Consider the following 123,558-nt stretch of genomic DNA (forward strand, 5'->3'; position numbering starts at 1 on the left):
TAAAATTTTGTTTGAAATGATGATTTAACGTGCCACGTCAGCTTACCGTTACACCATTAACGACGATTAACGGCTCAATGACTAAAATGTTACAACATGATAACGTAAATGACTAAAACGTAACATTTCAAACATAAGTGACTAAAATGTAACCTAAGGTAAACAAAAGTGACCATGGGTGTAGTTTACCCTTTCCCTCTAAAGCCAACACATAATTATTAAATACTTATATGTCATTAAATAGGAATTTAATTGAAAATTATGAAGATTAATAAGTATCGAGAGTATTGGTATAGATAGTACATTATATTTATAGGAAGAGAATTGAAGTTTGAACTTTAGAGATAACATTATTAGGAGAGATAATTATGAACTTCAAAAGAATTTATCTTCATTAATAGAAAAACAGATATGGAAGACACCTTAATTCTATCAAAATATATATAACTATGATGGTATCTTTGTTTTTGTTTTTTTATATTTTGTATGAAATTATATAAAATCATTTTAAACTCAAAATTACGCAGAAAGAAAAATGAATTATATATGAATTGAACTCAAAACTGATATCAATTAAAAATTTAATATCAAATCTAATCACTAATTTCAGCGGTAAAAAATTTAATTGACATTAAATTAAAAGTAAGATTTCAATAACTCAATTATTTCTCTACTTATAAAATAAGAGGGAAAATTTCTAATAGCAACGTGATTAGCACGACTTAAACCCAGATCATGCTTAAGGCAATAAACACCTTGACCATCAAGCCAACACACGAGATTAAATTATTTTTCTATTTTATGGGTGATTTAGCTTGAATGTATTCCCAATTATTGAGTTGTGAAAATTGAAGTGTTCCACTTAATACTAGGCTTTATTTGGGGATTATTTTATGTGTGCTCTCACACCTATAATGTGACTTATCTGTAACCTTAAAAACTTAAATGCTTATTATTGATTTGGTACCACTTCTTTGCTCATTGATACTAAATTTCATAACCATTTCCCATTAATATATTAGCACACTTTTTGAACTATAAACAAAATGACTTGATAGATATTGATACAAATAAATAAAATTAATAATATTTTAAATGAAAATATATGTAAATGTTGAGATAGATAGAAATAGGTCATCTTATTATTCATATGATAAAACTGCACTTTAACTTTTTTTTATAAATTTATTAATCCTAAGTAAGGTTTCCTAAGGTAAAATTATGCTCTTTAACATCCAAAATTTATAATTTTATTTCAACTCGAAACCCAAAATCCTTTTTACATTTTGGGGCAATAACGATTCGATTCGATCAGGTTTTTAAAAAAAAATTGTCCATCGTAATTTGATTTGGTTCTCAATTTTTCATATTAATTTTTATTTTAGATTTTTAAATTTATTTTGACAAAATGAGTTTTGTATTTATGACGTTTGAATACTATTTGACAATATTTTAAAAATTTTCATAAATATTTCTAAAAACAATAATTTTTCAAGAACTTTTAAATTATTTTCACTATTTTAAATATACAATCTTTATTTTTATTTCATAAAATTTAAAATTAATTATAAATTAAATAAAAAATAGAATTCAGTTTGATTTCAGGTAACTGCGATTTTAAACATGTATTCCATAAACCATCCAAACACCTCGGTTTCGGTTGATTTTCGATTATTCTTGCTCAACCATACATCCACCCTGCATAAAAGTCTGCATTAACCTTTACCGTTAGTTTAGCATTGTTTTTTTGAAAATTTGTAGTAAATAATGTACTTTAATGTATACAATGGAATTTGGTAACTTTTACCTATTTGGTATCTAAACTTTTTGGTATCTAATTGGTAGCTAAATTTTTTTTTTGGACGTAATTAGTAACTAATCTTAAAAACCCACTTTTTTTTAGGCTCTTGATTAACCCCGTTACATTTTTCATCTCAACTAATTAAATTATGCGTTATGTATTAAAGAATCAATTATATTGCATCACTAATATATATCTCCATCAAGATTTTCAAAATGGTCGAATCAGTAAGGCCACTGATCCACCAATCCAGTCAATCTAGACAGTTAAATTAAATAAATCATTAACAATTCATAATATATATATTAAAAACAACAAGTTAAACCAATTTTTTTAACTCAATTCAATTAGTTTATATAAGCTCGCAACTCAATTACTCTAAAGCTTTTCTTCTAACCCCGATATCCGATTTGATTAAGATATCCATGATCTCAACTGATTTTTTTTTTACTAAAAACTGACTCTTTTTTAACCTTTTGCGAACTAATATACATCTCCATTGAATGGAGGGATATTGCAGGCAAAATATGTTAGCAGTGATCCAACGTATCTAAGTTGCGAGAAGAAAGATTGCAGAAAATATAATAAGAATGGGAAATGCGAAATCAGAACATGCAGTGCCTCCGTAATATTCCATGTCATTAACATCAGAACTGACATCGAGTTCGTGTTCTTCGCCGGTGGCTTCCACACCCCTTGCGTTTTGAAGACCACCCTTCCCTTCAAATTTTCAAATCCCAATGCCCCCTTGTACGGTCATCTCTCCAGCATCGATTCATCTGCAACTTCGGTAATCTAATCACGTCGAATTAGCATTTAACGTCTAAACTAACTGAATATAAACATATACTTATATTTAACACTTAGCTCGTGTCCAAGGTAACAAAGTAGGGCACAGCTGAGCATTTTGTTTTAGTGGTGCAGATGAGATTAACATGGATAAGTGGGGATAAGAAGCCTCAACAAGTGATTTATGGGAACGGGAAATCACAGATTTCACAAGTTACTACTTTTTCACAGGATGATATGTGTGGTTAGTACTCTTCAACATCATCATATTCTTAATTAAGCTTAAATTAATTTCTTAAATAATATTTTTCTTCTTTATTTGATTGTAAAAATGGATAGGTTCTACTTTTATTCCAAGTCCTGCCCAGGATTTCGGGTGGCATGACCCTGGTTACGTACACACGGCTATCATCACCGGACTTCAACCTTCGACCATCTTCAACTACAAATATGGAAGGTATAATGTAAATATAATCTCGAGATAGGGAAAAGGGGTTGCAGATACTGGGATTCGAATCTCTAATCCATGGATGTCTCCTCTTAAAGGTGACTAAGTTCTAGTTAAGGAACATACGTATACAGGAGAGGGAGGGGTAGACAATGACCTTGATCTCTTAAAAATAATAAGTTATTCATATAATCTAAAAATAATTACTCATTTTTACTCTAAAATAATTTTCTAACTTCGTCTTGTGTGTATAAGGTAAATGTGAAGTAAACTGTACTAATGTTCTATGATTCAGTGATGCAGTTGGATGGAGTGATGAAATTGAATTCCGGACACCGCCGGCCGGAGGATCAGATGAACTCAAATTTCTTGTATTCGGTGATATGGGAAAAGCTCCACTTGATGCTGCTATTGAACACTACATTCAGGTAGTGATCATTGCCACAATCGAAATTCACATAATATTCCGATTGTAGATGTAGAGATTCGAATCCCAAACATATTATTATGCACTAACGAGGCTTATAAGATTTTGACACGTAGCCAGGATCTCTATCAGTGGTAAAAGCAATGGTAGAAGAAATGAGAAATGGAAGCGTAGACTCCATTTTTCACATTGGGGACATAAGCTATGCAACAGGCTTCTTAGTTGAATGGGAGTATTTCCTTCACCTTATAACCCCTTTGGCTTCTAAGGTTTCTTACATGACAGCGATCGGAAATCACGAGAGGTCTGTGAATGATTAATGGTTAAATTTTTTTATTAGTCCCTGTACTCTTTATATTGGTCAATTTCAGGCCATATACTTTTTTGAATGTTAAAATTTAGTCCTGGCCAAAAAAGTAGAAGTTAAATTTGTTCGGTTAAATTCAATTACTAGTTTCGTATCATGTGTATAGTTGTAGACTTAGCTCATATTCTACAATTAGATTATTCTAAGGGCTAGTTTGGATGGGCGGTGTGTTTACCTCCGGTGAGGTTAAAAATAGCGGTGGCGGTGAGATTAGTTACTGTAGCGGTGAGATTGGATACTGTAGCGGTGAGATTAGAAACAATGGTGGAGTGTGTGTTTGGATTCAAACGCAGCTGTAGCGGTGAGGTGAGAATAAGAAATGACTATTAAGGACATCAGATTAGAATTGATATATAATAGAAGTTATTTAAATTATTTTACTTTTTTTAAATTATTAAAATATGTGAATTTATAAATTCATTTAATAAAATACACTACATATATATATTTTAAAATACACTACATATATTTTTTTATTTCTAGAATACACTACATATATTTTTTATTTTTAAAATACACTACATATATATTTTTTTTATTTTTAAAATACACTACATGTATTTTTTTATTTTTAAAATCCATTACATATATTTTTTTATTTTTAAAATTTTAAATACAATGAAATCCCATCTCCCCTCTTCCATCATTCCCCTCTTCCACCGTATCCTTCTCCCATTTCCCATTCCCATGCAATACCCATTCCCATTTCCCATTCCACCGTGCCCTCCTCCCATTTCCCATTCCCATCTCCCCTCTTCCATGGATTCCCCTCTTCCACCGTTCCCTCCTCCCATTCCCATTCCCATTTCCCATTCCCATTCCCATTATCAACAATACCAACAGCAGCAGCAGCAACAACAGAAACAGCAACAAGGGTGTTATTGTCTTCTAAAAATATCTATTGCCCCAGCTACACCCAACTGATGCTTTTATCACCAGTCAGCTTAAGGCTGTCCAGTGCAGTAGAATTTCCTCACCGTGCTGGAAGCCTTGGCATCCAAAGGCTGTCTCAGTCTACCCCAGTGCAGTCAAGTTGATAATAAAGAGGAAAAAATTCAACGCACTGCTGTGCGTTGGTATCCAAATGGGCTCTAAGTCTATATACTTTTGAAATTTCAGTATTGAAGCAAATGATAGTCGTTAATCTATTAATTAAATTTTTAGTGAGTAATATATGAAACTAACAAGCTGACATGACATTATATATGATAAATGAATTTAACGATTATTGTTTGGTGAATTATGAAATTTTAAAATTTGAAATTGACCAAATTAATTTAATTGTGATATATTATTGTAGTAGCACCATATCGATGAAGTTAAACGTCCTGTATTTCAGGGATTATGCAGGTTCGGGGTCTCGTTATGTGACTCCGGACTCCGGCGGAGAATGTGGAGTTCCCTACGAGACTTATTTCCCGATGCCAACCGCAGCAAAGGATAAGCCATGGTTTGCCATAGAACAAGGCAGTGTTCACTTCACTGTCATTTCAACAGAACATGATTGGACCCAAAATTCTGAACAGGTTGGTAATGATATTGCAATCATTTATATATATATATACATGTAATTGACATGGTTTCAAAATTTTTCATAGTATAAATGGATGACGAAGGACATGGAATCAGTTGATCGATCGAAAACACCTTGGTTAATCTTTGCAGGGTGAGTTACAGTCCGATCAAAAACACATTCATCTATCAAATTTAATGATTTGCTAACGATATTTTCAAAATGCAGGCACAGGCCAATGTATAGCAGCTATAATGGTCTAATCACTGTCGATTCTACTTTCCGTAATGTCGTAGAACCGGTCCTGCTGGCTAACAAGGTAAGCTCTTGTGAATTTGGATTATTATTATGTTAGGCAGTGAATGATGAGGAAGAATGAACTAGGTGGATCAGGTTCTTTTCGGACATGTTCATAACTATGAGAGGACATGTTCGATTTTCAAGTCTGAATGTTGGGCAATGCCGAGGAAAGACGAAAATGGGACAGACACATATGATAATGGTAACTACAAAGCACCAGTACATGCTATTGTTGGAATGGCTGGATACGGTCTTGAAAAATTCCCAAGCTTTGTAAGTCTTTAATCAACCTTATCTGCACTAATAGAATTTAGGGTAAACTATCAAAATAGTCACATTTGTTTCAGGTTACATTTTAGTCACTTATCTATCGTGTTGTAACATTTTAGTCACTGAGCCATTAATTGCTATTAACGGTGTAACGGAAAGTTGACGTGGCATGTTAAATCATCATTTCAAATGAAAATTTTAGGTTAAATTATACAATTGGTCATTATATTTTTTTTTTCATTTTGAGCAATTTAATTTCTTTTTATGCTCTTTTAACTTTCCTTTTTTTTTCTTTATTTTCCATTCTCTTTTGATTCTCCCTCTATTTTTCTCTCTTCTTCATTTCTTTTCACGTAGTTTTTTTATGTTTTTTATTTGTTAAAACTAGTCCACAAGCTCGCTTCACTTATAGGGACTAATTTTAACAAATGGAATAGAAAAAGTACATTAAAAGAAATGGAGAATGAAGAAAAATAGAGGGAGAAGCAAAAGAGAACGGGAAATAAAGAAAAAAAGGAAAATTAAAAGAACATAAAACAAAAAAAAATTAAATTGCTCAAAACAAAAAAATATAAGGACCGATTGTATAAATTAACCTAAAATTTTTGTTTGAAAATATGATTTAACGTGCCACATCAGCTTACTGTTAAACCGTTAACTGTAATTAAAGGCTCAGTGACTAAAATGTTACAACGCAACGCAATAACATAAGTAACTAAAACGTAACATTTTAAACATAAGTGACTAAAATGTAGTCTAAGACAAACAAAAATGACTATGTTGGTAGTTTACCCTAGAAGTTAATTCAGAATTTAAAATTTAATCTTCTACTTTAATTTCATAAAATTGGATCCTCCCAGATTTGGAATTTAATCCCTGTATTTTTATTTTTAGGAATTTAGAAGGTCCAAAATCATAATTTGACCATTGAGGATTTAGAAATCCAAAGAAAATAATGGTGTGCAATTGATATTGATGAACAGGCAGCTGGATGGAGTATGAAAAGGATTAGTGAATATGGTTATGTTAAAGCACATGCAACAAGGGATAATCTAATGCTACAGGTTGGTAACAATTAAATACATAAATATTACGGTTAAAATATTTGGGAGGTCCTTGTATTATAGGGACTAGATCAATTTAGTATTTATACTATTCAAATGAGTCCAAATTGTAATAGAGTCAACATTTACTTTATAAAAAAATGTCTTGAATTTTTTGTTTCAATTGCAATTCAATTCCAAAGAAAAACTTTAAAAATATTAACTCTATTAAACAGTAAATGTTAACTGTATTTCAATTTGACCTTGTTTGATTCTTTCTACCGGTACATGAATTAACTTTATCCATTTAACAGTAGAGGGATTAATTTGATCAGATCCCTATAATAGAAGAAACTCTGAAATATATTCACCTAAATATTAGCAAATATTTATTTGTTTGTTTGTTGATGCTAATTTATAAATTTCTTCACCTTTTGCAGTTTGTGAATTCAACAAGAACAGTAATGGATAGCTTTCGCATCACCAAAAGCAAAATACTTTGAATTAGCTGAATTCTAGGACTAGAATGTGAAACTAAAGAAACCTGGAGGATTTCTAAAGGGAAAAAACGAAGCTAGGTCTTCAAATATCATTGTTGAATAGAAAAGATGAAAAAGGAATAGGTACAAAAACTCCCATTTTATACAACAGTTTTAAATAATATTTCAATCACTAAACTTTTAAAAATTTCAGATTCATGTACACTATTTACTGTTATAGATTTATCACTATCAGACAGTTCTCCTAATTGTACATCATTCATGTTTAAGTCATCTAAATTAACTCTAACCCTATTTCATACAGTCATTCTAGCATTATTAAACACATGATCACTTATTGCACAATCAAATCCATCAAAATCACTTAGTTCTTCTTCCCTCTTACTCTCATTAAATTCTTCATCAACTAAAATTGTCAAACAGATTTAACATCAAAAGTCACAATAAAAGCAATGGGGTCTTTGGCTTTTTCATACACACTAATAGCAAATAATATCCCGTCACTATCTAATATTTGGCAAGCATCCACAACCTAGGTCCACGTGCCAAATAATTTAATACAAATATATTCAATTCTATCATGCACATGACAGACAATAACCAAGTAACACATGTACAAACTATACAATACAAACATACACAATGCACCATCTAAATTTTGCATGCATCCACAATCTGTTTCATCACACAAAACAAAAGATATCAATACAACATGTTTCATTCCCATTAAATTCGAATAGCTTACAACCCTTAACAAATTTTTAAACAAATTCCAATTCCAATAACTTACACAAAAAAAACATAAACCCATGATAGTTCTGAAGAATTTAAACAATTGATAGTATAAAAGCATAACCCCATGTCAGGCTTGGGCAAATGCAACATATTTGAACCAACAAATCCAAAAAATCATAAACCCAAATCCCCCTAAAACCAAAAAACGATGAACCCAAATTAGAAACATTATTAAACCCTATACTAAACCCGAATCATGTCCTTAAACCTAAAAATAACTCAAATTCAAAATAAACTTACTCGTTACAATCGATGGAACACCTTCGATTGGTTCTCTTCTATTAACCATTCCGACAATGTTAAAATTTTGCACAATAATTCCCCAATTTCGTATATTTTCAATCTCTTCAACAATTCCCTAAAAATTTCAATTGTTTTTCTTTTCTATTGAACAAATTTTTTTGGCACATTAAGTTAATTATTTTTCAGATCACAGTGGAAATTAATTACCTATTTAATGGACATCCGATCATGTCCAATGTGACACCTTAATGAGCCACATCAGCTGTTCCGTTAGGTCTATAAAAAAAATGGGTTTGAGTGACTGATTTGTTACTTTCCGAAAACGTTAGTAATTGATTTGTCACTTTTCGTAAATGTTAATTACTGATTTGTCACTTTTGAAAATTTAGTGACTGAAATGTTATGTTAATCAAGTTATTATTAATTTGTTTTTATGTATATATTAATACATTTGGGTAATTGTCTCTAATTTCCTTTCATGTTGTCAATAATTTCTGTCTAATTAAATTAGAGAAAATTTTGTATTTTATACGACTGTCATGTAATCACTCAATTCATTAGATATTTTACATATTTATTAGAATAATTCAATTTAAATAAAAAAAATTGTGTAACATTACATATTGATGGTGATGATAGTTCGAAAAATTATAAGTTTATGGAATTTTACACATTAATTTATTTAATATTAATTTTGATATGTTCATATATTTATTTTGTTTTTATATTCTTTTTAATGTTTAACATATTTAAACTCTTCTCATGTTTCCTTATTTAATTCAATTTTAAATTTATATTCATTTATTTAAAATCTGTATTACATGTCCCATGTTAATATAATTAATATAAATATTATTTTCAATTTATAAGGGAAACGAGCAAAAATTGTTTAAGACAACCAAAGTTTGCATAATTGAACTGATAGTCAAACCGATCAAACTATTGATTTACTAATTCAACCGGTTCAACTAAAAATCATAATAAATAAATAAAAACCTATTCATCCACCGGTTCACAAGTCAACCAACCTAATCTCTTGTTCCAAACCAATATATCCTAATCATTTCTCGGTCCAACCAACTAATTTGATCTTGTTCCAAACACCATGCCTGAAACATAGAAGGAACGGCATTTTCTAGTAACCCTTGGAACAAAACCCCAACCAAGAACCCAAACCGAAGCAATTAATTTCGGTTCAATCATTTCAGGATTAATGGAGACTTAAATAACACAGTTTAGCAATGGCAACAAAGTAATTAATGGAGGAATAATCTTATTTAGTACACTTTGAAATTCAAGAAAAGCCGAAACTTATTTAGATTTACAATATACAACATAATACATTCAGCCCCAAATAAACCGAAAAATATTCTTACTAGCAACAGAGCTCACCTTGTTGTTACTTTGCTTCCTAAGCATTTCCTCTTGTGCACATACGTCACCCTCCTTTCCATACCACAAACAATGGACCAATGTCAGTGAATCTCAAAAGATAGCAAATACAAAAATCGGTTATAACCGATTCAACCAACTTAACCGATTTTATTGGTTTATTCAGTTAAAGTATAGGTTGGTTAAGTTTGAAAAACTGACCTATAACCAATCAAAAAAACCAAATGCTCAAGTAGACCACTGTGTTACCCTTAGTGTTTTACAACACTAAATGATTGATTAACATTTATAACCCTACTAGCACCAAACACTCTCTTAATTCCACTTTTTAAACTACTAACTAAAGTCACTCTTATGCAGTTTTCTTAGCTCTAATAGTAGAGGTACCAAAGTGATAATTTAGCTATAGTACACGAGCCAAAAAAGGTATTAAGCCATTTTAATAAAAACAAAAACAAAAAAGGGCACTCACAAGAAGAGAGTACGCATTGGCAAGTGATACTAGTGTTGGATACAAATCGACAACGGCTATGGCAACCTCCTCGGTCACCTGGGGTACCTGCAATTAAATTATTCAAAATGTTAACAAGGTCGTTCATTGATATTTTATATACTTAAAAGGGTATTCAAGTGGATAAAAATATCATGGAGGCCCTTATACGTTAGATCAAAAAGCAAATTGGTCTTTCTGATAAAAATTTCATCCAGTTTTACTATTAAAAACTAGTCCCTATACATCAACATGAGGTATATGTGGCACGCAACATGTCACTATGTGAATATTCAATCAGCCACGCCAGCTTTAGCAGTACAAATGGATGAAATTTTTAACAAAAAAGGCCAATTTGATCTTTGATTTAATGTACAGGAACCAATATGCCCATTTTTTTTAGTAGAGAAGGCAAAATACAATCTAACTCTTAATACAATAGCTTCCATGGCACTTTTACCTATTCAAGTGATACATCAGCATAATTATTTAAGCCCACAAATGAACTAGGTTCATGGTAAGCATATAAATCCTACATATCCAAACTGAACAACGAAACCAGGTCTTTGATGTTAACACTACCCATAAGATCAACATCCTAAAGAGGATTATCACAATCTATTGCTGAATAACATAACCATATTAGAGAAGATGATGCTAGTTCCTGAATGTTGTATGACCAGACTTACATTATTACTAAACAATGAACGTTCGTCAATGAAAGAACAGATATACCTGCATAAGTTGAATGGAAAATACATCACTGACTGTCATTTTATCCAGCTCTTGGCACCTTTTGATAAATTCATTAAAGGGAGGACAGACCCCAGACAATTTAGAATGGCCCTCAGGCAGATGCAGCTTATAATATTGAGCTATTGCTCGAGTAAGACACGCATACTTCCTCAGGGTATCATGTAAACTACTTGTTCTCTGAACATCAAACCCCTCCAGGATCTCTGTTGTGAAGCACCTGAATTAATAAGAAAAGTGTAAGGCAAGAAATATAAGCCTTTGGCACCCGAGCATTCGGCTTCTGGTTGGTGCATGATCTCTGTGATCAAAGAGAATAACAAGATGGAAATAGTTCCTTTGTGATGCAAAAGAGAATAAAGTGATCCCTAAAAGCATATATCTAGAGAAAAATCTTACGCTGTTTTGATGCTTTCAGCAGCTTCTGAAGTATTCGGATCACCTTCCACAAGAAATATCAGCTTCTTTAGTCCAGATCTCTTAGAAAATGCAAAGGGGAAAAAATGTCATGATGGCATTTTTTTTAAGTTGAAACCGAAACTCACAGCAACTCCATATGTATGTCTATATATATATATATATGTATGTATTCGAAACTAGAAACACAAAGCTTAAACAAGAAAAGGAGAAACTGGATTATGTAAATTTGTAGCTATGAATGTTTGTTGTGAATATCATAAGCACAAACAACCACAATATTAAAAATTCTCTATGTTGAAAACCAAGGGTGAAAAGAAAATTTGAGGAATCAATTATCACTTAATACTTTCTTATTTTTATCCACATTTTCTTATTTATTCAATTTAGCCCATAAAAGGCTAGTCTAACTAGTAACCCTTAAACAATTTAAAAGTTTCAATACTTGGATGAAAAAAGACCATGTGGTATACATGCACCAAGTTGCTAGAACAACAATATGTCAAGAAATTTGCACAACATAAAGAAACATACTACACGAGCCGATAAAGATGGAACAGATGATAAATCCAAATCAAAACAAACCTACATGTATTTAACAATAGAAAACAACATGAACATTTCTAATTGGTGAAATTCAAGCAAGAAACATCACCATTAATTACGAAAACAGAAATCATGAAATATTGAATTTAAGTATGAATACCAGAAGCCTTAGTTTTTGGTCCTTGTAGCGGTTATCCCGTATTGAAGACCGTAAATCAGCAACTTTCTTCCTCTCAACAATAAAGTCTAGAACATATTCGCTGGAAAGATGTTTATGGCAAGCTATCCAAATTCCATCTCCAATAGGCAACCTTCTAACCTGGAGAACAGCCACTGTGTAAATAACTGCATTTTAATATATCATGTGGTGAAACCAGCAAATAAACAAGAATTCATATCTCAACTGCAAGGAATAGTTTATCGAGAATTCTAGTAGAACTCAGGCTTTTTAATAACAAAAATACTAACATGCATAATTTTAAATATTAACATCGAATTGCTCACCTCAATTTATTACAAAATTAAGATGAAAGTAAGGGATATAAAAAGGAAATAAAAGCTCACATCTATTTTAATTTTGAATTCTGAGCAAATCTTCTCTAACATTTTCTTGGAGCGCGCACTGTTAACCACAAGAGACATTAACATCACCCACTTCCCCAGAAGTTGAAACTTGTAAGTTCACATCCACTAAAAAGACAATGATATGGCGTACTAACCCTTGACTGGTAAATTGCTCACGATCATCTAATATTAAGATTACTTCATATGTATCCTCGAATTTCTCCCCGAAGCTCAGAGGTGGAACACTTAAGACATTCATATCAGCTGTCAGAGCATCTGAACTTGGTCTCTGCATAGATAATCAAGCAAGTTATAAAGAGAACTCAGGATGACAGGGAACACAGTAACTGGAACTACAGACGAACAAACTACATCGACGTTAAGAAATTTCGAGAGCAAGCAATCATTTGCTACTAGTAGCACCTCATTTTTATCTTTCCTTTCCTTTCCTTTAATATTACTTGCTAAGCATACAAAAATTAAAAAGCACATGCATCTTAACACAGTCTGAACTCTTTGAATTTGAGTGGATCTTTTATGGGAAACTATCATCTTTCAGCTCTTGCACATCATAAGGAAGAACTACTTATTACAAGCAACCTATCTAATCAAAATAATTTTCTTTTTTCCTCTCCCAATTTTCAGTATTGTTCCTTCTAGGACAAATTTTGCTCAGTGTTTTGAGACCTCATCATAACATATCTGAGAAACAGGTGCAAGAATGATACAATTCACATACAGAGGAAGAACAGACTCTCATCGTACACAAGTTTGGCATATCTCCACCATTTTTACTTGATTGCATCCAAGTACTTTGCACTCCATTATGAGCTTCTTGCCCTGAGCATTTAAAGAAGAATCATATCATGTTCCACAATTTTCAAAGATGAAATTGATTATCACTATGTTATTTATCGAGTAATATTCAAAGGGTCAACAGCTAACCGTAAACTTGATCTTCTCGAAGGCGACACAAGACCGCTGGCCAAAGTGAAGAAATCTCCTTGTTCTTGGAAGTTTCAGAGACCTCAGCAAAAGCAGACAAAACTTGTTCCTTTGAGTACCCCATGCGAGTACACTACAAAACGGAAATCAAAAGATCAGGGGGGACAAAAACTCTATGAGAACAGAATTCATGTACATGCTAGGAAGTTCGGGAGCGCAAGGAGTGAACATAGATTTCCATTTGCAGTAATTTCCACAGATAACTAATGATGCTTCATGGTCTAAGACACTGACACTTGAAATGATAATTGTAAGTCTTAGTAAATCAACTGAATTTCAATCAGAATCTACAAGCATCTGAGTTGGCAGATACCCTATCAAGACAATCAAGTGGAACATCAATGGATGTTTTCCTCTTAAAAGCAGCTCTTTCATTTATCTCTTCTATATCCGAATCAGAATGACATAAGTCCTGAACAAATGCATCCTGTGTGTCTGGTTGAGAAAGCCTTTCCACATCAACCAAATTTTCAAGGGGATCTTCCATTTTAGATTTCATGAGACATTCACGTGCTGCTTCCTTGCCTTCTGGCGTTAGCATATATCTGCAAAAAGGAAGTTTGCATTTCATACAAAAAACAAAGCAATCACGTGTGGCCAACCAAACAGAGTTTAGAATATGTTAAAAGCAAAAAGGCTCATGCATCATTCAGAACGACAAAAAAAAAATAAAAATAAAAATAAACAAATAAAATTCATACTTTGCTGGACAACTTGATTTCACAACCAATCCCTTCTTTATCAGCATTGACATGCAGCTCCATCCACTATACCAGTCCCTAGAAGAACTTCCAAATTGGCTGGGTTTCCCTTTTCCTTTCTCTGGCCTAAGAACATATAAATCCAGTTTTTAAACCACCAATCAAGCTCCAAAATTGCTAAAAGTATTGAGAAGCAAAATTTCAAATAAATGTCAAAAATCAACATACACAATTGGCGCTCGTGAAAGCCCACTTGCTTCGGCAGCATCAATAAGATCTTGCTTATGCATAAATTCATTCCCATCTGCAGTCTCCCTAAAGACAAGGCATATCCATCCCATAAGTCAAAATCTATATAGTAAAAAACACCTGTACTAGAAGTCAGATTGTATTTTGCCCCTTCTACTCAAAAAATGGGCAAATTAGTCCCCATACATTAAATCAAGGAGCAAACTGGTCCTTCTGTTAAAAATTTCATCCATTTTCTACTATTAAAATTTTCATTCATTTCTATTGTTAAAAACTGGTCTCTATACATCAACATAAGGTACGATGGGCACACCAAGTGTCACTTTTTGGTTATTCCGTCAACCACGCCAGGTTTTAACAATATAAATGGATGAAATTTTTTAACAAAAAAGATCAATTTACTCTTTGATTTAAAGCAGCAACTAATTTGCACATTTTTTTAGTAGAGAAAGTAAAATACAATCTAACGAGGGCCTCCCTAATACTTTTACCAAATAAATACCTGTATAATGTAATCAACAACGCATATGCCACTGAGTTCTTTTGGGGCAAATAACGTCTGTTTCCTTTAGTATTTTTACCTAAACATGCATCAAATGAGAACTGAAAAAAGGAAGAAAATTGAACAATTCAAGTGGACCAAAACACTAAAAGAAGAAAAAAAAAAGAAAATACAGAATTACATGTACCCTTTCTAGTTATCTCTTCTGATTCTGAACTTCCTGAACCACTATCGAAATAGCCACGCATAAGCACTAGAATCCATTTCCCAACACCTCTATCCACAAAAAAAGAACAAGGGTTACCGTGATGAAATAACCAAACCAACTATTTCAAGTACTGATTTTGAAAAACACCCAAAACCCACACCAGGAAAAAAAGAAACAACCCAAAGAAATCAATTTAATTTCTTTAAAAAACTGCAAATGATCATATGAAAAAAAGAAGACGAAGAAGAAAAAGAGTATACATACTTGATGTCATTGAGATCTTTGAGTGTTTTGATGGGATGCTGAGCATTGCAAATGTTGTTGTAAGCCTTTGAAAGAGTCACGTCAGTGTTTTCTTTTATTCCTTTGGGTTTATCGGCTAGCGCTTGCCTCTTTTGCAGCAAGTAATTTGCTAATTCCTCATTCTCTGGACACAGTACTCGCCTATTTTTCTCCATCTCTTTTCTGGGTTTCTTTTCCTCAGTTGTGTATGAGTGCTTTTTCTGGGAAATTTGAGATTTTTATTAGGTTTTTCGAATTGGGGAAGTAGAGATTTGAAAGTGAGCAGAAAATCGCGCCACCTTATTTCTGGGCTATTCGATCGGCGTTGTAGTTGAAAAAATGAACATCAGCTTGGGCCTAAGAAAAATTGGGTTTAAGAAAAAATTACGCTTCTAAGCTGAGTCTGATCCAATTTATTTTAATTTATCTTTTATTTTTGTATATTTATAGTAATCTTTTATACACTATTGGGTGGGTCATGTGTATTACAGTTTAAACTCGTGTTAAAAAGTATTTGACAAAAATTTTAACTATTTTTTCATATAAATCAAAACATATGTTGTGATTTATATAATACGAAATTTGAATAAAAGGTAATATAAAGTAAATATTTAAAAAATTATGTTAAGTTGCTTACAAGGTTTTTAGATCTAAACCGATGGTCTAATCGGTTAAATCTCAGTTTAGTTTAATTGAATAAATTATTTTAAAAAAAACTATCCGTTATTTCAATCAATAGTATGCCCAGTTTGGTTCGGTTTTGAAATTTGTGATTTTTATATTTAGAAATGGGATAAAATAACATTTAGTCCTTGGATTTTGTAACTTTTTCAAACTTGGTCCCTAAATTTTTTTGCCTTTATCAGTCATAAACTTGGTTTATATCAAGATGTGATAACTGTGACACTCATATTGTGCCACACCATCACATAATAATTTAATATTTTGATATAAAATCCAAAAGAAACAAATAAAATATATTTTTAAAGAAAAAATAAGAGGTGATATTACATAATTTCAGAGTGTCACGTCATCGCAAGAATTGGAACGTGTAATTTTAAAATCTTGGATTTTTGTATTAAAGCATATGATATTTTATATATAGATATTAAAATATTTAATATAATTAAAATTATATTAGAAGTTTTTTTGTCACAAATTACATACCACTGACAGGAGAAAATAGAAGGGAGATACAATCTGGTAATAGTTGAACCAAAGCTAGTGGCTTAGGCAGCTAAGCTAATGAGCCTCATTTTGGTTCACATTTTCATCAATCCTCATCTAAAGACACGCAATGAGTGATTGGAAGATGTAAACCCACCATCAACCATAAGATTGTCTCCACTTATGTACCCTGCATCATCACTTGCTAAGAACAGCACAGCATTAGCCACATGCTCCACAGTCAAATCCACCCCATCCAGGTTCGCGTTTTTCCCGATGAAAGCACGAAAACCAGTACGTACATCGCTGGTTCTTTCGTCCTCGTGCAAGTGAGCAAAGGCCAATTCGGTTGCAACGGCATACGGAGAAACACAATTCACTCTTATTCCGTATTTACCTAACTCAGATGCAACATTCCTAGTAAGGCCTAAAACAGCATGTTTAGAGCCTGTATATGCATGAGGTCCTAGGCCACCGATGACACCTGAAACACTACAGATTGAAATGATTGAACCCTTTTCATGTGGGATCATAATTCTAGCAGCATGCTTCATTCCAAGGAAAACACCTTTTACATTCACATTCATTACTTTATCGAAATCAGATAAGTCATAGTTGCGGATATCGTTATACGGTGGACCTGATAATCCGGCGTTGTTGACCATGATATCGAGTGTACCAAACTTTTCAACTGCGTAGTCAACCGCGGCCCGAACTTGTTCTTCTATTGTCACGTCGCAATGGAAAAAACATACGTTAGGGCCGTTGCTGAGGGATTGACAAACTTGGAGGCCAAGGTTGTCTTGCACATCAACAATGCAGACTTTGGCACCATGCTTGTGAAATAGACGCACAATGCTCTCACCAATGCCGGTTGCTCCACCAGTGACCAATGCCACTTTCCCCACTAATCTGTCAAATCTCAAAGGGACCAAACATACAAAAATTGGGAAGTTTACTCCTTCAAATTTTCAGAATTTATTCTTTGTATTTTATGAAATATAAGAAATTAGTTCAATTGGGTATTACTATTAAACCTTCTCGCTAAATTATTAGTCTAGACGACCAGGGGTGAAGGAGAGGGGCAGGCAGTGGCTTGGCCCCAAAAAATAGAAAATTATCTATTAATCCCTTTAATTTTTAGAAAATTACAAATCAGTAAATTGTAAAAGTGCACTTTACAACCCAAATCTTTTATTCATTATTTCTAGCCTCAAAAAGACAATTTTCTGGCTTCCTCTCTATCTAGAAATTTGCAATTCATCCATTTATATGTAAAAAATTAGTAAAAATCAACGGTTCAAGTGTTTACCAATCACTAGACTAACTTCATAGATTTTGTAAGATTCGAGTATCAAATTCTAATAAATTAAAACAAAAGGACCAAAGAGATAAAAATTTTCAGTAAAAAGATCTCTCCAACCCTCTCAATGTCTATATTGAGCAAGTTGGTCCTTTTAAAAAATTCGGAGCAATTTGACAATTTCAAAAATGAGCAACTAAGAAACATTAATGTTCGTCAATTTTACATAATAATTTTAGCTCCCATAATTTACACGTCCTATCAATGTGGCCATGATTTAACAAACTTAGCACACAATAGTTTTATAAATGTATAAATGTTGAGACTAAATTTATCAAGTTTTTTAAAATCAAGACTAAATTAACAATATATGTAAACATCAAGGCTAAATTTTTCAATTAAAATCATGTACAATTGACAAAAATTGTGATTAATTATCCTTAATTGCTCATGGGATTAATTTGCTGAGACTAATTTGCTGAATTTTAAAAGAGGGAGTGAAGAGGTCTGCTGCTACAAGAGCAGTTCAAAACTAAGAAATTGGGAGAAAACAATTGTCAATTCAGCAACAAATCTCACTGAACATATAAACAGCAAGCAAGAGATACTCAAATATGTGGTGGATATTACCCCCCAAAATATGTATAATATTTCATACAAAACCAATAATTGAAAGTCAAAATTATACCATCAGAGCAGCAAAACCCAGACAGTCAGTGAGACATGCATGTTAAAAAGAGAGTAAAAACAAAGGGTCAGCAAACCATGGACCTGGATCTGTAAAACCAGAAGCTTGAAAAAAGAGAGTGCAGCAAGGTTTTACCTTTGGCTGGACAGTGATGAATCTATGGAGTTGTTGCTGCTAGTAGCCATGGCAGGAGTTTCACTTCAACAATATCACTGTTTGAGCAGGTGACTGCTAATTCAACAAAAAAATGGTGGATTTAATGCTTCTTTCCCCCATTTTTTGCTAAAAAAACTTAACTACTGAAGCTTAAGTAGCCAATTAGCTTAAAGATGGAGAAAGGACATAAAAAAAAAGAGAGGGTAGTTTGTTTTGATAGAAAATGGTGACAATGAGGCAATGAGAGATGGAGAAGGAATCCCAAAAGACAGGTTCACTTGCTTTATGGAAAATGACAGGAGCATTAACCCAAAATTGAGTGGAGAGTGCAGTGCACCGATAACAACCAACCATTCGGGGATCATTCAGTCATCACCTCGATTTTTAACGATAAAAATAGATAAAAATTTTAATATAAAAAAATTAACTTTCTCATTTATCTAATTTAAGTAAAATGAATAAAATATAATTTAATTTTCAGGATTTTACGCATAACAATATAGATAATTACCTCTTGTCTTGTTCCTAAAGATTTGAGGGTGTAGACATTGCTGCCTGATAAATTAAGCAATTTTGGCCAATGAAGAACCTTGTTGTGATGTGATGCACAAATAAGAGAGAAATAGAGGCATAGATCCCTTCATGGAGAAACAACTTCAGCTTGAGGTAGCATAAGAATAAGCTAAATTGTAAACCATTTGAATTAAGTAGTGATATTAAAGCTAAAGGGTTAAAGAATAAGCTTCATGAAAGAACATAAAAAAACAAAATTTTTAATTAAGTCCCTCACGCTTATTTTTACCAACGATTTATCTGGAGAGTACAAAGTAATTGAATAAAAGTGTAATTACTACACTAAGGTAGTAATTAACATATGTTCTTTATCATCATTTTTTAATCCTTGACCGAGTTCATCATCATCTGAATTTATATCATTAAGTTTATCAAGATCTCCTTCTATGCACTCTTCAAAATATGGATCATTCTAATTTCATCTATAAATAAAGTTATAAAGTATGTAACATGTTATACTAAGGTGATGTCAATATGAAAAAATGTCCTCTCAACCACATTTCAAAACTTTAATTATCTCAAATTAAAGAGTTCATGATTGTCTTCGGTGCTTCTGTCTGGCTTCGTTCTTCCAAATGGTATCATATCTCACGATATTGTGCAAGAAAACATTTTATTTTGCATAATTAGCATCTACCGTATAATATTTGGGTTCACGGTGTAAATAGCCTATAGCTTTGATTATAAAAACTTATATAAACTTAATTCAGAGAAAGAATTGTGCTAGATTATAGCTCTTTTTATAATACATAAATTAAGTAAAACATAATATAAAAATTTATAATATAAAGTTTTTTTTATAAAATGTCCAATAACTTTCATAATACTTCTTATAAATAATATAATTTTTCCATAATTTTAGAAAGTTCAGTTTTTATAAATAATTTTTGCCATAATTGAATTTTAGAATTGATTTGACAAAATTTCATAATTAACATATAAAATTAATAATTAATTCTCATCAAATCAGTCCTAAAACTCGAAAAAAATTCACAATCATCAAATTGTATTTAACAAATTAAACAAAATTTAAAAACTCAAACCTAAAAATTTTAGCAATTAGCTTTCATCAAAACAATCCTAAAACCTGAATTAAAAATTAAAAAAATAACATTGTTATCTTTCAGTACCAATATGTGATTTTTTCCAAAAACACAAATACCATATTAAAAAAATATCCTATAAAATAATGTATTAATTTTTTAAAAAAAAATTAGTAGCAATCAAATATACTACTTTGTTAGTTTTTAGAAGATAATCTATATAGAGAGGAAGGTCCAAAGAACCTTCCTTTCTTGACTTGTGGGTCATTTTATTTTTCATATATAAAAAAAAATATATTTTAATTTTGATCCCTATAATAATATATTTACATGTAAAACATTCGGCTCAACTTTTTTTCTTTTGTATTATATAAGAAAATGGTAAAATTTTAATTTTGTTCTTTATGCTATACTTAACGATTAAATTTCTATTTTGGTCTCTATACTATACTCGAATTTAAGATTTAATATTTATACTTTAACTTTTTGACAAAAAAATGGTACCTCAACTTTTACAATATCATTAATTAACTCAAATACTTTATTTTGATTAAGATATTGATGTAACTTTTAAGAGTTGTATTTTTTACATGATTTGGTAATTTAATTTTTACAATGTCATTGATTAGCTCAAATACTTTATTTTGATTAAAATATTGATTTAAATTTTACGAGTTGTAAACCCTATTAATATTTTTTGTTAAATTCAAATCTATTACAATACCATTTTTTTATTACATAGATGTTAAGCGAGTTTTTTTTTATTTTAAAATGTTATGCCGACAAATTTAACAAAAGAATTTAATGGTGTGAATAACTGTATCAGAATTTTTAAATTCAAAAAATAGGACTAAATTCTTAAAATAAAAGTACGAAAATTAACTTTTAAATATACGAAGAGTATATTTTAATATTCAAACATTTATTTTATAATTTAGATTAAAAATAAAATAAAAAACGTTTTTTTTTTAGCTTAAAGAACTTTCCTCTCACCCAACTTCACACGTCAACGTTCAAGCTTCACTTTTTCTTTTCTTTTCGTAGAGATGTTGCAATATTTGGTTAATTCCATTACTGCCCTCCTCATTTGCCCTTTAACATTGGGTTTGGAAAAGTAGTACATCTCTTTCACAAAAGAAATTTCAAGAAATTTCCTAGTTCCACTCATTATTTCAATGTCAACTTTACAAGTTAAACATTTTACCTAACTTCATTTTTTACACTAGTGATCCACATTAGCTTACGTAATAGAAGATAATTAGGGTGCTATTGATTGCCTCTAATTAGGTAAGCTTTGTTGTAAGAAGAAGTATTACGGATAATATTTTTATTACACAAGAGGTAATACATTCTATGAGGACCTGTAGAGAGAAATAAAAAAGCATATTGCTGATACACTTGTTAAAGTGGGCATCCCTCAAACTATTAGGCAGGTTATTTTGCAATGTATCACCACGATTTCGATGTAGATTGTGTGGAATGGTGCACTAATTGAGGAATTCACCCCGTCACCATACCTACTCGTACTTGGCATGAAGCAAGTTGGGCATAGTATCCGTAAAGCGATTGTGGAGGGGATCTTAGAATCTATTCCAATGTCTATAGAGTGCCAAAATATATCACACCTTTTTTTTTTTTGGTAGGGATGACTTGACACAAGCTAGAATGCTTGAAGGTATCCTGGATCATTTTGCATTTTTTAGGGCATAAAACAAATGAGAACAAAATATTCTTTTTGCTCAATAATGGTGCAAGTAAGGTTAGCAAAATCAAAGAGCATTTCAGATTTCAACAAGTATATGATCTGAGCAAACACTTAGGAAGTCCTATTTTTCATAAAAAAAGAAGAAGCCACTAGTAGTATTTTTTTATGATACATGCATGGATAGGGTAAATTTTATTCTCTTAAATTCATCGAAGCTGTTGTTTTTCAAGTATAGAAGATCAGTCAACTTATGATGAGTTTTTAGTTGGGATCCCCAACATGAACATAAATGGAAGGTGTTTGTAACACCCCTCCTCCAAGCAACTACAAACGAATAACATTCAATGCAAAACATAAATCATACAAACATAACCATTTCAGTTCATATTCACATTACACAACTTTTCTCGGGTCTTATACGAGCTTATGTATGCTCTAAGTTAACTCAACATTGAACTAGGACCAAATTGCAACATTTCCAAAATTTCAACTCGACGCCGCGACGTGAGGGGGTTCCTCGTTGCAACATAACACACTAACTTGCCTCATTGTGACGATGGGGTTCCTCGTCACATCGTGGCTAGAAATCCAAATCTCGTCACGACGACCATTGCTTAACGTTAAGCAATGTTAATAAGTTTGCAAGAGCCTAAGTTGTGAAGAGAACAATCCCAATTGAAGAGCAAGCCCATTTGAAGTTCATTTGAATCACTTGAAGACTTAGTTGTTTTATTTTTTTGCCTAATTTGTCAATGGCTCAATTAAAAAGTTTATTTTTAAGCCAAGTTAATTTGTTTTCTTGTAAAATTTGGTCCATACACAACTATCATAAAGCTGACCAAATTCACTTATCTTTTCATTATTCCTTTAAGTTTCTTAGGAAGTAAGAGCCACCTTCCTTGGCTGTCTACATTTTTAGGCTAGTTTTCAGAGATTTGTTTTTCTTAGCCATCCAAAATTTTAGGCTACATTTGAGGGATTTGTTTTTCTTTTTTCAGCTCACTCCTTGTATAAAAAGGGGTAACCACCCACCATAGAATGACCTAACTTTGATTTTAATAAAAGTACCCTTTGAGTTCTTCTCCTTTGTAAGAAATTTTTTCTTGTATTTTTAGAAGAGTTTTCTGTTAAACTAAGCCTTATTAGATAATATGGTTTGATATAACAAATTAAAATGTTTTTGAATAAAATTAAAGTTAAGAAATTTCATAAAAATCAAGTTGAAATGGTTTCAGTTGAGTCAAACATTTTCAAATATGTTTTAACCATTTTTAAACAAATTAGAATTGCTCTAGGACAAAAAGTATTAATACTTTTTGTCTAAGTATCGATATTTTACAAGATATCAATACCCTTCTGATAATTGATACCAAATTGACATTCTGCCATTTTTAAACCCTGGTAGGTATCGATCCAGTATCGATGCTTTTATCAAAGTATCGATATATTTCCTAAGGCATCGATATTTCTTCTCCAACGGTCACTGAAATCAGTATTAATTACAAAAAATATCGATACACTTTTAGTATGTATCAATACTCGTTGTTGCAGGTGAAGTTAATGACCTAGTATTTCATCCCCAATGGCTACATTCACTTCTACTACAACCACAATAGTTGGAAATCAATTAGAGGGTATAAATACCATCTTCAAGGGGTTCTATTGGATATCTTTCTTCCTCATCTTGCCATAATCATTTTTATCATCCTTACATCTTTCATCTCTATTTATTTTTTGGAAAACAATATTTGACTTTTCTCCTTCAAAAATCCATCAAACATTGGCTAAATCTATCTGCTCTTGTTTTAGTCTCATTTTCAAATCTATTTTATTTTCAATCTTCCTAATTGTTTGTTTTAATTTCATATTCATATTCTAAACATTTTCAGCAACTTGAAATCTATCTATTTGTTGCCACCTATCAATTTAGTTGTTTATGATTGATAAAGTTAAAAGTAAACTAAACCGGTGAGATATAAGACTATTATCTATGGCAAGACGAGTCACACTTGTTAAATCGATACTTATGACAATTCCCAACTATTTCATGTAGTCAGTGATAATACTTGTAGGGGTTTGTGATGAAATTAAAAAAATATCTCAGAATTTCATATGAGTCTTCATCTAATAGGAGAAAGCTTGCGCTTGTGCAATGGGAGACATGTTGTCAACCACATAACAAAGTTTTTGTGATGAAATTGGGAGTCCATTTGAAGGTTATAGGAAAGTTATTTTAGAAAGTGTTAACATGCTTATTGTTTGATTGATAAACAACAAAGAGAAAGAAGTTAATTATTTGGCACTAGTGAGAAGTATCAAGGAGTTATGCCAATGACCATGGGAGGTGCACGTAAATCATATATATATATGGAAGCAAATTTTGTTGTTAATTACATCACCAATGTTAAAGATATATGACCCAAATTCTTGTTAAATAAAAATACAAGTGTCAAGAAAAAGGGGATCTATGGTACAGGCTGCACAAGGGAAATTCGTATAGAAGTATGCTTCCTCTATTTGATGTTGATTAGAATAAGGTGTTTTAACCTTACTGCATTACTTCTATTTGACTTTGATTAGAATATGGTTTTGCAAACTTATAAATAGACATAATCGTCTCTCCTCTTGAATCATTCGAATTCGACATAGTAAATTTTCTTCTCCTCTACCTGTGGTTTTTTTTCCAAAAGGGTTTCAACGTAAAATCTATATGTTCTATTTTTCTTTCTTTTCTTGCCATTATCGACGTTCTATTTTTTACAACCAATTTAAGGACTAGAACATGCTATGGCTTATGTTTCTTTGGAGAGTCACCAACAAGGGTGGGAAGTATTTTGTTCATTGATAATATGCGAGAATTCTCTCGTGCATTTGAAGCGCACACACAAGTATTTAATTTTTTACCAAAAAATCTTAATATTTTTTTTCGAATTTTGATATTGATAAAAGTTAGATATTTTAGTATAAATTAAAAATATTGATAAAAGGTAAAATTTTTGTGCACTCTTTGAGCATACAACAGAATCCCCCAATATTGCGGATTACCATGAATGAAATTATATTGAACTTTTATAATATTGTATAAGGCTTAGCCTCCTTTTGTTTTAAAAATAATGAAAAAAAAATTTAACATTAGAGATGTCAATGGGGTAAGGTGAGGTTTTTGCCTAGCTTGAATTCAACCCATTTTTTATACTTTTCATTCTGATCTTGTCTTGGATTTGAATTTATTTGAAATTTTAATATCCAATTTGACTCGACTCCAATATGTTCTATCCAAAAACATTACACAATTTTTTATGTTATACTAAATTTGATAAGATTAAATAAAATGTACATTATAAAATCTTATAAAAAATCTAACTAAAATATATAAAAAAATTAAAATAATAAAGGCTTATAGAAATTTTAAAAAAAATCTAATTAAAGTATATAAAGTATTTATAAAATTAAAAGATTAGTACTTTAGTAATTTTATCATAGTGTAGGTTTGATCGAAGTCAAACCTAGATTCCACCTCAAAATTCTTAATTAAAAACCTATCATATTATATCAAACATAAATCATGTCCTATCTCATCTTAGTCCAAACTTGTTGAATTCAGATTATTTTGTTCTCTTGTCCAAAATATAAAAAAAATAAGAGTAAATTATTAAATTATTAGTAAATTTACGTGTTATTCACTCAACTTCAAAAAGTTATAATATGGTTTTGAAATTATAAGAAAGTTTTATTTAAGTCACTGAACTATTTGAAAATTTTTGTTTAACTCACCGGATTATTAAGTTTTTGTTTTTAAAAAAAGCCATAGTAGCAAGTTCTAAGCGATGATTTGACAACTAGTATGGTGGATCAGTACTCATTGATGAGTAGAAGAGCATATCTTAGATCCAAGTTGATCTGACGTTCAGTATCAGAGATCAGAGAAAAAAGTTGTTTGGATTTTTATTCGCAAATTCGTGGCGTTCAAAACTATTTAATGAAAAAAGAAACTGAATTGTAGAAGAGAAGGGAAAATAGAGCTTTTGATCGATGCGAGAAGTGCGAGCAAAGAAGGCAATACGACAGGATTTTAACAGCCCGGTGACTTAAATGAAAACTTTTAAATAGTTTAGTGACCATTTTATAACCTTTTGAAGTTGAGTGACAAAAACATAAACTTATTAATAGTTTAGTCACCTTAGATATAATTTACCAAAAAATTTAAAAAATAGTGTCAATAATGTAATAATAAACTAATCCGTGTCTAATTAGCGAACTCTCCGTTATATATTGAATGAATGTATGTGGGATCTTATCCTCATCTTTGCAAAGCACTTTCCCGACTTTCTTTTCTCTTAATTTACTGAAAGCTTTTTTTAGTTGAAATGGAGATTCTTCCACAGCGATCATCATTATCCTCAACTCTGAATCCCAACGCTCCATTGTTCATTCCATTAGCATATCGGATGGTCAAGGATTTCTCTGATCAATGGTGGGCTCTCGTCCAATCATCCCCTTGCTTCCGCGACTACTGGCTTCAAGAACGCTTCCACGATCCCGAAAACGACGACGTTTCCGACGACGACGATGATCCTCTCTTCCCCGGCGACCTCGATGACATATTTGAGCAATACGACGACGTTTTACTCGACCCAAGACGTAAGTGACTGAATTCAACTCACACCCGACGACTCTCACGAGTCAATTAAGTATAAACTCGGAACTTTTTTTTTTTTTTGCAGCGGAGGAAAAGGAAAAGAAATTGGTACCGTTTGGGACATCGAAGTGGCGGAAGGACCGAGTTGTGACTGAGTCACCGAGGTTTATCGAAAAAGCACCCAAGATTGTGAATGTTAAAGTGAGTCCAAGGACTATTCACCAACCAAGGTAAATCAACTCGTACTGAGTTGACATGGGAGGTCTCATTTTAAGCTTTTTAACTTCTTTTTTCTTATTGATTTGTAATATATTAGGTACAGAGATCTCTCTTCCTTTAGATCCCAGTCTGTGAACTTTTTAAATTTCGCAATAAATGAAAATTAACTTCACCCAAAAAAAAATAATGATTTTGTTTTATTCTAGCTATTACAGTAGATTTTGAACCCAAAATCAATCAAAAGAAAAGCCAAAATTGTGAAATTAATCAGATTCCCAAGTGGTTGCTTGTTTGCCGATTTTTTGAAGAACACGAATGACTTCATCGTTGGTAACATTGCCTGTCACTATAACCTTGTTCAGCTTAGTATCAACGTTGTAAGTTTCAATATCTGCAATCAAATTTTCCCCAATCAAAAGGTAAATTATAGTATGTCTTTGTTTATAGTGTAATTTACCCTAATCAAAACAGGTAATTCCTGAAGAAGATGATTATTACCCTCTATTTTCTTGATAGCTTTGAGGATTTTCTTGATACATTCGTCACAATGCAAGCCCACTTTCAATTCCACTACCTATAATACAAAGATAGGAACCTGAATTTAGCTGTCTATGATAAGATAATATAAAAAAGGAAGAAGAAAAAGGGTTACTTACATTGGCCATTGATGCAAATGAAAGAAGGAAACTTGAAGAAACAAATGTGAGATTTTTATTGTTTGGTAAAGGGGTAGCCTTGGAGCATATAAATATATACACTGTTAAGTGAAGGTATTGGATTCTTTACGTGATTAATGGGGGGAACTTTAGTTTTTTTTTTTTGTTTTTACTTTTTGCTTTTGTTAAAAGGTGCTTTCATATGTGAAGATTTGCATTTATTCCAATAATTTGTTGACTTTTGTAAGAGAGGAGCCACCGCACATCTGGTTGCCAATATATTGTATAGCTAGAGAGCATTAGATGTTTCTAGGATTCTTTTCTCGTCTCATGGATTTTAGTAAAGGATTGGCGTGTGTGAAGGTAATGTTTACTCTACGCATAGTAAATATGGTTGCATATATCATGGTAGCTTTAGGAAAAATGTTTCTCTTAATTTGAGAATTTATAATTTCTTCTTAAGATGGTCGAGATGGAGATTCTACAAGACATTGTTGGTGTTAGATATAATTCCTGTTGTGACTATATGTATTTAGATTCTTTATCTACCAAAAAAAATGTTAATTAATTTATGTTTTGGTTATTTAATTTTAAGAAGTTATAAATTTGTCATTAAATTATTCAAAAGTTGTCATTTAAGTTTTTGAACCATTTAAGTCATTGAGTTGTTAAATTATATCTTTTTAAAATATGGTGGAGTATCTACTGACGAGTAGTGGAATATACTTTATACCCAAGTCAATTTGTTGATTTTCAGAGATCGGTGAAAAAAACCGTTTGGATTTTGATTCACAGATTTGAGATGTTCAAAGTTGTGTCATTAGAAAAAAATTAACTATAGAAGAAAAGGGAAAGGAAAACTTTTGATTGGTACGAGTAGTGTTAATAGAAAAACAATGATTTTAACAGCCTAGTAATTTAAATGACCGAAACATAAAATTAATAATTGTTTAGTGACTTTTTGTGTAATTTATCCTAACGAACATATGTTCGGACCAATTTGAAATATTAACTTTAATTTATTAAAAATTCATTTATATTTGTAAATGAATAATCTAAATCCATTAAGCTTAAAAATATAATTATTTTTATTTAATATTTAATAATTATATATTTGACTACCATTAATATTTTTTTATTAAAACTTGAAACATGATTAACTTAATATATTGTTATATATTTACTTTACAATACTATACTACTATATTTAGTACTTAATATATAAAAGAAAAGAAAAGTTAATATATTATAAATTTGGAAAAGAATGGGTCAGGTCAAACTCGAACTTTAAATATTGGAGGTTGAATTAGGCCTATATATTAAACATTTTGTTCAAATTTATTTTTCAAGTTTAATATTTTTGTTCAAAATTTCTAAAGGTTTCTTGACCTCGGATATGTCTAGTGTAAATAACTCGTGAGCTAAGTTTAAAAATGCATCTCCCCTTCTTGAAAACAAAGTATAGATCAATATAATAAGGAAGAGCGTGGAGTTTTTTTTTCAATGAATGATTTTATTCAACAATGAATTCGAAGTTTTATTGGCTAAAGTCCAATCTATTCTTATATAACGGATAATTGCAGCCCAACAAAAAATCTCAATGTTAAAATCACTCACCCGAATAATCTTATAATGGAAATACGAATGTAACACTTCACAACAAATAAATTTGGAAATTACAAACAAGCTCTTAGACAAGCACCCGAAAGGGATGCACCAAAGAGCATCGAAATGGTCTATTTATAGGTTTGAGTTGATCAACGTTGCACTACTCTTCATTTTCTAATCGAAAATAAATTTTGTATCAAAATAAACACAATTTAAGCTCAGAGTAGAAATAATTTGCTAATAGAAAACCAACCAAGATAAAACTAGTCACAGATGTCAACAAAACTCACCTACTTTAACTATCCTGACTTGTTGTTTCAAGGGATGTTCGAACATGTCATGCGACAATTGAATCAAAAGTAATTAAAATTTCAATATGTGGTTTAATATTTCATTTAGATACGAAAATACATGCATCTAATTTTTTTTAAAAAGAAAAAAAAAAGGATATTATGCTTTGTTTTTATTGAGGTAGGAGTTATCTAACAATTAAATCCGAGATTAGTATCAACTAAATATTTATTATAAAATTTTAGTTTTTGGCTTAGCCGCATTAAATATTCATTCAAAAAATTTACTTTGTGGATTCGAATCATAGAAATAATCTTATTTATGGTGTATGAAGTAGTAATAATTTAAGCCGACTAAAATCGTGTAAGTCAATTATAAATATATCAAAAAATAATATAATTTTTTTTTATAATTTTACTTGCGACTTAATCGAGTTTTATATATAATTTGGTACCTTTCCCTTTCCAATGAACTTTATTCATTACACTTATGAAGGGTGTTGGGTTGTACCTTGTAGGTGCAAAAATATCCTTAATTATGAATTAGACCAACGATTTTTCGGTTCAATCGATTTTTTAGTCAAATCAAATAATTTATTAAAAATTATAAAATTATAAAATCTAATTTATTTGCAGTCATTGATTGTGGGAATTAATCAAATTCAGAATTACACTAGAATTGGATCAATTTACTTTGATTAGGGTTTTAATTTAAAACACTTTCGGTGTCATCTGAGCAATCGACAGCACTCTCTCCCCCATCATCGACGATTGCTTGGATCATTAATTTAAAAAATTAATAATTTATGTATGCAATATAAACATAAAATGATGTAATATCAACAATTGTGTTAATAATTATGTTTTTACTTTCTCTTTTCAAAATCGAACTCTTTCAATAAATATACCATAAATTGATTTATTCACTCAAATATTTTTTAAAAACCACATTTTAGCTAATTTAACCTCAAATATTATCATTTATACTATTATCATAACTGATCATAACAAGTTCTTTTTATTTATTTTATATTGTCCTACATTCGGCTGCACCTGATCATGGAAAGAGATAAGGAAATGACTAAATTGCCAGGACAAGACCCGGCACAGACTTCCCAACTCTATTGGAAAAGCTGCTCTCCCAAACGGAAAAGCAATGCACAGGAGTAATCTCAGCCGTTGATGAAGAACCAGAGGACGGCGACGGTGATGACGATGACGATGATGAGTTGTAGTTGAATGGTGGTGTTTGGCTAGAGTTCACAAGACGAGTAACAGTGAGAGAAGTATTGAAATACTCTCTCACTTCTGTTATTATCCCATCAGTACTTACAGTCCAAGCATGAACCCAAGAGATTGAACGTTTATGATCACAGCCTTCAACGATGACGGTGGACCCAAAAGTGGTGACCGAAAGAGGGTCAACGTCGAAAATGAAAGTTTGGTCCGATGAAGCTCCCGTGAGGAGGCGCATCATAAACTGGTGGGCTGGAGGACCATGGAACCACCATTCAAGGTCAGGGGCAAGGATTTGATGAACGGTTTGGACGTCTCGAGTGTTTATGGCCTCATAGAGGACGAGAACCACTTGTTGGTTCTTGTTGGTTTCCTCCAGAATGCTATCCTTTGTGTTAGCCAGTTCTTGATTATAAAAAAAATGGCTTAGAAAACAATAACACTAAAAGAGGTTTTAGAGAAAGTGAAAAAAACCCAGAATATAACAAGTTGTTGCAAGAGGGTGAAGCAAGTAGGGTTTATATAAAGAATCTCTTTGGGTTGGTTTTTGTATCCATTTCTTCTTTGTACTAACAGTCTCGGTATCATGTCAACATAAAATATATATGAATTGTATGTATGAACTATTACGTAGATTGTCATGTTATATCGTTAAAACAAATTATTGATTTAATCAACATTTTTATTAAAAAAATAATTTAATATTTTTTAAAAAATTAATAATTAAAATTAATTAAAAAAATATAAGGATTAAATTAATAGAAAATATAAACTGAGAATAAAATTTATCGTTACGCCTTAAAAAAATATGATTACTTCATGTAAAAAAAGGAAGATTAGTTAACCACCTTTTACTTATTATTATTTTTCACCCTCTTGTGGTGTGACTTCATCTAGTTGCGCATGTGTAAACAATGACAATGGCTAGTTGAAGCCATATAATTTCAACCAAAAAATGCCAAAAATGATTCCATTATCACTCACTCAAGAAAAGCATAGCATTAATTTTTTTTATAAAAAAAAACATTTCTTACATCTAAAAAATCAAACACATAACTCCTCCCGAACCCATAAAATAGAAAGATAATGCGCTTCAGCACACTTGATCCCGTGCCTTTCTGCATTGACAATAATATTTATCCCAATCGAACTAACACTCAATCAATCATAAATTATCAAGTTTTGAAATGGTGCTTCATTTGTCCCAAATAAGACCACATTCCGAGAAACAGGATTAAGCAAGTTTCTAAATATGGTCATTGGTTTGTCTCTAATCTAATCACATTTACCATAGGCATGGTGGTTGAAAACTTGGAAAAACAGTAGGCTATGCTCCAAAGTCCAAAAAGCAGCTTGATGCATGGAAAGATGGTAATGTTTTGGAAGCTGGAAATTAAATTGACAGGCACCCAAATTAAGCAAATGGGAGCTTAGCTGGATACTCTTAAAATTTCAATGATTTATATACTTCATATGGAAATCAAATCAGTGATATCTTCCCTGTAATGAATCATGCTTATATAATATGGAATCAATTGTGTTCTTGAGCTGGCAAATGGCTTTTTTTGGCTAATAAGTTAAAGTTTCATTGGTACCCAAAAGTACTAAAACTAGTCACCCAGACTGCATCCCATCTATTGTATGAGTAGTCAATTGATGAAAAATTGTCATAGATATAAAGAGTTCAACCACTCAATGGACATCACCATCTCTTCATATATTAAGAAAAGTGTTGGCAGAAAACTATTAAACCATCTTTCCACAAAGAGGACTCAATTTGAATCATTTTCTTTTTATTTATGTACCAAAAAAGTAATCTATTTTATTTTGCAAATAAGTGAGAATAAGAGAAACATTACAAATGTTAGTAACTCAAATCTAATATCAATTGAAGGAAATCTATGTTTTTCAGGTATTTGGACCAAGTTTGAATGTTGGAGTCGACATTTTTGGGAAGACTTTATCTGGATACCACTTCTGGCCCAAACATAATTAAACTCAGACCCTAAAATAGATGAAGGCACCTATGGTTATATAAAAAAAGTTTATGTAAAAACCAAATAAAACCTTTTTTTATACAACTGAGTCATTGGCATGATTGGCAAAACCAAATGAAACTTTGGTAACAATGATAAAATTGAAAGTTTAAAATTTATAATGTTTAAGTCTTCACCATCTCTTAGTTTTTATTAATTTTATACAAAAATATAAAAAAATCCTTATAATAATATAATTTTGTAAAAAGCATGAAATTTAATTAGAAATTCTAAGTATATTAATATCTATACTTGCATTAAGGCCATCGCTGATTGGTTTCATGAGTCAATCAAGCACCAACTCAGTTAAAATTTACTAAAATATCTCATTATGTATAAAATTAGTTACATTACTATGAAGGTGTTTTTGTCGTTTTACAATTTATAAATCAATAAAAACTCAATCATAATAAAATTTGAACCCATGGCACAATGAAATTTAAACATTTAACTTTACCATTTGAATCAAAACATCATTTGTTTTTTCGACAATCTTGAATTTTATAATGTAGATAAGTCTCCTCATACGTGAGTTTTTATTAATTCTTTATAAAAATATAAAGAAAACAAAAAAAATTCTCATAATAATATAATTTTGTGCAGATTAAATCTTAGCTTAGTTGGCATCGTTCATGCTGCAACAACTAGAAGGGCGTAAGTTTAAACGCGTTGATGTGTGTTTTATCTTCTAATTTAAGAGTTTGAGAAAATAATATAATTATGTAAAAAGCATAAATTTTAATTTAGAGATTTTTAGCATTGTTTTCTAAATTAGACCAAACTGGCTTGTCAGACTAGTTGGATCGAGGATCAGTTAAGATATTGGTTAGATTGACGATTGAACCAATTTTCTAATTTTTTAATAATTTATTCAATTGAACTGGATAAATCAATCGGATTAAAAACCAATGATCTAACTCATTCGATTATTGATCTGATTCTGAAAACCGTACTTTTTTAAATCCTTCATTATTGATATATTATAAACAAACCCTTGATAAATTTTCCTCCTTTTGGCAATGACCCACTTATCTCCATTTCAACTATCTATATTTTTTTAACCACTCAACACCAAAATAGGAAAAGAAATGGACAAATTATTGAATCAACTTAAGCTTCTTAAAGACATCGGAGGCCATAATTTTCCCCCTTAAAGGGCAAAACAAACTAGGGTTAATGGCTTTTCGAGTTGGCTTTGAGCCCTGTGAGTCTTTCATGGTTTCATTTGGTATTTAAAAACTAGGGTTTCCATGGCCATTTTCATGCACCCGCACCAACTTAACTTTGATGATATAATATTTCATCAATCTGTACTGTCAAATCGTGCCACCTATATCGAACCACTTCATTTCCACCGTCCTGTTTGACGCAAGCCCTTTCTAAAATGTCACCTTCGGTACTTGGGAAAGACAAAGCAAAGCAAAAAAAAAGAACCGAAAGGCAAATGGCAAATGACTCAAAACTCAAACCTAAATTTTCTGTCGTCTTCTAAAGGAACAATTTTTTATATATAGTTAATATATTACTTGGTATCTATATTTGGTTTGAATGTTCAATTGATATATTTGAGTTTTTTTTTATACAAGTATTTAAGTTTGACTTCAGTGTTTATTTTAGGGGCGAAGCCAAAATATTTTTCTTAAGGAGGCGGAATTAAGTTGTATATTTTATAAAAGCTAAAATCCAATTTCAAATTTTCAGTAGCTTATTTTTTATGATTCTTAAAGGACTAAATAAAAAATTTATCATTTTTTTAAAAGCCAAAGTGTGATTTTACCATTTACTAATTTAAAATCTTATAAATTTTAAAGTCGAAAAATGAAAACTTCCGACGCCGCCCCAACAACTTGGTACCTAAGTTTTTCTTTTGTCCCAATTAAATACCTATGTTTTTTTTTATTACTAGAGTGCACATGTCAAATATTTATTGACCACACGATGTTGTTTAGATTGGGTACCAAATTGAACATTGAAACTAAATTTAGGTACCAAATTAAGACAAAAAACTTCACGTGCCAAATTGAGTATTGAAACTAAATATAGGTACCGAATGATATATTAACCTATATAAATATATTATTTAGGTAATCATAAAATTATTCTACTTAGGCCATTGAGGAATAGAGATGTTCATAGGCCGAACCGGACCTAACCAAGGCTCGGTTCTAAAAGAATTTTTAAGCTCAAGCTCGTTTTTAGGTCAACTCATCGAAAAAACTAGTTTCACTATTCAAAAAGTATTATAAAATATTAAAAAATTTTAATTTTAATTGATATCTTACTTATTTTAAAATTAAAACACTTTTTTATTGGTTAATTTAAATTCGAACTGAATCCAACACAAAAAAATGCAAAAATTCTTATCAAGCGCGAACTACCCGACGGAGAGTTTCTATTGAGGAAGCAAAAGATGATTATACATCACAATTAATGGGACCTCGTGACATGCTGTGTTAATAACAAATGCGTACTTCTCACTTTTGTACTTAGAACTACACTTTGATGCATGTTAACAAATGCGTTATTTGCTGAACAAAATAAAGATACAAAACCTATATAAGTCTCTACAATATGTAATAATCAGTTTAACATATCTTTAAACGGTTCTTCCAATCGATAGTTCACGGTTCATCCGAATCCAGGTTCAAAGCAGACAACATTTCTCTGGTGTTTAAATCACAATGGTGGTGTTTTTCGAAGGAGATGAAGTCAAAGTATGCAGCAAGGAAGAAGGGTTCTTCGGTTCTTACTACGAACCTAAGATCATATCCCAGTTGAATAACAATACTCTTTATAGAATGAAGTACAAGAACATAATTGAAGAAGAAGATCAGACTTGGCCTCTGGTTGAGATAGTTTCAACCGACGAGGTCCGACCAATGCCACCTCCAGCAACAATCACAAGAGCTACTCAGGTATTCCATTATTTGGAGAGGATGGATGCTTTTGACAACGATGGTTGGTGGGTGGGGATGATTTTTTTTATTATTGTAGAAAAAAGTCTTGAATTATCATAAACCTAGAGTTAAGGATAAATAAACAGATTAAAAGATGCATAAAAACGCACACCAAAAATGTTATTTCATTCAAAATTGAGAATACATCATCCCATTTTTATTTTCATATAATTAAAATCAACAAGCACAATGGCACACATTATTATTTTTGCAAAGAGCATCCCTACAAAACTGTTGTGTTGTACAGAATTTAAAGCAGCTGCCATCAGGAGCTGCATCGTCTTTCCCATGCTCACATGGACCCCGATGATAATCAGTGCAACATCCATCACCAACTACACCCATATTCTCTGTAATTTCAAATGCAATAAAATTAAAAATGCACTAAAACAAGTAATATTTAATACTTTTATACATAAAATAACATTACATACCTATAGATAAGACGAGGACGAGAATAAGAATGAACGATAAAATCTTCATTTTTGCCATTTCTTTTTTCTTTCAAGGTGATCAAATTTTCTTTATTGAAAAAACCCATCTCGAATATGTAATTTATAGTGTTTAATTTTAATACGTTTCCTTAAATAAAAATGCAAAATCATAGCCATAACTACATGCAAATAAATTTCTTAAACGGAAATTTGGCATTTACTTTCCAACTTTTATGATCCTCTCGCATGGAAAATATATATTAATTGATATTTTTGTTAATTTCTATATTTAAGGATGAATTTTCAATTTTTATATTCTAAAAAAGTTACTATTAAATATGTTTAAATAAATAAAAATTATAGTATTTAAATATTATATAATTGCATTTATTAAATTGATTTAAATCTTTAAATTAATTAATAATTACACATCACAATTTTTTATTAATTCTACATAAAAATATGAAGAAACAAAAAAAAATTTCTCATAATAATATAATTTTGTGCAAATTGAATCTTAGCATAATTGGCATCGTTCATGTTGCAACAACTAGAAAGACATAAGTTCAAACACGTTGATGTGTGCTTTATCTTATGATTTAAAAGTTTGAGAAAATAATATAATTTTGTAAAAAGCATAAAATTTAGTTAGAGATTTTTAGTATTGTTTTCTAAATCAGACAGACCAAACTGGTTGTTCAGACTAGTTGGACCGGGAACCAGTTAAGGTATTGGTTCAAAATTTATTTTCCTACATTTACGGGGCCTGGACTAGAAAGAATATTCACTATCTTAGCACATTTTACAATAAGTATTTTCAAGCTCTAACACTCACCAGTTTAGACTTCTCACATTTGTACTTAAAGATTTAAACATCTACCCTCTCTAAGTTTTCCCTTGAAATCGCAGGACTCTAATTAGGTTACACAATTGATTATTACGCTTCCATGCACTAAAAAATACATTCCTCACTGAATAAAATAAAGTTCTCTCAACCAGTAGAAAACCTATATAAGTCTCCACAATATATAAAAACTAGTTTAATCTTTTTTTTTAACTTTTCATCCAATCGACAATTTATGGTTCAAAGGCAGTTTAATTTGATTCCCAATATAGACGGTTTCTTTCTCTTATTCTGGATCGGTGTATCGATAGTTCTTGATCTAAAGAACCTGATCCCAATTAATGTGGTTCCAAAAATATTGTTCAAAAGTAATATAATAATATTTAATTGGGTTATTAAATATATTAAATCAATTCGTAAATTGTGTAACAATCTTTTTAAAAAAATCATTTAAAAAACATTAAAGAAATTACTTTCTAAATTTATTAAATGAATCATATATAGATTTAAACCAGTTTTTTACAAGTGAGAAGCATAAAAATTTTTTGAGTTTGGACAAAAATATAGGCCTAAAAATGGGTTTGGATAAAAATAAGGTCCATTTTTTAAATGAGTTGGGCTTTGGGTAAAGTTTTTTACCCGTGCTTGCCCGACCCAAATTTTCCTAATTTTTTTCTCTGTGGTTTAATGTCATTTTATTATTATGTTGTTACTATTTTGTTATTATTATTTATATACTGTCTTGTTTTATTATTATTTTTGCTACTATTTCAGAGGCATTTGATATATTATATTTTTAATTTATTTTTTTATTAAAAATTAATACGGGCGGGCCGAACTGAGATCGAGTTTAGCATTTTTGATTTTGGTTAGACTTGGGCAAAATTTTAGACCCATTTTTTGAGTTGAGCTAGACTTGAACCTAGAAAAAGAGTCTAAAATTTTGTATTAATGACCCTATCCAAACCCGACTTGACTCATGATTAGATCTAATGCATATTCACAATATGAATGTTTTTTTTATTAATTAACATAGTACCAAACATAACATATAAAAATCTACAATTAATTATTTATAAAGATAATATACAATTATAAACATACATGTATCTAAATATTTAATAAAAAACAAAAGGTAGATTATTATTTTAAAAAATTAAATAAGTCGTTTTAAAATATAAGAGAAAAATACTATTAAAATATAAAACAAAATTTTTAAAATTAATACTATATTAAAAATTTTAATAATATTATATTATTTTAGATTACTTAATTAAAATTAATTTTGTTTAATACAAAATATCATGTAATTCGAAGAAATAACTTAAGGCGGCATAAACCCTCTATAAAACAATACTCGATTACTTGTTTTTTCTGCACAAACTTCTCCATTCAACACTATTTCTCTCTCTCGTATGGCGATGTTTTTCAAAGGAGATAAAGTCGAAGTATGCAGCAAGGAAGAAGGGTTCTTGGGTTCTTACTACCAAGCTAAGATATTATCCCCGTTGAACGACAATACTCTTTATAGAGTGCAGTACAAGAACCTGGTTGAAGAAGAAGATCAGACTCGGCCTCTGGTTGAGATAGTTTCAGCCGACGAGGTCCGACCAGTGCCACCTCCAGTAACCTTCACAAAAGCTACTCAGGTTTTCCATTATCTGGACTCGGTGGATGCTTTCGACAACGATGGTTGGTGGGTGGGGAAGATCACTGGGAGACAGGGATCTAAATATTGGGTTTATTTTGAAACTACCAGAGACGAGATTGCTTACCCCGTTTCTCGATTGAGACATCATCTTGAATGGCGCGATGGCCACTGGATTCTTGCCAACAACACCTTCTTCTGATATTCGTCGCTGTTTCTTCATGGATTCTGTTTTTCTTTTAGTGTCTATTTGATGTAAGGACCTGTTCTCAATTTCCTCTATGAATTAACTCTTGCTTCGGCACCAAGCAATCAGCAACTTAATTAAGGAGAAAAGCTGATGTACTGTTTCAACTTAATTTTCATTAATACCAATTTTATTTTACTTATAATTAAAATCAACAAGCACAATGGCACACATTATTATTTTTGCGAAGAGCATCCCTACAAAACTGTGGTGTTGTACAGAAATATTTAAAGCAGCTGCCATCAGGGGCTTCATCGTCTTTCCCATGCTCACATGCACCACGGATGAGGATGATTGTTTAATTTTCCTCCATAATTGTAACAGAAGCGTTCTCCACACCTATAAAATCATTCCAAAAAAAAAAAAAGAATCATAAAGCAGTTTTCTATGTAAAAATCAAAGCCAATTGAATGCGATATTAGAGGCATGAACTGACCGGCATTTAACATGATGGCAACCAAATGATTTTCCAACCAACATCTTGCAATTAGGGCATTGCCTCCACTTCTTCCTCGTAGCCAAATTAACAAACATAGCATCTGAGCCAAGGGTTTTAAGTTTCTGAAACTTGTTGCAATCCACACCTGAATGCCAAGCTACATTGCACTGCACGCAAAACACCCTCTTGCACAATGGACATCGGGATCTCTGAATGCTCTTTTCCCCATCATTCACCAACAGTGCCGAGCAATCTTGATAAGGACAGTAGAATTTTTCAGAGGCAAGCAAAGCAGATTCACAAAGGGCTTTCCCCCACCTGTTAAACAAATCCCTTGGCAGTATCTCACTGCAAAAATCAGGGTCCAACACCCCATCACAATCTGTTACTGGACATTGGATTCACTCACGTTATCATCAAGCTTGGATTGAATGTACTTCACTGCGCATTAAATGCGGTAAAAATGGGAACAACCTTTAATGTTGAAAGAGATATCCAGTGGCTTTGCCTCAACATAGATTTCACACACATAAGCTGGGATACTGCCATTGTTGCTATGTTGATGAGTTTCAGAATCAAAACTCAAGAAATGATTATCTTCTTTTCCATTCATGACTGAGTTTCCTTCAACCTCCACTTGCTTTCTGCATATAACATTGTTGAGAAACTTGCTCAATTTGTAGCGAATCTTGCTCAATTTCTTATTACACGAATCGGATGAGAGATACCCATTGAGACTGGTTTTCTCAGCTGAATCAAGGAGAGAACGCAGACTCAACCCTAATCAATTCTGACTTATACAAGAGATTCAAGGAGTGTGTGCATATATATATGTGTGTGTATATTGTGAGGAGAGATTTTAATAAATCAAAGATTTGCGGCAGATTTTAATTATTGTCTCCTCGTATATAGCTGAAAAGTGGCTTTAATCATATTGATGAAGGATACGGAAACTATTCTTGAAATAGGATTAATACTAATTAAAATTAATTTTCTTTAATACAAAATCTCATGTAATTCGAAGAAATTACTTTAGGCGGCATAAACCCTCAATAAAACAACACTTGATTACTTATTTTCTCTGCACAAACTTATCTGTTCAACACTATTTCTCTCTAGTATGGCGATGTTTTTCCAAGGAGATGAAGTTGAAGTATGTAGCAAGGAAGAAGGATTCTTGGGTTCTTACTACCAAGCTAAAATCTTATCCCCGTTGAACAACCATACTCTTTATAGAGTGCAGTACAAGAACCTGGTTGAAAAAGAAGATCAGACTCGGCCTCTGGTTGAGATAGTTTCAGCCATTGTAGAAATAAGATTCGAAGAATTGAAGATGTCGAAGTTAAAGAGTAAAGAGAAAGTTGATGATGGTGACCGTTCGTGGTTGGAGTTGTTGAATGGTGTCGAAACATCTACTTCTAGTGAAAACGAAAAGCTACACAAATTAACTCAGATGGTATTGTCCAAGTTTGTAGCTCGTCTAGTCACGAAGATGGAGAACAAGATGATGATTGAGAAAGAGGGTCTCAAATCCTGTCATGAAGCTGGAGTTGAAGAAGGAAAACGGGATTACTTGATCGGCAAGTAGAAGAAACAAAAGACGAGGGGCAACAGAAAGAAGAAGCAGAAGATTAATGATCAGAGAAAGAGACAAAATCCGGAAAAGGTGATGGAAATGGGTTTGGAACCACCTCCGGATATGCGACAAGTATTCAAGGATTGCATTCAAGACTTTGGTGGGATATGCCACAAGTATTAAGGATTGCATTCAAGACTTTGGTGGGAGTGAAATAAAGCTGGTTATTCAAAAGTTTCTTCAAATTAATGATTTAAGGTCTCAATAAAATCGTTTGTCAATTTCATTGGAACAAATTAGGAGTCCATTCCTAAATGAAGATGAAGAGAGAATGCTTAATGCCAAAAGACAAATAGCACTGACTCTTGTAGAACCAGGTCTAGTGGAGTATCAGATCGATCCTGTCATATATTATAAATGGAGATTACAGTAAAGTGTTTGAAGAATAACATGGATAGTCTGAAGCCAAACGCTGTGGTTGAAATTTGATCGTTTTGTGTCCAACCAAATTCGCAGCTCAATTTTTCCTTCATCAAAGTTATAGACGAAAAAAAATAGTTACATCATTGATTAAGGATACACCAAACTTGCCAGGTGCTTCTGTTTTTAAATTATGACAGCGTCACGACCGGCTTACAAGAGAGAGGCCCATGGAAAGCTCCCTCTGCTGCTCTCTTTGTTGTTTTACATAAATGGTAAAATTATAATTTTAGGACCCTCTCTCATATTTTATTTATTTATGTAGTTTAATTTAACTTAAATTCTACAGTTAGTTCAATATTAAACACTATTAACAATTTTTTCTTCGAAACCGACAAAAAAAATTTGTCAAATTTTGTCCCTTTACATTTAACTATTAACTATTAATTTTTTTGGTAATATACGTTTATCTGTTAATATATTTTGTAAAAAAAAAAAGTCCACAAGTATATTCGTTAACAATTAATTAATTTTTTAAAAATTAATAAATTTAAAAAATGTGTCTTTTTTTATTTTTAAAATTTAAAAAATATATTTAATTGTTGGCGCATTATCCACATGGCAATTCACATGTATACCACGTTAGTAAAATTAATTACTAGTTTTAACATAATAATAGACGACACAATTTTTTATAGCAAAATCCAATTCATAAATATATGCGAAGTTTAAAATTTTAAAGTTAACTCATAAAAGATAAATTAAAATTAGAGGTCTTAATATTTTTTTTTCAATTAATGAATTAATTTATAAAAAAGCACAGAATAATAAAGAAATTATATATAAATCAAACTTTTAATATTAAATATTATTATTACAAATCAAATTCAACAATATAAAGGTTTTCACACTAAGTTACGTAAATATATATATTATTTAAAGAAGTTTCTTATGCAATAAAATCTTAATAAATGGATATTAATCCTTTTGAGAACAAAACTAAATAGTTTCAATAAGATAAAAAGTTTTTTACACTTCAATACGATATATGAATCAAAGTTAGACATGGATTAGAACTTCGAATATATATATATATAGGTACTAGTTTATTCATACTAAAATTTTTCATTAATAAATTTGTCATTATTGAAATAAGTTTCGAAGAATCGAAGATGTCAAAGTTAGCGAGTAAAGAGAAAATTGATGATTGTAATCGTTCATGGCTAGAGTTGTTGAATGATGTTGAAGCATCTACTTCTAATGAAAGCGAGAAACTACACAAATTAACTCAGATGATATTGCCCAAGTTTGTAGCTCGTCTAGTCGCGGAAAAGGAGGAGAAGATGATGATTGAGAAAGAGGGTCTCAAATCCTGTCATGAAGCTAGAGTTGAAGGAAAACAAGATTACTTGACCGGCAAGCAAAAGAAACAAAAGACAAGGGGCAACAAAAAGAAGCAGCAGAAGATTAATAATCAGAGAAAGGGACAAGATTGGAAAAAGTTGATGGAAATGGGTCTGGAACCACCTCCGGATATGCCACAAGTATTCCAGGATTGCATTAGAGACTTGGGTGGGAGTGAAATAAAGCTGGTTATTCAAAAGTTTCTTCAAGTTAGTGATTTGAGGTCTCAACAAAATCGTTTGTCAATGTCTTTGAAACAAACTAGGAGTCTATTCCTAAATGAAGATGAAGATAAAATGCTTAATGCCAAAAGACAAATGGCAGTAACTCTTGTAGAACCATGTCTTAGTGTATCTACGGTGAATTTGGCCAAGTGGAGCATCGGATCGAGCATGTCATATATTATAAATGGAGATTACAGTAAGGTGTTGAAGAATAATAGGGATAGTCTGAAGCCAAACGCGGTGGTTCAAATTTGGTCGTTTTGTATCCAACCAAATTCGCAACTCGGTTTTGCCTTAATCAAAGTTACAGACGGAGAAGATGGTCACGTTATTAATTAAGGATACACCCAACTTGCTGGGTGCTTCTATTTTTTTATTATGACGGCACCACGGTGGCACTTACGAGAGAGAGGCATGTGGAAAGCTACGTTTGATACCTAGCTATGATTTTAATCCCTCTCTCATATTTTATTTAGTGTTGAATATTAAACACAATTAACCATTTTTTTTCTTAGTAAACCAACAAAAATAAAATCTGTCAAAAACCAACAGAAATAGGATTTCAACGTTATATTATTTTAAATTTAATTAAGGAAAAAAGCTGATATTTTAATACTAATTAAAATTAATTTTGTTTAATTCAAAATCTCATGTAATTGGAAGAAATAACTTGAGGCGGCATAATCCGTCTATAAAACAACACTCGATTACTTGTTTTTTCTGCACAAACTTCTCCATTCAACACTATTTCTCTCTCTCGTATGGCGATGTTTTTCAAAGGAGATAAAGTCGAAGTATGCAGCAAGGAAGAAGGGTTCTTGGGTTCTTACTACCAAGCTAAAATCTTATCCCCCTTGAACAACAATACTCTTTATAGAGTGCAGTACAAGAACCTGGTTGAAGAAGAAGATCAGACTCGGCCTCTGGTTGAGATAGTTTCAGCCGACGAGGTCCGACCAGTGCCACCTCCAGTAACCTTCACAAAAGCTACTCAGGTTTTTCATTATCTGGACTCGGTGGATGCTTTCGACAACGATGGTTGGTGGGTGGGGAAGATCACTGGGAGACAGGGATCTAAATATTGGGTTTATTTTGAAACTACCAGAGACGAGATTGCTTACCCCGTTTCTCGATTGAGACATCATCTTGAATCGCGCGATGGCCACTGGATTCTTGCCAACAACACCTTCTTCTGATATCCATCGCTGTTTCTTCATGGATTCTTTTTTTCTTTTAGTGTCTATTTGATGTAAGGACCTGTTCTCAATTAACTCTTGCTTCGGTACCAAGCAATCAATAACTTAATTATTGTATTTAATTAGTTGATTCTTTGCATTCTTAGATTAAAAAAATTTCATAGTTTAATTTTTGACGTTTGTGATTTTGTATTTAATGAGTTACGAAAAACATTATTATTTTTTATTTTATTTTGGATAGTTGAACAATATGATATTATTATATTAGATGATATGCCATCTTACTATATATATTTAACGTTCGAGTTTATCCGTATTTAGATCTGAATTGGTATATTCTAATTTATTAAAAATTTATTTAAGTTAATGTAGGGAAAATTCAATGGATGGGAGCCCTACCCCTATATCTTTGTAACTTGATATATTAAGGACGCATTATTCTTGATCATGAGTTGAATCATCTGTTCAGGTCTGAAGGATCACTTAAAAAATTAAAGGGTTTGAATAAAATTATAAACCCTAAAAATGGACTACAAAAAAAAATAAAGCTCGTTTTTAAATAGGTTGGGCCTTAGGTAAGATATGTTAGGCTCAAATCCGACCCAAATTTGTCTAAATTTTTTTATTGTTGTTTTGTTGTTCATTGCTGCTATTTTGCTGTTATGTTGCTACTATTTTGTTGTTATTGTTTGGATATTGTATAACTCTTATTTTATTATTAATTTTACTACTATTTTAGAGGCACATTTGCTTACTAAGTTGCAATTATCTTAGTGTTATTTAAGTATAAAGATTTTTTTATAATGTACTTTTTATTTGTTGAGAAATATTTATTTTAATATTTTTAGCGTATTTGATGTATTATATTTTTAAAATTTATTTTTTATATAAAAAATAATATAAAAAAATTATAATATGGGCGGGTCGAGCGGGGCTCGAGTTTAGTACTTTCTTATCTAGGCCGAGCTTACACAAAATTTTAGATCTATTTTTTAGCTAGGCCTGAGACTAGAGTGGTCTAGTCTCAAAATTTTAAATTGTTCTTATTAATCAATGTACAACTAAGCCTTCAAGGGAAAAGTTTCAGTAGAAAGAGTGGTCTAGATTGCGTTAGAAGTGAGGCTGCAACTTGGTTAATGAATTGACTTAAATCATGTATTGTACAAATCAATTTATAGCGGATTACTTTCTAAGTAAACTTCTGCAAATGTAAAATAAAATAAAATTGAACTACGCAACTAAACTTTTGTATTCATCTCTTATTGTACAATTTTTCGTAAATTAGTCCAGTTGTAACTGAACATGCATCTAAAAGGCAAAATCAACGAATTCTCATTTTATATATATATCCAAAGATATATATTTTGAATATTCAGATTCAAGCCATTTTACTAAAATTATGTTAAATTTGAAGTTTATGATGATTAATTGATATGGAATGTAGTTGAACTTAACTTTTTTTACGTTATAATATTATTATAATATTTAATTTTATCGTCATTATTATTTTTATATTAATCACAAAAAAATACACCGCCCAAAAAACAACCCTAAAAATGATGAACATGGTCAACGGGAGAGGATTTATGATGTAAGGGGTGAGGTGGAGGAGTTATCTGATAATTAGACACGAAAAAGATGGCTTCAGTGATGGTGTTTGATGTTACACATATTTGCACCTCTAATTCTATCCTATCAAATCATAACCTAACCTATCCTATCACTTCCAATCACATCATCTTTCTTGCTTTCAACTCCCCTTCTCTTCATGTTTCAATATATATATATGCATGATATCTATACTAATAATAAATATTTAACTGCAAGAAATTCCTTTTTCCCCATTGATTAATTTTGTTCTTCCCAACTAGTTTTAGGAACCAAAATTTGAGTATGTCGTGTTTAATGGATGGAAAACATGATAAAAGTGAAATGAGTTTATCTTGAAGAAGTCAAAAGTGAAACGTGTTAGTGTCACATTTTGCATGGAACTTTTTTATTAGATTAAAATATCTATATGCTTAATCTTTTATGTATGAAGATATGACCAACTAATCCAAGTCATGTGTTTATTAGATTGACCCAATCCCAAAGAAGCAACTAGAAAGCATCATATTCCATCTCATCTAAAGGAAAAAAAAATATTCATTTTTTTGACCCTCGATACAATTTTTTGACTTCACCTTTACTCTTAAAGACGGTAATATTATGAGGAATAATCGTAAATTTTGAAAGAATAAGTCTCTATAAATAATTAAAAAAACGAGTATTGAAGATGTTTGGTTAGTTAAATATGATGATTTAGAAAGAAGCATTTGATGAGGGTAGCATAATAGCATGTCCTCTTTTGGACATAGTTAGGATGTCAAGAGGAACCTATGTAGGTTTTTTTTTTCTCCTTTAATCAACGACCAAAGTTTGTTAGCTTTCACGATTCTTCATTTGGCAATTCCTATTCATATATGGGAACTCCACACTTTAGGACAAGTATCCTTTATGCCATTATTTGACAAGACAAAAATTAATTAATTAAAATTAAAATATAACACAAAGTAATTGTAGTATAAATATAAAATATTCTAAATAAGATTAAAAATAGAAAATACATGACAAATTAATATTAGGGATCGCAATGAATAGTGTATAGCAATTAATCAAGGAACGTATGTGAATTTAGATAATAAATATTCAGATTTATTTAAGTTTTGTATGTAAAAAATTGGGATAATTTAATTAATTCTAATAATATTATTCAAATTTAAAATAGATTTATGAATTTAAATTTGACAAAAATCCTAACTATTCAATCAATAGTTAAAGATATACTTTTTACCCATTTTCAGCTACTTCCATCTAACCTTCCCCTATCTATATATCAACCTATCCTAAGCCTAATGAAACTTCTATCAAACTTTCCCTTTTTCACTTTAAAAATTCTTTAAATAGAAAATAATATTCCTCTCAATCTCACACAGCCTTCAACCGCGTTAAACTCCCGTCAAAACTAAATCCCAGGAGAGTCAAGTCACCGTCAAAACCACCGTGTTCACACCCCCACCACCACGCGCTTCCTTTACCCGCTGACCTTCCTCCTTTTATATGTCTTATTTGGTTCCGTGTATATATATATGCCTAACTCCAATACCCTTTGTTCCCATCCTCCAAATATGGACATTTCTTCTTTCTCATTTCTTAGTCCCGAAGATTTTTGTAGTATTAGTACTAACCCCTGGTTCCAAGACCTTGATAACGGGTTCAACAGAAGGCGTAAGAAGGAAGATGATTCCAACGGTGGCTTTGGCAATGGGTGTTTCAATGAAGGAGGACTGAAGAAGAGTGGATATGGTGATATACTAGCTTCGTTGTTGTTATTAGAAGAAGAAGCCAAGCAAGAAGAAGCAGAGTGGATGAGTGAATCCCAACAAGAGAAAGCTTTGTTTGAATCCAATCACAAAAGAAAAGTTCAAGCAATGAATGAGTTTTACGATCAGCTTCAACAACATTACTCTGAAACTGTGAAACCATCTTGGAAATCTGTTTCTGCTTTGGCTGCCACTGTTGCAACGACTTCAGGGAATGACACGACAACGAAGGCGGAGGTGGCAGTGGCGGGGGGTCAACAAAGGAGGTTATGGGTGAAAGATCGATCAAAGGATTGGTGGGATCGTTGTAACCATCAAGATTTCCCGGAGGAAGAGTTCCGAAAGGCGTTTCGGATGAGTAAATCGACGTTCGGGTTAATATGCAGGGAATTAGAGCCGGTGGTGATGAAGAAGAATACTATGCTGAGAGATGCAATACCTGTTCGACAACGAGTAGCTGTTTGTATATGGAGGTTGGCAACAGGGGAGCCGCTTAGGCTTGTTTCAAAACGATTTGGACTTGGGATTTCAACTTGCCATAAGCTGGTATTAGAGGTATGTTCAGCGATAAACAATGTCTTGATGCCCAAGTTTCTTCAATGGCCTGATGAGAAGAAAATGAAAGAAATTAATGAAGAATTTGAGTTGATATCGGGGGTACCAAATATAGGAGGTTCATTGTATACAACTCATGTACCAATTATAGCACCTAAAGTTAATGTAGCAGCTTATTTCAATAGAAAGCATACAGAAAGGAACCAGAAGCCTTCTTATTCAATTACAGTACAAGGAGTGGTCGATCAGAAAGGGATTTTCACAGATGTTTGTATTGGATGGCCTGGTTCAATGCCTGATGATCAAGTGTTTGAGAAGTCTGCTTTGTTCCAAAGGGGTTTGAAGGATGTTTGGATTGTTGGGAATTCTGGGTATCCTTTAATGGATTGGGTTTTGGTCCCTTATACACATCAAAATTTGACTTGGGCTCAACATGGTTTCAATGAAAAAATGGGTGCGGTTCAAAATGTTGCTAAAGAAGCATTTGCTAGATTAAAAGGGAGGTGGTCTTGCTTACAAAGGAGAACTGAGGTGAAGCTTCAAGAGTTGCCAATGGTGCTTGGAGCTTGCTGTGTTTTGCATAATATTTGTGAGATGAACAATGAAGAGATTGACCATGAATTACAGTTTGAGCTATTTGATGATGAGAAGACAGCTGAAAACAACTTGAGGTCTTCTAATGCTGTGCTTGCTAGGGATAATATTGCCCATAATCTGTTACACCACGGTCTTGGTGGAACTAGTCTTCTGTAGTGTTTCAATAACATGTCATAGTCCATTATGTAAAACTCAAAGCAACAAAAGTCTAAAAGCTTATTACACAAAAGAATTTAGGTTATACAATTGATAAACCTCTCTTCAATCTACAGTATGCTTAAATAATTGTTCTATGGTAATCCTGGGAATTCAATAGATTAGTAACATTGAGTACAGATCACCGACTACACGTGCTCGGGGCACTCCATAAGTAAAACCACAAAATGATGTGAGAAAACAAAATGCATACCCAAGGACTTTGTCACATTATCTCTGCAAAAGTATCATAGGTAGGAGAAAGAGATTAGTCGATGCCATGAAATGATGGCAAAACTGCAAAGAGTGGATCTCCGTAACCAACGGCGTCTGTTCAACAAAGTTGAAACAAAGGCAAGAGTTAAATGCAAATCAACTTTAATCTACTCTCCAGTAATTATGCATGTGGCATTGCCATACAAAGGTGTTTTAGACATTTAAACCGAAATAAATATGAAATGCACAGATAAAATTATACCTCCATCTTCGAAGAGGATCTTTAAGACTGTTCCAGCTATATCAGACTGTTTTAACAAATACAAAACACAAGCCAGTGAACACCTACTTAATGTGTGTATATATATATATATATAATACTAACAAGTGGAGATAAATTGAATTCACCTTAACAGGTAGTTCAAAACCAAATTGATTCAAGAATCCTATCACTTGTCCTTCTTTGATCAAATCACCCTGCAAGTATTTATTACTTACGAGGATCAAGAAAAGCCAGGTGAAGATACAAGATCATGAGAGTAAGAAATCTACAACATCAGCATTATCTGTAATCAAAGAATGTTTGAAATGTTTTTGGTCAGAATGCCCAATTGACACTGAAATAATACCTCCTTACAGATAGGAGGTTGCCTTTTTCCCTTGATTGTTCTACCTCTTTGGAATATACCAACCTGCAGTAAAGTGATGCAACTTAAAAACGATGTTCAAAGAGATATAGGATACAACATAACCCTAGCTCTTCAGAAACAGCACATACAACGGGAGAAGGTACTAGAACATAGTTGCTAGATCCAGAAGCCTCCAAGGCAGCTAACTTGGATGACTGCCCAAAGGCAGAGCTTTTAAATGGAGAAGGCTTCTCAGGAGAGGGTTTAGGTGGGGATGGAGGTGGGGTAGCAGCAGCTGCTTCATTCATTGGTTCAGTTGGGATTGATGGGGCTGTTGTAGGTGAAATGTTAGACATGGGAGCTTTTGTGGAAGCAACATTCCGCTTCAGATGCATTTCGAAGTCCCCAATCTGTCACCATGAAACAGATAACTGATTCAACAAATATTGTACTTTGTGGGAAAATGCTATCCATAAAACAAACTGAAAACCTGAAGATGGCTAGCTGCACTGAGACATATCTTTGCCAAACTTTTCAGGTTAATTAATGAGACATGAAACTAAATTTAGCAGAAGCATGCAAGCATCTGACATGACAAGAGAAGAGGAAGTAACCTTCATTTTCAGCTCCGCGACCTCAGTTTCATCACACACCTCCAGAATCAATGCCTGACAGTTTAAGCAATTAAATGTTAACTATCAATCCATGTAGAATCCAAAGGAAGAACTTTTTGTTAGATAAATACGAAAGGAGTAAAAAGTAAGAGTGAACTATTCTCAAAAAGAAGTGTGAGCAATGACAAGCAATAATGAAAAAGACTCAGTTTGGAGATTTAGTAATCACCTCAAATCCATTTGGAAAAGTTGCTTTCCGTGAAGGTTTCTTCTCCAATGAGCCTTTCTTGGTGCTCTCTGGTGGAACTGTGGCAAACATGATTAACACTTTTAGCATGCAAAACAAGACAAATGCTAAAGCTAAAGTAACTATATAATAAATTACTTTAATATCCATCTTGATTTAGGTATTTAAAAGAAAAAAAAAAAGTTTTGCTTTTGACAATCAGTATAAATCATCAATAATGAAAAGCCAAGTTTGAATATAAGAATAAACCCAAATGCAAATGTGATTAGTTTTAGCACTGAGTCGTGATTCAGTGGCAGCTAAACTATAATGAATTAAATTTTTGAGAAAAGAGAATCATGAGATAAAATTTTAATCAGAAGGCAATATAATGTCACCATTTGACTTGGCTGTTGCCGTAGCTTCAGGCGTCTTTGCAGAGGATGCTAAAACTACAGTTCGTCTTGTAGAAGAATTGTTCTTCCCTCCAAACATCAAGCCTGGAACACATGATTTTCTTGAATTTGGCCAGCAACTAGAAGACATATGCAATGTACTGGGCCTTTCATGCGTGCAACAAGCTTGTGAAACAGCACTTACAGAATCTAAAATTTTAATAACAGCACATGAACTTTCAATGGCCAAAAAAAGCCACATATGCAAAATGCAAATTCATAAAATTGCATACATATTGCAACCATACTTTGCTAATGTGAAGAAATCAAAAGCCTATATGATAAATGGATGCCAACAAAGAACCAGATAAGCCAGCAGCGACCATGTTATTTGTACCAAGGACATCACACCACAGATTATACACAGGAGAAGAAACACAATTTTACATAGTATCTCAACTAAAAGACTCTAAAGAACAAGAAATACAACATTCCAAATACTGAAGATGTTCAAAATACACTTGTAGCTATTGCTTGTCAGTTAGACAAATACATAGTTCACTTGGCATCTTAAGAAGAAATTCAGCACCCACTTTTTCTATTTTAGTTCTTCCCACTTTCATTGCTGAGGGAAGACATTGACCAATCAAGAAGCTTAAACTTTTCATAAAAAAAACATTTCTATAATATACTTAAACTTTAAACCTCATCGTTCAACAATAGAAGCAATCAATGAAAGGAGCTAATATTTTTACAAGAGAATAAGATAGTCCCAGCATTATACTTCCACCTAAATAATGAAACCCAAATGAAAATTACAACATTCCGAGAAGAACTTCCAAAACTAGCTTCCACTAAACCTCCCCTCAAAGATTTATTTCCTTTTTAATTATTATCTGAATATCGGTTATTGGAGCAAGAACCTAGCATGATCTCAAAAATAAACTGTTATAAAAACAATATTGTTGATGTGCCTCGTCTATGCCAAGAGCCCCGTGAGTTTACAAGCTCAGGCATCAATGGGAAAGCACAGTACCACCTGAACTAGCTAACTCAATTGCACCTGGCAACTTTGTAAACTCGACGGCTGTTCAGGCATTTGGGCTACCGACAGTGTGGAGAGACAAAACTTCCGCCAAACCCTCAACAAATATAATCAGTAAAAAAAACTCTAATTTTATTTGAAGGAAATTAGGTTGACATAGTTAGCTAGCTTAACATTCTCAGCTGATATTCACAGCATTAAAAGAAGTAAACAGAAAAAAAAATTAGAAAGAAAAAAAAGAAGAAGCAGATCTCCGCAGCTTTTGGAGCTAATTTCAAATTTCTCAGCGTCGAAAGCACTATAATTGACACTACAACTAAAAATATGACCAAAATAAATAAATACAATTACTAGATCCAAAACATATAAAAGAACACAAAAATTATTCAGAAATGGATATGAGAGAGAGTTACAGTGAAAGGAGCGGAGAGCAGCGGAGGACTCCATTGGAAGAGAAGCGAGAGAGAGGGGGACTCGACAATGAAGGGCAGGGGCAAAATGGGGAAAAAGTAAATGAAATAGAAAGAGGATTGGTTATTGAAGCGTTTGGTGGAAGAGTGTTAAATTAGACACACAAAGAGAGAGAGCGCTTCGAAATGTCCGCCGTTTTTCCTCAGTTTCTCCACCTTTTTAAACAACTGCACTCCTCTAACGTGCACCTTTGGGTTGTAAGCACCTGGTTTATTTAATTTTGTTTTTATAAATTATATGATAAATAAGTATTTGCTTCAGTTTTATATGATTAAATAATATGGTTGTGTGTTTAAGGTCTTGTGTTTAAGTTTTATTTTTGGAAATTTTGTTATTTTTGTTCCTAGCCTTATCCTTGATTGCTTGACTTAAATTTTACTTACAATCAACTTATATTAGAACGAGTTTATCGGTTCAAGTGTTGAGGTGTTAGCTTGCCCTATGGTCCTATGTTTGAACTCCTCTGTGAGTGAAAGATGATAATTTTTGCTTCCGAATGTGTGTATCGGTGATGTAATAGAGGTTCGGTGGAATTGAAAGTCTATAGTAGTGGATGAGAGTTAGTAGGTCGGTTTTAGTAGGATTTGTTAGTTAGTGTGATAGTGAGGAGTTGGGATTTTATTTGAGTTTTTTTTTTAACTTTTAATTTTTATTCTTTTCCCCAAACTCTTCTTCTTCCTGACATTTTTTTCTTTGTCTTTCTCTGCAAACATTTTGCTTCTTCTTTCCTTTGAATTTTGTTCGAAAACATTCATTCAAATCGCTGAGTTTTGGTTTCGTGTTCCCTATTCGGATTGGTAGGTAAGTGTTCTTTAAATTCGTGTAATAGTGGATTTGTTTTCGAGTGTGTTAATGTTGTGAACTCTTGTGTAGGTGTTAATTAAGGGGATCGAAATTTGTCTTCTACCGTGTAGTTGTGGTTGGTCCGACGTATTTGTCTCGGTAAGTAGTTGAACTTTGGAAGGATTGTTTTCGATTTATAAGGCTAATAATTTCGAGTATGTCGTTTGGGGTTTTGGTAATCTGGTGATTCAATACGTAGAATTGATCGTTTGTATGATGTTTCTAGGTTCTAAAGGTCTCGTGGTGGTATTTTCGTCGAAAGCGAACCAGGTGTGTAATGAGAAATTAGAAAAACAATGACAGGCGAAAGCCAAAAATTAGGTCTACCGAGCCACACGGCCGTGTGTCTGGCCGTGTGGTAGGCCGTGTGGCACACACCCGTGACCGAGCCACACGGCCGTGTGGTAGGTCGTGTGCAACACACAGCCATGTCACGGGTGTGTGACACACGACCTAGGTCATTTTGGGCGTGTAGGCCACACGGGCAAGGCCATTTTGGGTGTGTGGGCCACAGGAGAATGTAAGCCCAAATTTTATAATTTCTCCTTAGGGTCATACATGTCATCCCGGTCAATTGTGGTCCTTTCGTGGGGTCAGTATGGGCTTAGATAAGCCTTAAAGCATGGAATTGGATAAATTGTTTATATGGTATCTAGCATAAACAATACCTAAATGCATGCAATGTAATGCAAAATGTATGACCTGCTATGTATATGCCTGTCTATTGTCTGTTATTCGAGCATGTTTCATATAATAATTTTGGTATCTAGGATTTGATAATTCTATTTTATCTGGTATGCTGTTGTATCTGACTATGGGGTGGGATATGTGACATGTGGAGGAAGTATTTTGTGAGGCGATATCTCGCCAATATACTGGCAGCACAGCTGCGATTATTCTGAAAAGTGTCGTATGGATGCTAAGTGATGTGTAGGGCTGGGTGGGTGTTTTATACCCCCACGTGGTGTGTTAAGATGGGCAGAGTTGGTGTATAGAGGATAGGGGTAAAACTATGCATATCTGTATATGTATATGATTTTGTTTACAATCTGATTTTTTAAAAGGGATTTATGTTTGCATATGTTTTGCCATGTGATTGAATTTAAAATTATATTTCTGATAAGTTACACACTGAGTTTCAAAACTCACTTTCTGTTTGTTTGATCTGTTTAGGCAATCCTTAGACTTAGGATAGTCCGTGCGACGAAAGCTCAGTGGTGACCACATTTCCGTATAAATTTCATGCCTTTAAAATTAATTTAATCTTTTCTAATTTTTTTTAGAGTTTTGTAATTTTAGAACTCTTTGGACATTTTGGTTTAATTTTTGAATTTGGATTTAATTTGGAATTTTTGGCACGAGGTTCGACAAAACGATTTGCGAAAACAAATATTTTATGCAACCATACGTTTTTTTGCGGAGACAAACTCGGTTTTCAAAATAAATAAATGACTAAAAACTTTAGCTGTAAATTATCTGTTTTATTGAAAGAGTAAGCAACCGACGCTTTCCTCTTATGAGTGTAACAACATGTTTTTTAAAATAAGTGGCCTCTTAAAGAAATAAAGAGGTACGATGTTTTTAAAGAAAAAGATGAATTTTTAACTTTTCTTCGTAACATTTTCAGATTCAACCATAACGTCTAGACCGAGTTTGGGGTGTTACAGGGGTGGTGCCCGCCTCCTACTTACATTGTACCCATTAAGTTTCGATAGATAAAATTGAATCAAATCAATAAAAAATAAAATATATATAATTAAATAATTTTACTTAGAACCAATATATATAAGAGAGAACGCTTCAAAATTTCCGTCGTTTTTCCTCAGTTTCTCTACCTTTTAAAACGAATGCATTCCTCTAACGTGCATCGTTGGGTTGTAACGAACTGGTTTATTTAACTTTTTTTTTATGAATTATGTGATAAATATGTATCTACTTAAGTGATTAAGTGACATGGGTGTGTGTTTAAGATTTTGGGTTTATGTCTCATTTGTAGAAATTTTGCTATTTTTGTTCCTAGCCTTATCCTTTATTGCTTCACTTAAATTTTATTTACGGTTAACTCATATCAAAACAAGCTTATTGGTTCAAGTGTTAAGGTGTTAGCTTGCCTTATGATCCTAGTTCAAACTCCTGTGTGAGTGAAGGATGATAATTTTTGCTTCTGAGTGTGTGAATCGGTGGTGTAGTAGAGGTTCGGTGGAATTGAAAGTCTGTAATAGTGGGTCAGTTTTAGTGGGATTTGTTGGTTAGTGTGATAGTGGGGAGTTGGGATTTTATTTGAGTTATTTTTTTTATTTTTTATTTTTATTCTTTTTCCCAAAGTCTTCTTCTTCATAACTTTTTTTTCTCTTTCTTTCTCTACAAACCTTTTGCTTCTTCTTTCTTTTCAATTTTGTTCACAAAACATTTGTTCAAATCTTTGCGTTTTGGTTTCGTGTTCCCTATTCGGATTGGTAGGTAAGTGTTCTTTAAATTCATGTAATAGTGGATTTATTTTTGGGTGTGTTAATGTTGTGAACTCTTGTGGTAGGTGTTAATCAAGGGGATCAAAATTTGTCTTCTACTGTGTAGTTGTGGTTGGTCTTACGTATCTGTCTCGGTAAGTAGTTGAACTCTGGAAGGATTATTTTCAGTTTATAAGGCTAATACTTTCGAGTATTCTGTTTGGGGTTTTAGTAATCCGATGATTCAATACGTAGAATTGATCGTTTGTATGATGTTTCTAGGTTCTAGAGGTCTCGTGGTGGTATTCGTGTCGAAAATGAACCAGGTGTGTAATGAGAAACTCGAAAAATAATGATCGGTAAAATTTAAAAATTGGGTCTGTTGAGTCACACGACCATGTGTCAGACTGTGTGGAAGGTCGTGTGCGACACACAGTTATGTGAAAGGCTGTGTGTGACACATGGCCGTGTGACGGGCGTGTGTAACACGGCCTAGGCCATTTTGGGCGTGTCGGCCACACGGGCAAGACCTTTCCGGGCGTGTGGGGCACATGAGGATATAAGCTCAAATTTCATAATTTCTCCATAGGGTCGTACATGTCATCTTGATCGGCTGTGGTCCTTTCGTGGGGTTAGTATGGGCTTAGATAAGCCTTAAAGCATGAAATTAGATAAACTGTTTGTATGGTATCTAGCATAAGCAATACCTAAATGCATGTAATGTAATGCAAATTGTATGTTTATTATCTATTATTCGAGCATGTTTGATATAATAATTCTGGTATCTGGGATCTAATAATTTTATTTTATTTGGTATGTTGTATCTGACTATGGGGCGGGATATGTGGAGGAAGTATTCTTTGAGGCGATATCATGCCAATATACTGGTAGTACGGCTACGATTATTCTGAAAAGTGCCGTATTGACACTATGTGGTGTGTAGGGTTGGGTGGGTGCTTTATACCTCATGTGGTGTGTTAGGATGGTCGAAGTTGGTGTATGGAGGATGATGGTCAGACTATGCACATCTGTATCTGTATGATTATGTTTAAAATTTGATTTTGTAAAAGGGATTTATGTTTTCGTTGGATTTGTCATGTGATTGAATCTATAATTATGTTTATAATGAGTTACACACTGAGTTTCAAAGCTCACTCTCTGTTTGTTTGATCTGTTTAGGTAACCCTCAGACTTAAGAGGGTCGGTGCGACGGAAGTTTAGTCTTGACCACATTTCCGTATAAATTTCATGCTTTTAAAATTAGTTTAAATTTTTCTGGTTTTTTTAAGAGTTATGTAATTTTGAGACTCTCTATACATTTGGGGTTTAATTTTTAGATTTGAATTTGATTTGGGGTTTCTGGCACAACGTCCGACTAAACGATTAACAAAAACAAATGTTTTATGCAACCAAACATTTTTTGCGAAGACAAACTCGGTTTTCAAAATATATAAACGACTAAAAACTTTAGCAGCAAATTATCTATTTTATTGAAAGAGTAAACAACCGACGGTTTCCTCTTATGAGTGTAACAACATGTTTTTTAAAATAAGTAGTCTCTTAAAGAAATAAAGAGGTACGATATTTTTACAGGAAAAGACGAATATTTAACTTTTCTTCATAACATTTTAAGATTCAACCATAATGTCTAACCCGAATTTGGGGTATTACAGGGGTGGTGTCCGCCACCTGCTTACATGGCACCCCTTAAGTTTTGTATGTAACAAATTCGGATAATTTAATTAATTCTAATAATCTTATTCAAATTTAAAAGAGATTTATGAATTTCAATTTGACAAAAATCCTAACTATTCAATCAATTTAACCAATAGTTAAATAAATACTTTTTACCCATTTTCAGCTACTTCCCTCTAACCTTCCCCTATCTATAAATCAACCTATCCTAAGCCTAATGACACATCTATCAAACTTTCCCTTTTTCACTTTAAAAATTCTTTAAATAGAAAATAATATTCTTCTCAATCTCACACAGCCTTCAACCGCGTTAAACTCCCATCAAAACTAAATCCCAGGAAAGTCAAGTCACCGTGAAAACCACCGTGTTCACCCCCCACCCCCCACGCGCTTCCTTTACCCGCTGACCTTCCTCCTTTTATATGTCTTATTTGGTTCCATGCATATATATATGCCTAACTCCAATACCCTTTGTTCCCATCCTCCAAATATGGACATTTCTTCTTTCTCATTTCTTAGTCCCGAAGATTTTTGTAGTATTAGTACTAACCTCTGGTTCCAAGACCTTGATAACGGGTTCAACAAAAGGCGTAAGAAGGAAGATGATTCCAAGGGTGGCTTTGGCAATGGGTGTTTCAATGAAGAAGGACCGAAGAAGAGTGGATATGGTGATATACTAGCTTCGTTGTTGTTATTAGAAGAAGAAGCCAAGCAAGAAGAAGCAGAGTGGATGAGTGAATCCCAACAAGAGAAAGCTTTGTTTGAATCCAATCACAAAAGAAAAGTTCAAGCAATGAATGAGTTTTACGATCAGCTTCAACAACATTACTCTGAAACTGTGAAACCATCTTGGAAATCTGTTTCTGCTTTGGCTGCCACTGTTGCAACGACTTCAGGGAATGACACGACAACGAAGGCGGAGGTGGCAGTGGCGGGGGGTCAACAAAGGAGGTTATGGGTGAAAGATCGATCAAAGGATTGGTGGGATCGTTGTAACCATCAAGATTTCCCGGAGGAAGAGTTCCGAAAGGCGTTTCGGATGAGTAAATCGACGTTCGGGTTAATATGCAGGGAATTAGAGCCGGTGGTGATGAAGAAGAATACTATGCTGAGAGATGCAATACCTGTTCGACAAAGAGTAGCTGTTTGTATATGGAGGTTGGCAACAGGGGAGCCGCTTAGGCTTGTTTCAAAACGATTTGGACTTGGGATTTCAACTTGTCATAAGCTGGTATTAGAGGTATGTTCAGCGATAAACAATGTCTTGATGCCCAAGTTTCTTCAATGGCCTGATGAGAAGAAAATGAAAGAAATTAATGAAGAATTTGAGTTGATATCGGGGGTACCAAATATAGGAGGTTCATTGTGTACAACTCATGTACCAATTATAGCACCTAAAGTTAATGTAGCAGCTTATTTCAATAGAAAGCATACAGAAAGGAACCAGAAGCCTTCTTATTCAATTACAGTACAAGGAGTGGTCGATCAGAAAGGGATTTTCACAGATGTTTGTATTGGATGGCCTGGTTCAATGCCTGATGATCAAGTGTTAGAGAAGTCTGCTTTGTTCCAAAGGGGTTTGAAGGATGTTTGGATTGTTGGGAATTCTGGGTATCCTTTAATGGATTGGGTTTTGGTCCCTTATACACATCAAAATTTGACTTGGGCTCAACATGGTTTCAATGAAAAAATGGGTGCGGTTCAAAATGTTGCTAAAGAAGCATTTGCTAGATTAAAAGGGAGGTGGTCTTGCTTACAAAGGAGAACTGAGGTGAAGCTTCAAGAGTTGCCAATGGTGCTTGGAGCTTGCTGTGTTTTGCATAATATTTGTGAGATGAACAATGAAGAGATGGACCATGAATTACAGTTTGAGCTTTTGATGATGAGAAGACAGCTGAAAACAACTTGAGGTCTTCTAATGCTGTGCTTGCTAGGGATAATATTGCCCATAATCTGTTACACCACGGTCTTGGTGGAACTAGTCTTCTGTAGTATTTCAATAACATGTCATAGTCCATTATGTAAAACTCAAAGCAACAAAAGTCTAAAAGCTTATTACACAAAAGAATTTAGGTTATACAATTGATAAACCTCTCTTCAATCTACAGTATGCTTAAATAATTGTTCTATGGTAATCCTGGGAATTCGATAGATTAGTAACATTGAGTACAGATCACCGACTACACGTGCTCGGGGCACTCCATAAGTAAAACCACAAAATGATGTGAGAAAACAAAATGCATACCCAAGGACTTTGTCACATTATCTCTGCAAAAGTATCATAGGTAGGAGAAAGAGATTAGTCGATGCCATGAAATGATGGCAAAACTGCAAAGAGTGGATCTCCGTAACCAACGGCGTCTGTTCAACAAAGTTGAAACAAAGGCAAGAGTTAAATGCAAATCAACTTTAATCTACTCTCTAGTAATTATGCATGTGGCATTGCCGTACAAAGGTGTTTTAGACATTTAAACCGAAATAAATATGAAATGCACAGATAAAATTATACCTCCATCTTCGAAGAGGATCTTTAAGACTGTTCCAGCTATATCAGACTGTTTTAACAAATACAAAACACAAGCCAGTGAACACCTACTTAATGTGTGTGTGTATATATATATATATATAATACTAACAAGTGGAGATAAATTGAATTCACCTTAACAGGTAGTTCAAAACCAAATTGATTCAAGAATCCTATCACTTGTCCTTCTTTGATCAAATCACCCTGCAAGTATTTATTACTTACGAGGATCAAGAAAAGCCAGGTGAAGATACAAGATCATGATAGTAAGAAATCTACAACATCAGCATTATCTATAATCAAAGAATGTTTGAAATGTTTTAGGTCAGAATGCCCAATTGACACTGAAATAATACCTCCTTACAGATAGGAGGTTGCCTTTTTCCCTTGATTGTTCTACCTCTTTGGAATATACCAACCTGCAGTAAAGTGATGCAACTTAAAAACGATGTTCAAAGAGATATAGGATACAACATAACCCTAGCTCTTCAGAAACAGCACATACAACGGGAGAAGGTACTAGAACATAGTTGCTAGATCCAGAAGCCTCCAAGGCAGCTAACTTGGATGACTGCCCAAAGGCAGAGCTTTTAAATGGAGAAGGCTTCTCAGGAGAGGGTTTAGGTGGGGATGGAGGTTGGGTAGCAGCAGCTGCTTCATTCATTGGATCAGTTGGGATTGATGGGGCTGTTGTAGGTGAAATGTTAGACATGGGAGCTTTTGTGGAAGCAACATTCCGCTTCAGATGCATTTCGAAGTCCCCAATCTGTCACCATGAAACAGATAACTGATTCAACAAATATTGTACTTTGTGGGAAAATGCTATCCATAAAACAAACTGAAAACCTGAAGATGGCTAGCTGCACTGAGACATATCTTTGCCAAACTTTTCAGGTTAATTAATGAGACATGAAACTAAATTTAGCAGAAGCATGCAAGCATCTGACATGACAAGAGAAGAGGAAGTAACCTTCATTTTCAGCTCCGCGACCTCAGTTTCATCACACACCTCCAGAATCAATGCCTGACAGTTTAAGCAATTAAATGTTAACTATCAATCCATCTAGATTCCGAAGGAAGAACTTTTTTTTAGATCAATACGAAAGGAGTAAAAAGTAAGAGTGAACTATTCTCAAAAAGAAGTGTGAGCAACGACAAGCAATAATGAAAAAGACTCAGTTTGGAGATTTAGTAATCACCTCAAATCCATTTGGAAAAGTTGCTTTCCGTGAAGGTTTCTTCTCCAATGAGCCTTTCTTGGTGCTCTCTGGTGGAACTGTGGCAAACATGATTAACACTTTTAGCATGCAAAACAAGACAAATGCTAAAGCTAAAGTAACTATATAATAGATTGCTTTAATATCCATCTTGATTTAGGTATTTAAAAGAAAAAAAACATAGTTTTGCTTTTGACAATCAGTATAAATCATCAATAATGAAAAGCCAAGTTTGAATATAAGAATAAACCCAAATGCAAATGTGATTAGTTTTAGCACTGAGTCGTGATTCAGTGGCAGCTAAACTATAATGAATTAAATTTTTGAGAAAAGAGAATCATGAGATAAAATTTTAATCAGAAGGCAATATAATGTCACCATTTGACTTGGCTGTTGCCGTAGCTTCAGGCGTCTTTGCAGAGGATGCTAAAACTACAGTTCGTCTTGTAGAAGAATTGTTCTTCCCTCCAAACATCAAGCCTGGAACACATGATTTTCTTGAATTTGGCCAGCAACTAGAAGACATATGAAATGTACCGGGCCTTTCATGCGTGCAACAAGCTTTTGAAACAGCACTTACAGAATCTAAAATTTTAATAACAGCACATGAACTTTCAATGGCCAAAAAAAGCCATATATGCAAAATGCAAATTCATAAAATTGCATACATATTGCAACCATACTTTGCTAATGTGAAGAAATCAAAAGCCTATATGATAAATGGATGCCAACAAAGAACCAGATAAGCCAGCAGCGACCATGTTATTTGTACCAAGGACATCACACCACAGATTATACACAGGAGAAGAAACACAATTTTACATAGTATCTCAACTAAAAGACTCGAAAGAACAAGAAATACAACATTCCAAATACTGAAGATGTTCAAAATACACTTGGCGCTATTGCTTGTCAGTTAGACAAATACATAGTTCACTTGGCATGTTAAGAAAGAAATTTAGCACCCACTTTTTCTATTTTAGTTCTTCCCACTTTCATTGCTGAGGGAAGACATTGACCAATCAAGATGCTCAAACTTTTCATAAAAAAACATTTCTATAATATACTTAAACTTTAAACCTCATCGTTCAACAATAGAAGCAATCAATGAAAGGAGCTAATATTTTTACAAGAGAATAAGATAGTCCCACTCCCAGCATTATACTTCCACCTAAATAATGAAACCCATATGGAAATTACAACATTCCGAGAAGAACTTCCAAAACTAGCTTCCACTAAACCTCCCCTCAAAGATTTATTTCCTTTTTAATTATTATTTGAATATCGGTTATTGGAGCAAGAACCTAGCATGATCTCAATAATAAACTGTCATAAAAATAATATTGTTGATGTGCCTCGTCTATGCCAAGAGCCCTGCGAGTTTACAAGCTCAGGCATCAATGGGAAAGCATAGTACCACCTGAACTAGCTAACTCAATTGCACCTGGCCACATTGTAAACTGGACGACTGTTCAGGCAATTGGGCTACCGACAGTGTGGAGAGACAAAACTTCCGCCAAACCCTCAACAAATATAATCAGTAAAAAAAATTCTAATTTTATTTGAAGGAAATTAGGTTGACATGGTTAGCTAGCTTAACATTATCTGTTGATGTTCACAGCATTAAAAGAAGTAAATAGAAAAAAAATTAGAAAAGAAAAAAAAAGAAGTAGATCTCCGTAGTTTTTGGAGCTAATTTCAAATTTCTCAGTGTCGAAAGCACTATAATTGACGCTACAACTAAAAATATGACGAAAATAAATAAATACAATTACTAGATCCAAAACATATAAAAGAACACAAAAATTATTCAGAAATGGATATGAGAGAGAGTTACAGTGAAAGGAGCGGAGAGCAGCGGAGGACTCCATTGGAAGAGAAGAGAAAGAGGGGGGAAATCGACAATGAAGGGAAGGGGCAAAATGGGGAAAAAGGAAATGAAATAGAGAGAGGGTTGGTTATAGAAGCGTTTGGTGGAAGAGTTTTAAATTAGACACACAAAGAGAGAGAGCGCTTCGAAATGTCCGCCGTTTTTCCTCAGTTTCTCCACCTTTTAAAACGACTGCACTCCTCTAACGTGCACCGTTGTGTTGTAACGAACTGGTCTATTTAACTTTCTTTTTATGAATTATGTGATAAATAAGTATTTGCTTAAGTAATTAAGTGACATGGGTGTGTGTTTCAGGTTTTGAGTTTAAGTCTTATTTTTAGAAATTTTGTTATTTTTGTTCTTATCCTTATCCTTGATTGCTTCACTTAAATTGTATTTACGGTTAACTTATATCAGAATGAGTTTGTTGGTTTAATTGTTAAGGTGTTAACTTGTCTTATTGTCCTAGTTCGAACTCCTGTGTGAGTGAAGGATGATAATTTTTACTTTTAGAGTTTGTGTATCGATGGTGTAGTAGAGATTCGGTGGAATTGAAAGTCTGTAGTTGTGGATGGGAGTTAGTGGGTCTGTTTTAGTAGGATTTGTTAGTTAGTATGATAGTGAGGAGTTGGATTTTATTTGAGTTTTTTTTTAATTTTTAATTTTTATTCTTTTTCCCAAACTCTTCTTCTTCCTGACGTTTTTTAAATTCGTGTAATAGTGGATTTGTTTTCGGGTGTGTTAATGTTGTGAACTCTTGTGGTAGGTGTTAATTAAGGGGATTAAAATTTGTCTTCTACCGTGTAGTTGTGGTTGGTCTGACGTATCCGTCACGGTCAGTAGTTGAACTCTGGAAGGATTGTTTTCGGTTTATACGGCTAATACTTTTGAGTATGCCGTTTGGGGTTTTGTTAATTCGGTGATTCAATATGTAGAATCGGTCGTTTGTATGATGTTTCTAGGTTCCAAAGGTCTCGTGGTGGTATTCGCGTCGAAAACGAACTAGGTGTGTAACGAGAAACCCGAAAAACGGTGATCGAAAAAACCCAAAAATTGGGTTTGTTGAGTCACACGGTCGTCTATCTAACCGCGTGGAAGGCCGTTGGCGATACACAGCTATGTGGAAGGCTGTGTTCAACATACGGCCGTGTGACAGGTGTGTGTAACACGACATAAGCCATTTGGACGTGTGGGTCAAACGGGCAAGGCCATTCCGGGCGTGTGGGCCACTCGAGCATGTAAGCCCAAATTTCATAATCTCTCCATTAGGTTGTACATATCATCCTGATCGACTGTGGTCATTTTGTGAGGTCGGTATGGACTTAGATAAGCCTTAAAACATGAAATTGGATAAACTGTTTGTATGGTATATAGCATAAGCAATACCTAAATGCATGTAATGTAATGCAAATTGTATGACCTACTATGTATATGCATGTTTATTATCTGTTATTCGAGCATGTTTGATATAATAATTCTAGTATCTGGGATCTTATGATTTTATTTTTTCTGGTATGTTGTTGTATCTGACTATGGGGCGAGATATGTGATATGTGGAGGAAGTATTCTTTGAGGCGATAGCTCGCAAATATACTTGCAGCACAGCTGTGATTATTCTGAAAAGTGTCGTATGGACACTATGTGGTGTGTAAGGTTGGGTGGGTGTTTTATACCCTACGTAGTGTGTTAAGATGGTTAGAGTGGGTGTGTAGAGGATGATGGTAAGGCTATGCATATCTGTATATGTTTGATTCTATTTAAAATCTGATTTTGTAAAAGGGATTTATGTTTGCGTCTGTTCTATCATGTGATTGAATCTAAAATTATGTTTCTAATGAGTTACACACTGAGTTTCAAAACTCACTCTCTGTTTGTTTGATCTGTTTAGGTAGCCCTCAGACTTAGGAGGGTCGGTGTGACGAAAGCTCAGTGGTGACCACATTTCTGTATAAATTTCATGCTTTTAATATTAGTTTAAATTTTTCTGGGTTTTTTTTAAGAGTTTTGTAATTTTGAGACTCTTTATACATTTGGGGTTTAATTTTTAGATTTGAATTTGATTTGGGGTTTCTGGCACAACGTCCGACTAAACGATTTACAAAAACAAATGTTTTATGCAACCAAACATTTTTTGCGAAGACAAACTCGGTTTTCAAAATATATAAACGACTAAAAACTTTAGCAGCAAATTATCTATTTTATTGAAAGAGTAAACAACCGACGGTTTCCTCTTATGAGTGTAACAACATGTTTTTTAAAATAAGTAGTCTCTTAAAGAAATAAAGAGGTACGGTGGTTTTAAAGAAAATGACGAATTTTTAACTTTTCTTCGTAACATGTTCAGATTCGGCCATAACGTCTAGGCTGAGTTTGAGGTGTTACAGGGGTAATGCCCGCCTCCTACTTACATGGCACCCCTTAAAGTTTCGACAGATAAAATTGAATCAAATCAATAAAAAAATAATATATATAATTAAATAAATTTACTGGGAACCAATATTTAAAAAAGTAAATTAACCCGTCATTGAGTCTTAGCTCGATTGATATGGGTTCGAGTGCGCTGAAGTGCATTATCTTTCTATTTATGGGTTGGGAAGGGTTATATATAGTTTTAGGCATTGTGTCAAGAAAGAGTAGAAATGATTAAAATCTATTTGTATCTTTGATAGTTTGTTTCCATGCATAAAGCACCAAAGCTAAAGGTTTGCTTTAGGGGTGAAATGTCTCGAGACAAAGCTTTCTAAGTCTTGAGATATGTTCATGATCTCTCGAGACATCATTCATATTGTCTTAAGACACCCTACTCTAACATTCATATTTTTACCTAGATGTGCTCGAGAAATCCCTTCTATGCATGTCTCAAGACATAAACCTACATATTATTTTAAATATGCAAAATCAATGTTCCCAACAGCTAGAAACTCTCAGAAATCAACAAAAGGATATAAGTATGGATCAAGGACACTCAAATGAAGACAAAAAGATATGTGTAGAACAAAAATCCAATCATTTCACCTTGTTATTCTTATTTTCTCTTGTAAACACTTGTGGGTTCAATTCTTATTCATTAAGTGTTGTTCTGTAATTGTGAGAGCTTTATCATTGTATAACTATATTCTAGAGGTACTTATTCATTCTTAATTGTTTTTCTCAAATTTGTGAGAGGTTATTCAAGGTTTTGGGTAAAAAAACTTTAAGAGGAAGTGACTCTATATTGCCTAATTGAAAAGATAGTCTTGTAAAGGTTAAACATTGCCTTTAAAAAAATTCAAATTAGTGGAAAAATCCTATAAATGAAGCAACAATTAGAGGATTATGGAATTGCCATGGATCACATCCCCATAAAATGTGACAATACAAGTGTTATATGTTTGACCAAAAATTTAATCCAACACCCTTTTAAACCAAGCACATAGAAATTAGACACCATTTTATTAGAAATCATGTGCAAAAGAGTGACATAGTTCCAAAACTTATAAATACTTTGCATAACACGGCCAGAACTTTTATTCAGTTTAATTAGGTTGTACATCTAGGCAGTTGTCGTGCCTACGACGTGTAACGTTCTATGCAAAAATAAAAAGAAAGAATTTAAATTTAATAAAAGTAAAAATAAGAGAAATTTGTATACAAGTTTTAAAATAAAACTAGATAATTTTACAATCAATTTAGATAGTGATCAATTTATACTATAAAGCAAAAACATTTGGGTGAAAGTACCTTCAAGTTTTTCGGATTCGAGCAAATTAATCTCTCTATTTAGTCTCTATACTATTAAACAAATCAAATAAGACCAAATTGTTATAGATCTAATATTTATTGTTTAAAAAAATTAATTTTTTTTCCATTTGAACAAAAGATTTAATTTGCATAACCGTAAAAAGCTTTTAAAATATTCACTTCGTTAAACCGTAAATGATATTTTCTTTTAAATAGTAAATGTTAGCTCGAAATTTGGTAACTTGCAAAAATATATTCATCTATAAATTTGGTATAATCAACTAAGAAGTAATACTTCATTATGATAGTTCAGCTTAGAAACAAGAATTTAATTCAATCACTTAGTGATACCACCCAAAGCACCAAAAACTTGTAATGAGAAAGAAAAAAAAGTTAAAATCTTATATGCATGGGCATGACAAAAATCAATTACAAAAAAGATTTGATGTATAAAATTTCATGATAAAATAAAAATATATTTTCAAGGATAGAACAACTTGGAAAAGAGAAGTTCATTCCAAGTGTCTTGAAGGCCTGGCAAACACCAATGGACGCAATCAGCATAGCTAACTGGGTTGGCTAGCTGCTCGGCCGTTAATGGACTCCACTGCTTCTTATAAATCGACGTGTGTGCGTCTTTACGATAACTTGAGAGTTGAGTGATGTTGAGAAATGTGATGGGAAACTTAGATTTACTGAACTCTTCTGCAATCACATTCATTATGGTTTTCCTACTATTCGAATCCCAATAGTTTGAATCTTCAATTATAGTTGTTTGATTATAACAATTCTTTCCCGGTTCACCTCCCCATTCAATGCCCCTGAAAAAATGTGTAGAAAACAAATTGCTTAAATAACTCTAAGCTCATCATCTTGTAAGTTAGGAAGGTTGGACCAAAAATATGATTCTTTTGAAATTTGTACTCACTTTCCATGAGTAGGAGACATGCTAGTGAAAAACACTCTTGTCTTCTTGCGATCCATGTTTTTCCTCACCCATCTCAGCATGCTTCTCATTGCCATACGATAGGCATCCTCAGCCGACACTTCAATTATTTCTTTCTCCTCATCCTCAAAAGACCCTTTCCTGTTGAAAACATGGATAAAGTATACTCCTTAGCCCCAATAAAATGAAAAATTATTGCTTTAGTCTCTTAAAATTAACAAAATCTTAAGTTAATATATGATAAAATTATAGTTTATTCCTTACCAAAGTGCTAGAAATTTGATTTAGTCCTTCTAAAAATCATAAAAATATAAGCTAATACGATAGCGAAATTATATTTTAACTCTCATAAAAATATATAACTTAATCTTTACTCCTCCCACAAAAGTTTCTAACTTTGTCATGCGCAAAATGTGTGTGAATTATATAAAAAAACAAAAAGAATGCTGAAAATTCAATGCAGAAAAGAGGCAATACAAGATTTTTATGTCCAAGCCAGTCATCCACCATAAATAGGTGTTGAAAACCAAAATATCAACACCCTTCCAATGCTTGCCATGCTTATTTATCGAGCCTCTCCTCATGATCCGATCCGGTACCCGGTGGACTACGGCATTATCCGAGTTTGATTCGAGAAGGAACGGAGCCCAATAGAATTCAATGCTGGCATTGTAATCCTACACCAGAGTAATAATTACAAAATTGAAAACTCAATGGAAATTTAGACAAATTTGAGTGATGTTGAATAACATACCTTGGCTCGGAACACTGTGAGGGCATCATTATCGTATGATTTCATGGACTTAGCATGCTCAGGGATGAGCGTGTGAAGAAGGCAAATCATTGAAACATATTGACCTCGGTTCAATGAGTCTCCAACAAACATCATTCTCTTTCCTCTTAGGGTCTCCAACATCAATGTCGCATTGAAACTGTTTAATTATTACATAAGAGAAAAATATTTAAATCTACTAACATAAATAATTTATTAAGTTGATGGTAAATTACTCCAAATGAAAGTGGATTGAGTCATAGCTCGATTGGTATGTGTATTATTGTCAATGCAAGATGACGTGGGTTCAGTGCACTAAACTACATTGTCTTTCTATTTATATGTTGAGAGGTGTTATGAGTAGCTTTAGACATCATCTCAAAAATTTTTTGATTGAAATAAGTTTCAAGTTCGATTCCTTAACAACTCTTAATCTTTTTTTCCGTAGAAAAAGTTATAATTTTATTTTAATTTATTCTATTCTAAATTCTCCTATATATAATTCTTGACCTCACAGCACAAGATAATTAAAAAAAATTCTATTTCAAGATAAAAATAAAATTGGCACCAACAAATGTTGGCTGTATTGTGAAGCTCAAGAAAGGGATATATTCAAATCTTGGAAATACCATTTTTTAGACGATCAACTACGAACCCCAAATATAGACCGTAAAATAGATATGGAAGATTTAAATAATAAAAAAAGACAATAACTATTGATTGCTTAGCTCAGTTGGCACCGTTGTTAAGCTATAATAACTGTCGGTTAAGCTTTAACTCAGTTGATACCATTGCTATTTCATAATTAGGAAGACGTGAATTTGAATACATTTATGTGTGTTTTTACTCTAATGGTTGGGGAGGGAATAAGGTAAAAAAAATTTCACATTTTCACCAATGATGTTTGAAGCAGATCAGATCGAACGATTGAATTAGGAATCAATAAGGATTAATTGAACCAATTAAAATTTTTTAATAACTGTTTAATCGGATCGATTAATTGATAGTTTAACTGATTCGACTATAGGTCTAATTCTAAAACTCAGAAAAAAGAAGAGAAAATTGAAGTTTGTGTTTCATTTTTACCTAGGAAGATCACAGCCATGGGGTTGCCATCTCCATTTCTGATACTCAGTATCAGGTCTCCCATGTTCTTGACACGTCAACTGTGGTTGTATGTACGGACATTCCGATTCTTCATACAGCGGACGAGTCAACTCGTCCCTTACCCACCTCCCTTTGAATACATCACATTTCTCTTCACTCTTCCCTATGGCGAATGCCAACTTCTCCCTTTTCTTCACTAACCCCAAATCCACCCCCAAAACTCAGTCAAACCCCCAAAGCAATATAAGATAAAAGAGTGCTTGAGTTTAGTAGACTAAGTTAACTCACCTGGTCTAGAGATAGCTCGGCCGGGAATCGGTTCTAGCTGTCCAAAAATGCATATAAAGTCTTCTCCATATAAAATAGTAATGAAAACAACGAAAGTTAACAATGTGAAGAGATAAGGTGACAAACGAGGTTTTCTAAGAACACCCATGGAAGAAGAAGAAGAAGAAGATAGTGGAGACTTCATTTTCTTTTAAATAAATAATACTTTTCTTTTCTTTTCTTTCCTTTTTATTTGAATGGGATTTTTAATTATTTTGAAGATCGGAATCATGAACTAAATATAGGAAACTATACAAAGGGTAGCAATCGAAGTTTGGAAAAAAAATTTAATTTAATGAGATATGAAATTATAAAATAAAAAACTTATGAATATAATAAGAGAAAGGATTGTATAAAATGGGGTATCGCGTCATTGATACATAATTTAATGATATTTTAGTAATTTTTTTTCATGTAATTGATATGTAATTTTGGTTATTTTTTTAATTTGAACCCTAAATCTCGAATCTTTAATTCTAAATCTTGAAACCTTGAACCAAAAGGCTTTTTGTATAAGGTTTAAGTTCGAGATTTGGAGTTTAAGATTAAGGGTTTTGGGCTTTGAGTTTGGGTTCGATGTTCAAAGTTCAGAAGTTAAAAAAATTACTAAAATTATGTATTAATGACATGAAAAAAATTGCTAAAATGTCATTAAATAATTGTAAAGGGATATAGAATGACGTGACGTTCTTATTTCATACAATCTTTTCTCATATATTAAAACTATACATAAATTTTGTGTAATGTGTAATGTCATACATGATCTTTGATTTTGTACGATTTTATACATGAAGTTTTATTTTGATTAAATTTTTACAAATCGCTACCAATGTTATCAACTTAACAGCATATTACATCGATATATTATATACACAAACAATTATATTAATTTAATATGAAAATAAATATATGTATTTATTTATTTAAATGTGTATAATCAAATCAAAATCAAAATTCCATGTATATATATAAACCACAATTCATATTCATGTGTATAATTATACCAAATCAAAGTTCATGTACCAAAATTACACGTTAAATCAAAGTTGATATATAAATTTAATATTTTATCCAATTTTTTTTTTAATTTTGATTGCTCAGGGAAAGTGTGCAACACAAAAAGAATGTTGACCAATACCTATCAAATTCATGCTTTGACTTAACTTTCACTCAAATGAATAAATGTTATTTGGTTGAATGTTATGCTTTGATGTAAAATATAAGAAAAAAAAAGGATAAATATCAAAATTATACATGAATTATGGTTTAATGTGTAATTGTATACATAAATTTTGATTTTGTGTAATTTTATACATGAAATTTTAATTTGATCCAATTTTTGTAAATTATTAACACAATTATTAATAAAACATCATTTTATGTTTATATTGCATACATAAATAATTATATGTATCCAATATAAAAATAAATTTCCATATTTATTTTTTAAAATACATATGATTAAATCAAAATTAAAGTTTCAAGTATACATTTGAACCACAATTAGAGTTTGATGTTTATAATTGTACCAAATTAAAATTCATATATACAATTGCAGATTAATTCAAAATTAATATATAATTTTGCGATTTATCCCCAAAAAAAATTATTAGATCTAGTTGGATTTGTAAAATTATTATGTATTTTTTATGTCAAAATTAATATATAGATTTAATATAAAATGATTTGTTTTAAAAACATATTTATTAATAATAGTAAAATAAGTTATTTTTTAAAATTTCAAATATTTGTACTCATATTATTTTATATATTTAATGAATTTTTAAATTCGAACAAATTAATATCCTAATATATTTAATGAAAATTTTAAATTTAAACAAATTAATATCAAGTTTGATTGTAATAAAAATGTTTATGCATCGGATCAAGCTAAAGTTTGATTGTTTAAAAAAATAAAATAATTTTATTTAAATATAAATCTTTTTATATTTTTATTATTTTAAATAAAAAAAGAACTAACTCGAAGTTAAAAAGTTTAAACCTAAACTTGACTCAAAACAGGCCGAATCAACCAACTAAATTAACCACCAGACCGATAAACACCTTTAAAAAATATTTACTTTGCAAATAAATAAGTGGTTTTTTTATTTTGCGAGTATAATTAAATTTAAATAAAATTAGTGTTGAGTATAGTAGAACGGATATTGCACTCTTAAAGGAGAATATAAATTAAAATTTTGGAGACAATATTATTGAAAGGTATTGCTACATATCCTCAAAAGAATTAATTTCGTGGACCGTAAAATAGATACGAAGAAAACCTTGATTATACTAAAAAAAAAACCCAACTTTTATATACCAATTATTACAATGACTTGGCGAAGTGAAAAGAAAATGGTTCGATGAATATGCTGACACATGACGTGTCACGTGTACATCATGTTAACATACAAAAACCAATTTTTAATTGTACAAATAAATGAAAATTTTAAGAAATAATCAATTTACTCTTTGAACTAATGTACAGGGACTAATCTGCTATTTTTTTTACTTTCTTTCTTTTTAAGAGAATTAGGTGAGAATTTGGTGGCATTTCACCTTCAATTTTGTTGGCCTTTATATGTTGTCTTACTCTAATCCTCAACAAGAAAGTAGCTGTTAAGTGATATACAACTGGGATGATTTACCAACCCAATAGTGATGGATCAACTAAACTGTTTCCATCTATATTTTATTTCTTACCTAATATTTATAACAATGAGCTGTATATATAAGGGTTACCTTACTTCAGTCTTTTTTGGGTTTAGTGAAGATTAAGAGGATTTCTCTATTCTCCAGAGAGTAATATTTTTATCTCTTGTTTGTGATTTTTAGAATTGAATTGATCGATCAAATCAATTGAATTAATAATCGATCGAGATACTGGTCGAATCATTGTCATTTGAGTATCTCATGATGGATTACTTGTCAAGCCAAATTAATATTTTTTTTTCATTGCTAAACATTCCAACACACCTTGTTTTAAAAGTTGAATGATGTTAAGTATTTTAGAGTGCGTCTTTGGATGAGTTAAATTGTGTATTTATATTATATTTTTTCTGTTCATGGATATGATATTTTAGGTAGGTTTTTATGCATGTCGACACGTACCTTATTCTTTTTTAGAACCCACATTATGCAGTCTCATAGAAGGATGCGAGCACCTTGTATGCGAACCCAAAGCACGAACCGTGTAGAGTCTGGGTCAGGGCCCGATTGGGTAATCGGATAGTGGGTCGGTAATAGTGAGTATCATAACAAATGCTTTAAAAAATATCAAAATTTTTCATTGAGAATTAACAACCATAGAAGATGGCAAATGGAGAATCCAAAGAAAATATCAAAATCTTCAAAGATCTCTTACTTGGTTGCTTTTAAGAGTATTCTTGTTACAACATTTCATTGCTTTAGAAGTTTTTAGGTTTTTTTTATTGAGGTGCTCAAGACTTAAGCTCAATAACAAAAATAAATTATCTAAGCCAGTGAGATTGGTAGGCAAAGATGCAATCCATTCAAGAAGCCTCTAGTTTTCAACTTGGAACTTTTTTAGTGCGGTACCTTGGTGTATCATTGATCACAATGAGACTTTTAGTGAAGGATTTTCAAGATCACTTGTTGGGCAACAAAGCTCCTCTCATACATAGGTACGCTATAGTTGATCAAAGTAGTAATCTTTAGCCTTAAAAATTACTAGTGCAAGCTTTTTATGCTTTCTAAGCTAGCAGTGAAGAAGATACTGCAATCTTACAATGGGATTGTAGGTTTAGCTAAAGGTGCTCCAAGAGGCGTGTATAACGCTGTCCTTAAAGATAATTTCTAGGATTCAACAAGTATTTCTGTTTCAGAAGTGAATAGGGAACATGAAGTACGAAATAGTACTCACCTAAAGAAAGAATGATGGTTGATTTGGTGTTGTTTAGAAAGCTGGGCAATGCAAGGTACTTGTACATATCATGTATTGCCTAATTTTAGAAAACAAAGGAAGTGAATGCTGAAAATTTTAAGGAATAAAACCATACTCAACTAAAAGATGAATGACTATTGATGATAGAGCCCGGAATGACAATGGAGCAGAGCAGGGGCGGATATTGTTAAATTCACTTATGCTCCACGATTGGCATAATCTGCTTCACCATCTGTCCCGCTCCATTGTGGACGTATAATATTGAAAACCACTACCACCTCCATGTATGTTGGATGTATCCACCCCCACCCCCACCCCTACCCCCTTTTGCTTCGCTTTAATTTAATTTTTAAATTATTTTAAAGTCAATAAATATTTAAACATAATTCTTCAAGCAAATATTGAAACATAAAATAAGTTATTTTTTTCTATATTATGTTACTACATAAAATAGGTCGGGACGGAAGAAGCAATGTCCATTACCACTCCATACTCACTATCTAAAAGAAAAAAATCACCCTAATTAGAGAGTAGTGGTTTAAAATTTTACTATCCCTCTATTCTAATCGATAGTGAGTGAACTCGCAAGCGCAAGCAAAATAGACAAAACTTCTCCTTATTCTCACACATAAGGGAGGAATCAATAAATTTGCACTTAGACTCAATTCTTAAGCACACAAGGATATCCTCTCACTTGGATCTAGTAATGTCGTTGTGATCTATAAACAAAATTCAAGAGACTTAACTAAATGATGTGGGATTCTTTTGAAATACAATCATCTTTTCAACAATTATATCCTTGAGCTTGGCTAGTATTTTTAGGAATCTTTGGGCTATCAGTTGAATTGGATCCATTTGGATTGCATAGACAAAATGCTATGTTCTCAACGATAAAAGTATATGACAAGTCCCTATCAAAAGCATTAGAAGTTGGAATTGGAAAAGCTTTTGCATTTGAGGGGAAAGCTCTACAAGTTACCATGAATACATTAATGGAACGCTAGTGTGGCCTTTTCTCTGGATATAAATATGCTGCGGCAACTATTTGGCAAGAACTAAGACAAGGTACCTAGGCATAGGCTGATTTGGGCTCAATTTCTTATTTCTAAGCATGCGGTGATTGCTTGGATGGGTATTGTTGATAGCTTGGCTATAGGAAGCAGCCTTGCTTAATAGGGATCATTATGAGACACATTCACCATTCTACGCCTAACCCAACCCATTATTTTTTTATATTTTTCATGTTTGTTTTATTGTTAATATTTAAAGTTTGTAGATGTCCATCTCGATATTATGATTTTCAAAGTTCGAACCTACTATCTTCTTGGAGTCCAATAAACATTACCATTATACCTAACACTTAGTGGTAACCAATCTTGAACTGATTTCAAGTTTTGGGTACTAGTATGTGTTTAGATATTTAATTCATCAATCGTATTGCACTTAAGATAATGAGTTATGTAATATGAGCCAACAAAATGTTGACATTGTTGGCACAAGTTGAAGCGTTAGATTTTTGAATTCAAAATTTATCATGTGTAATTGTCACGAGTGAATTTTATAATTTATATTAGCTTAATTTTATTTTATAATTACTTAGACATATATTATATTTATACTTATAAACCGAAAGAATAATAAAAGTATAAGATAAAAGGATCTCATAAAAAAATATGAATACTTAAAATTCGTTTTACATGGACGATAGTACAATATATACACACATATGGTTTCCATGAACTAATGGAGAACGTGGGCTTATGGTCCAAAACAGAACCATTCTCCCAATACATCAACCAAGAGAAATCCATCATCAAGAGAATTCCTTTTATATTTTACGTTTGTTCATATTTAGGGTTCGTGACTATTTCTTTTAATAATTTCATTTCAAAATTTAAACTCGCATTCTTTTTTTAAAAGTATAACCGTTGCACCCAACACTTGCTGATTGCTAGTTTTTCTCTCTTTGTAATATTCTCAACGTTTTCTTTACTTTTTTTCCTCTCTTTACTCAAAGGCTATACCGTAAGTATCTCATTGACTCTGAAGAGCTAATCGTGGGATAGTGATTAGAGGTGAGTTCAGTTCGGTTTAATCGTATTTTTTGCACCATTTATGATAATTTAGTTTAGTATGATTCAATTCTTAATCTTCCATATTATATTTGGGTTTTGAATTTTTAAGCTTATTTTGACCCAAAAAAAAACTTTATTTATTGTTTCTGGGCATTTAGTAAAGTTTCAATGTATTCTTCAGAAATATCTACAAAATTAACTTTTCAAGTAAATAAAAATTAATTAATACCTCTTATCTAGTATTTGTTAAAAAAAGATTTATTTTTATGTCAATAAAATAAAATATAAATCAAATCAAATAAAAAAATTTAGCTCAATTTGGATAATCATTGTTTTTTAACTTGTATTCCAAAAAGCGTTCAAATTGATTTTATTTTTTCTGTTCGATTCAAATCACTTCACTATTTTTCCTCCTTGCCTCTAATGATGATGAGTGTAAAAGATTTTAACTATGTCAGACATAAATTTTAAAGTGTGTTTGGTTTGTCGAGCCTTTAATTACATTTCATAATAGGATTACGGGAATATTAGATTACAAGTGGAATATAAGATTATCTTTGTATGGTTCACTTGAATGGAATGTAATATTCATGTTTTTGGTTGATAAATGTAATATTACCTAAAAGTAAATTTTATTATATTGTCCTTGATATAAAATTTTGTCTTGTACAAGTTCATTTCCTTCAACATTTTTAGTCTCAAATTTACGAGTGAAAAGGGTAAGAAAAAAAAGAGATTTTGAAATATGCCTCGTATTTCAGGTCAAAAATAGGGAGTGATGTCGCAATGAGCAACCGTCGTCACGACGAGAAAAAAAATTTTGTCCCAACGATGCGACGATATATGGAAATATGCAGCTGATGTCTTGGACAGTAATTTTGAGATTATTCCCTAATTAGACCCTAAGCATTTAATAATGTATTGCATTAATTAGTATCTAAAGTGTACCTAGGGTAAATGGGCACCAAGTGACATGTAGCTTATATAAGTCACCTTAGAGCCACTGGGATTTGTGTGTGAATTAGACCTAAATAAGAAAATAACACAATTAAGAGAGAATTTTGTGTTTCAATTTGAAGGGTTTTTTTCTTTCGGGGTTTCGAGTTTTTTTTTACTCTCTTCTTCTTGTACTCTTCTCTTATTAGTGAAATCTCCTTTTGCCGGTGGTTTTTATCCTCTTCGGAGGAGTTTTTCCACGTAAAATTTTTGTTATTTTACTTATTTGTTGCTTACATGAATTTATTTTATAAATAAATAAATTTAAAAAAATCAAAAGAATCAAAATTAAATAAACCAGACCAAATAACAAAAATATTCAATTTGATTAATTCAATTGTATCAAGAGAGTCAATCAATTCGATTTGATTTAGTTTTAACAACATATTTGGTTTATCTAATTATTAATACATAGAAACCAAATCAATCAAATATTCACTTTATTTTTGCTCATATACTAAAATTTTTTGCAAAATAAAATAGGGATGCTATGAAACGAAAAGTAAGTTCAACCAATAAAAATAATAATGTCGATTAAATTTTAATTCAGTTGGTATCATTGCTTTTATAATTACAGAATGAATACGGGATTAAATGTTCTTATGTGCATATTTTCTTATGATTTAAGAGTTTAATAGATTTAAATAGATAGACGTGAGCACTATATATATATAAGAAAGGATTAATAGTTTTTAAGAAAATAATAACAGTTGTCTTAACTTATATGAAGTGATGGTTAAATTTTTTGTTAAACGCCTGATTGATACAAGTTTAAACCATATTAATTACATCTCTTACCTCTAATATTGTATGCAAACCAAAAGAATAGTAGCTATTATTGAGACATTGGTTGTCATTCACCATGAAGTAATCATATGCAATAACTATAGCACTCAGTTATGTAATTACTAAGGAAATGCACTCGGTTGTGCAAAATTGTGTCCCTAGGATCCCATGCTGCCTCCTTTCATAGTCAACATTGAAACAATAAAGCTCCAACTAATATTCAAAATGCATTTATCAAACACCTAACACATCTTGCTGCTGCACGTTCCACTCCATTGACTCATCGTTAACAATGCCCTTAAGAAAATAAGTTAGAATTTACAATTTAAGAGATTATACACTGAAGGTTTTTTACTAAAAGTTAAATTATATTTTGCAAATTTTACTCAAAGTTTGAGTAAATTAGTCCTTGAATGTTACATCAAAGAGTAAAGCTATCATTCTGTTAAAAAATCATCCTTTTCTACTGTTAAAAACTGGTCTATGTATGTCGATAAGTACACATGGCACTCCATGTGGAACTGTCTGGTTATTTTATTAACCACGCTGGGTTTTAATGGTAGAAATAGGTCAAATTTTTAATTGAAAATGAATAAAAGAAGGTTGAAACTTAGTAAAAATTAGTATATATATATTAGGTTAAAGAGACTTGGAAGGCAACAAGGTTTTAGGAAGGAAAGATAAGTTGAAAAATTAAAACATGCAAGGGAAGAGAAACAAACTTGAGTCTCAAAAACAATTTCACTAATACTTAACCAACAGATCAGTAACTTATTTTTTATATAAACATGCAAGGGAAGAGAAACAAACTTGAGTCTCAAAAACAATTTCACTAATACTTAACCAACAGATCAGTAGAAATAGGTCATTTTTAATTGAAAAGATTAATTTACTCTTTAATTTAATATATAGGAACTAGAGAACCTTCATAGTACTTTTACTGAGGTTATATTCTTGTGGGGCAAGACTTTTTCTTTTTTCTTTTTTACTTATTTGCTCTTATATTTAAGCTTTGATCTAGAGTTACTAATTTTTTTTGTCAGAATTAAGGTATCAATTATCAATAACAGTTATTAATTCTTTTATTATGATAGTTTTCCAATGATGTTAATAGTTGACCTTAAAGTATACTCAATTTGATGAATAAAATTCGAACTTTCAACTATATAATTAAAAGATAAAGTGAATTATCATCGTGTCATAATTCTAAATTTATTGGTTAACTTTTTGAAATGTCATTTTTTTTAATTACAAAAAAAAGATAAATCTCTAATAAAAATGTAATTAAAATTCAAATCGTAAATAAAGTGATGAATATCTTTAACCATCATGTCTTTACGAGTATTTTTTGAAATGTCATTTTTTAGTAACAGTTACAAATGGAAGTAGGAGTAAATATTCATCAAAGTCCCCATTTTCCTTTCAAAGAAAATCCCATTTGTAAGTGTTCTTTGATCTATATATAGACACAGCTGGCAGATCTTCATTTCTTCTTTCATAATCCACCCCCTAAATGATACCCTGAAATGTCAAAATGCCCCATCTCTCTCTCCCTCTCTCTCTTTCTTTCTTCCATCACCATTATTACACCCCCAAAAGCTTTGAATCTGAATATCTTTAATTCAAATCCCCATTCTCCATACATACTCTCATCTAGATCTAGGGTTCCCTTCATTATCTCAAAAACCCCTATATATCTACAAACCTTACAGAAAAACACTCCCCAAAATCAAAATCCCTCTCCAAATGATTCCCCAATGGCTAAGATCACCAAGCAGGGCAGCAGCAACAAACCCCACAAAATCACCCTCCCATTTCTCTTTCTCTTCATTCAAAGACATTGATGCTATCCTCAAAGAAGAAGAAGAAGAACAAGTCCTCTATCCTCAATCCCCTAAAAGGCCCTCCATTTTCCACCGTGTCAAGCTCTCCACCACCGTCTTACGCGCCTGGTCCTCTTCCAACCGCCGTCCACTTACTCTCCCCAACGCTGACCAACGCGTCGTCGTTTACCTCACCAGCCTCCGTGTCGTTCGAAAAACCTTTGAAGATTGCAAGACCGTTCGATCAATCCTTAGAGGATTCAATGTTCCCATCGACGAACGAGATGTGTCATTGGATTCTAGTTTCTTAGACGAGTTACAGGGGATCGTTGGGCGTAACAAAAGTTTCACCCTTCCCTTGGTTTTCATCGGCGGAACGTATATCGGCGGAGCAGAGGAAGTGAAACGATTACATGAATGTGGTGAACTGAAGAAGATGATCGGTGGGTTACCGTCGGTGGTTGGGTCAAGTGTGTGTAATTTATGTGAAGGGCTGAGATTTATTCTTTGTCCACAATGCAATGGTAGCCATAAGATCTACTCTGAAAAAACTGGGTTCCGAAGTTGTGCCGATTGCAACACCAATGGTCTGGTTAGGTGCCCGTCTTGTAATCCCTCCGGTCACCGGCGAATTAGCTATCCTTTTTCGTAGCTTTAAAAATATATATTAGATTAATAAAAACAAAAAGAGAGAAACGTAATTTATTTTCTTCTCCTAATTTTCATTAGCGCATTTGACTGTGGAAGAAATGCATGTATATTTTTCTCAAAAGTAGTATATTATTAGGGTTAATGTCACGTTTGGTCCCTCAACTTTCACCTAATGTGAAATGTGGTACCTGAAAGAAACAAATTCAATTTAATACTTGCACTATTTTATCATGTATCAATGACTTAGCAATAATCCTCATATTATTGATTTTGGATTTTATATAATATTCATGGGTTGATTAAATTTTAAGTTATTTTTTATAATTTTGTTTAATGTTTGAAATAGAAAAAAAAAACTCAAATAATATAATTACTCAGTAAAGTCTAGAACCTATCATATGAAATCACATGGCATCCATTTATTTGTGGTTTCCAAAGTCAGCATCTGAATTAAATAGTGTTAAGGTTTTGGGACACATGGATACGTGGTAGTTTAGTACATATATTAAATTAGACATTATATTTGTATAGGTATAACCTTATTGCATATTGGATTAAAGTTTAGGGGCTAGTTGTGATATTAACCCTTATTATTTTAAGGTGTGAAGTAAGATTCGAGGTAAAAGTACTATGGAAAAAATTGTAGTAGGAGATCGATTGTATTTTAGAGCAAATTAGTTTGTTCTATTCAAAATTTCATCAATTTATATTATTAAAGTTGGCGTGGTTAACAAAATAACATATGGTGTGTCACGTGTACTTTATATTGATATACATAGATTAGTTTTTAACAGGGAAAATGGATGAAATTTTTAACAGAATGGCTAGTTGATTCTTTAATCTAACGTATAGGGTCTAATTTACTTTTTTTTTATTAAATGAGACGAATGTTTTAGGGAAATAACCCGTGTATGCAACGAACAAGTAAATAAAGTAAATTTGATAAGATCGAACATACAAATTTTACGTGAAAAATCCCTCAAAAGAGGATAAAAATCACGGACAAAAGAATATTTCACTATAACAAAAAGAGAGTACAAAAGATAGAGAAAATCAACTCGAAACCCTGAAATAAAGACCCTTCAAAAAAAAATTCTTTCAATGTAAATATTTCTGTTATTATAAAACCTAGAGTAACTAACGTCTATTTATAGGCTGAAATTCATAGCATATATGACTAGAATATCCCTAGGTTAATCAAAGTTTAAGTGGGAATTTAAAACAGAGTTTAACTGAGAGAAAAAAGTCGAGAAACTTGAAGTGTAAGTCAAGATAAAGAGCTTCTCCTCGTTGCGACATCACACACTGTTTGATCGAAAATACGAGAAATACTTCTACAAATACAATAAACTCTTAGTAATTGTATTTTCACCCAATATTTGGACAGGCAATAACATAAGAATAATATAATTTCCAGTATTTTCCAGGTTGCCATATGTTATAAAAGAGTGACTAATTATTCTATCTCACGTGGTTTCCCATTCGAATCTCAGTAATCCCTAGTTTGGACTCCTGAATTGACTGGTAAATTCGTGATACAGTGGGTTTTAGGCTGGCTTTTGCTAATGTACACGTTAACATTAATTACATTAAATTATACATAAAAATTACATAAATATAACGTGGTTTAAACATAATCAGTCTCATAAAATAAAGACTAATTAAGTATCTCTTTGAATGAGTGGTATGGTATGATGCCTTTAACTTATTTTTTGTCTCATATTACAGTATTATTACAGTATCTAATCTCATCACCACTGCTACTTTTATACTAACCGTAGATAAACGCATCGCCTATCTAAATCCATACTAAAAAACACCACCTTAATGAATAATGATAGAATCTCTTGTTAATGATGAAAAGTTTAATACTATAATCAAGTAATAAATAATAATATCTAGATTATTTTTCATTTATTTATTTTCTAAATATATGAAAAAAAAATAGTAAAATAAGATTCCAGCCTAAACTCAGCTTTCAATGAAAAAGGAAAAAGAAAAAGCTGTCAGCAGGCAAGCTCCCCAAGGGAGGGAATAGTTGGCGAATTTACAAAATTATCATAGAATATATTAGATAAAAGTATTACGGAGTCAGGGACGGATCCATAATTTTATTCTAGAGGGTTAAAATTTCTAAATCTGAATGATTTTTTAACGTAAAAAAGTGTCAAATTTTTTCAGATATTTTTTTTATTAAACAAAATCAAAAAGAAAAAAATTATATTATATAAAATTAAATGTTTCTTTTCGATATACAAAAAAAGAATAACTAATACTATACTAAAAATTTTATAAACATCATTATGATTCCAAAATTAAATATATGAAAAAAAATACTTAGCCTTAGTCCTATTTTTCAATATTAGGCATACTAAATTACACCCTCCTCTTTTTTATAAGATCGAACTTATCAATGATAGAATCTGTTGAAAATTCTCGAGAAATCTTCTATGTAAGGAGCCGAGAGGAAGGTGATTTGTATTTTTTTTATTATGTGCTCTCAGTCTCGGCATCAAACTCTTTTCTGTTTCCCTCGACAAGATTGATACCTCGCCAAAAGAAGATAATTCATTAGCAAGACATACAAATCAAAATGCAAGAAAGTTACTAACTTAATATGTATGGGTATAGGCCGAATCAATTAATTCTGAAATTTAGTTTTAAAGTCCATATTGGGCCTCTAAATTGTCTTTCTAGCCCATACATTAATATTTAATTATTATTAAAATTATATAATTAAAAACTGAAAAATACTTTGTTAACATAAAGTATAACCTTATGACTTAAAAGAGGGCGAATTATATAAAATACAATTTGGCCAAGGGGATAAACGTTATACAATATGGACACCAAATTTACAATACACTATAATTTATATATAAAATTCAAAAATCTAAAAATTCCACCCCTGAATCCATCCCGGATTACAGCTTCCTGTCACTATTATAGCTTATTAGTGAGGGATTAGTGATGGATTAGTGTAAGCATAAGTGATGGATTAGTGTTTTTGTCACAAAAACGAAAGTGATGGATTTTGTATATTAATAAATTTAGCCCTCAACTTTTATATATTTTATCAATTTAGTTATAATTTTAAAAAATTAACCCTTAAATTTTACAAATGATCTCAATTTGATCCTAATTTTAAAAATTTGAAAAAATATATAAAAATACATAATTATTTTAAATATAATAATAAATTTAAATTTATATTAATATTAAATAAAATAAAAATTGCCCACCCTGTCCTTCTCCCTCTACCCCTCCCCCTCCCCCTCGACCGTCCCCGTCCCCCCTCTCCTCATCTCCACCACCGTCCCTATCCGCAGGGTTGTGGTTGGCTTCATTAGTAGTAATTGGTAAACTTGAAATTTTGATTTCTCACCATCTTAATATAATAAAAGATTTTTTGGTCTATGCGATTAAGCGCTAAGCTTTTTGATGGCTCTGCAGCAGCAGAAGATAGAGAGAGGGAGGGGGTACAGGGGTTGTCGGTGATGGAGGGGAAGGAGAGAGGGAGGGATGAGGTGATTTTTATTTTATTTAATATTATTATAATTATTAAATTTATTATTAATTTTAAAAAAATATTTATGTATTTTTATATTTTTATATTTTTTAAATTAGGATGAAATTGAGATTATTTATAAATTTTGAAGATTAATTTTTTATAATTATGACTAAATTGATATAATATTTAAATTTTATATATATTTATAAAATGTTTACTTGTTTAATCTAGATCAATCTTTAGGACATGTATTGAATCCGTATAGGACTCTACTTATTCTATTAGACATTAGTTATAAAAGGGTTGTTTAACCCTTAAAAATGTATAACAGAAAACCCCTTGTATTATTGTTTTTCAATATTAGTGAATTTCTTCTCCTCTTCCCGTGATTTTTCTCGATAAGGATTTTTCACATAAAATCTGTGTGTTCTTATTTTTTCTTTCTTATTGATTTACGATCATTCCTATTGTCATTATCATGTATAGTATAACAAATAAGTTAAGAATAAAATTCTCAATTTAAATGTAACAATCCTTTGTTTTATAGTAACATTTTATTTTCTATAAGTGGACATGACATTAGTATTAGTTCTCAATTTATAAATTAAAGGTAGATTTGGATGAGCGGTACGTTTTTCTGTATTTAGTGTAAAAATAGTTGTAGCGATGAGATTAGATACTGTAGCAATACTATAGTGTGAGACAAAAAATAAACTAAACGCACTGCAACACATCCAATGGTCCATCTAAACCCACCCTAAATATCTTCTAAATTTATGTTTAATATTTTTATTTCTACATCATAAAATTACTTTTTAGTGCAAACATATAATTATAAAAATACAATGTCAATGCCAAACAAAGTAAATTATATTATTAAGGGTGTTTTGTTTTTGTTTATATATATATTTATAAATAAAATATTACACATAATGATATGGATAAATTACACCATTAGTTACTAAATTATGAGTAAGTTTTTTTTTGTCACTTAACTAAAAAAGTTTCAATTTGGTCACTGAACTATTTCAATGTTTTCATTCAAGTCGTTGAACTATTCAAAAGTTTTTATTTAAGTCACTAGTTGTTAAGTTTTTTTTTTTAAGTTCTACCTTTGAGATCCAAGCGATGATTCGACGACCGGTACGTGAATCAATACCCATCGACGAGTAGAAGAATATACCAACAAGATAGGTGCAACTTAATAAGTAAATGCCTCTAAAATAGTAACAAAACAACAATAAAACAAGAGTTATACAATATCTAAACAATAACAACAAAATAGTAGCAACATAATAGTGAAAACAAGAAGAAAATAGCAACAAAACAATAAAAAGAACTTTTTTTTTTGGCATATTCAGGTTGGGTTGCCTAACCCATTTTCTAAATGGGTTTTTTTTTGTCCAACCCCATTTTCCGTGCATATATTTTTACCCAAACCCTGTCACTTTTCGGGCGGGCCTTCGGGCCAGGTCGGGTGACTCAACCCATGAACATGTCTAGTTCTTATGTATGTTACTTTTTAATTCTTTTATTTAAAAATTATATAAAAGTACGAAAACACAAAAAAGTCATCAATTTAATAAATATGTATAGTAATAATTTCCTAACCGATTTGGCACCCGATTAACCCATGACATCAGCTTAGTCAGGAGTTTCATTAATAGTATAAATGTTAAAAACATGTTTGGCTAAATGTGTTTCACAAAAACACATCTTTAGGTATAAAGATAAGTTTAGTTCTTAAAGTATACATTTTTTTTTTCCAATTTGATCATTATTCCATTTTTAGCTAAATTTAACCTCAACCTTTTAAAAGTTGTTAAATTTGATCATCAACCTTTCAAAAAAAGTGACTTTATTTGTCACTTTTTGAAAGGGTAAAGGCCAAATTTAGCAAAAAAAAAAAGAATAATGGCCAATTTGACAAAAAAAGATATAAACGTTGTGTAACAGCCCATTTTTAGGTCAAATCGAAATAGTGATTTCGGGACCACAAGTTCGAAGTTAAAATAATAATTTTTTGGGTCAAATCAGAATAGTGGTTTCAAGACTACAAATCTAAATTTAAAATATTAATTTTATTATTATTTTAATATTTACAGCATATTAGTAGAGTCATACGAAAATTTCGTTAAGAAATTTTATAGTTTGCATGCTTAATTCGATAAAAATGACTAAATCGCGTAAAGTGCAAAACTTAAGTTCTATTAGTTAAAGGTATCAAATGACAATGTGATTAAATGGTTGAGGGTTTTATGTTGCAATTAGACCATATAAATTGCTAGTGGACTTTTATGGCCATTAAAATGAAATTATAAAGGTTATATGTTAAGGTTAAATTAGTAAATAACCAATTAACTTAAAATTAAAATAAGTAAAATTAAAGTATCATCTTCCCAAAAGCTAAACACTACTGAAATTTGAAGGTTAGGAAGCCATAGTTAGGGCTTGAAGCATTCGGCCAACATTTTTAGTGCATATCAAGAAAAGAGGAATCCGAAATTAGATCGGGGGAAAGGCAAAATTATCAAGTAATCGATCCGATTCGTCAATTCCGAGTACGAGGTAAGTTCATAAGTAAATAAATGTTTTTGAATTTAAATGTATATGTTTTATACATTGCCGAATTGATTTGTATAAAGATATACATTGTCGAATTTGATTTGTTTATAGATATACATTGCCGAATTGATTTGTATATAGATATACATTGCCGAATTTGAATTGTTTATAGATGTACATTGCCGAATTGATTTGTTTATAGATATACATTGTCGAATTTGATTTGTATATGGTTATACATTACCGAATTTGATTTGTATATGGATATACATTGCCGAATTGATTTGTATATAGATATACATTGCTGAATTTGATTTGTATATGGTTATACATTGCCGAATTTTATTTGTATATGGATATACATTGCCGAATTGATTTGTATGTAGATATTCATTGCCGAATTTGATTCGTATATGGATATATATTACCGAATTGATTTGAGCATTGTATGACTGGTTTCATGCATTAATTGATTTAATTACGAAGTCGAAAGCTCCGAATGAACCTTAGTAAATGTATTGGATATTGATGTCATGATATTAGAACTTTCGAAGTGTGATTTTGTGTAAGACCATGTCTGAGACATTGGCATCGAAGTGAGAAAACATGTAAGACCTTATTTGGGACATTGGCATCGGATATGATTCGTATAAGACCCTGTCTGGGACAGTGGCATCAATATGCGTTAACATGTAAGACCATATCTGAGATATGACATTATACGAGTTTTATATGATTTTCGTAGGATCTTAACAATTTCAAATGTGAATTTGAGTTGAATGGTTCAGGTATGTGTGAAGTTATATGTTCACGAAATATTAAGGTAAGTTTAGTAGTTAATGTGATAATATACAATTATATGAGTTAGTTAAATGTTTATGTGTTTGAGATTTATTTGAATTCGACCTAGTTGAATTGAATTATAAATATCATTGAGATGATTTATTTGCTTATGGCTTACTAATCTAGCTTCCAAAGCTTACTTTGTGCATTCTTCTATTGTTTTATAGATATATAAAGCTAGCTCGAGCTCGGGGATCGTTAAGGATTATTGTCACACTATCAATCGACAATTTGGTATTTTTGAAAGCTTGATATTATGGCATATGACATGCATAGACTATGGTTAATTTTGAGTTGTATATAAGTGGCCCTGCGAAATGACTTGTTACAGATACTAATTATTATGTATATTCAGTCATGTTATAAGCTCTTTTGGGAAGTATGTTTCAAATTATATATGAATGATAATGTTTGGTTATAAGATTCGGCTTGAGTAATGATTTAGTTGGTTCGAAAAAAAAATGGTTTGTATATGCAATATGATTAGTAGACATGAATTGTGATAAATGACTGTGTTAGATTGTGTTGAGTTAGGTAGTGTCTTGTAACACTAATCCGGCGACGGATACGAGTTAGGGATATTACACGTTAAGGATTAAATTTATCATTATGCTTATTTTTTATCTACTAGTTGCATAAATAAAAGAGAAATGTCATTTCTGATTGATGATATAAAAAAATAATACAATCAGTCATCTTTTTAACAACTGCTCTCTATAACAATATTTCATTATAAAAGGAAAGTTTATTATAAAATCGTTTTTTTTATATTTTATATTTACCTTTTATAACAACTTTTTATCTATAACAGTAACATCGTAAAGTATGAAACACTCTTTACTAAATTAGTTTTTTATTATAACAACCTTTTATCTTAAATTTTAGTAAAATTAATTCTATTCTAAGTGTAATAAAAATAATAATTTTTAGTTAAAATATTATTTTAATAAAATATTTAAATTTTATATAAAAATTTATTAATTATATTTTATTGAATGAATATAATATTTAATGAATGAAATTATATTTGTAAATTTTAGTAAATGTACAATTTAATTATATAAATCTCACTAATTGATGTTATAAATATATATTATAATTTTAAATTTTAAATTTTTAAAAATTTAAATATGATCTAAATCTCAAATATCATTTTAGGTGTTTTAAATACTGTTGTAAGTGTATAATAACCGTCTTCTTATAACATTTGGAATTTTAACAAACAAATAAGATTGTTATAAAAAGAATTGACGGTATATATTTTACAAATTTTATTTATTTTAAAAATATCAAATTATATAAAAAAATAAAATAAAAATATTTGGAAGGTGGAGCACTACCAAAGTTAATTTACAGTTTTTTATATTGTTTAAATTATCATTTGGAGCCTGAACTTGATAATTATTATTTTTATTGGGGTTTAAATTTTTTTAAAATTTAAGTTAAACCTTGAACTTGATTATTGTTCATACAGTGGGGTCTGAGCTACGCAACTATTCTCACATTGGGGCTTAAACTTTTTGTTTATCCAAATTAATCCCTGAACTTGACAATTATTCCTACCTCATAACTTAAATTTTAGGGTTTTCAAAGAAATATCAGAGACTAACTTATACAAAAAGAGTTCAGGTCCCAATACGAGAATAATTGTCAAATTCAGACAAAAATAAAAATAATTCAATCCAAAAAGAAAAGAAGAAAATTCAACTCAAAATGGAGCTTTCTATCATATCTAATAATCTAATCAATCAGAGTTGTTGGGCCGGCCCATAATTTCCCCTTTACTTTTTTTTTCCCGTTGAAACGCAAGCCTTATTCACGTGTCAATCACTGTCCGTCAGATATGAATCGGAGAGACGGTGTGTAATCCATATAATGTTGGTTTTCTGTTAAAAAGTGGGTTTCGAGATAACGACACGACAGGCATTAAACAAAGTGGGCTTCTCCAAGCCATTATCATCATTCTTCAATATTTCCCTACCACACAAAATTTTATTTGTCAAATCCTTTTGCTTCTTTTGAAGTGATATTTTTCTAGCCCTTTTTTCCTTTTCCTTTTTCCCAATTAAAAGAAAAATGAAACCCTTTAAATAAATAAAATTCTACCATACATTATATCTAAATTTTGTTTATCTAATTTGTCGATTAAGTATCAATTCAATTGGCGTGGACATTATTATCAATTTAGGGGACGTGAGTTTAAATGCTTTAAAGCGCATTATCCTCCTATTTATGAGTTCAGAATGAGTTATGGGTAGTTTTAGATATTGCGTTAAAAAGAATAGATTAATAATGATAAATATATTACACAGGTAATTTTAACGATTTAAATTACATAAGGTGAGTTTCAAACCTAAACCTTTTAAGATTCAGTACTTTACCAAATGGGTTTTTTTTGGGAACAATTTTTGCTCCTTTTTTGAAACAATATTTATAACTATTCATATCATTCTCAACTCATAAATAGGAGGATAGTGCGCTTCAACGCACTCAAACTTATATTTTTCTGCATTGACAATAATACTCATACCAATTGAGCTTATACTCAATCGGCTATACTAAATAAAGTTAAAAATAGTATGGTTGAGTAATGTGCTAAATAAAATACTCAATTAGGGCAAGAAAAACATTTTGTTGGGAAAAGCCTAATTATATCATTGGATTTAAGTCTTTTCCTTCCACTATTGATTTATAAAACACCCAATAATGTTTCACAAAGAACTTTCAAATAATACTATCTAAAGAAAGTAAGGCTCTAAAAGTAATTTAAATAATGTATTTTTTTATTTTATAAGAATAATTATTTAGTATATTAACGGTTCTGATCATATCTGTTCTTTTTGGCGCAATGCCTAGAATAATTCATAGCCCCTCCCCAACCAAAAAATAGGAGGATAATACGTTTCAGCACACTCAAATTCACGTACTTCTACATTGGCAACAATGTGCATGCCAATCGAGTTAGGACTCAATCATCATATTTTTAAATTATGTTTAAAAAGTTTGAAAAATATCATTTATAAAATAAAATTTTTCACCATCTATGTACTAAATAATTATTTTTAATGTAATATTCAAAGTTATTAAAAGTATTCAAAATTTCCATGGAGGGGATAAGAAAATGCCCCATCAATCCCCAAACTTTTATTGTGAAAGTTTATTTCTTTCAATCACATGAAAGTCTCACCTTTATCTCATGAACTATCATATCTAAACCAAACCACGCCCATAAATATTTATAATGGTGCCCCATCTACAATTATTTCTAGCCCCACTTCCAAAATATATATAAAAAAAAACAAATAACTTCTTTTATTATCTTTTCAAATATTTAATTAATGTATCTTGAAGATATCACCTCACGTTAAATTATTCGATGTGATAAAACTCGATGAAGCTCAGTCTCATAGTTTTGTTAATAACCTAAACTCGGCCTTACTAAAATGTCTTGTCACAATAGGTGAGCCTACACAATCCTTAAAAAAATATATGAGAAGAGCTTCTGTCAACATCTATCAATCTATCACCTCTTTAGGCGTAACGATACTTTGCCTGGTCTTCTTTCATAATCTCCTCATATAGACTCCAATAGTGTTCCTAGCGGACGTCCATTGCTCTACCCCTTACACTTACGAGGTAGGGTGTTTGATGGTTGGGACCCAAGCCAAGTTTGCCTCATTCTATAAATACCATCCTCTAACACCAAATCAAATGCAATAGAGAAAAAAAGAGAACTTAACTACCTGGTTGACAACATTTTGGTTAAACGTCGTCCTGGCCCAAACCAAAATGTTATCCTTAATGGCTCTCTGCTCCACTTAAGGTGTGAACCACCTCCATTCTTAGTGGCTCTCTATACCACCCATGTGAAAGTTTTGATATCCCAAATTTTTGATATAATAATATTTAAGATGAATTTTATTACTAAATCATTTAGTGTTTAAATATTTTCAACTTAACACCTTATAAAACTCAATTGTTATAACAACTAACATCGTTTGGGGGAAACAAGCAAAATACTATGTATCTACCTTCAGATTCAGAACAAGATGACCAAGATGTCACCTGTGATCCACACTAAGGTAAATCCATACATCAGGGTTGGAATGATATGGTAGATGCTTACCATCCCTCATTTTCTTTTATTAAATCCAGGTAACATCATTTTGTTTGTTCAATTGATACTAAGTGTATTTTTTTTAGTTTAAAATGTCCCAATAAAAATTTAAAATTTTTAACACTATTAATAATCGGTCTTAAATTTTAAAATTTTAAAAAATAAATAACCTAAACTTTTGGAAATAAAAATAAATGAACTAAATTTTAAAAGTATGAAAAGTATACGGACTTGAAGCATATTTTAACTTGAAAATTCATATAACTTATTAACAAATTTAATGAAATATTAAAAATTTTAATTATTTATATCTATATTTATCCTATAATAAAAATGGTAATTGAGTTTGATGTTAGTATCCCTTTAAATGTTTAAAACTAATTTATGATTTATTAAGGTGGGTTTGGATGGACAACGTTTATCTGCTATTAATGTAAAAATAACAGTAGCGATGAGATTAAATACTGTAGTTTTACTATAATGTGAAAGTAAACTAAACACGCCGCGTCGCACTCCACTTTCCATCCAAACTCACCCTAAATGTAACATTTATTGTACAACATTGTTGAATGTCGAATGTAAATCATAAAAAACGGATATGAAAGATATAGAAAAAAAATGGGATTCAGCATCAAATATTTATTTTAGAAAAAGGAAATTGAATCATGTTTGTTTTTAACTTGGGGCATTCGTGTTGTTAGCACGAAGTATCTAAATAATAGACCATACACTGTTTCCCACTATTAAAACCTAAGAAAAATACTAATATCTATACCTTACTGTTTAAAAAGTTGGGGCCTATTTAAATGCAAATTTGACAAGAAGAAAAGACATTGAAGTTAAAGCCTTGAAAAAAGTAAAGAGTTTGGGTGAGTCTAATTTGAAGCAATGAGGGGTCACGAACCACGTTCCACTTCTTCTTGTGCAGCTTGCAAGCTCTTGAAAAGGAGGTGCAGTCCCAACTGTATCTTCGCACCCTATTTCCGATCCGGCGAGCCGAAGAAATTCGCCAATGTCCACAAGGTTTTTGGGGCTAGCAATGTAAGCAAGATCTTGGTTGAAGTGCCTGAAGAACAGCGCGAAGACACGGTGAACTCCTTGGCGTATGAGGCTGAGGCAAGGCTTAGAGACCCTGTCTATGGTTGCATTGGTGCCATAGCTTTGTTGCAAAGGAAGATGATCCAACTGCAACACGATTTAGCCCTTGCTAGAGCATGTTTGGCTCGGTATGTCGCAACTCCTTCCGTTGTCGTCAGTTCCGATGATCATCATCGGGTTATCACCGGACCTTTCGATGATTTCCCGGTTGATTGCGGAGTATCTTTCGACAGTTTTAACCAGAATATTTCATATGAATTGAATCAAGAAGCAAATATGTATGATTTTAGCCAAATTCCATATATATAAATATTTTCTCTCTTCCTTGAATCTGTTATTCTATGTCCTCAATATCAAAGCTTCAATTAATATCGGAAATCAGAAAGGGTTTGGTGTAAATGGTATACTTAAAAGAGTGGGCATATTTCAAAGGACAAAGTGAAATTGGGAGTGTAAGCCAAAATCTCCAAAATGTAGGGCAGAGTGGTGGCTTCATTTCGGATAACTCTCCTGCCAAATCAAACAAGCATCACATGCTCTTGTTCACAAGCTTTGGCCTATGAATTATTACTCTCAAGTCATATGATATCCCCTCCTATCTTAAAATATATATTTTTTAATTTTGATACTGATATATATTATTATTGGTGTGTTTCGAGATATCGTTTTAAGTTTACTAATATTTTTCAACATTATTTTCATATGTAGAATAATATATATTATTTTCTTGTACATGCAAATAAAATTTTAGAATTTAGAGTTTAGGGCTATTGGTTGAAGTGAGTTTATCTAGGCTTGAAACTAGGATTTGATCCACAGGTTCACCTATGTGGTAGAGTAGTGTGTGTGGGTATGTGAATGAGTTTGATCTTGTATTGTATAAAAAAATCCAATTTTTTTAAACATTATATAAATAATTTTTTTTTAAAATATGATAAATTATTATACCAAGCTTAATTATGATAAGCCAGGAAAGTATTTGGGATTCTAAGTTTTTCCAAAACAATGATTGATAAGTTGGAAAACAAGTTAGCAAGTTGGAAGCACAATCCCTTGGGGTCAAGGGTGGGCAAACACTAATTAACTCAAAGACTCTAGCTCATATGTGTAACCCATGGCCTACTTTAAAGCTTTGGCCAACATTTGCGGTAAGATAGATGGAATAGTAGGAGATTTCTAGTGGGGATCAAATTTAAGAAAGAGGAAGATGTACTTGGATAAATAGAGTGATATTTGCTTACCCAAGGACATGGGAGGGCTAGGTTTTAGACAAGCTCACCGAATGAACGAAGCTTTATTAGCAAGACAAGCCTGGCACATCACTACGAGGAGCTCATGGTTGCTTCATGAAACTTTGGTGAAGAAATGTTGTGTTAAGAAGCCGTTCATGTTATTTAAGCCAAAACTATATGAAAAAACATCCTAAAATGTTACTGCTATAGAGAATTATGACCATATATTCCTGAAATGTTAATTTGCGAGTGCATTTAGATTTGAATTTCAGTATGGTTTAAGGATTTTCGAACTGAATTTATCCAACATTACAGAGTAGATCAAAGAATGAATCATATGTAAAAGTTTAAATGAAACTGAATGAGAAATACAATTCAATCTAAAGCACATAATTACACATAATAAATTGAATTAAAACTCACATAAGACAATATTACATGAAAATCGATGCATATAATTACACATGATAAGTTTCAGAAAACTCCGCCTCTACCAATTGTATCAAACTTTACTTGCTTTTGACATTAAACCATCATTTATAATACATACCCCTCCCCCGAAAAAAACTAGAGTGGTAGATGAACAAGATTTATTTTAAATTATAATATGATGGAGTAACTTATAATAAGAGTCAGATTTATTTTATTCTTTGTACTTAAAATTAAAAAAATAAGTAAATGAGTTTTTTTATATTAAATTAAAAAATAAATTGTTCATTTCTATTAAAAATTTATCTATTTATAGGGTTAAAAATTAGAGTGACTGATAAAATAATTAGATAATAACATGTAACATGTAACATGTAACGTACGACATTAATCAAACCAGCATCATATTTTTAGCTAGTCAAACCATCTATAAACCATCAAAAGCATTAATCATATTTCATTGATCATCAAAATTCAAATGTTTAGCCAAAGGAAGTAAAATTTAAACATGGGTATAGTAAATGAAGCAAATTTAGATACCTGAGCAATTGAAATGCTTTTCCCGCTTTGATTTCTCCATTTCCAACTGAGCATCCACAAGCATGTTCATTCTTTGAAACTCCACATCTTCAGTGAACTCAATTCTCTGTTTCTCGAGTTCCATCACTTGATGTTGCTTCCAGCCCTTGATTCTCTCATAGATCTCTCTGAATTTCAAAATCGCTCTCGCTAATTCACTAAAACTAGCTTCGTTGGATAATCCAACATCCTCCAACCGCCAATGACTCTCCATTGACTTTACCAATGAGAGAATCCATGCGATTAACAAACGGTCATCTCGAAGGCGGCGGTTTAGTTCTTTCCACCTTGTATTTTTTCTTCTAGGTGTCGATCCAGTCTTGCACTAGACGTCGGTTTTCTTAGGCTTAACTCCTTTTTGACGGGAGTTAACAGGGTCAGCGACTTCTTGCACGTCATTTTGACAGAATTTACCTCTGTCAAGTCTTGAAAAACAGTCACCCCATGCCTTGATAAGCGTAGCTGTGGCTCCTTCGCTCCAACAATCTTCCCGGCCGCTGCCAACGGAGGAGTGGGTGTTATGAGAGTTCATGGTAAGAAGCAGTTAAGGTGTTTGGAGGGTGAAATGGAGGGTGGCTGAAGATAAAAGTGGAAGATGAAGAGGAAGAGGAAGAGGAAGGAATTGAGGAGAAGCACAGCAGAGGATCGGCCGTGCAATTTCTTTAGGCGATCGGCAGTGACGTTAACTCTCCCTTATTGGGGTTAGAGTTGGACGTGATGGAATGGGGCGTTGACTATTATATCAATCGTACGTCCATGTTATTATCCAATGACATTACTCTGCTCTTCAAGTGAGTTTCTTAGAATTTGTAATTTCGAACAAAATTTTCCTTTTTAGCAAGAACAAAAGTTCAAGTCGAAATGAATTGAACTTTTTATTCTGTTTCATTCTGTATGCACATTTTTATTATTTTCTTTAATGTTTCCATTCCCCACACTAGTGCAATTAACAATCAAATCAATGAACTGAAGGTTATCATTAACGAAAGGGCACAAGTACTAACATGCATAAAGCAATGACCCCTACAACATTCAACTCTATTGATCGATTGAATGGATGAAACTTATTAATCATCCAACCAAGCAAGAGGCTGAGGCAAAGAATAGATACAAAGTCCCTCAAAACATTCATCATTTTACAAAACTAATTGCATTCCATTGGGGGCAAGAAACTGATTTGTTTGTTTCTCGAGGTCATTTGAATTCATCCCAAGCAAATGGGGGAGACCCCAAAAATCAAATCCACTAATCCACCTTTTCTTCATCAATCCCTCTTTAGGCCTAAATAAATAAATATAGGTGCTCAATTGGTTCTAGGCTTTTCCTATCAAAAGAATATGACCTTTTCTGAACCATACCCTAAAATCACCATACGCATTGTGAAACAAAGAAAAAATAAACTATATTTGCAGCACTTAACAAAGACACCCATCACAAAGCTAACATCGAAACAGATAAGCATTTAGTTCTAAAAAGAAAATTCCATAACATTGTTCATGTAGATGAAAAAAGGGTTCAACAAAAATACAGAACTAAACCATAAAAATTATAAAGATAAATCTCAAATCCTTTAACAAAAAAAAAAGTACCCATCAAGCAACATTAGGCTACTTAGATCTTTGCCTCATCTTTCTTCTCTTCCTCTTCAAGCGCCTCATACGCTTCTTCTTCCACTGTGATTACCAAAAGAGAAAAAAAAAATATATAACCCATCAGTTTTTCAATGAGAAAGAATCAATAAAAAGAACAGAGAGATGTGTAGATTCTTTTTACCTTAGCTCTCATGGTGAAAAGGGTTCGAAATTCGTTTCCTTTTGCAGTCTCAGGATTGGGTATCTTCTAGAGAGTACGCGGCGAGAATGGAAGGAAGAGAAATCTCATTTGAGATCATATATATCGAATAGCTAAACCCTAGAAGCCTCAATAGTGCGGTTTGGTAAGTGTTGGGGAATTGGGCTTTGAGATTATACTGGGTTAAGGGCATCTAACCAGATTTCAGCCCAAAATAAAATGTTTTTGGAACTGGTTAGATCACCGATTTTCGGCTCATTTAGTTTAAATTATAAAAATAAAAAATATTTACAATTTTCAATTAAACTGTTAATTTTTAATTTAATTTAACCAGTTGATACCGATTCACAAATTAATCAAAATTTTTTTTATCTTACTTCAGATTGACATACTATTCATAGTATATACTTAATTGGAAGTATTCATAGGTTGGGTCCGTCCTAGATATGATATTAACACACTTTATATTTCGTAAGTCTAGCCAAAATTTGGGCATAAAATTTTATCTAAACTCATTCATATTTTTTAAATGGCTAACTTAAGCCCATTTTGGGCCCTCCTATTCTACTTTTTTTAATTTAATATTTTTTATTAATTAAAATTGTATATATAGTTATATTAACATTTTTTAATGTTTACATTATACTACTGTAGATTTAATTTTTATATGTTATAAACCACATAATATGATTTTCTTAAAAATTTAATCAGTTGGAAATTGATTTTAATGTTTGGTATGTGAAAGAGAAATTTTATTTCGTATTTTAATCTTTTTATTTAAAAAAAACTAATAAAAACTGCATAAAATAAAATTGGAACCCACACAAATTGAATTGGTAAAATATTATATTTGACACTCAATCAAAGCTTTATTTTGATAAATTTTATACATTTTAATTTTAATATTAATATGCACAATTTATTATCCCAATTAGTTGTATGTGTGTGTATGTATATTTACTATTATTTAAGCTCCTGACTGAGTTGGTGTCATGAGTCAACTAGACACCAACTCAGTTAGGAAAATTACAAAAATATCATTTTGTAATTAAAATAAGTTATATTATTTGAGGGTATTTTAGTCTTTTTATTTTGAAAAAAATAAATAAAAACATGCATATAGTAGAATTTGAACCCACATCAATTGAATTAATAAAATCTTAAATTTACCAATCAATCAAAGCTTTATTTTAATATATTTCATACATTTTTATTTTAATATACACAATACGTTATTATATCTTTAATTTATTGTAAGTTTCCTCACACGTGTTTTTCTTTTTGAGATTTTAAAACGATGGTATAATTTCGGTTTTAGTCTTTAAAAAATGTTCAAAATTTAATTTAATTTTTTTATTTTAATATTGTACATATTTTATGTGTTATTATGATTAATTTCAAACCATATGTTTCATTATTTATTTTATATTATTTTTAAACACACATCTGTATTCTAAATCCGTGATTTCCACATGCATATAGGTGTGATAGGATTTCTAGTATTAATAATATTATTAATTGAGTTGGTATCATAAGTCAACTCGACACTAACACACGATTGATGACAAAAGCATGATAAATAGTTTAAATGCATTTAGTATTGTTAATCTGATGTATTTATGTATGTTTAAATTTCGTTTTACTTACAAATTAATCTATTTTTTATTTTAATATCGTACATATTTTATATGTTATTATAATTAATTAATTAATTTCAAACTATACGTTTCATTATTTATTGTATATTATTTTTAAACACACATTTATGTTCTAAATTTATGGTTTTCACATGCATACATGTGTGTGACAAGATTTTTAACAATAATTATGAATGTACTTTCTGTGTCCAATTCATTGGAAAACCTTTCCATGGCTAATGCTGGCAAACAAATTGGCACCAAAGTGCCAACTTGTGGCCTTGTTCTTGGTTGGTATGAAAAAGCTTACCAATCCAGTGGCCTTTGGCGCCGTTCCTCCAAACTCTGCTTTTCCCCATCCGAAGTAAACATTTTCGAATCCCATGTGCATTAAATCCGATATCCCATACGACCCGATAACAGCCGGGACATAGAGTGATTTACCTCGAATCGCAAATAAATCTGCCGTGGATTTTATAAATTCCTCTGTCACATTTGCTATTGCTTTCTTTATTAGTTCCACTGCATACCCAACTGGATTATGGCAGAGGTTTTTAACTGTTGTAATTGCTGTTGGGGAGACCAAAACGTTCCCGTAATATCCTGATGGCAATGGAGGATTGAATTTGGAACGTACGTGAGCAATGCACAACATGCGTACCTGTTCCTCAGGGTCGAGATTCATAGCAATGGTTTGACAACGCAATAAACAAGCTGTTATGAGTTCGAACTTGGTGCAATGGCGAAGGTGGAGAGGGAGGAGACTACGAAGAAGTGAAACTTCAACGGGGCCAAAGAAAAAGGAACATTCAACCATGTTGTCCATGATGACGGTAGCTTCCACTCGGTCATACTCATGGTGGGTGAATGTGACTCGTGGTGGGTCTCGAGCATTTAAGAGATATCTTTCCCAAACAGGTGGGATGGAAGGGCTGACTACACCTCGTGCCATTTCACCAATAGCGGACATGAATTGTTGCCGTCACACATGACATGATTGAAGCGAAGGGCAAAGATGAAACCACCACATTTCAGCAGTGTTACCTATTAACTAAAAAACTAATATCAATTATGCAACAAAATATGTATCTAAGTAAAAGTAAAAACGATGGAGATGAAACCACCATAGCCTAATTCTTGGCTCCAATTAAATTTGTGGTGTCTATAGGTGTCGTTCAAGAAAATTTCAGCAGGAAAAGTTTTTTATTTAATCTCACTAATGATTTAAAGGGAGCCTTAGTGTAGGCTTGGGTATAACATGCATGCCAGGTGTGAGTCCTACTTAGAGTCGGCACGTGTTTGTGAATACTTTTATATAAATTAGATGAAGGTATATCAGCAATGGGCAATTAAGCATTGCTTGAGAGCCAGGGACATCAAATAACAGTTCTTCAAAGCAAGGAAATGGTGGTTGAAGTGGTTCACCAAATTGTTCGAGTGTAATATCAGTATCGGCCTTTATAAACATCACACCGTCACCATTGCAATCCACTATAAGCTTACCATTAGCACCTTCCTTTAGTCTACCTGCAAATGGATAATAAAAGACTAGGGTTTGCGCAAGTGCCTCCTTAATAACCTCAGCAATATCCTTCCCTTTCATGGAGGGTTCGTACCGATAAAATTGGATCGCTGGAAATTGGGCCCGAAGACTCTCTTGATCATCAATGTCAGATAATAGTTTTTGTTCATGTGGTGTAGACTTGGCCGGAGCGACAAGTTCGGGTTTGCACCGTCGAACGGGTAATGCAAGAGGGATGCTATAAGGTGTTGCCATCTAACAAGTTTCAGGTTTAATGGTAGAAATGTGTTTTAAGGGAAGTTCCCATCATCATTTTAATCGAATAGTTAAAAGATGTTAATTATTTTGATTAAACTAAAGTCATTGTAAAAGTAGAGGATCAAATTAGGTAAGAATTGACTTCTATAAAAAAGGCATAATTATAAATTTTTAATTTTCAATGTTTGAATTTTTTTATCAATTTGGTCCTTATTTCTTTTTTTTTGAGTTAAATTCCATCCCAACATTTTAAAAAGAGTCGAATTTGACCATTAACCTTTAAAATAAAGTCCAATTGCTATTTTTAACAAAAATACTGACTAAAACATTACATTTTTAAACGTGATAGTCCACATGCAATCCATGTATACTTCAAGCTTTTTTGTTGCTAATTTTTATGATTTTTTATAATTTATTTATTTTTAAATATTTTATAATTTTTAAAATTATTTGTTAACGAGGCATATAAGATAAATAGTAACATGTTAACATGAAATACATCTGGATTACCACATAGATTTCCATACAAACATTGTTAAAAAAATATTTTAGTTAACATTTTCGTTAAAAAGCAATTTGACTCTTTCTAAAAATTAATGATCAAATTTAACTAAAAACAAAATAGGAAACAAATTAACCAAAAAAATGTAAACATTAAAAAGTTAAATTTATTATATGCAGAAAATTAATTATTCATTAATTCAATTTAAACATGCTTAACCCCTTAATTAACAAATTGAATATTGTAGCCAAACTTAAGTTCAGATTGTGTTTGAAAAAAATCAAATATAAATAAAGAAATTAAAATTATGTAACCAAGTCAGTGGGTTAAATTAAATAAATATGTTGTTTCTTTAATATTTAAGTAAGTATGCTTTATATATATATATATATATATATATATATATTTGTCAGGATACGTTATTTTTGGACAGAAAGTGAAAATGCAACGTGGCTAAAGACACACCTTGCAAGACACGTTTTCACCTTCTTTCTCCAAAAACAGTGTATCTCGATAAATATAAAAAAACCGTATACTTACTTAAATATTAAAAAGAAAAACAACATATTTCAGCCTAAATATTAAAGTAGTTTGTTATAAAATAAAGAATAATTAATTTAAATTTAAAATTAAAAACTAAAAGAATGAGTAAAACCTTAGTAAAATTCTCTAAAATAAATACTTTTTTTTCTTTTTTGAAAATAATTCACGTGAATGAATAAAAATTACAAAATAAAATTAACTTATTGGCTTATTGCTAATTAACGTATAAATGTGTGGAAAAATTAATTTCCTATCAAACTTAGCATAGAAACTTTAATTTATATCAAAAACTAATAATGATATTTAAATATTTAATTAAGAGACAATATTAGTACGATAATAATATTGAAACCATTTTCTAACATTAGCCCATTGTTTTTAATATTAAACAATATTTTTAAATATGAAGTAAACTACAGTCAATATTATTAAATTATTAATAAATTTACGTTTTAATTACTCTATTTAAAAAATGATGATCTTAAAATAGGGCAGTAATTGAATGAGCAATCCAATGAACCAAACATGATCCTCAATTCCTTCAAGTATGTTTTCAAATCAAAGTTAAAAGTATATCTATGTTTTCAAATCAAAGTTAAAAGTATATCTATTTTGTTGACAAATCTAAACTAAGCTTTTTCCAATGACTGGATTGAAAGGGTGAAGAACCCCAATAAACAAGAACAAGTATAACTATTGTTTTCTATATCAGTGTGATCTTCTAATGCAATCCTATAACTAGGAAGAACCGCATATAATTGGTCGGATTGCGGCTTTGAGATCATCGTAAAATCTTTGCTCCGAAAATCTGCTAGCTCTTCTCCTTGCTGCTGTAGCTATCATGAGTCTTTCGGACTCGGGCATCTTCACGATTTTCAGGACTGCATCTGCATATTCCTCTACATTTTGAGCAAGAAATCCTGTTTGTTGTCTGTCTTCATCTAAAACAATGTCCATTTTCGGGCCAGCAGAATTATGAGCTGAAGGGGGTCGAGCAAAACGAATGTCATTTTAAAAACATTTTTAAAATGGAAAAAAAATGTAGCTCGAATCGGAAACTATAATATCAGCTGCCATGCTAGCTCACCTATAGGTATGGCTCCTGCAGCCATGTACTCTACAACACTAATGCCAAAGTGCTCGTCTATCATCGAGTGGATTCCAGCAACAGCACCGCCCAAAAGACTTACCAAGTCCCTGCATAGTGTATGAAAACGACGAAACAAAGAGTTAAAACATATATATTGCAGTAACGCAAATGCAGACAAACTTGATTATCTGCTGATCATCAATTTTTGGATGATTTTCATTTAGCGAGAGGATCCAACTAAACTTATACGTAATTGTTCTTACCTATACATCACGTTTTTATGGAATTCCACATCGTCTTGAATGTTCAATTGCACTGCTTTGTCTTTCAAATTCTGGAGTCTTTCCTCGTCTGATTTATTTCGACAACTACCTACAAACTGCAACTTAGGTCTTCGATAGTGTTCTAGTTTTTTTATGGCAACAGAAAATGCCTCAAGTTGAAGACTATGTGCCTGAGTCAAAAAAAAATCAATCTGTAAAGAGTTTCTAGAACTAATCAAGGTTCCAAAACCGAAACACCGGAACCATTAAAAATTTAGCTTGAAGGTCTATGTAAGTATGTGCACCTTCTCGGGACGAAATTGTGCAACAGATATGATTTTTGGAGTTTCCACCGACCTTTCCAAAGGAAGTGCCTGTTTCAGATGTAAACTGGTAAGAAATCACAGATGAATGGCACTAAAAAATATAAAATGCACTATGAATGGTGATGAATAACGAGAAACAGAACCTGAAGTCCTGAAGTATCACAAGGTGGATAAACTCGCTTAATGCGCTTAGGAATACCCCAAAGCTTCTCGATGTGAGACTGAGTCCATGAAGAGTTGACCATTACAAGATGTGCACAAGATCCCACCATTCCATACATCACGCTAAAAACTCTATAATAGATAATTTTGCACCGGGATAGCCACATGCTGCCATGGAAGGATAATGTCAGGATCCAGATAACAAGATACGAAGCCAGAAATATTGCTGACACCCAAGTTAAGACATTATAGGCTGCTATACTATTGTACCGCCATACATGCAAATCAATTTTCTACCAATTTCGGAAGCAAAGGCAGTACTAACTGTTGACCAGGAAAATTGATCAAACAAAGGTTTAATAAAAAGTTGAAAGTTTTGACCTGGAACCATTGCTAAAAGCAAATCTGATATAAAACAATGCGAACATGACAGGTAAAGTTTAAGAATATATCTTAACAATCACTGATTCACTTCCAAAAACCATTAATTCAACAAGTAGAACTACACCCCTCGTGCAAAAGATAAACTGTTAAAAGCCAGTCGACATGGAATCATTTTGAGAAGGGTTAAATCACTTTTTTGGCCTAAATTTGATAACTTTTCTCACATTGGAGCCTCAACTTTTTTTTTTTTTTTGAACTTGGCAATTTTTTCTATATTAGGGCCTGAACTTTTTTTTTAAGTCCAAGTTAGGTCCTGAAGTTGGCAATTGTTCTTACATTAGGGGTTGAACTTTCTTTTTCCAAGTTATTCTTGAAAATCCTAAAGTTTAGGCTCTAATGTGGGAACAACTGCCAAGTTCAGGACTCAATGTAGGAGCAATTGCCAAGTTTAGGGACTAACTTGGACAAAAGAAATGTTCAACCCCAAGGTGAGAACAGTTGCCCAGTCCAGACCCATATGGGAGCAATTGCCTAGTTCAAGACCTAACTTGCACAAAAAAGGTTCAAGCTACAATGTGGAAAATGTTGCCAAGGTCCAAATAGTGATTTACCCCTTTCGAGAACAAAAAGGAAGCTAGTTTGAAATAAGAGAACTCACATAAACTAGTAATGCAACTGTTAATACCAGTATAACAATTCAATCCAACAATCCAAAAACAAGCAAATTCCTATCATTTAACAAGGTTAAAAATAAAAAAGAGATTAAGTAAAAGCTGACCTTTTAGCAATTACAGCATCATTATTGTACATTGAGCTTCGTTGACGAACTCTAGAAACCATGTCTAGACTGATAGTAGGATAATGAGTGTAACAAATAACTTTGCATCCAAATAAACGTGCAATTGGGTATGTAAAAGCATACCCACTTGTATCAAAATAATACAAAGGTGTAAACTTGTTTAAAGCTTCCCAAGATAAATAAACTGATCCCAAGCTTTGACCAATCATTGTGAAGTGTGGGTACGTTGTTTCTTCAATCCATTTTCTTCTATTCAAATGCACAACCTGAAAACAATAAGAAAAACCCAAATTAAACCTAAAGAAAATATGGGTTTTTGTTTTTGGGGGTATGTAATTAAAAATGGAGTTACTTTTGGGGGGTAAAGGAGGTGAACACCAAAACGATCAGTGGCGCGTGACATTAAGGATTGAGAGGATGCATCGTTGTCGCCGGAGAAGATAACGGAATCGAGATCTGGGTTCTGTTCTTGGATGGCTTTGACGGCACACCAAAGGACTCTCTCACCGCCGCCGCCATCGTTGGTGTAGGGATGAAAGAATCCGACGGCTCTTTTCTTATTTCTACGGTGGTTAAGGATTTGGGAAGCTAATAAAAGGATTGTGGCAAGTGGGAGAGTGATTAGAGACCAACAAAGAATCCAATTTAACATGATCTGAAATCTATTTTCCTTTTTTTTTTTTTGGATTGGAAATTGGGGAGAAGGATTTTAGAGTCGTCCGATGGAGGGGACAATGAAAACTAGAAATTTTCAGAAAAGGAAAAAATGAACTATTGGAGAGAACTGGGACGGCGTCGTTTTGGTTAAAGGAGAGGAAAGAAAGTGGAGAAAGTTAGAAATTAGAAATAAAGGAAAATCTATTTAGAAAATTAAAATTTCAATTAAATCAATAACATATTTTAATTCATCAAAACTCCATAAATTTTTTTTTTGTCTTTTCTAACCCTTAAAACATATATGATTCCTCAAATCATTCCAAGATAAAATTTTTTTATAAAAAATTATAAAAATATATTTCTAAAATTATTAAAAATTATGAATATTTTTTTTTAATTTTAAAATATTAATTGCTAAAACACCTATTTTTTTTAATTTATACGAGATTGAGAGCACTTATCTAATTTTTTTGTGTGAAACTTATTTTATTATATTATTGTTGTAAATAAATGGTTGTTTGTTCAGTTTGTAATTAAATTTCCAATAAAAAATTCTTATAGAAGTGATTTTTTTTATGTAATAGAAGAAGAAACATTTAAATTAAACAAATATTATTTTTGGTGACATAACATCAATAGTATCATCACCAAATTGATCAAAAAGCAGCACTGAGAGAGAATAAAAGCGATTTAATTAACCTATAGAAATAAAATCACAATTTAACAATTTCAACTTAAATCACTCTCCCATTTAAAAAAAAAAACACTAGTTTTTGACTGATAATTACATAAACAAATTTTTAGAGGCGAGCAAAACTCGATTTGACTCGAAAAAATCGAAAAGAATTTTGAATTTCAAGTTAAACGAATCGAGTTATTTGAGCTAACTCGATTTATATAAAAGATTAATAAATAAATTATGAGGAGATGAAAGATAATAACAAATTTGTTACGGTGAGTAAATTTTGGACAAATTTAATTACGGTGGATGACAGTGTTAGAAAGACCCAAAATTATTATTTTTTAATTTAACTCGAATAAATATATTCGATTTGAATTCCATGTCACTCGACTTGATTCAAAAAAAATTCCAAATCGAATTAAACTAAAAAAATAAGATTCATCAACTTAATTAACTTAAAAAACTTTTATTCAATTTGATTCCATCCAACGTTTATACCTACAAATTTTACCCTTTAGCCTTACCCAGAGTCGTATTCATGACTGTTGTTGGCTCACAGGTATGTATTCCCAATAATTATTTCTCATTGGTAACATCCTATGAGGATAATTTGTTTTCCTTCATCAACAGCCTTTAAGGATCATTAAATCAATCTTTGTTTTGAAGATGCTCATAAATGAAACATCTCCAAATAACACCCCCGAGACAGGAGATTCAAGTTTCTAAATATATATATATATATATATGCATCTGAATTTTCACTTCATCATTAATATGCCTACACAACCCAAATAAACCTTACATCAATTCAATGAAGTATTTTAATATGAATGCAGGTGTCAATAAAAATCCATGTCAAATTTTATTTAATTATACATAAATCCTAATTCTAAGATGGTTTAGCAGTGAATTTAAGGGGAAACAACGTTTAAATAAGAACATTAAAATCCAAAAATATGATTGGTGTGTAAGATTTTTTGGTACATGCTCGGTCGATTCCAATGACCGACAGGAAATAATACTACAAATTACAAATTCATGAAATCCCCAGTTTGCTCTCTATCACAACCCAAAAAATACCTCTTCTAAATAAAAGAATATTACAAGGCCATATATCACACACTTGAAACACAAAAATGGCATTATTCCAAATTTTGATCTTCACTCATCAGACAAATGAAAACGAAAGAGGGGAAAAAGAATGAAAGCCTCGAAATTGCAGCTATATGGAGCCCCATTGATCCACTAGGTAACATAAAATGTTTCAATTGAACAGACCTGTTACGACTTAATAGCTGCCCATTGGTGGCATGCCGAAAGCTGGCATTGGAGGCATTCCCATTCCTCCCATGGGTGGTGGAGCAAAACCTCCCATGCCTGGCACTGGCGGTGCGGGCAAGGCAAGAGGTAGCAACTGTGCATACATGTTCTGTAATAGAAGGCATTCAAATTGGTTAGAAGATCGTTTAAACCATGAAATAAAGTAGGAATGTAAATGAGATACTGGTGTTCGCAAGCTACTCGAGTTCAACTTGAAAAAAATTCAAACTCGATTCGGTAATTATCGAGCCAAATTCGGGCTTAATAATACTTGACTTGAATAGCTCGCAAGCCTTATCGAGCTTTTCATATTTTTATATTATCAAATTACGTTATTGTCCTTAATATATATTATTAGCTCTAAGCTTAATTATTGGGTAGAGCTCGAGCTTGAGTACAAAAATTGGTAAACGAGCTTAATCGAGCTCGAACTCAAGTAGCTCAATTATATCTTGAGCCAAGCTCAGGCTTAAAAATAGATGTTCGACTGAGCTTGAGCAAAATTTCGAGCTCCAAATTTCGAGTCAAGCTCGAGCTCAAGCTTGGCAATATTCAGGCTCAGCTCGGCTCAATAACACCCCTAGAATAAAGATTAATTTTCTAGAAAAGGGAATCTCTATTTTGACTTTGGAAGTTTCAATACCTGTTGTGCGATCACATCCTTCTCTTCCTGCTCTTTAGCCTTTACTTCCTTTTGAGCCTCAATCTTGTCCTTGATAAGTTCATCAACTTTGCCAGTGTATTCACGGATAAACTGGAAAAACACAATCAAGTAAGGTTCTGACATTATATCTCCAAATTAAGAAAACTCTTAACTAATAAAACCACAATCAAGTGATCATTCTGAAGAAAAAAACAGCAAAGAAATTACCTGTAATAGATACGGGAATGCAAAGTCAATCATATTGTTTATCCAGGCTAGCTCAAGGGCAACATCTGGTCGAACTAAGTCATAACAGACAAAGAGGCACGATGCGAAGCATTCTTTCTTGCCCTGTACATAGAACATCAACAGTGAAATTATATTCAGCTCAAAATATTAACCAGCATTACTGTGACAATTCCAGAAGAAAGAAAAGTACCATAATGGAAAACATGCTTTGCATTAAAAGCTTTTGCTTGATTGGTTTTAAGAAATATTTTATATATTTTTCGTTTTCTGTTCTTGTTTTCTAAGTTTTCATTTCCAATTTTCTAACTTGTTAAAAATGTGTTTAGTTAACGAACATGAAAGACTATATTTCAAAATGAAAATATGGGAATGTGTTTGGTAATGTTCTTTCTTGAAATGTAAATGTGTAAAAGTGAGTCTATTCCTCATGGGTCCACCCATTTGATGACCATAAAATATTTAATCCAATGAGAGCATGTACACTTAAACAAGGGAAAAAAACCATGTTGTTATAAAGTGAGCTCATATTTAATCCGTGTTTCCGTATTTTCCCTATTCTCTTCCTTTTCTTTTTCTGAACTTAAAAAATTCCATTTTCCCTTAATTTTCAAATTTGGGTATGTTTTCGTGCATTTTCTACAAAATATTTCTCAAAATATGCACCAAAGTGTTTTCAATTTTGTATTTTACTTTTAAGAAAATGAAACTAGAAAATGCTTGTTCTTTCTGAAACCAAACACTACCTTCACTTCCCATATCCTATCGTGTTGTTATCAACAACTATGGTTTTGTACTTAGGCTTGTTCATTTATTTTATACTTGCACCCAAAAGGAAAAGGAGAAGGCAAACTAACATAATTAGAAGCACTGGTTGACCAAGGTGGTGTAATACATTATACCCTCCAAGGAGATAACCATCTCAATACCAAATCATTTATTGGTCAACATATATTTTATGCATATCTAGAATGAGTTGAGTACCTGCTCAATGAAGTAAACAAGCAACTCCTCGGCAAGTTCACGTTCACCAGACTGTGAAGCTGTTTCCATTGCATCTCTGTAATGGTTGTCCTTCTTTGACAAGGCAATTGACTGCTTCCATCTACCTGCCTTTTTGTAAATGTATGCAGCAACGCGCCTCATTTCAAGCAGCTCATGTTTCTCAATCTAATCAAGCAATTTGGAGTTAATATCAGAAAGCAAATTAACAGCAAAGAAAAATGTAAGAACAATACTTCACCTTTTGTGCAAGGCCAATCTGATCAAAGTTATCGTGCAAGTCAATAGATTCTCTCAATCTATCATAATCTTCTTCCTCCACATAAATCTCATTCAATGCCTCATTTACTGTTGACACGTTGTTGCTCTGAACAGCAACCATGTATGGCTTCACAAGACGCAGATGACCAGCCTGAAATCCAGGAAGGAAATTATCATCATAAAATAAATTAAAATAATACTGAAGTATGTTGTAGTCATATCAATAGTATGTTATTTTCTGCTAAAATTGAACCTTTCTCATAATGTCAACGACACGGGTGTGATCCACTCGTAGTGCAAGCACGTTAAGCATATCATTGATGAGATCAGGATGTTCTTGCAAGTAGAAGTGGACAGCCTTGTAATAAAGCTCAACACTTGCAACTTTGACTATAATATCTTTAAATTGCATGTGATCCCATGCTTCAGGAGAGTGGTTCATCACAGTAGTAGCAGCATTATCAAACTCATCGTACTGGATATACAAGTACGTAAGTTCCTTCCAATGCTGCTGCTCATCACAGGCTCTTATCAGCTTGGGGATATTGAGACGAGTAGAGAACAATTTAATGTGCTCCATAAGCTTCTCATAACGATATCTGGCATAAAGAACTCCCAACTCAGTAAAGATCCCCATGTGTGCACGTTCCAATCCTAAACCACTCTCCATGAGAGAGATCAACTCATTGAAACATCCCCTATTTTGATAGTATTCACTAACTTCTTCCAAGTCATCCACCTACAAAGTCAACAAAACACAAAGGTCAAAATCATCATTGATAAACAGTCTCCAGCACGCCAACACTAATCATGTGCGCATACATATCAACTTTGCTGTTTTCCAAAGTTGAAATTCAACATGAAAATAGACTCACTTGTATAATAATGTTAAGACCACATATCTGTGCCAATCGGAATTCCTCTGCATCAACACAAGCAAAGCAAACCTCCTTCCATGTCTTGGCACTATTTGCTTTTCGGGCTGCATCAACAGCACCCTGGAATTGTTTAAGCCTCACCAGTGTAACAGCCAACTTGGCCCAGTTTGATATAAATGCAAATATTATTTTAGCAGCTTCATACAAGGCTTCATCAAACAAACGATCACCAACATTTTGAAGATTAGCAACATTTGGCATGAGAATGAATTCTTCAATTTCACCCAGTCTATCAATCTTTGCATATGCATAAATGAGTTCACCATCCACCTTGGGCTCCTTGACCTTCTGTCTAACCATCAGAAGGTACCTCACCAAATCAGGGTACACATCAGCACCCTCAGATGCTCGGATTACATCAAGGAACTGAGTAGCATCATCTGCACGAATAAACGATTCAATTGCATCGCTTACTAGCCCCTCCCTCAGTTGTGCCTTTGCCACCTGACTCCAAACAGCATCTTCTTCAACTCGGAATGCAAATTCCACAGCCCGATCGATGCTTCTTATGTTATCCAATAAAACATTTACAGCCTGAACATTAAGGTTGAACTTTTTGAAAATTGCAAATGCTTCTTCATACAGTTGAGCTTCGACGGCCACTTCTCCAACTGCAGGTCCATCAAAATTATCTAGCCTATTGATATAATCCATAACTCTAGATGGATCTGCCTTAATAGCTGTCAGAATAAGAAGATTTTGCAGATTGAAGTTCCCACTGAATGCAGAGTTTTGGAGAACAATCTTCTCAAGAAGTTCAATCAGTTCATGGGGCAGGTCAGCAGTCATGAAAGCTTTAACAGCAGCAGAGACTTGTTCTGGACTCTTGCTTTCTGGCAAAGCTGTCGACACAACCTGATCAATTAGCTGTCTTCTGTATTCATTTTCAGGATTTAGCACCTTCTCCCAAAGATCGCCATCCATCCTCTCAACAACATACCTGTGATCAGATGAGCCGATAAGCAACTTAAAAACTAAGATCTAATTAATTATCATAAATAAACTAAATAGTTGCATACCTGGCTTGCAATTTGAACAATGAGTTTTTATTTGTGACATTGATAAGTTCATCATCACATTGTCCTCTTCGGTAAGCCACAACTGCTAGGGTGGGATCACGCTTCTCACAGTACTTGCCAACAACCCGGGAGTCATAGTAAGGGTTGGTTGTGAGGAAATGCTCTGGATTGTTATTGCTGTCAATGATGATTTTACCCAAAGCATTGTGGACATGTGTATCTTGGCTTCCCTCACTTACAAGATGCTCCAAGAACTGTGTAAGTAAACGAAGACGATTTCTGGAAACCGCAAAGCAGAAAAATGAGAATCACATAGTAATCAAGGAGGAAACAAGGACAGAGGATGCAGTAAAAAATTCACCTCTTCTCACATTCCTCCACAAGGGGCTCAACTGGAAGCAAAGAACGGACTGAGAGAATGAGACCCTTGATAAAATCTTCAGGGCATTCATCATCTAGCAACTGCCCCACCACTAAAGGAGCATTCCCTGGGTTCACCTATCAAAAGAAATAAACAAACACAATTACTTGAGTTTAAATTAACTTCAAGCAGCATGCCAATGAACATATCTGGCAGGCAATACTACATACCTTCTGAACGTAACCTTCAATGTAACGTAACATGTTATTTGTGTAGAGATAGTGAGTGAGATCAGGAACAAACCCAAACCGATCACAAACATTAATCAAGGGCCTGGCATCAGGAAGCTTGGCCTCCATCAGGAAGTTCTTTGTCTTCTCAGCATCGTAAAAGTTGGATTCCCTGGTCACACGCTCAACCTCCTTTATTTGTCCAGTTTTAGCAGCTGCCTCGATGTACTTAAAGTGTATATCAGGGTCCTCACTGTCCAATAATTGGAAGGAAACATCATAGTAAGTACTGTATTAGGAATAGCTCTGCCATGAGCAAACAAAGGAAATTTCTTGTTTGCTATGTAGTTTACCTTGAGCTCAAATAAGAGCCCAGAAAGAAGTACAATCCTTCATAAGACTTAAACTGCTCAAAAAGCTTTATGCAAGCATCAACACCCAGCTGCTCACAATACTCCTTGGCAACCTGCACAGACACAAAACTTAGCCTTGGGTGATTAACTAAACATTATTAGCATACCATTGTACATACTTTACCTGAACAATTATTTGGAGGTTGCCCCTTAGATTAACCAGCAAAAGATCCTTCATGCACTCCAAAGCCCATTCTCGTGAAAGAGTACCAAAAAACTCAACAAGTGACTGAAAATAGAAACATTATTCTAAAAAATGTCAGGGCATTATAGTCACCATTTTACCAAGAGATAAATATGGTAGACAACACATACCTGTGGCTCAATAGCATGTGTATTCACAATGACACGTTTAATATCTGGTAACTCAGTGTAATGCTGCAGAAAACATGTTACATTTAATCAAGAGATACTATTAATTCAGTGTAGAAAATCACACCAATGAAAAATGTACTAATCTTAATAATAATTACCTGCAGAGCTCGGACATAGAGACCAGCTTTCTCACAGAGTTGTGCAATGCGAGGACGGTCATAGTGACTGAACATGCCATTTGCTAAAATGGCATCAGCAACATTTGGAAAAGTAACTAGATTGATTTCCAAGACCTGAATAGAAAAGAATGGAACTAAATATATGCTCTTTTCAAAAGAAAGAAAAATAAAACCAAAACTAGATTAGCATAATCAGCACAACAAGGAAATAACCTTAGTTTGTAGAAAAGCGTGCTCAGGCAGATTAGGCTTCAAAACGTCCAATAGAAATGCTGTAGCCTCCCGTATCAAGTTCCTCTGAAATCAAAAGGCAGATATCCAAAGAAATCAATCTCATGAATTTCGTATAGAAAAAGTTGGTTATTTTGACAACCAATGCATCAGCTGTAAACCTGAAGAAAAAGATCAGTAATGGTGTTGTAATCAACAGGGCAACCTCCCTCCATTTGAGACATCATCAATGCAAAATTTACAGCTCCCTGCAAGTAAAACAACAATTGATAATTCATCTCCCTTTAAAAACCTAGTTTCCCCATGGAAATTACATATCCAATCTCACCAAAAAGTCCATAATACTAACACCTATTGATCAGCACAACATATATTAAGAAAAACTCTTAATTTAATAAAAATATTCATAAAACTAACTTAAAAGCTTTTAATGAAAATACAGAATATGTTTGAACATATTTATCTATTGTTTGGGTGACTCAAAAATTAAAAAACTTCAATACTTCAAACACTAAACACTGCAGAAAATAGAAACAAACCTGTGGATCTGTACGAAGAATTGTTTGCAGAAGGAATAAGTAATCAGGAGCGTACCCAACCTGAGCAAACAGATTAGAGAGATCAGGTATCAATCAAACCAGAAAATGCCAATACAAACGGGAAAAAGAATGTGGAAATCACCTGCTTCGAGTAAATCAAGATTTTGTCAAACTCCCTCCGTTCTGCAAAAGCTGCAACAACTTTTGGAGTTGCCCTAGCTTTAATATATATTTTTAGAGCAAGATCATTATCCACAGTCTACCCCGAAATCCAAGTGACAATTAGAAACAGACAAAAAAAAAAAAAGCCAAATCAGTGCACTGCTTTTCAAGAAGAATTAGATAAAATTGAATAAGGTGCTAGTTCCAGTGGGTACAAATCAAACCTTGACAAGGTCTCCAAGTTCCTCACTACATTCCAACTTATCTTCAGCCAACCAATTTTCCAGAAGATTTTTCTTGTTTTGGTTTACCACAAGCCGAGATAATTCCAATGACTCGAATGCATTGAGCTTCCCTCTAGTTAAAAGCGTACCAAAGTACTGCAACAGCGGTGGAGTCTGCCCAGCTTGCACGGGAACACTCTGCAGCATTCAGGTAAAGGACTTGCCTCAGATAAAATCAACCAAAAAAACAAAGACATCTGCATGATTAAGAAAGCAAAAATGAGACCTGAAACTTGGCAACTGTATCAGGTGTACGAAGGATCCCTTGTGGAGACTCTGCAGCAAGCTCAGCAGCTTCTTTATACTTCGTTTGAGCAAACAATTCTTGAAAACGTTGAACAACCTGAGATATCCAAAATCACAGAGTCAACGTCCTAGTATACAGAAAGAACAAAGTCAACAAGAATAAGGATCTAAATAGCATAACAGATCCAATTGATTAACTTATATTAGATATTACTGTTAGCAACAGCACTAAAAGCTACCACAAAAGTATTCATTTACTTTGATTGAAGACATAAATGATTCAATCTCATTTTCTTTAATGCAATCTGACCAGATCACATCAAAGTAAATATGCTAAAGTAAAGGAAGAAACAGGAAGACAGAATGTTTTCAACCACAGTATTACAGCACGATTGAAATACTCCCACAATCCATCGAGAAAGTTAGCACAAAAGTATCCCTCCCCTTCACTTTGTTTATATTTAGATTTTTCCTTTGGATATTATCGTCTAAAAACTAAAATCTAAAGTAGATAATATGAGTCTCATACCTCTCAATGATCATCCCAACGCAAAGATACCAATGAACAGAAAATTACAAATCAATTGACTTACCAGGTTCTCTGCACCAGGAAGGTTTCCTCTTTTAGCTAGATTGACAGCAAGCTCCAAATTGTTCAACTGAAACAGAAAGAACCAATAATATATTTAAGCCAGCATGTCTGACCTTAGTGATACCAGAAAACAAAAAGTAGAAGACATAAAACATACTTGACCGCTAACAAATGGCACTATTGTTGCTTCATTTACAGTAGCCAGCAACACCTGCCCTCGCCTGTTGATGGCATAAAACCCTCCCGCTGATGTAGCTTCAGAGGTTAAAAATATTGGATCTGGACTGATTCTATTTCTGTATACAGCACTTGCAGTCTCTAGATCATAAACGAAAAGCAGTCCTAGCTTGGTGATAACATAGATCAAACTATATTTGTGGGATATCTGCCAATCAATAGAAGCTTCTCTTATTATCAGCAAAACAGTATACATTTCACAAGAAAACTAAACAATATAAAGAAAATTTCATACTACCTGCATTGCAACTGGAAAATCATCTTGAAAATCTGGTGGAAAGAATAGATCTGCCTGTTTCTTTGAAAACGATGGCTTACCTGCCAATACACAATTTGTTCTGTAAGAAGATGAAAGATAAAAGACTGAAAGACACACAACCCAATACTATAGCTACTATATTGATTAAAAGAACAGTTAATTTATATCCATGCTTAAACATGAACCCCATCAAAAGTTCAAACTTAAAATAGTCTTGATCAGGAGTTAGAGCTTGCAATGGATGAAATTTTAGGATTATGAACTAAAACCCCACAAACATTCCAAAGTAGTGTCCCCACTGAACACACCAAAAGTCAAAAGAACTTTCTGATTGTACTTTTGTTCATTCCATCATTGAAGAGGCAACGGAAAACTGTTTGTTTGTTTCTTTAATTTTAATTCTTCAGTTATGTGTTCATTCAAAAGACTTCCATGTCCCCCCAATATATAACAAGGAGATAGCAAAAGTATAAAGGACAGCAGAGCAAGCTGACCTGGCTGCGCACCAAGCTCAATTACATGCAATTTTGATGTAATCTGACCAGCATTAAAAGTCTTCGTGGCAAAGGAAATTAAAATAGAAGGATTCTCATTTCCTGGAACCTGCTCAAAATAAACAAATTACAAGCATGTACGATAAGTTGCTCTTCATCAGGGAATATAACATCTAGTGAAAGAGAGCAAGTATAAGAAACCCCTGACCTTAAATTGTGCAAATGAAGCAGCATGTGCTTCAAGAGCTTGACTACGTTGCTGATCAACGGAGAAAAGTTGCATGTTCCCCTTAACCAATTGCGGCCTCTGACAGAGACAAGACACAGTCAAAATTGAAACTGTATAGTGACAGCAAACATGATTTTCTATAGAGAGAATTTCATAAGTAACAATGATTTTGCAAAGAACTATTCTGATAATAGTAGACAGAATCAGGAAAAAGGAAAAGGCAAAGAAAAATAAAGAGGGATTACAGAATGCATATCCAAAATGACAGCCTTGAGATAATCACCGATAATGAGTTGCTAAATTAATTCACAGAGTTCACCTTAGCAGTTTGAAGTGTGGGCCACACAAAAACCACAGCAGCTTGAATAACTTCTTAGGCCCAGTTAGCTTAGATGAATTATGAATATGTTACTTCAAAATTCAGATGTTGTTTTTTGGGACATGCAACAAAATTACTTTATATGTGGCAGTTTTCTGTTCTTCAAACTGAATTCAAATGAAGCAACATCCTCTTCTTCACAGCGAAAAAGTATCACCTTTAGAAAGCATTAATAAGGCAACCACATACCTCAGGTGCACCAGGGGCAATTCCAATCAAAACCAACCACTTCTCAGAAGGATCACATTTATAGTTTATTATCTGATTGTTCACTAAATTTGCTGTTCTCTCAAACATTTTAACTGGTACGGAGTCGCCTGCCAGGAGTAGGATGCAATGAGACACATAACAACAAAGAAATTATACAATAAACACACACACACATTCAAGACAGAAATATTTTGAGACTAACAAAGCAGAGCTGCCTGTGATACCAGATAAGAAAATAACACCTTACCTTCAATTGACCAATGATACACAGAAGTTTGTGTGACTAGGCCAAGCATTTTTGGGGAAATCCATTTCCAAAATACAACCTGGACAAGAACCCAGGATGGTTTGATAAGCTCATGCAATCAAGTTTACCATCAAGGAAAAACAATAAAGGTGGAGAGCCCAAAAGCTAATGGCAGAATGTAATAGAACCATTACAAAGAAAATTTGAGATAACAAATGAATTTGACCTGTTCAGGCATCTGATGTGACTTCATTTTTGCTTTCATCTCTATGTTAAATATTTGCAAATGATCTTGAGTTGTTCCCGGCAGTTGAGCTACAAAAAGCAATGTCAATGATTATAAGTATGCTGCATAGATAAATACAAAATCAAAGGAAACATAATACTAGCGATATTGAATTCCTTCTCCATTAAATTGAAGCAAGTTACAGGAATATATGTACTTCACGACCTCTACTTCAAGCATATATTTCATTTCTTCGCGGACCCAAATTGAAGCAAAATTTTCTATACATATAGACCAAGAAATTTTTGTATCTGTGTCGTAATCTTGTTTAAGGTATTTTATATTACTATGAATTTTGTATTTGAGTCATACTCATGTTATTGTTCAATGTCGTGCCATATTTTATGTTGTGATTAAGTTATTTTTTCATCTAATATTGCCAACTCTCTATATGAAGAAACTAAAAACCACTCAACACTGCTGACAATTGTACCAGGCAAAGTAAACAAGTAGATGTGCAGATACTGAACCGATCAGCATGCTGATAAAACAGTGAAGCAGAAATGTGTTAATCACTATAAACACTGTAATTCACACGCATTATGATGCCATAAGCAGGATTCTTCATTAACAAGTATGGTATCACATTCTTTGTTCATTTTAGAAAGCATAAAGCAAGTAGCAAACTAACAATCAAAAGAAGCCTAAGTGTCAATTCAAACAAGATTGTACTGCACAAGTGTTCCGTAAAAGATACTCTCATACCCAACTAGGTTCTTGAACAGCCAGAGCCTAATCTAACAACATAAGAAAACCAGTTTAATACTATTAATCCACTATGAACTCTACAGTCATATAAAACAGACATATTTAATATACAATCCTCTAATCAATAACAAAAATGCTACATAATCACAATCAATTACGAAGCAATTCAAGTGATCTAATAAAAAACAAATATCTTCTGGCAGTAATGATAACTGACCTTTCAGAGCCAGGATTCTAGAATTTGGATTCATAAGAGCAGAGTCCGCTGTAATAGGCCGTCTCAACGGCTGCATCGGCATGCTCATGTCGATGATCACAACACTATTTTGCGGTGCAGTTTCTCTCACGCAAATATACTTATCAGATTCCATAGTTACGTTCGTGAATGTAATGAACTGCGGATTAATGCCAATGCTTGGCAACTGCAAAACATCACACCCTTCATATCACTCAAAATTCTAACCATTTCAAAGCATATAGACAAACTTCAAACCAAACATAAGCAGATGTTAACAGATATTAGATCCGATGAGGATTATGAAGTATTAGATTAAGCTCAATAACAAATTACAAACCATAATTCAGCTGAACTTTCTATAAAAACCAATCGAATCGAAACAATAGTGAAATGACAAGACTTACAGTTAAGACCTCCTTCATGGCAATAGGAGCGTTCGCAGCCGCCATGGTGGCTCAGATCAACGGACGAGGATTGACGAATCAGGAGCAGATCTACGCCCGAGATCAAATCTTTCAATTTGCGAGTCAAAGGAAACACCGAGAACGAGACGCGAAAAAAAATGGAAAAACTCTGCCAAGAGATCTGAAGCAGAGATTAAAAAAAAAACAGTTGAAACCTGTTGAGAGGATAAATGAAATGAAGATGGAATCTTGCAGAAGAACTGAAAAAGGAAAAGAAGCAGAGACCGATCCAATCTAAGCCACTGATGATGACACAAAAGCGAAGAAGGAACAATGAGTAAATTCCATTAGTTCTACAGCATATGTATTAAAATAACGGGAGTTTTTTTTTCTATGGTTAAAATATCCCATAAGCCCCTATACTTTAATTTCTAATAATTTAGTCCTCTACTTTTTAGATTTCAAAATTCAAGTACAATTATTAACTGTATTAAAATTATTTTGTTAAATTCAGATTTATTATAATGTCATTTTTTTAGTTACATTGATATCAAGTTTTTTTGTTTAGTTTCAAAATGTTACACTAACAAATTGAACTAAAAAAAATTAAGGAGGTTAACAATTAGACTTGAATATGAAAATCTAAAAAGTAGAGGAATTAAATTCTTAAAAATAAAGATAAATGGACTAAATTTAAAAATTATAAATAGTACAAGAACCTATAACATAGTTAACCTTTTTTATTTATGGGATCATATTATAATATTAATATATTATTGCACAATTAGGACTCTTTATAACAACCTTTCATGATAGCAATTATCTTTATTATATTATTTTTTATAATAACTTTTTATCGATAACATTAAATTAATTTTAAATTATAATAGACTTTTGTCTTAATTTTAGTAAAATTAATTCCACTCTTAAGAGAAATAAAAATAAAAATGTTTAAATTCTATGTAAAATTGTATTAATTATATTTTATTAAATGAAATTGTATTTGTAAATTTTATTAAAGATGAAATCTGAATCTCATTAATTAATATTATTAATATATTATTTCATACCATGCATATAATAATTCATAATTCAACAAATTCAAAATAAATGATAATTAATTAATTTTAAAATTAATTTTTTTGGTATCGATCAGTACACCATATTTTGGTTGGTACAAGCAAAATCAACTGGTACACATTGGTACGGTTGATACTGACCGAAACTTAAAGTTTGTTGTTCCGGTTTACTATCGGAACGGAATATTACAGTTGTAATGTTAAGATTGAAGTTCTTGGATTTTTTATATTGTATCGAGTTTCATCATGTGTAAATACAAAGGCGAAACAAGAAATTTTTTTAATGAGCCAATTTTAAGTTGTATATTTTTACGAGAGCTAGGATGTAATTTCAAAATTTTAATAGTTTATATCTTTATAGTTTTTAAAGAAATAAATCAAAATTTTATTTTTTTTAGGTGTTAAAGTGTAATTTTACTATTTACTAAATTAAAATCTTGGAAAACTTAAAAGGTCAAAAGTAAAATTTTACATTTTAAGGAGATCGAGATCCTACCAACCCCTAGCGCTGCCCTACGTAAATATTACGTGGTGACTTATTTTCTTATTTATTACAGGATTTAAGTCTCATCATGTATGACCTTGATAGATTTATTTTAGTTTTGGATCAAATATATTTCGATTTTCAATTCATTTATGCTTTAAACTAATTTAATTTTAGTTATGATAAATATATTATTTATTTATTTAAATTGAGTTTGTAAACTTAAATTATTATAACTTCTCAATAATTAGATGCATTTTTATGGTCATTGCATTGAAAATAACTTCAAAATATAGGTTAAAATATCTAAGTGTTCCTTGCATTATAGAGATTGGATCAAATTAGTATTTTTTATTATTAAATAGATCAATTTAGTCCTTATACTATTAAAAAAATCAAATAAATTCAATTTATAATAAGATTAACATTTAGTCTATAAAACATATCTTAAAAATTATTTTTTTCTCGATTGCAGTTCAATTAAAAAAAATTCATTTACAGAATCATACAAACTTAAGAAAAATTAACTTTGATAAATAGTAAATAATATTTTTTTTCAAACAACAAATATTAATTCTATTATAAATTGATCTTATTTAATTCATTTTAGCAGTACAATAACTAAATCAATTTATTTAATAATAAATAAAATAATTTAATCAGATCCCTATAATAAAAGAATCTCTCGATTACATTCACATTAATATATATATATATAAATAACATCAACACATATATTGAAAATGACAATTACTTTATTTATTTTTGCTAATGTTATTGGACATCATTGACAATGTGGCTACATGGAATAATCAAAGTGTGCTTTCTTAACCAGCCCCAATAATTCCAAAAATAGAAGGAAAAAAAATGCACCACTTTGAAATTTCAAATATTATACTTTTCTTAGTGAATATAAAGCTATTGACTCAGAATTTTATATTTATTTAATTTGATTTTTGTATTTTATATTTGATTAATTTAAATTGTAAATGTCAAATTTTTTAAGTGAATTAAAAATGTTTAACTTTTTACTAAATATTCAATCTATTTATATTATTATCTTTTTATCATATTTAATATTTTGATTGTGTTGGTGTCACTTATCAATCAAGTCTCAACTCGATCATAAAATTACCAAAAGCCTATTATTTTTACAAAGCAGATGATGTTATTTCGAGGTTAATTTTGTATTTTCATATAAAATAAAAAAATACTTGCACATTACGATATTTAAACCCAAAATGTTATAAAATTTAACAATTCAACTTTACCATTCAAACTAAAGTTATATTTAATTGATATGTTAATTTTATTAAATGGCTTAAACCATAAAATGGTAATTAAACCATATAAATTTTTCTTATTCGATACTTAAACTTTTTTTGTGTCATAAGTGGTACCTAAATTATACTCTGTTACCCAAAGTGATACTTGAACTATATTTTGTTATTCAAAATTTCTCAACTGTTAAAAAACTCTTAACTAATTATTTCGTGACACGTAGTAATTTTTAACTAAAAAGTTTGAAAAAATTAAATTTTCTTTCATTAAGTTTTTTTTATAAACACATTAATTTATTTTTTTCTTCACCCAAGAACTCAGGTGATAGAAAATTCAAGAACCAATCGAAAACTCATCAAAACTCAGTTTTCGGCAACTATATTCAAATTCCAATGAATTTCTTTTTTGTTTTTAACCTCGATTTCGATTCTTTTCTCATCCCGATCCAAAGCATGTACATTATTTTTCTTAAAAATATTTTTTGTGTTATTTTCCATTCTTTGTATAAATAATTGATGTTGGGTGAATGAAAAAAAAAGTCAAATAAAGCATGAAATTCTAATACTAGAAAGAAGCTTAGTAGGAATTGCAAAGAAAAGTTATCCAACAATTAAAAAATGCATTAAAAGAAAAGAAGGCGTAAAAAGATTGAAATTTTTTAATTTAATTATATTTGCTTTTTTATAATTTAGTTTAATAGTGCCACATGTCACTGAATGATTGGTTAAGATATATTTTTTAACGACTGAGATAATTTGGGTAATTAAATGTAATTTAGGTACCACTTTAGGTAAGTTTAGATATCACTTCTGATAAAAAAAAAGTTTAGGTACCACCTTGATGATTTAAGTACCATTTTATGATTTAAACCTTATTAAAATTGTTAAATAAACTTTTTCACTTACACTGTGAGTATGACATAATATAATATATTATTTATCATTAAATTAAACGAACCATTTATTAAAAGGGCAAACTACACCAAATATCATAAAACTATTAATAAGTTTACGTTTTGATCACTTGATATAAAAAAATTACAAAATGATCACTGAATTATTCAAAAGTTTTCATTCAAGTTGCTAAACTATTCATAAGTTACTACATATCAAATTACGACATATCAATGACTTAAATAAAACTTTTTGAATCGTTTAGTGACTTAAATAAAAACTATTGAATAACTCAATAATTAAATTGTAATTTTTTTGTTAAATAATTAAAATAAAATTTACTCATAATTTAGTGATTAATGACAAAATTTACCCAAAACATAATAAAACTAAAATCTAAATTATATGGGAAGATGACAAAACATAATAAATGGTGAAGAATCCAAATATTACTATTTAAAGTTGGGCGGTCCCACCCTGCCTTGGACCGCTCTACCAAACTCTTGTCTTCTTGGGTTCAAATGCGTTACACAAACTTGCTTTTCTTTTGGACGAATTACAAAACTTCCTTCAATTCCAAGAAAAAGAGCCCCCGGCCCGTGAAGTTCTGGTCTGTAAAATTAGCCCAAAGCTGTTTTCATTTGGGCCGACATTAGGTTGACCAAATATTACATTTTTTTTACAGACCAGGTGGACCAGAAATTGGCCGGGGTATTTGTCCTGTGAGAGGTAAAAAAAATTAGTTGATCCGTCGACTTTTTGCTCAACTAGTCTGGTTTGATTTAGATAACGTTGAATCTGTTGATCTAGATTGTTTTAATAAAGAATTACTGCGAAAAGTCTTTATAGAAATTGATATTATTGTTGTGCTCCGCTCAATGCTCAGTGGACTATTTCCGTCAGTGCAAAACGTCGATAGTTATTGGCCTTCATTGTATCCTCGAGGTTTATTTGTCAATAACTCTTTTGCATACCAAAATATAGGCGGGGATGAATAGAATCTTAAAAAAAAAAGTGGCATTGATACACGCCTTAAAACTTTCATTAATTTCTCATAAATTTATTTTTATCCCTGCACACCAACACCCAAGTCTCAGCTTTTACGTTTGGGTGCAAGAGCACATTTTGGCAACACTTTCAACCTTGAAAGTCAAGCGTTTAACATTACTTTTAGGGTCAAAAAACAACTTCTCAAATTCAATGGTATACAAGTTTCGATTCAATTGTAAAATTATTAAAAACCCGTTCATTTTATAAAGTAACAAATATTATTTCGAAATTTCAATATCTCAACTTAAATTTGATACATCAATTTTTTATAAATTTATTTCATAAACTGTTCCACCCAAGTAATGAATATATTATAATCTAATATTTATTATTTGAAAAATTACTATTTACATATTCAAGGGAGCCTTTTGCTTTTGGTGGTTGATCAGTAGTTGATGTCGTCTTCCCTGGAAATCGAAGCAGACAAGAAAGAACAGCGGTTGGGTTGGTAGATTTGTTTTAGAAATATCTCCAGTTTCGTGATATCAAAGCTGTCAACTGTCAAGTGGGCACTCATGCTGAACAACCTTTGCTTTACCAAATATTTAATTGGATAATTTAAGCCTTATGATTTTAAAAGAAAAATCGGTGATGGAATCAGTTAAATTATTTCTTCTCGATTTTATCATTAATTTAATTATAGTTAAAGGTTTTAACTTTTTTATTCTAATCAGTATATTGATTAATTCTTAGTTAAATCGATCCGACCGATTTGATTTGATTCCAACAACTATTGTATTTGAAACGATTCTTTGCGTAGGAATTAATTTAAATTTATCCCTTTGCTG

At 32.1% G+C, this 123,558-nt stretch overlaps 16 protein-coding genes, 1 non-coding gene and 2 pseudogenes across 23 annotated transcripts in view; 7 read left to right on the forward strand and 12 right to left on the reverse strand.

Moving 5' to 3' along the window:
* The window catches only part of LOC107919723 (probable inactive purple acid phosphatase 27), a 9,060-nt gene extending 1,378 nt beyond the window's left edge, over window positions 1-7,682 (forward strand). The window contains exons 3-13 of one of the 2 annotated variants that reach the window (XM_041109879.1): window positions 2,322-2,591; window positions 2,726-2,834; window positions 2,930-3,047; window positions 3,334-3,466; window positions 3,582-3,769; window positions 5,172-5,358; window positions 5,431-5,498; window positions 5,574-5,664; window positions 5,730-5,918; window positions 6,899-6,979; window positions 7,399-7,682. In XM_041109879.1, the coding sequence (XP_040965813.1) occupies window positions 2,322-2,591; window positions 2,726-2,834; window positions 2,930-3,047; window positions 3,334-3,466; window positions 3,582-3,769; window positions 5,172-5,358; window positions 5,431-5,498; window positions 5,574-5,664; window positions 5,730-5,918; window positions 6,899-6,979; window positions 7,399-7,461 (1,497 nt within the window). In that variant the 3' untranslated portion in view covers window positions 7,462-7,682. The remainder of the gene's footprint in view (window positions 1-2,321; window positions 2,592-2,725; window positions 2,835-2,929; window positions 3,048-3,333; window positions 3,467-3,581; window positions 3,770-5,171; window positions 5,359-5,430; window positions 5,499-5,573; window positions 5,665-5,729; window positions 5,919-6,898; window positions 6,980-7,398) is intronic. The other variant, XM_041109880.1, reaches the window with a different exon arrangement.
* A 2,070-nt stretch (window positions 7,683-9,752) lies between these two features.
* Window positions 9,753-15,953, reverse strand: LOC107918625 (crossover junction endonuclease MUS81). Its single transcript, XM_016848219.2, has 15 exons — window positions 15,588-15,953; window positions 15,303-15,391; window positions 15,116-15,194; window positions 14,593-14,679; window positions 14,365-14,490; window positions 13,977-14,208; window positions 13,604-13,736; window positions 13,398-13,498; window positions 12,814-12,947; window positions 12,659-12,716; window positions 12,255-12,413; window positions 11,531-11,610; window positions 11,114-11,351; window positions 10,361-10,447; window positions 9,753-9,942 (listed from the first exon to the last, which is right to left on the reverse strand). The coding sequence occupies exons 1-15, from the start codon at window positions 15,779-15,781 to the stop codon at window positions 9,841-9,843; spliced, it is 1,899 nt and encodes a 632-aa protein (XP_016703708.1). The 5' UTR covers window positions 15,782-15,953; the 3' UTR covers window positions 9,753-9,840.
* Window positions 15,954-16,719: 766 nt separating this feature from the next.
* LOC107920536 (xanthoxin dehydrogenase) lies at window positions 16,720-19,335 on the reverse strand. Its single transcript, XM_016850288.2, has 2 exons — window positions 18,899-19,335; window positions 16,720-17,684 (listed from the first exon to the last, which is right to left on the reverse strand). Exons 1-2 carry the CDS (start codon window positions 18,946-18,948, stop codon window positions 16,886-16,888), a joined length of 849 nt encoding a protein of 282 aa, XP_016705777.1. The 5' UTR covers window positions 18,949-19,335; the 3' UTR covers window positions 16,720-16,885.
* Window positions 19,336-26,500: 7,165 nt separating this feature from the next.
* LOC107920606 (protein EARLY RESPONSIVE TO DEHYDRATION 15) lies at window positions 26,501-27,282 on the forward strand. Its single transcript, XM_016850400.2, has 2 exons — window positions 26,501-26,881; window positions 26,965-27,282. Exons 1-2 carry the CDS (start codon window positions 26,608-26,610, stop codon window positions 27,111-27,113), a joined length of 423 nt encoding a protein of 140 aa, XP_016705889.1. The 5' UTR covers window positions 26,501-26,607; the 3' UTR covers window positions 27,114-27,282.
* On the reverse strand, window positions 27,279-27,863 carry LOC107920608 (copper transport protein CCH). Its single transcript, XM_016850401.2, has 3 exons — window positions 27,755-27,863; window positions 27,597-27,672; window positions 27,279-27,489 (listed from the first exon to the last, which is right to left on the reverse strand). Exons 1-3 carry the CDS (start codon window positions 27,761-27,763, stop codon window positions 27,362-27,364), a joined length of 213 nt encoding a protein of 70 aa, XP_016705890.1. The 5' UTR covers window positions 27,764-27,863; the 3' UTR covers window positions 27,279-27,361.
* A 2,749-nt stretch (window positions 27,864-30,612) lies between these two features.
* Window positions 30,613-31,457, reverse strand: LOC107918512 (wound-induced protein 1). The gene has a single exon (XM_016848083.2). The coding sequence runs from the start codon at window positions 31,127-31,129 to the stop codon at window positions 30,734-30,736; it is 396 nt and encodes a 131-aa protein (XP_016703572.1). The 5' UTR covers window positions 31,130-31,457; the 3' UTR covers window positions 30,613-30,733.
* Window positions 31,458-38,483: 7,026 nt separating this feature from the next.
* LOC107918889 (protein AGENET DOMAIN (AGD)-CONTAINING P1) lies at window positions 38,484-39,196 on the forward strand. The gene has a single exon (XM_016848467.2). It carries the CDS (start codon window positions 38,575-38,577, stop codon window positions 39,007-39,009), a length of 435 nt encoding a protein of 144 aa, XP_016703956.2. The 5' UTR covers window positions 38,484-38,574; the 3' UTR covers window positions 39,010-39,196.
* Window positions 39,197-39,206: 10 nt separating this feature from the next.
* On the reverse strand, window positions 39,207-44,545 carry LOC107919472 (probable E3 ubiquitin-protein ligase RNF217). The gene is made up of 3 exons (XM_041109779.1): window positions 44,065-44,545; window positions 39,491-39,891; window positions 39,207-39,393 (listed from the first exon to the last, which is right to left on the reverse strand). The coding sequence occupies exons 1-3, from the start codon at window positions 44,332-44,334 to the stop codon at window positions 39,324-39,326; spliced, it is 741 nt and encodes a 246-aa protein (XP_040965713.1). The 5' UTR covers window positions 44,335-44,545; the 3' UTR covers window positions 39,207-39,323.
* Window positions 44,546-47,048: 2,503 nt separating this feature from the next.
* LOC107920145 (protein ALP1-like) lies at window positions 47,049-49,096 on the forward strand. The gene has a single exon (XM_016849681.2). It carries the CDS (start codon window positions 47,442-47,444, stop codon window positions 48,981-48,983), a length of 1,542 nt encoding a protein of 513 aa, XP_016705170.2. The 5' UTR covers window positions 47,049-47,441; the 3' UTR covers window positions 48,984-49,096.
* LOC107920146 (biotin carboxyl carrier protein of acetyl-CoA carboxylase 1, chloroplastic) lies at window positions 49,014-52,802 on the reverse strand. Of its 2 annotated transcripts, none has more exons than XM_016849683.2 (9): window positions 52,561-52,802; window positions 51,106-51,207; window positions 50,711-50,787; window positions 50,482-50,535; window positions 50,017-50,277; window positions 49,868-49,930; window positions 49,647-49,715; window positions 49,501-49,546; window positions 49,014-49,352 (listed from the first exon to the last, which is right to left on the reverse strand). In XM_016849683.2, exons 1-9 carry the CDS (start codon window positions 52,592-52,594, stop codon window positions 49,291-49,293), a joined length of 768 nt encoding a protein of 255 aa, XP_016705172.2. In that variant the 5' UTR covers window positions 52,595-52,802; the 3' UTR covers window positions 49,014-49,290. The 2 variants fall into 2 exon arrangements, with proteins under 2 accessions (XP_016705172.2, XP_016705171.2); XM_016849682.2 differs by having other exon boundaries at window positions 51,106-51,312; window positions 52,561-52,797.
* A 5,165-nt stretch (window positions 52,803-57,967) lies between these two features.
* On the forward strand, window positions 57,968-59,708 carry LOC107920210 (protein ALP1-like; annotated as a pseudogene).
* On the reverse strand, window positions 59,626-63,460 carry LOC107920211 (uncharacterized). Of its 3 annotated transcripts, none has more exons than XM_016849782.2 (9): window positions 63,182-63,460; window positions 61,723-61,929; window positions 61,327-61,403; window positions 61,098-61,151; window positions 60,633-60,893; window positions 60,484-60,546; window positions 60,263-60,331; window positions 60,113-60,158; window positions 59,626-59,964 (listed from the first exon to the last, which is right to left on the reverse strand). In XM_016849782.2, exons 1-9 carry the CDS (start codon window positions 63,213-63,215, stop codon window positions 59,903-59,905), a joined length of 873 nt encoding a protein of 290 aa, XP_016705271.1. In that variant the 5' UTR covers window positions 63,216-63,460; the 3' UTR covers window positions 59,626-59,902. The 3 variants fall into 3 exon arrangements, with proteins under 3 accessions (XP_016705271.1, XP_016705272.1, XP_040965816.1); XM_016849783.2 differs by having other exon boundaries at window positions 61,723-61,824; window positions 63,182-63,433; XM_041109882.1 differs by having other exon boundaries at window positions 61,723-61,859; window positions 63,182-63,332.
* A 3,850-nt stretch (window positions 63,461-67,310) lies between these two features.
* Window positions 67,311-70,296, reverse strand: LOC107918534 (protein trichome birefringence-like 33). The gene is made up of 6 exons (XM_016848109.2): window positions 70,048-70,296; window positions 69,739-69,955; window positions 68,635-68,812; window positions 68,358-68,557; window positions 67,863-68,021; window positions 67,311-67,755 (listed from the first exon to the last, which is right to left on the reverse strand). Exons 1-6 carry the CDS (start codon window positions 70,229-70,231, stop codon window positions 67,416-67,418), a joined length of 1,278 nt encoding a protein of 425 aa, XP_016703598.1. The 5' UTR covers window positions 70,232-70,296; the 3' UTR covers window positions 67,311-67,415.
* An 8,980-nt stretch (window positions 70,297-79,276) lies between these two features.
* LOC107918260 (uncharacterized protein At5g39865) lies at window positions 79,277-80,589 on the forward strand. Its single transcript, XM_016847784.2, has one exon. It carries the CDS (start codon window positions 79,594-79,596, stop codon window positions 80,320-80,322), a length of 729 nt encoding a protein of 242 aa, XP_016703273.1. The 5' UTR covers window positions 79,277-79,593; the 3' UTR covers window positions 80,323-80,589.
* An 11,380-nt stretch (window positions 80,590-91,969) lies between these two features.
* Window positions 91,970-92,785, forward strand: LOC107920638 (LOB domain-containing protein 21). The gene has a single exon (XM_016850444.2). It carries the CDS (start codon window positions 92,246-92,248, stop codon window positions 92,762-92,764), a length of 519 nt encoding a protein of 172 aa, XP_016705933.2. The 5' UTR covers window positions 91,970-92,245; the 3' UTR covers window positions 92,765-92,785.
* Window positions 92,786-93,845: 1,060 nt separating this feature from the next.
* On the reverse strand, window positions 93,846-96,678 carry LOC107920639 (uncharacterized). 2 transcript variants are annotated; one of them, XR_005923404.1, is made up of 3 exons: window positions 96,469-96,638; window positions 94,657-96,368; window positions 93,846-93,860 (listed from the first exon to the last, which is right to left on the reverse strand). It is a non-coding gene; the product is annotated as an uncharacterized protein (transcript). The 2 variants fall into 2 exon arrangements; XR_005923403.1 differs by lacking the exon at window positions 93,846-93,860 and having other exon boundaries at window positions 96,136-96,368; window positions 96,469-96,678.
* Window positions 96,679-98,249: 1,571 nt separating this feature from the next.
* Window positions 98,250-100,046, reverse strand: LOC107919473 (benzyl alcohol O-benzoyltransferase-like; annotated as a pseudogene).
* Window positions 100,047-101,463: 1,417 nt separating this feature from the next.
* LOC107920683 (GDP-Man:Man(3)GlcNAc(2)-PP-Dol alpha-1,2-mannosyltransferase) lies at window positions 101,464-104,782 on the reverse strand. Of its 2 annotated transcripts, none has more exons than XM_016850495.2 (7): window positions 104,325-104,782; window positions 103,952-104,238; window positions 102,771-102,957; window positions 102,607-102,675; window positions 102,302-102,492; window positions 102,036-102,145; window positions 101,464-101,928 (listed from the first exon to the last, which is right to left on the reverse strand). In XM_016850495.2, exons 1-7 carry the CDS (start codon window positions 104,622-104,624, stop codon window positions 101,687-101,689), a joined length of 1,386 nt encoding a protein of 461 aa, XP_016705984.1. In that variant the 5' UTR covers window positions 104,625-104,782; the 3' UTR covers window positions 101,464-101,686. The 2 variants fall into 2 exon arrangements, with proteins under 2 accessions (XP_016705984.1, XP_016705985.1); XM_016850496.2 differs by having other exon boundaries at window positions 101,464-101,889; window positions 104,325-104,750.
* Window positions 104,783-106,238: 1,456 nt separating this feature from the next.
* LOC107919827 (clathrin heavy chain 1) lies at window positions 106,239-118,347 on the reverse strand. Its single transcript, XM_016849209.2, has 30 exons — window positions 117,984-118,347; window positions 117,559-117,763; window positions 116,574-116,662; window positions 116,348-116,426; window positions 116,080-116,207; window positions 115,491-115,589; window positions 115,283-115,391; window positions 114,768-114,847; window positions 114,450-114,677; window positions 114,294-114,359; window positions 113,681-113,797; window positions 113,395-113,592; window positions 113,151-113,267; window positions 113,009-113,068; window positions 112,631-112,717; window positions 112,452-112,535; window positions 112,218-112,352; window positions 112,060-112,122; window positions 111,869-111,973; window positions 111,685-111,797; window positions 111,332-111,584; window positions 111,102-111,238; window positions 110,741-111,019; window positions 109,659-110,661; window positions 109,037-109,522; window positions 108,764-108,934; window positions 108,505-108,690; window positions 107,503-107,625; window positions 107,275-107,385; window positions 106,239-106,740 (listed from the first exon to the last, which is right to left on the reverse strand). Exons 1-30 carry the CDS (start codon window positions 118,026-118,028, stop codon window positions 106,600-106,602), a joined length of 5,097 nt encoding a protein of 1,698 aa, XP_016704698.2. The 5' UTR covers window positions 118,029-118,347; the 3' UTR covers window positions 106,239-106,599.
* Window positions 118,348-123,558: the final 5,211 nt, after the last annotated feature.

This window comes from Gossypium hirsutum, chromosome D13 (genome assembly GCF_007990345.1).
Source record: "Gossypium hirsutum isolate 1008001.06 chromosome D13, Gossypium_hirsutum_v2.1, whole genome shotgun sequence".
In the NCBI taxonomy this organism is placed as follows: domain Eukaryota; kingdom Viridiplantae; phylum Streptophyta; class Magnoliopsida; order Malvales; family Malvaceae; genus Gossypium; species Gossypium hirsutum.

Excerpts from the sequence above, each read along its gene's own strand:
- LOC107918625 (XM_016848219.2), bottom strand. The coding sequence starts at position 15,781 with ATGGAGAAAAATAGGCGAGTACTGTGTCCAGAGAATGAGGAATTAGCA. Across the intron at positions 15,195-15,302 it reads AGAAGAGATAACTAGAAAGG|GTAAAAATACTAAAGGAAAC; the intron begins GTACATGTAATT and ends ATGCATGTTTAG. Across the intron at positions 11,352-11,530 it reads GCTGAAAGCATCAAAACAGC|GTGCTTCACAACAGAGATCC; the intron begins GTAAGATTTTTC and ends TTATTAATTCAG.
- LOC107920536 (XM_016850288.2), bottom strand. The coding sequence starts at position 18,948 with ATGGCTACTAGCAGCAACAACTCCATAGATTCATCACTGTCCAGCCAA. Across the intron at positions 17,685-18,898 it reads TCATCACTGTCCAGCCAAAG|ATTAGTGGGGAAAGTGGCAT; the intron begins GTAAAACCTTGC and ends GAGATTTGACAG.
- LOC107920606 (XM_016850400.2), top strand. The coding sequence starts at position 26,608 with ATGGAGATTCTTCCACAGCGATCATCATTATCCTCAACTCTGAATCCC. Across the intron at positions 26,882-26,964 it reads CGTTTTACTCGACCCAAGAC|CGGAGGAAAAGGAAAAGAAA; the intron begins GTAAGTGACTGA and ends TTTTTTTTGCAG.
- LOC107920608 (XM_016850401.2), bottom strand. Across the intron at positions 27,490-27,596 it reads AGCTATCAAGAAAATAGAGG|ATATTGAAACTTACAACGTT; the intron begins GTAATAATCATC and ends ATTTGATTGCAG.
- LOC107918512 (XM_016848083.2), bottom strand. The coding sequence starts at position 31,129 with ATGATGCGCCTCCTCACGGGAGCTTCATCGGACCAAACTTTCATTTTC.
- LOC107918889 (XM_016848467.2), top strand. The coding sequence starts at position 38,575 with ATGGCGATGTTTTTCAAAGGAGATAAAGTCGAAGTATGCAGCAAGGAA.
- LOC107919472 (XM_041109779.1), bottom strand. The coding sequence starts at position 44,334 with ATGAAGAAACAGCGATGGATATCAGAAGAAGGTGTTGTTGGCAAGAAT. Across the intron at positions 39,892-44,064 it reads GGTGGCACTGGTCGGACCTC|CAATGTCCAGTAACAGATTG; the intron begins GTCGGCTGAAAC and ends CGTGAGTGAATC. Across the intron at positions 39,394-39,490 it reads TGCCATCATGTTAAATGCCG|GTGTGGAGAACGCTTCTGTT; the intron begins GTCAGTTCATGC and ends ATGATTTTATAG.
- LOC107920145 (XM_016849681.2), top strand. The coding sequence starts at position 47,442 with ATGCCTAACTCCAATACCCTTTGTTCCCATCCTCCAAATATGGACATT.
- LOC107920146 (XM_016849682.2), bottom strand. The coding sequence starts at position 52,594 with ATGGAGTCCTCCGCTGCTCTCCGCTCCTTTCACT. Across the intron at positions 51,313-52,560 it reads TGCTCTCCGCTCCTTTCACT|ATTCTGTAAGTGCTGTTTCA; the intron begins GTAACTCTCTCT and ends TTAAAATTTTAG. Across the intron at positions 50,536-50,710 it reads CTTTTCCAAATGGATTTGAG|GCATTGATTCTGGAGGTGTG; the intron begins GTGATTACTAAA and ends TTAAACTGTCAG.
- LOC107920211 (XM_016849782.2), bottom strand. The coding sequence starts at position 63,215 with ATGGAGTCCTCCGCTGCTCTCCGCTCCTTTCACT. Across the intron at positions 61,930-63,181 it reads TGCTCTCCGCTCCTTTCACT|ATTCTGTAAGTGCTGTTTCA; the intron begins GTAACTCTCTCT and ends TTAAAATTTTAG. Across the intron at positions 60,332-60,483 it reads AACCTCCTATCTGTAAGGAG|GGTGATTTGATCAAAGAAGG; the intron begins GTATTATTTCAG and ends AAATACTTGCAG.
- LOC107918534 (XM_016848109.2), bottom strand. The coding sequence starts at position 70,231 with ATGAAGTCTCCACTATCTTCTTCTTCTTCTTCTTCCATGGGTGTTCTT. Across the intron at positions 69,956-70,047 it reads CCGAGCTATCTCTAGACCAG|TGAAGAAAAGGGAGAAGTTG; the intron begins GTGAGTTAACTT and ends ATTTGGGGTTAG. Across the intron at positions 68,813-69,738 it reads CATGGCTGTGATCTTCCTAG|TTTCAATGCGACATTGATGT; the intron begins GTAAAAATGAAA and ends ATAATTAAACAG.
- LOC107918260 (XM_016847784.2), top strand. The coding sequence starts at position 79,594 with ATGATTCCCCAATGGCTAAGATCACCAAGCAGGGCAGCAGCAACAAAC.
- LOC107920638 (XM_016850444.2), top strand. The coding sequence starts at position 92,246 with ATGAGGGGTCACGAACCACGTTCCACTTCTTCTTGTGCAGCTTGCAAG.
- LOC107920683 (XM_016850495.2), bottom strand. The coding sequence starts at position 104,624 with ATGTTAAATTGGATTCTTTGTTGGTCTCTAATCACTCTCCCACTTGCC. Across the intron at positions 104,239-104,324 it reads ACCTCCTTTACCCCCCAAAA|GTTGTGCATTTGAATAGAAG; the intron begins GTAACTCCATTT and ends TATTGTTTTCAG. Across the intron at positions 101,929-102,035 it reads TGCAGGAGCCATACCTATAG|CTCATAATTCTGCTGGCCCG; the intron begins GTGAGCTAGCAT and ends GACCCCCTTCAG.
- LOC107919827 (XM_016849209.2), bottom strand. The coding sequence starts at position 118,028 with ATGGCGGCTGCGAACGCTCCTATTGCCATGAAGGAGGTCTTAACT. Across the intron at positions 115,590-116,079 it reads TTGCCCCTGGTGCACCTGAG|AGGCCGCAATTGGTTAAGGG; the intron begins GTATGTGGTTGC and ends TGTCTCTGTCAG. Across the intron at positions 112,536-112,630 it reads TTACTGATCTTTTTCTTCAG|AGGAACTTGATACGGGAGGC; the intron begins GTTTACAGCTGA and ends TTTTGATTTCAG.